Here is a 144,179-nt window from a genome sequence, read left to right on the forward strand (position 1 = left end):
TCTCTCACTCCCGTTTTTTTCCTGTGTTTTGATAGTCACTAACACTTTGTTCATCATTTGATCCTAGGACATCTGGTAATATGGCCCAGGATCAAATGACTGTTCTGTTCTCTCTGAACAGAATTCTATTAACTAAGCATCTTTTTTTTTCACCAGCCTTTTATTTTATTTTATTTTATTATTTTAATGTCAAGTATGGTGGCCTCACTGAAAAGTTCTCCATTATGGTGACTTTACTTTTTGGGTGAATCATATCATGTATAGCATTTTCAGAATGGTGGAAATCAAGAATAAGAATTGAAAATATAAAAGTTTGGATCTTGAGTGTTGAAGTGCACCAAGAACACAAGGAAAATGAGCCAAAGTGTTAGCATACAGTACCTTTTAAACAAGTACAAATATGTTTACTGTGATGAATTACCCATTGCAAGCTGTTTTTAATTTTCTCCATAATTCATTGAACTTACATGAAGACGTAGCTGGAAGCAACAAGCTGCCAGGAAGAGAAAAAAAAATCAATCCAGTTTGACTTGGAAAAACACTTGATGGTAAATTCAAGTGCATGGTGTATAATGACTAATCTAACCACACAAAACCACCAGTATGGCCCATTATAGCTCAACAATCACACAAACCCCGTGGGTGTCTGTCGTTTTTTTTTAAATCTTCGCTTGTTTTCTTGTTTTTGCTTGGTCCAAGATGGCATCTCTAATTAGAAGAGGGATTAGATGGTGAGGATAATGTGCCATCGCCAACTTCTGTCTGCCCATGCTTTTATTAGCTCAGCTCATCATTTTGGATCATAGAACGCTGGGGAGACAGACAGATAAGTACTGATGGATTAACATGCCGCCCCCGAGAAACCCGGGGGCTTAAGCAGGGTACGGCTAATACCGCCACACAAATTTGGTCATAATGGGAAAGCCATTATGATCTTTAAAATACAGTAACGAGCTCCAGGATCCTCAGCTTGCACAAACACTTTCAGCACAGGAAGCCCTGACACCTCGGAGGTCTGTGACATTTGGGTAGGGGGAGGTTTCGGAACACGTGGGAGCAAAGTGTGATGGTCGCTGAATTTGAAAAATCTCTTCCCCGTCGTCGTGTCACAGTAAAATAAATGGCCTGTGAAGAGGAGATGTGAGTCACTGCCGGTACTGTGACTAGCCCCCAACAGCTGTTTTGGCAATGTTTCATGATCCAATGTCTCATGTTCAGTCACAGGTTTCATAGAGAGACTTTAATCCTTATGAAACATTGAATTCCTTGGCCTCACGCCTAAGGGAACACTGAGATATGGGTGTGCGTGCATGTGTGTGCATGTGTGTGTGTGTGTGCGTGGTGTTCTACCTCTCCCTCTTCCTCTCCGTCTTTGTGTATGTTTGTGCCATCGTGCTGCAATCCCGCCATCTGTCCTAGCTGAGAATCAGGTGCTGAATGCTTTGTGACTTGGCTTCCAGCTAATTCCTTGTTCCCCAGCCTCGTTTGCTCTCTGAGGCCAGTTTATGCCTAAATGAGCCCAATTGTAATGACAAGGATACTGGCACTGAGCTGTACAGGTCCAATTTGCATACTGGAACTAAGGAGTGTGTCAGAATGATAATACGCTATCACCAGTTAACCATTTCCTGTTCTGTATTTGCTTCCTTTTTCCTTTAGTAAGGTGCATTTTTTTTGTTCATTCTTCCCCTCATCCACAAAAGAAAACAAACTGTATGAGAAACGAATGCAGGACGGCGCTCAAACAGCTGTTCGTCTATGAAATAATTAACACAATAACATCAGTATTAATCTGTGATCATGAAGCCTGGATGCATGAGCAATCTCAGTGCCTTGCTATTTTGTTTTCCTTTTGTGTCCTAGCCCATCTTGCACTGGACCCTTGCAGTGTTATTGGAGCACAACATAATTAATAATGCATTAACTGAGAGACATATGTGGGCCACAGTGCAAAAGCTATTTTTGTGTCAGAAAAAAACAACAACAAAAAACCCACAGATTTGACTTTTATTTACAGCAAAAATGGCGACCACACAGGCATTACCAGCCTCCAGAATTTTGTTTGCCTAGTGCTGCTGCTGCTGCCTGTTATTACAGGGCTAGACAGACAACGCAAACTGCAAACTGCTTTGATACTTTAGATGCAAGCAACAATATGAAGAGTGTCTTGCCTTTTGGAGTTTATCATTGGTGCAGACTTGTAGATATGGACAGTAAATCACGCCCACACACTGTACTGCTCAGTCAGTTTCTGCCACCTACATATTGAACGAGGCCATGTTTGGGTTTACGGCTCCTGTAACCAGTTGTCGTGTCGCACAAGCAGCTCAGCGGTGTGCACTGTTCTCTGTAATGAGTGATAACCCACCTCTCTCCACCAATCCGCTGTAATAAATGACATCATACGCCCCGCTCTCGTTCCCTCAAGATCCAATTTCCTTGCTGTGTAACCCCGGGGTATCTGACTGCAACTAATTCCTCCAGTCCTGCCGAATCATTTCACTTTCTTCACCTTCCTATTGACTTTGGCATTAATGTGTGTGCGCCAGCACGCGGCATCAGGCGCCGTGGCCATCATCGAGGAGAAACGGCGAATTAGGAGAGAATGGGAGGAATGAGAAGCGGATGTAAATGAAATGAGTCAACAGCCAACACAGATGGCTGTGAGACATCCAGACATCCTATTTCCACAGTCATGCATGAATTGCAGAACAGCCTTGTTCTGCCAATATTGTTGCCGTGTACTCTTAAGTGCAGAAGTGAATGAATCACCTGTGACCCTCCCTCCTTTATTTCAAGGTTTTTTTCGAGACAGATTGTGTGCAAGCTGTTTAAATGCGCCGGTATGGAAGAAATATAGTATCATCAGAATTCAAGTATTTTTAGACATTGAATTTATAACACTGAATTTTTATCCTCCAAATTTCCCTGCAAAAAAATTCACCTGCAAAAATTCACCTGCAAAAAATTCACCTGCAAAAATTCGCCTGCAAAAAATTCACCTACAAAAATTCAACTGCAAAAGTGGTGAACTTGAATGACCCAAGCCACAGCAATCAGCACTAGATCGAGTCGAGCGGCTCTCAGCCAATTAAATTACGCTGTTTGATCACATGACACCGTTAGCCAGCAGTGTGTCTCCTAAAAGAGAGCTGTTTAAAGGTGAGTGATTAAGTTTTTCTCCTAAATAGAGATCATTACAGAACGCCTAGTCCTACTTAAAATCCCATTTATTTTTATTTTATTTTATCATCTACTCGAACTAAGGAAAACGTTTGACTAACTCAAAGACAATTTCCACGCCTCCCCTGCCTGTCTGCAGAGGCAGTTTTGAATTTAGGAGCAGCAAGATGGAAGCGGCAAACCCTGGCGATTCTCCGGTAAGTATATTGTTTTTTATCTTCAAGTTTGTCTTTTGAAACGTTAATTTTATTTAAATCCATTGCTCACGTATAAAGTACACAGACGGGGTCTTTGCTCAACTTGTCTGAGGCGTGTCTCACTAAGCGCTACATGCTAGCATCCTGCTAACCGAGCTACCCTTTACATGCTGTGCTTTAGAAAATAGGATACTCGTTAAAAAAAAAATACTCCGCAGATATTGATAGATAGACGAACACTGCAAATATAATGTTGTAAACGAGAACGGCCTTTGGTGAAGGGGTAAAATACACCATGAATAAAGCCATAGAGTGAATGGCTGCCATGGTTGCAGAACGGCCTGATTTTGACAAGAAAGGAGAAGAGTGAGGTGAAGTGAACCAAAGCCACAAAACACGGTCAGACAAGGCGGCAAAAGGGCAGTGATCTGTCCGTCAGTATGAAGTTGGTGTGTGCTTTGGTGAACAAAAACTCCAGACCGGTAGCAGGAAGATGGGAGACTCGTGTTTCACTGGAATAGTGGTGAATTAAAACATCCTTTGTTGGGGACATTTAGGTGTAAATGCATCCATACAGGCAAGACAGAGGCAGACCAGACAGTGAAGAAAACAAGGCAAACATTAGAAATATTAAAACGGAAATATAGGATTAATATAACATACAATTAGGGAAAATGTAAGGAACACAATGTAAATGATATTGTAAAGTCATTAAAACAGCATACTCTGATTAAAAGAAACATGTAATTGGGTAGGATAATAATAATAATAATAATAATAATAATAATAATAATAATAATATTAAAAAACATGTACAAGATGGGTATGTATACTTGTACCCAGAATTTAACAACTATAAAGTTGTAGCATGTCAGTACCTTACCCCATCCATTATATCCACACTTTCAGAAAAGGATATGGTCAATATCTTTACAAATACTATCTAAACTTAAACGGGATATTCCCTCTGCTTCTTCTACTTCTCGTATACACCCTCAGGGTTTGTGATCAGCCAGCGGCTGATATGATCATTAATCCTGTAAAATAATATTCTTTCGGTTTATGAATCTGTTTGCATGGATTTCTTAATCCGTTTCCACTGTTAGCAGAAGTTGTGCATGCAGTTTTGGTGTGCTGCTCTCCAAGACTACAAGCTGCGTTAAAGTTGGAAGTAACTGGCCGATGTTCCACTGTTGAAGATCAGCTGTGCCCATTTGTTGCACATTGTGGGAATGGAGAAGTTGAGGCCCTTGCAGGCTACCCACAATTTCCCCAAACTGAGCGATTATACATCTTGCTTCCATATTTGTATCTTGTGTCACTAAAAATACATTTTATTTTAATTTTATACATTGATTAATGACCTGTAGAATCTCCTCATCATATTAAGTGATTCATAATTGCCACTTTATGCTTTCTCCATCTCTAAAGTGATGACATCCTTGCATTACATACTTTAGGTTCATTTTCTGCAGGCAGGTTTCTGACAGAACAGGCAGATTTACACTATAACATGCAGCGTTCTATAGATGGACACAAAAAGAAATGAAAAATTACATGTATGTGCTAACTTTCTAAACACTTTGTTACATTAATGATTAAGTAGATAAAACACATTTATGTCAGCCTTGGCTCATAGTTCTTGTCTTTAAATTAACTTCGTCTGTGTGTTTCAGGTCCTGCACTCTCAAAGACTGAATGAACCAGCATTGCAGCCATGGGTCACTGTGAGCATCACAGGGAAGGTTGAAGCCGCCCACTGCACCTGTAAGGCCGGAGTCGTGGAGACCTGCACCCACGTCACTGCTCTTCTGTTTAATGTAGAAGCAACAGTGTTGATCTGTGGCACAAGGACTGTTACAGATGAACCTGCATACTGGGTTTTGCTGGGTAATATGACCAAGATACAGTCGGTGGTTGGCCATAAGATGGACTTCTGCTCTTCAGCTGCCCCAAAAAAGGCTCTTGATCAAAACATACACAGACCATCTGTAGTGACAGGTAAAAGGAGCCGTCCTCAAAAAAGAAAAATCCCACCTGCTACTGTGGAGGAGTTGTCACTGCTATAATGTTTTATCTAGGGGTCTAGATTTATTCCTGTAGTGCACTGCCGTGTAAATAATTTGCATTTACTGAGTGAGTATCACTGTTCAAAAATTGATTAAAGAAACAAAATAATTTTTGCCTTTTTTTATTAAAACCACTTTATAGAACATCACATCAGTTACAATACAGAATCCATGTCACTGGAGCATTTTGATTCAATAAACAGTAAAAAGGTGAGCTGTGAAGACCAAGGACAAGTGCAGTTCACAGGTTTTCTAAGGAATCCCAGAAGATTGCATGGTGTCATTGCCCAGCAGTTGTTCGCAGGACATATGGACTCAACCTCAACAATCCCTCACACTGAGCAGCATGAAGTGACAGTGCAGAGGAAAAACCTCCAGCAGAACCAGAACCCGGTTCAGTACCAGCAGCCATCTGGGTTTGGAGGAGAGAGACAGAGACACAGAACTACCAAAAGTATATTTTTTTTATGTGATTGTTGTTGTAATTCAAGCCCTGAGTGTAGAGCAGGTAAGATATAAAGTTGCATCCTAAATTCCATGCTCATGCAGAGTGTTTAGTTTATGACTTTTTCACCTGGTCATTTCTTGATGAACGGCTGGTCTTTCAGGGTTGACCAAGCTGGTACCTTGACTCTGTTCTCTGCAAGATGTTGCAACAAACAAAATCATATGGAGACAATATTGGACACAAAATATATAACAATTTAGTTAAATGTAGCATTAACTCATAAGTCTTGCTAAAGTAAACCTTGTATTCTGATTCATCACAGCAGCAGTTCAGTTGGATGATGTCAGCAACTGCAGCAAGTGTCTTGCTGACTGAATAATTTCATCTTGCATAATCTGAAACAAACACATAAAGACAGAAACAATTTATAAATTAACGTTCGATAAAATCTAAGGATTAATCATTTATTAGATACCAATATGAATATGTCTACCATAAAACTTGTGTGGAGCGAAGTTACATTCAATCAAGATGGTCTGGCATGCTACAACTTTATAGTTGTTAAATTCTGGGTACAAGTATACATACCCATCTTGTACATGTTTTTTAATATTATTATTATTATTATTATTATTATCCTACCCAATTACATGTTTCTTTTAATCAGAGTATGCTGTTTTAATGACTTTACAATATCATTTACATTGTGTTCCTTACATTTTCCCTAACTGTATGTTATATTAATCCTATATTTCCGTTTTAATATTTCTAATGTTTGCCTTGTTTTCTTCACTGTCTGGTCTGCCTCTGTCTTGCCTGTATGGATGCATTTACACCTAAATGTCCCCAACAAAGGATGTTTTAATTCACCACTATTCCAGTGAAACACGAGTCTCCCATCTTCCTGCTACCGGTCTGGAGTTTTTGTTCACCAAAGCACACACCAACTTCATACTGACGGACAGATCACTGCCCTTTTGCCGCCTTGTCTGACCGTGTTTTGTGGCTTTGGTTCACTTCACCTCACTCTTCCCCTTTCTTGTCAAAATCAGGCCGTTCTGCAACCATGGCAGCCATTCACTCTATGGCTTTATTCATGGTGTATTTTACCCCTTCACCAAAGGCCGTTCTCGTTTACAACATTATATTTGCAGTGTTCGTCTATCTATCAATATCTGCGGAGTATTTTTTTTTTAACGAGTATCCTATTTTCTAAAGCACAGATTTTTACACCAGATGTTCTGCAGTTTCTCTCCGATTATTGCAACTCTCACACTCCTTTGAAAGTAAATGCTATGCAGGACACTTTGCTGAGGACAGACCTCGTGATAGACCCCTGTGATGTCTGAAAGCGAGCTGTAAAAATTTCTCATGGTCACGGCCTTCACTCTCACGGCTCAAACTAGGTTTAATTCCATCCTGTCAGCAGCTGTGCCGCAAGAGAAGGACTGTAGCTACCAGCTACTGCAGGAGATGAGGCTCCCATAATGATCCCCCCTGACTGCTGCAGGGTTTTGCTCACATCAAAGCTAATACCCCCCCTCCGAAGATGGGCGCAAGGTACAGAGTAGGCCTGACAGCTGTGCGTAAGCACGATGCCAGGCTTAATATTCCGACTACTATCCATAACAATTCTCGGGCAGATGGAATCCTGTAAATTGGGATCAGCAAAGTGGAGGGTTGCCACTGTTTTCCAGGCACGTAGGTTAACATTTCATCCCCCAATTTTTCTTCCAAATTGGGCCAGAATATAATTAGCATTCAAAGTGCTTTGGTTTTTGAGTTTTTTGTTTTTTTTGTCCTCTGAGGCTTTGCACCGCATTTCTCTTGTTCTAGAAACTTCCTTTTCACTACGTATTATCAATAAACTTACTTCACCTTGTGCAGCTCGCACACGTCGGTGGCTAATGCGCACACTCTCTGAACACTGCATAATTATTAAAGAGGCTGTAGACTCAGGATTGTGTTTTGAAGAAGTTAGTGAGATGTCACACTGAGTTTTGAGCTGTCAGACACATTTCTGGATGAGGCTCTAGCTGCCAACAGCACACCTGTGCTGGCACTCAGACAGGCACGATTGCACCCTTCTCTGAAAAGCGCTTGAATCGAAGAGTTAGCGACAACAACAAATGGTAAGGAGGGTACAGAGGCATGAAGAAGCATCTGGATTTTGGTGACAACCTGCCACTTTATGACAAACGAACGACTCACTGGATTCCTAATTTATTGTTTAGCACTTTAATTAGTTAGGAAAAAGCATATGGTCATGAGATTCATCCCCTTTTGTTTGCTAAAAATACACTTAAATAATTAAAGCAGTGTAGAGAAATAGAGTTAGGATGTTTTTTCCTCTGTCCATATTTGATTTTTGTTTGTTCTAAAAAAAAATGAGGAAAGAAATGTCTGTTCTTGATTTACTGAATGTATTCACCGAGAGTGAGAATTGTGACTTGTGTGTGTGTGTGTGTGTGTGTGCAAGGGAGTCAGAGAGTTGTAGAGAGCAAGGAGGGAAATAGACTTTCTTTAATTAATAAAACAAGATTAGGGAGCTTGTAGATTCAGGTAAATTTATTGTAAGCGCAGCAAAATGAACTAAAAGAGGAATGAAACAGCAAGAAATCCACGTACTGCGAAAAACTGCATTAATACTGAATGTGTCTGTGCAGAGCTGCTTTTAACTTATTACCAGCTGTGATAGAGTAGCTGTGACTGTTTTCACCTTGTAAACCTGCCTGTGTGAGTGTGTCATCGTGAGTAAAATGAGGCCCTGGAGACACCCACATGCGGGAATTATTACAAATGCCATTTTGAGTGCTTTTGACAGGTTTTTGCATGTTTGCAGTTTTTGTAAACACGACAATATTACAACTGTGAAAGTGAAGAAATATACTGTCGTGTGTTTGAGAATGATTATGTTTATTAAATAGATCCGGTAATAAGAGTGCTGATTGGTCGGTAAAAATCAACACATTTACAGCTAGTGTGTTCCATTCATAAGGGGCTCTTTTGTTTTTCTTTAAAGTCATCACATTGATTTCCAAAACACCAGTGCTCTGAATTTAGCCCAGCGTATACACGGATCAGGAGAAATTCAACACAATTCAGTTTTATTTATATAGAGCAAATACACAACAGCAGTCACCTTAAGATGTTTCATATTGTAAGGTAGAGACCCAATAGTACAGAAAAAACACTAATAACGAAACAACCCCCTTTTAACAAGCACCTTGTGACAGTGGGAAGGAAAAACTCACTTTTAAATGGAGAAAAACTGATATAATCAGGATCAACGTAGATCAGCCATCTGGCATGACTAGTTAGGGGTGAGGGAGACATTATGAGCACTGATGAGTGATCTTTTTGTGATGACACCTGTTAGTGGGTCAGATATATTAGGTGAGTGAACATTTTCTTTCTAAAAATTGATGTTAGAAGCAGGCAAAACGTGCAAGCATAAGGATCTGAGTGAGTTTGACAAGCGTGATGGCTAGATGACTGGTCCTGCCATCCATGTGATACTGCTTTGACTTGTTTCACCTACCTAAGCATTGTTGGAACCATGTACCCTTTTTACATTAAAAAACATGAGTCCCTGATGGCTGTGGCCCCTCTCAGCAGAATGATGCGCCCTGCCACAAAGTAAAAATGGTTCAGAAATATTTGAATAGCACAACAATGAGTTAGAGGAGTTGACTTAGCCTCCAAATTATCCAATCCAATCGAGCATCTGGGGAATGTGCTGGACAAATAGGTCCAGGTAGAGCCTCCCTCCACACAACTTACAGGACGTAAAGGATCTTTTGCTAATAACTCAGAGCCAGATACCACAGCACACATTCAGGGTCTAGTGGAGTCCATGCCTCAACGGGTCAGGACTGTTTTGGCAGCAAAAGTGGGACCGAAACAATATTACGCAGTTGGCCTCAATGTTATGCCTGATTAATTTATCTCAAATTATTTTCTTATTGTCTTTAATGTGTTTAAATATTCTAACCCATGTTTTATTATAGAAAAACTACTCACAATGAATCTCTCTGTTGTACTTGTGGCAAGGCAAATATAAAATGCATCAAGTAGGGTGTCGCAACATATTGTTACCTTAGTGAATATACATGTAAAGCATATGTACTTTTGCTTTTGTCATAATTTCATTTGCAAAACATCTGTTGTGTCCATGACAGGTTTTCCATTATATATTTTTTCTTTCAGGGCAACCTGCTCTTTCTTCTAGGTTTTGTTTTTTTTCAATGAAAAATTCTTCTGGCTTTGTTACAGTTTTTTTTAATTGGTTTGGTATTATTTTCATAACTAAAGTGTGCATTTTCAAATCTCTCAGTACAAAACTCACATTTGATCACATTTGTAACACCACTAGTCATTCTTTCAAATCTGATGTCATGATTTCATTGTATTTGCACATATTTTCATTCCACTTAATCATTGTTTCAGAACACATGATCATTGTGATATATTTTGAGAACATTTGCTTTAATCACTCAAACAAAACAGTAAGATCTTTTTTCAACTTAGTACTTTTACCACTCATTTAATTCAGGAGCAAATAATACAAGTTAAGCATTTCAAATTGTCCTTGGTGATGAATGAGTGTAACTGAACTGTAAAACTTTACACAGCAAATATTACACTTATGTTCACACATTAAAAAAAATTACATACATATATATTAGGGGTGCAACGATACACAAAATTCACGGTTCGGTTCGGTTCGATACTTTGATGTCACGGGTCGATATTTTTTCGATACAAAAAAATGTTCATGCTTTTTTAATTTGTCATTTATTAAAATTATAAATATATATTTTAACTCAAAAGTACAGTTTTTAAATTTTATGTTGCTGAAACAACAAAGGAATAAAATAATAAATCTATCTGATAGAGAAATCACTCATCTTTGGAAAAGAGAGTTTATTGCAGAGAAATGGCTCTTTCCAAAATAAAAGCTATACTATACGCTTCTTCTGGGCTATATTCTCAGCAGCATATTAAACATATCAGGTCCCCATAAGGAGAATCATGTGCTAACGGCTGTCTAAATGACTCGGGTAAAGTTTGTAGCATGTGTGCTTGTTGTTTTTGTCTGCTTCCACTTGTCTTTGCACTAGGATGATGTCGGCATAAATGTGCAGTCATATTCATTGTGTTCCCACTAGTGCTGTCAGCGTTAATCTGAAATGACATTAACGCCACAACACAGCAAATCTCCGTTAACGACCTACCGCGGATCGCCCCGTGCGTGGGGCTGGACGGCGTCAACACGTTAACGAGCAAACTGCGCTAATGCAGTAGTTCCCACCCATGTAATTGAGCATTGCGTGGCACATCCAACATACTGTTTTACTTTAGTCCATGACGCGCTTACCTTCAGGGTCATACTTCACATGAAAACCAAAATAGTTCCAAAGGCCAGATCTGAATGAGGGTGGGGAAGGTTCAATTTGCTATGTTGCAACTTCTGTCTTGCTAGCTTGCGCTGCGCTCAGTGGATCTGCGCTCGACAGTGCAGCCTAGGCGGAGTAGTCGAACGCAGATCCACTGAGCTCTCAACACAGACAGCATCGTCAGAAGAAAAGTTGATAAAATAAATTAAAAATTTTGTATTGTTCGATACATATTCGTACAGAACCGAAAGCACTGTATCGAATGGTTCAATATCGATACGAGTATCGTTGCACCCCTAATATGTATATATAGATATACACACACACACACACACACACGAAAAAGGGAGAAAACAAACAAGTCATTTGCATAAAAATAAAAGAAAAATATATTTTTATTTTATTCTTATCACTTTTACACAATTAATCAAGCCGGTCATTAACATTGGGCCATAAATTTTCATCAACATCACAGCGGATGTCTTTGTTGTTCAGGCACCGTGGGAAAAAATCTCCTGGCATGACGAATCCAGGCTTGACATTGCTCAGCAGTTATATCACCACAAGCTTCACACATGGCTTGAAGAAGGGAGACATGTTCATGGGGATGGCGATCATACACCTTCCACCTCCATGTAGAGAAGAATTCCGCAATTGGGTTAAGGAAAGGGGAATATGGTGGAAGATAGAGGGTCATGAAGCGAGGATGTGTTTGAAACCATTCCTGAACCAGCTGTGCATGGTGGAAGCTGACATTGTCCCACACAACAACATAGATGATGTCTTCTCCCTGACAGGCCTGCTCCAGTTCATTTAAAAAAAACAAAAACAAAAAAAAAAAACACCTATCAGGTGTTCAGTGTTGTACGACCCTAGAACTGGTCTACAGCCTACCACACCATCTTCAGATATAGCTGCACACATTGAGATGTTTCCCCCATGTTGTCCAGGGTCTTGGATGGTAGCCCTTTGTCCAATAAGGTTACGTCCTCTGCGTCTAGTTTTTGCCAGATTGAAACCGGCCTCATCAACAAAAATATACTTGTGATGATTCACAGCAGCGTCCAGCTCCATCACCCTCTAAAATGATAATTTAGTTAGTTTTTTTTACAACTAATAGTTGTCAGTACTGTTACAGTAATTGCATGCCAATTGCATGTTTAGTGTTGTACCTGAATATATTCTGAACGCAGTTGTGTCACCCGGACATTGTTCCTCTCAAAAGGAACCAAGTAAATTTGTTTCATGGAAACCTGGTGCTTCTTCAAAAGCCGGGCAATCGTTGGAAGGCTAATTGATGGCACATTGGCAAAGGTGTCATTGCTGTTCTCAATAACCTGTTTGATTTCAGACAGCCGTATGTCATTCCTTGCCCTGACCATTTCCACCACAGCCAACTCCTGCTGGTCAGTCAAAATACGTGGGCGACAACCACCAGGTTGTCTCCTGTTAATTCTGAGGACAATCATATACTGTCAATATTGAAGTATTACAAATTACATTACTGTAAACTGACAATTACATGTTGTTCATCTATATAATAGAGTACTATATTTTAGAAGTGAAGTTGCTATAGCAGACATACCGGTTTTCTTGGCAAAAAGTTCTGATGATAGAGCTGACAGTTGACCTTTGTAAATTAGGCTGTACCAACCTGGCAGCCTCAGCCATGGTAAAGCCTCTGTTAACCACATGGTCAACAATGATGGCCCGGACTTTATTAGAGATGATGGTGCGTTGTCTTCTGCCTACATTTCTCTGAAGACCACCTCTCTGTTGAGGAGCACCACCACCTCTTCGATGAAGGTTTCCTCACCCTACGATTCTATCCTGCTCCATATTTGAACAGTGCAAAGTCTCAAACACAGTTCTACTTATATGGTAACTAATTGTGATCATCAGGGGGAAACAATTAGCAATTAGTATTTCTAGATTGAAAGCTCTTGCAGCAATGTGTAACTTACAAATGACCAGACAACAATCAGTCAAGTTGAAAATCCATGGACATAATAAATGATTCATTGATTAAACATTAAGATCAGTTGAATTAAATGACAGACAAATGTATTAAACTGAATAATAAGAGATGCAAATCATAAATTTTTATAGTGATAACATTATGAAAGGCAGTAACTGTGAACGAAACATTTATTTAGATGAAACACTTATTTTGTGTAGTGAAAAGGATATTTTGTCATTGTGTGTATTGTACTAACACAATTGCAAATATGCTGAAATGTTTGAAAAAGGTGCACTTATGATGATCTGTTGTGATATAAGTACTAAGAGTTTTGAAAATGTACCAATTGCTTGTGAAAACTGCGCCAAACCAATAAAAAAAACCTGTAACCTGAAGCCATCTGAACAAGCACCTTCAAGTCAGGTGGTCTTGTTCATGAAAGTCAGAGAGATCAACAGTTCGACAGGGTGGTGCATCAGCAGTTAAGTAGGTAATGTACTGTACTGCTGTCTGAAAGCAAAATTTCTCTCTACTTTCCAAACCCTCATATGTGGTCATAAACTTCAAGTGCAGACTAAAGGAATGAGAGTTCAGATACAAATGTCAGAACTGAGTTCTCTTTGTAGGATTTCTAGAAACAGCCTTAAAAATTTTAAAGAGAGAACTTTGAGTATAACTGTTGATCTTTCAGTGCAAGTTCAGTTGAGCTGGCTGAGGAATGTAATACAATCTGAAGAACAAAGAATTGAGAAGAATATCTTGGCTACCATGCTTACTTGGCTCCCTGTCTACCTGCATAAATGTAGCAGATGGATGCTTGATAAACAGTAGACATGAATACAATAGGTAGCTGAACAAGAAACAGAATAAAAAGCATGACAATGATAATATATGCACACAGCATTGTGTGTGTACTAGTTTCCAAGCTTATTATATTTATATGTTACTATTCCCTCCTCTGAATGAAAGCATCTACACTCCTTGGGTTTGTTGAAAGCTATTCAGCTGCAGAGAAAAATCACAAAACACAGCAGGAGTCGAAGGTGGCTGACAGAGTGGCTGCACGGTGAAAGTCCCCTTACAGAGGGAGTGTCACAGATTGATGATAGCTAACAGTGTAAGAATACTTGAGGGTGGATTATTCCTTAAAAAGTTAATGCTTCCTGATACCTGCCTTGGCGCCATTAAAGATGCATCAAGCACGTGTATTTGATCCAGCTGAGTTATGATGATGAAACATCTTTGTTGTACTTCTAACGTGGTGTGCTCGGCATTTCCTAATCCAGCTGTCATTTCAGGTTTAATGACACCTCGAGCAGACAAAAGTCAGCCCTTAAACAGAATCACTTTGACTGATCAGCGTCATGCCGCACACACGAGTAGAGATATTTCTAGGCTGGGGTTGGAGACCAGTGAGAGGCTCTCTAGTTTTGAGGACCATTTACGGCGTATTTGTGTGTGTTTGCTGCAAAATAGTTCAGGAGGTGATGATCACAGTGAAGGTGAGTGGCAGAAAGAGCAAAAGCTGCTTTAGATGTACAGAAGCTGAGGTGCATCTGCCAGTCTGAACTTTGCTGTGCATACAGTACAGTGTGTGTGTGTGTGTGTGTGTGTGTGTGTGTGTGTGTGTGTGTGTGTGTGTGTGTGTGTGTGTGTGTGTGTGTGTGTGTGTGCGGGCAGAGAGGCAGCAGTAGGGTGATGTTGCTGCTGGTACCAAGGGAGATGAGTGATGACAGCAGTGAGCTGTGTCAACTTAATACCATTAGATGAATTATTCTCCCCATCAGTCAGTCTGGCTGTGGACACCAAGAAGCACAAGCTTGACAAGCTGCAGTCCAACTGGTCCTCACCAATCATCTGTGTCTCACTGATGTCATTCTGCTACAGGGAGCACAGCAAACCTCAGAGCTTTGCTTTGTTCCCAATTTCCCCATTTCAAGAAAATTGTGCTTCCTCAGATTTGGTCACTTCTGTGTCTGTTTGACAAATATCAAGCTACAGCTATCAAATGGTTAGCATAGCTAAAACCTGTATAAGCACCTTTAGACTGTTGTTTGAACATGCTTTACCTTAGTGGTTTCATCACAAAATTGCTCACATTTCCTGGATTTTGGTTTTTGCTGTTACCTGCCACGCCAACAAATCAACCAATCAACATCATTCCTATATGCCATGTTTTTTTCAACAGTGACTTGCAAAACTTTTACTCTGAAAAATTGTATCTCACATGTAAACCCCCTTGGTCACTCTTAGTCTGTGTCTTCTTTCAAAGGAATGTCATGTGACATGAACACAGTCTTAATCATGATTCAGACTGTCTAACCCATATGCAATATTAACCGTTTGCTGTACTTAATCTGAATATTTAATGAGTGTTGTAGACACTAGTTATTAGTCAGCTGATATTAGTTGTTTGCTAATGTATCAGGCTCAGCAGATATGAAAAGTTAAAAAGTAAAGAACGGACGAGAGAAACACCCTTCATTCGTGCTACGAGTGTTGATGGTGCATGGTTTGTCCACCAGGGGGCGATCTGAAACCTACCTGTATTCGGGACACTGTGTAGGCTATGTGAGTGGCCGAAACTGTTACCAGCAATCTACTTTTGGGCAGTGCTTTATGCGCTAATTACATATTTGTTTTGGTTGTGTCCCACCCACTTTGTAATACTTCACATCCAATCCAGTAGCTTTGGCTATTTCCATCTGCAAGACTTTATATTGAGGCGATAATTGTTATTCAGTCAAAAGCAGTATCAAAATATGCAAAGGAGGAATCAACAACGCTGAACAGGCAAATCACAATAGTTGTAGGTGGTGGTTGTAGAGCCCTCTTTTTTATCAGGTGGAGTCAAGTAAGGTGTGATTTTTGAGCATTACTTTATTGAATCGCTTCATATTGTAAAATCAGCATTGAGTGAAGGTAAGAATGGCACAAATAAATCATTTATAAAATTTCAGTCTTACTCTTTTTTAAGGCACTCAGGAAGCCAATGTTAAAATGCTACGAGCGGGATAACCTCATTAGGATTAAACGTTTCTCTTAGGACCGGTTAGTGATCTGTCTTGCTTAGCTGACTGCAAAAGAGTCTCCTGCAGGCCAAAGATGCTTCACTGGTTTTGATTTTGCTTGGCACCGCTGTCTCCTGCTGATGTTTAATCAAAGGTTTGGGAGGGTTTTTTATACCTGCTGGGAAGGTGTTGATGTTGAAATGACAGTGATGAATTACCTTTATGCGCTGTGACCTCAGGTGGTACATTTGCACCCATCCTAATTTAATCTTCTCTTCTTTTTTTCGACCAACTTTGTTTTGGCAGGATGCAGTGAAACTGGATGATTCTGGGTGACTTTAATCAACAGAAAATGACATTTGGGTAAGTTGGCAGAGGCAGTTCTAAGACTTGAAATAAGAAATTGGAACAAAAAAAGTAACATTAAGATGATTTTAGACACCAAAAGTTGCTCTGTCTGTCACACAAGGACGAACCTTGTATGTAGAAAGAAGATTACAAATCATGGAAATGGCCACTGGTATGACAGAGTGAAAAATCACAGGCACTCAGTGTTGTCAAGGCTAGTCCAAGGACCCATCCAGTTATTTTAGGTCCATTAGGATCAGTGTGTGTGTGTCTGCTGGAAGATGCAGAGCAAGGTGTGGCGCTTTCTTTTGTATTTCTTACAAAGAATATCTCAAAATATGGCACGTTGATATATCACCATGTCATTTTTACAACAGCGTACATGCACGTCTCTCCATGCTAACGCTTGCATATACCGTGTGTTTTATTGCAACTGAATTTGCATCCGCAAATCACCTAACCCCGATTCTACTTTGTCATTCGGCAAATGATTTAATAGCACGTAAAAGCAGGGCAGAGAAATGTGAGACGGCGTGGCCGATAGCTTCGGCATCATGAAATATTCAGTTGAGTGCACAGACTCTGAAATGATTTTATCAGCTGATTCATTTGAATCTGTTAGACATATGCTGCTAGAGACCTGAAAGATGTGGCCTCCCATCCGAGAAAACAAAGAGGAACTGATGACTGAATCAGACATGTCCTCCGCTAGATCTTCCCTCGCATTGTTTAGAATGGCTAATAAATGGTGTGCAGTCTCCATAAAGCAAACCGGGGGATTGTTAAGATCTCGTAATAATGGCTTCATAGTGATGCACATTCCTAATGCGACCCTGCTGCACGCTTGCATGTTAGACAACTGTACAATGATGCCACTGATCCCACCTGTGCTTACCCAGCATGCACCAGCAGAGATGTGGCTCATTTGTGAGAGGAGTAAAGGAAATAGAGTCAAAGAAATATTAGCTGAAGGTGTTTGTTGACAGATACCAGAGCCACAAATAAAAGTCTCCCAAGTGAATCTGAGCGCAAACAAAATTGGTTTCTGTGTCATCGCCCCCCCACCCCACGCTTCCGTATATTCGCTATATGATATGCTTTTTTTTCTCCTTTGTGTCTAAAAATGTCAAGCCATAAGGCATCTCCATCTCCTCCCCTGACTCCAGCGGCAAACCTTTCTCTCTGCACACTGGACGGTCAGTCTCAGGAAAAACATTGGATGAAAACAAAACAAAAAAAGCTGCCTCAAGTGCTCGACGTGTTCGCTCGCTCTGCGGTAGAGTATCACTTCCTGTTCCTGCTCAAACACAGTGGTGTTTCTGAGTAGCTTATTTGCTTAGCAATTTAATTAACAACTTTTAAATACATTCTTCTTTCATAGTATAATCTTCACGTGCTTCATCCGAAGCACACTTTCTGTGTACTCACTACCTAATTTATAGCCAAAGTATTCACTCACTGTCTCTGTACTGTTTCGCTAGCTTAGCTTAGCTCGTAGCCGACTCGTTAGCACCATGGCTACTTCACCTGTCCCTCCTGCACTTTCTTGCTCATTGTGTCAGATGTTTAGTTACTCCTCGGCCTCCTTTAGCAGTAATGATATCTGTAACAAATGTAGCATATTTGCAGCTCTGGAGGCCAGGATTACTGAATTGGAGACTCGGCTTCGCACCCTTCATTCACCCGTAGCTAGCCAGGCCCCTGTAGCTGGTGCAGCCGAAGATAGCGTAGGCCCCGCTAGCTGTTCCCCGGCAGACCCCAAGCAGCTGGGGAAAGAGGGCGGCTGGGTCACGGTGAGGAGGAAGCATAGTCCTAAACAGAAGCCCCAGGTACACCACCAACCCGTTCATGTGTCTAACCGTTTTTCCCCACTCGGTGACACACCCGCCGGGGGTCAAACTCTGGTAATTGGTGATTCTGTTCTCAGACATGTGAAGCTAGAGACACCGGCAACCATAGTCAATTGTCTTCCAGGGGCCAGAGCAGGCGACATTGAAGGAAATTTAAAACTGCTGGCTAAGGGTAAATGTAAATTCAGTAAAATCATAATTCACGTCGGCAGTAATGACACCCGGTTACGCCAATCGGAGGTCACTAAAATCAATATTGAATCGGTGTGCAACTTTGCTAAAACAATGTCGGACTCTGTAGTTTTCTCTGGTCCCCTCCCCAATCAGACCAGGAGTGACATGTTTAGCCGCATGTTCTCCTTAAATTGCTGGCTGTCTGAGTGGTGTCCCAGAAACGATGTGGGCTTCATAGATAATTGGCAAACCTTCTGGAGGAAACCTGGTCTTGTTAGGAGAGACGGCATCCATCCCACTTTGGATGGAGCAGCTCTCATTTCTAGAAATATGGACAAATTTATTAAACCCCCCAAAATATGACTATCCAGAGTTGGGACCAGGAAGCAGAGTTGCAGTCTTACACGCCTCTCTGCAGCTTCTCTCCTCCTGCTACCCCTCCAAAAACCCATCTCCATAGAGACTGTGTCAGCTTCCAAAAAGACAAAAAACAAACTAAAAACCAGCAACAAACAACTTAAACATAAACAATCAAAAAGAAAGAACAATACAGTATCCACATCTGAACCAAAGAGTAAAACAGTGAAATGTGGATTATTAAATATTAGGTCTCTCTCCTCCAAGTCTCTGTTAGTACATGACTTAATAATTGATCAACAAATTGATTTACTCTGCCTTACAGAAACCTGGTTGCAGCAGGATGATTATGTTAGTTTAAATGAATCAACACCCCCGAGTCATTCTAACGACCAGAAACCTCGAAGCACAGGCCGAGGGGGCGGTGTGGCAGCAATTTTTCACACCAGCCTATTAATTAATGAAAGACCAAGACAGACTTTTAATTCATTTGAAAGCCTGATGCTTAACATTGTCCACCCCAGCTGTGAAACTCAGAAACCAGTCTTACTTGTTATCATCTATCGTCCACCTGGGCCTTACACAGAGTTTCTGTCTGATTTCTCAGACTTTATATCTAATTTAGTTCTGAGCTCAAATAAAATAATTATTGTGGGTGATTTTAACATCCATGTAGATGCTAAAAATGACAGCCTCAACATGGCATTTAGTCTGTTATTAGACTCAATTGGCTTCTCTCAAAATGTAAAAGAACCCACCCACCACTTTAATCACACTCTAGATCTTGTTTTAACATATGGCATAGAAACTGAACATTTAACAGTGTTTCCTGAAAACCCTCTCCTGTCTGATCATTTCCTGATAACATTTACATTTACAATAATTGATTACACAGCGGTGGAGAGTAGATTTTATCAAAGTAGATGTCTTTCTGAAAGCGCTGTAACTAAGTTTAAGAATATAATCCACCCACTGTTATCATCTTCAATGCCCTGTACCAACACAGAGCAGAGCAGCTATCTGAACGCTACCCCAACAGAGGTTGATTATCTTGTTAATAATTTCACCTCCTCACTACGTACGACTCTGGATACTGTAGCTCCAGTGAAAACTAAGGTCTCTAGTCAGAAGTACCTGACTCCGTGGTATAATTCTCAAACACGTACCCTAAAGCAGATGACTCGTAATCTGGAGAGGAAATGGCGTGTCACAAATTTAGAGGATCATCATTTAGCCTGGAGAAATAGTTTGCTGCTTTATAAGAAAGCCCTCCGCAAAGCCAGAACATCTTACTATTCATCACTGATTGAAGAAAATAAGAACAACCCCAGGTTTCTCTTCAGCACTGTAGCCAGGCTGACAAAGAGTCAGAGCTCTGTTGAGCCAACCATCCCTTTAACGTTAACTAGTAATGACTTCATGAACTTCTTCACAAATAAAATTTTTATCATTAGAGAAAAAATTACCAGTAATCATCCCACAGATGTAATATTATCTACAGCTACTCTTAGTACCATTGATGTTAAGTTAGACTCTTTTTCTCCAATTGATCTTTCTGAGTTAACTTCAATAATTACTTCCTCCAAACCATCAACGTGTCTTTTAGACCCCATTCCTACAAAACTGCTCAAAGAAGTCCTGCCATTGATTAATTCTTCGATCTTAAATATGATCAACCTATCTCTAATGGTCGGCTATGTACCACAGGCCTTCAAGCTGGCTGTGGTTAAACCTTTACTCAAAAAGCCATCTCTAGACCCAGCAGTCTTAGCTAATTATAGGCCAATCTCCAACCTTCCTTTCATATCAAAAATCCTTGAAAGAGTAGTTGTCAAACAGCTAACAGATCATCTGCAGAGGAATGGTTTATTTGAAGAGTTTCAGTCAGGTTTCAGAGCTCATCACAGCACAGAAACAGCTTTAGTGAAGGTTACAAATGATCTTCTTATGGCCTCTGACAGTGGACTCATCTCTGTGCTTGTCCTGCTAGACCTCAGTGCAGCGTTCGATACTGTTGACCATAATATCCTATTAGAGCGATTAGAACATGCTGTAGGTATTACAGGTACTGCACTGCAGTGGTTTGTATCATATCTATCTAATAGACTCCAATTTGTGCATGTAAATGGAGAGTCCTCTTCATACACTGAGGTTAATTATGGAGTTCCACAGGGTTCAGTGCTAGGACCAATTCTGTTTACATTATACATGCTTCCCTTAGGCAGCATCATTAGAAGACATAGCATACATTTTCACTGCTATGCAGATGACACCCAGCTCTATCTGTCCATGAAGCCAGATAACACACACCAATTAGTTAAACTGCAGGAATGTCTTAAAGACATAAAGACCTGGATGGCCGCTAACTTTCTGCTTCTTAATTCAGATAAAACTGAGGTTATTGTACTCGGCCCTGAAAATCTTAGAAATATGGTATCTAACCGGATTCATACTCTGGATGGCATTACCTTGGCCTCCAGTAACGCTGTGAGGAACCTTGGAGTCATTTTTGACCAGGACATGTCCTTCAACGCACATATTAAACAAATATGTAAGACTGCTTTCTTCCATTTGCGCAACATCTCTAAAATTAGAAATATCCTGTCTCAGAGTGACGCTGAAAAACTAGTTCATGCATTTATTACTTCCAGGCTGGACTACTGCAATTCATTATTATCAGGATGTCCTAAAAACTCCCTGAAAAGCCTTCAGCTAATCCAAAATGCTGCAGCAAGAGTACTGACAGGGACTAGAAAGAGAGAGCATATTTCTCCTGTTTTGGCTTCCCTTCATTGGCTTCCTGTTAAGTCCAGAATTGAATTCAAAATCCTGCTCCTCACATACAAGGTCTTAAATAATCAGGCCCCATCTTATCTTAATGACCTTGTAGTACCATATCACCCTATTAGAGCACTTCGCTCTCGCTCTGCAGGCCTACTTGTTGTTCCTAGAGTATTTAAAAGTAGAATGGGAGGCAGAGCCTTCAGTTTTCAGGCCCCTCTTCTGTGGAACCAGCTTCCAGTTTGGATTCGGGAGACAGAAACTATCTCTACTTTTAAGATTAGGCTTAAAACTTTCCTTTTTGCTAAAGCATATCGGTAGGGCTGGACCAGGTGACCCTGAATCCTCCCTTAGTTATGCTGCAATAGACGTAGGCTGCCGGGGGATTCCCATGATGCATTGAGTATTTCCTTTTCAGTCACCTTTCTCACTCACTATGTATTAATAGACCTCTCTACATTGAATCATATCTGTTATTAACCTCTGTCTCTCTTCCACAGCATGTCTTTTATCCTGTCTTCCTTCTCTCACCCCAACCGGTCGCAGCAGATGGCCGCCCCTCCCTGAGCCTGGTTCTGCCGGAGGTTTCTTCCTGTTAAAAGGGAGTTTTTCCTTCCCACTGTCGCCAAAGTGCTTGCTCATAGGGGGTCATATGATTGTTGGGTTTTTCTCTGTATCTGTGAAGCGCCTTGAGGCGACTTTTGTTGTGATTTGGCGCTATATAAATAAAATTGAATTGAATTGAATTGAATTCATTCATTTCCACTGAATTTATTGTCCTGGCTTCTGGCCAGATGAATAAAAAAATGTGTTTGTTCCTGGTCTGCTTTCCTCATATGAACTATAAACCTTCAAGGTGGTTTTTTTGTTGTTGTTGTTGTTTTGTGGGTATTTTACATGAGAGATGCCTGCAATTTTGTGCACCCAAAGGAACGGCATTTGAAGTGAAATTTGATGGGACTGTTTGAAGCTTTGTTCCCAGCACTCAGCTCAGTTTTAAGGCAGAAGTGTATGCAATACGAAACACAAGAACTGAACTCGGTTAAGTGAATTCCTTAAGCGATTAATTCACTCTGTCCTTGTTTGTCTTTCTTGAATGACATCAAGGGGAGAAAAAAATCTGCTCGTATTGTGCCTGGGAGAAATAATTAATGCTTTTAATTTGGGCCTGTCCTTGGCTGCTGTTTGGGCCCTGTACCACACACAGGTTTCAATGACCCTGCCTCTCTACAGGGGAGCGCCGTAGTGTGGAGGAGAAGCCTGCAGCTTCAAAGCTGATACTCTAAGAGCCTGAAAATAGAACAGTGCTACTGTATGTGAGTGAAGAGCGGGGGGGAAGTGCAGGACCATATGCTCTTCCTTCTGGCTGTGAAACAAGATGATCTAATTAAATCAAGTGCTAAGTTTTACATGAGTGGGACAAAGCTTCTCCTGCTGAGAGAAGGTTCAAAGTCATATTGCTAACTGTTTCCGTTTGGCACCAAATTCAACAAATCACCTCGATACTTTAAGAATTTCTTCCCGAAAGTCGTCTGCACTGACACGCAATATGCTGTTTATGTTTACGTTGCAGGCTTTAATATTTCTTACTTCAAACTTTGAACATTTTTCTTCATTCTTGAGCCATCTCAAGCTTTCTCAGTCCCCTTGAGAAATCTCATTTCTACTAGGAAACTGAATTTAAGAACCTCCCAGATGCTGCCTTCCCTCATGACGACAGCTGAGAAGAACAAAGGAGATCCACGGGACAGCAACGCTAATTCATCCCCAGCATGCTAATGATAACCGCTGACAATTATTTGAATATTATTCTAAATCCGATCCAAACTCATGTGTTATTTACCTGCTTTTCTGCAGGGAAAACATCACCGGCTGTGTGCTGTGTATTTACACATCAAACATCTGCCTCGCTTCCCTGTCGCTGCTTTCCCTTTTTTGTCTTCTAGTTTTTTTTTGCAATCCATCTGCTCTTAGCATCGGCTTTGCCTCCTCTCTAATCCTTTTACGTGATGTTTCTCTTTCCCTTTTTTATTTTCTTGAAAACTTTGGCTCTCTCCCTCTCTCGCAACACAAAGTACAGCATTGTGATTATTGTCTGGTAATCATCTTAAAATTAGACCATGGTAGAAATAATTAGTTGTGCAACATCTGCCGGAATACATAAAATGAGTTGAAAGCCAAAGTAAAGGAAATAACTGCATAAATGGCACTATGAAGCAATGAACATCCAGCCCTGCTCTGTGACATGCATTAAAATGCTGAGCAGGCTCAGCTTCTTCCATCCTGCAAAGAAGATTAGATCTAAGACAGTTTGAAAGAGGGTTCATTGTTGGGAAATCAATCATTGTTTACAAGTCGAGACAGAAGTACAGACATGCTGTTTGTCATCTTTATTCACTAAAATGATTGGTTTCAAAAGTATAAAACTGATGTAAATCTTACGCTGTGACCTTAATGGTCACCAGGTCTCAACCAGTGTGGACACGTCCGGTAGATTTTGGACCAATGTGTCAGACAGCACTCTGTCTCACCAAAACACCAAATCTTGGAATATCTCTAGGGAGGATGGTGTTTCATTCATCCATTAGAGTTTCAGAGACCTTTCAGAAGCCAAAGAGTGCTGAAGTTTTTAAGGTGACATTTGATAGACTGCTGCATTGCCAACACACTTGTTTTATCCTTCAATTTGTCACCAGTCTTCAGCAGAATTACAGAACACAGATTTCTTGGCAAACCCAGATGCGATTCACAAACTTTGAATGTTTGCAGAATACTTAACACTAATCAGCAGAGCAGTGAAACAAATATATACGATTCTTCAGACTGCAGTGGCTCCCATTCTGCCTCTGCACGCCCACACAGGTGCTGGAGCGCCATGTGGGAGTGTGCAGACTATATTTGAGTGACATGTTCCAGACTCCCCTGACATTTTTTTCAAGATCCTGTTTTGATTGTTTGGGAATAAAATATGTGGTTTTAAATCCTGGCAGATTTGTGTCATATGTGCGCATAATTTTCAAATCCTCTTCTATCCTAGCATTCAATACAATTCTCATGGTCCCAGTCTGCCGGTAGGCAGCATTGAGTGTTTAGTTTGGGGTGTTTATCTGCTGCTCCGCTAAACTGCTGTTGAGGTCTATTACAGCTACAATTATTGGCAAGGTGGTGGCAGAAGGAACGCTCGGAAGCAGCAATGGTCTTAAGTTGGAGAAACTATATTTTGCTGCTATTGACAACAGTGGTACTAAAGGTGTTGGAGCATTGGTATTACAGCTAAATTAATTTTGCCACACATTTGACTGTTGTGTTAATTGTGGAATGCAAAGCCGCGGGACGTGACAAAACGTCGGTATACTATGCCCCGGGAGTGAGAACGGGCTGAAAGTACTGTGCAAAAGCCGTGTGTCACCCCTCATTTCTTGATTCTGCTAGAAAAATGGGGAAAAAGATGCAGCATATGCATGAGGCAAAAACAGGGTTTTTATTCTTCTAACAACCTTGAAAGTCAGTATTTGGTATGACCACCTTTATTCTTCAACACAGGCTGAACTCTCTTAGGCAAACTTTCTTCTAGTTTCTTTAGGTAGTCCTCAGAAATAGTTCCCCAGGCTTCTTGAAGGACATTTAAAGCTCTTCTTTGGTTGTTGACTGCCATTTGTTGTGTTCTCTGTCAAGATAATCCCATCATGCTCTGGGCTCTGGGCTTTATTATCATGCGTTTTTTTTTTTCTCCAGGTATGTTTTTACTGTGTTAGAAGTGAGTTTGGGATTATTGACATGGTGTAAAAGATCCCCAACACCACTGGCCGAAATGCAGAACATCTACAATGTTTTACAGAATGTAGTCACTCACCGGTTGCCACAGATTTTAAATCCAATTCTTGTATAAATTGGCATACCTGAGCCTTTCCTCCCTGCTTCCCTTTCTGAAGAATAGTTTCCTGACAGGAACCATTCCACATGCATGTCTCAGGTCCTGTGTCAGGATTTTGCTGGATTTTGTCCTATTTCTTATTTCAGTTCAGTTCAATTCAATTCAATTTTATTTATATAGCGCCAAATCACAACAGCAGTTGCCTCAAGGCGCTTTATATTGTACAGTAGATCGTACAATAATAGATACAGAGAAAAACCCAACAATCATATGACCCCCTATGAGCAAGCACTTTGGCGACAGTGGGAAGGAAAAACTCCCTTTTAACAGGAAGAAACCTCCAGCAGAACCAGGCTCAGGGAGGTTGGGGTGAGAGAAGAAAAACAGGATAAAGACATGCTGTGGAAGAGAGACAGAGATTAATAACAGATATGATTCAATGCAGAGAGGTCTATTAACACATAGTGAGTGAGAAAGGTGACTGGAAAGGAAAAACTCAATGCATCATGGGAATCCCCGGCAGCCTAAGTCTATTGCAGCATAACTAAGGGAGGATTCAGGGTCACCTGGTCCAGCCCTAACTATATGCTTTACAAAAAAGGAAAGTTTTAAGCCTAATCTTAAAAGTAGAGATAGTGTCTGTCTCCCGAATCCAAACTGGACGCTGGTTCCACAGAAGAGGGGTCTGAAAACTGAAGGCTCTGCCTCCCATTCTACTTTTAAATACTCTAGGAACAACAAGTAAGCCTGCAGTGTGAGAGCGAAGTGCTCTAATAGAGTGATATGGTACTACAAGGTCATTAAGATAAGATGGGGCCTGATTATTTAAGACCTTGTATGTGAGGAGCAGGATTTTGAATTCAATTCTGGATTTAACAGGAAGCCAATGAAGAGAAGCCAAAACAGGAGAAATATGCTGTCTCTTTCTAGTCCCTGTCAGGACTCTTGCTGCAGCATTTTGGATTAACTGAAGGCTTTTCAGGGAGTTTTTAGGACATCCTGATAATAATGAATTGCAGTAGTCCAGCCTGGAAGTAATAAATGCATGAACTAGTTTTTCAGCATCACTCTGAGACAGGATATTTCTAATTTTAGAGATGTTGCGCAAATGGAAGAAAGCAGTCTTACATATTTCATTAATATGTGCGTTGGAGGACATGTCCTGGTCAAAAATGACTCACAGGTTCCTCACAGTGTTACTGGAGGCCAAGGTAATGAGTAAGAATCTGGTTAGATACCATATTTCTAAGATTTTCAGGGCCGAGTAAAATAACCTCAGTTTTATCTGAATTAAGAAGCAGAAAGTTAGCGGCCATCCAGGTCTTTATGTCTTTAAGACATTCCTGCAGTTTAACTAATTGGTGTGTGTTACCTGGCTTCATGGACAGACTTCTTAAGGACATGCCCTTCACTTGTAGAGTTTCTTCAAATTTTTTTAGGAGCACACTACACACTGTGCTGAGATATGCCACGTCTTTGGCTCATAGCTCTTTGGGAATAATTGTGTCGGTGCAAAAACATTATCTTATTTTTGTCAACCTGTCTTTAGCATTTTTGTACATTCTATTAAACTAAAGAAATTAGAAGAAATGATGTGTTACATTATGGGCTTTTTTATGTTTCAGTGAACTATAGGTCTGCGTTTTTAAAAGGTTTAACAAACATTTAAAAAAAAAAAAAATTATTTCTCTGAAGACAATCAGGTAGGAGGGCTGGATTGAAAATGAGTGACAAAGCCAATGTCCAAAGAAAAACAGAAAGACCTTCAGAAAGCCTGAAGAACTATTGTTCAAGACAACTTTGAGAAAATTGAAAGAAAGTCTGGCTCCGTGGAAGCAAAATAAAAAGATATAAGGGTAGCTCAAACCTTTTGCACGGTACTAGTCATAAGTAAAGCTGAGATAAAGTTGAAATCTATCATGTGTAAGGATTTCATTGAAAAGCAGACCCCAAAATGCTGGCAGGTGTAAAACAGAAGATGATTTTAATAGGACTCGTGGAAAAATGTGACAACAAAAGCCACTGCAAGCTGAACAGGATAAAAACCAAACTAGGGTACAGAGAAAAAATCCAATGAGTAAAAAAGGAGATTAATATTAAGGAAAAGTTAAAAATAAAATAAAAATAAAAAAACACATAGGGCACACAAAGAGACAGGAGGCTGATAACTTGATGAACTGCCAAAGACTAAATGAACAGACTAAATACACAGCAGGGAGAAGGATAATAAGGCACAAGTGAGCTCACAGGAAGACAGAAAGGGAAAAAGTATAACAAGCCAGATGAGGATATAATAAAGAAAAATAGAAATAAGAGAAAGAGTAACATACCACATTCACACAGTTACTAAAAATAGGGGAAGAGAGGTAGAACAAAAATATTTGTTGTTTTTTTATTTTCAGATACAGAGACAAAATCTCACATTTTTCCCTCAATGTCTTCCTTAAATCTTTAAGAAAATCTTGATCCCTCTTAAACTGCGACAGGGTACAAACACGGCAGCGATAGCTGAGAACTGCAGCTCTGTGTAATGCTTGGGTGGCCGACACTAATCACATTACAGCACGCACAACCTGAACTGTATGGCCATTCCTCAATCTCAAAGTCTATTAGAGCAGAACAGCCTGTTATTAATATTCCAATATGTCAGTGCCAGTGTTGTAACGCTATCTCATTCTAGCTCCTCTATCTGATTCGTATGTAAGTAGGTCAGCAGTGCAGGGTCGGGCGATGAATGGGCTCTGTTAGCTGAAAATCCACAGGCTCAAAGCAATTACACGTGCACACCGGGGTTTGGTCCCAAATTTCGCATTTAACATCTGACTTTTGACCCTTTAGCTCTTCCCCAACTTGCAGACCAAACATTTTAACAATGAATAATTAGCCTTTAGAGTGTTACTGGATTTTTTTTTTGTATATATTAGGATCACTTATAAGAATCTAGAGGAAGTCCTATCCTCAACCCGCACTTCACATCATCAGTGCTACACACACACACACACACTCAAGTTTCTTACTAAGCAAGCTATCAGAACAGAGGAAATGAAACTGGTTGACAAATAACTGCAGCTGGGAACAGTTTGCTAGCAAAACAATGAAACACATTTACAGTGTTCAGATTTAGAATGGTGTCCTATTCCTGTGGGATGCCTCAGAAATGACCTGCAGCAGTCCCAGACACAGGCGCTCTTTTGTCACTGAGTGAAGCACTAACATACAGAATGCCAATAAATCCTCAGCGTGCCAGTCGTTCCAGCCGGGCTCAGTTTTAGCGGCTATAGTTCGGTTTATCCAAAGCAGTGGTTTGTTTCCCATGAAATATGATTAGAACGTGGAGAATAAATATGAAATAGTTTGTACTCCATACATCTTATATAAGCGTCAGTTATTTATCAGATTCATACAAGACTCTAAATATGTTGTGCTGTATTACCACTATAGAGCATGGGCATCACGCATATTTTAAAAAATCTTTGTAATATTCCTATTAGTTGCCCATATTTCTCCTAAAGAAAGGCAATATAAAGTATAAGCCTACGTGTCATGAGACGGAGGACAGGTTTTGAAACTAAAAGGCCTGATTTGGCAAAGCAAAAAGATCAATAATGAAAATAAGACAATAGGAATGTATAGTAAAACCAACTAAGAGGATGACATAAAATACACCAGGAATTCAAGAGCAGGATTAGACTATATATACATTTCCACATGTCTGTCTGTCGGTGAGCCTGTGCAAACTGTGCCGGATGTGGACTTCTGCTGCTGTTGCCCATCTGCTTCAAGGTTTGATGTGTTGTACATTCAAAGATGCTCTTCTGCATTGTGATTGTTTGAGTTACCATTGTCTTGGATATTGTTTTCTTTGTTGGACCATTCTCTGTAAAGCCTAGAGATGGTTGTGCAGGAAAATCCCAGTAGCTCAGGAGTTTCTTAAATATTTAGAACAGTCCATCTGTCGTTAACAACGATTTGGCGTTCAGTCACTTAAATCACCTTTCTTTTCCATTCCGATGCTCACTTTGACAAAAAGTGAAAACAATAAGCACAATTACAATAAAGGGAAGAAAAACAACAGATGCTGAAGACTAGCCTAAACTCAATCACAGACAGTGAAGCACAGAGGGCATAAGCACACAAACACAACAGAGGGAAAACAGTTTGGACACAATGGGAAAACAGCAAAACAGAAAGAATAATAATTTTACAATCAAAACAAGTCCAAAAATACCAAAATAACTGTACTAGAATAATAATTAAATCAAATATGAATTTAAAACTCAAAAGCCACACAAAATCCTAGAACTGTGGTATCACTGTTTAACAGTGACAAGCTTGTGTCTTGCAACAAGCCAAGAGAAGAAACAATGGAAACTAAAACAGAGTGTAATTGGTTCAAATGTCAGTGAATTGCTTGAAGTTTCAGTAAAGCAGTTGTTCCCAAACTGTGAAGCTGACCCCCCTGGTGGGACAGAGAGCCATTGCAGGGACGGCGCTGACAGTCAGGGTAAATGTGTGGTGGAGCGAAGCGAGCACAAAGTGTGCAGGAGGGGCAAAGAGTGCGCTGATGGGACTTTATTTTACTTACATTTCAGCTTTGATCCTTTAAACTACAAAAAAGAAGAAGCTTCCCTCTGAGTTTCTTGGACACAAGCTAACATGGCACAAAAAAGGTGAAATTACCTTTACCATGAAGTAAGTAGTTTTACTTTTAAGTTAGTATAGTTTATATTATTACTTGAGTATCTTACCTACGTAGAAGACCCAAGGATCAGAGTATTTCTTAAAATTTCTCCGAGCTGATTGACCTGAGCTGCTTGCATCTTAAACAGCACACCTCAACATTTGGTGTTACATTTCTTTCACTATGCACTTCCTGGTCTGCAGCATTGCTTCAAGCGCATCTGCATGTCCCAAATCCATCTTTGCATCCATTTCAAATCTCACCACATCCTGAATCCACCCCTACAAAGGTTTCACAGGGCCTGTCACCCTCGTGTTGCTGTTGCAGTCTTTGACATATCACCTATTGCCATAATTGGAGGGATCTAAAGGCCCTATGTGTGGCCCTCTTATCCCCACTATTGTAAAAAGTTGGGAGCTTAAATGAGGAATGAACTTTTCGCTTTGGCTTTGCTGCTTTACTCACCCAGGATTCTGCCTCAGTGGAATCCATGCATTCTGATCGTCCCGAATCCATCCTGTAAACACTGCATTAAATATTGATCACGGGTATCATGCAGAACAACTTTTTACTTATTTATTTATTTATTTTTGCTGCGCTAAGGCTTAATGCACACTGTGTGAGGTTTTCTTCCTAATGAGACATTTGAAGTGCTGCGAGTCATCCTCACCACCGCAGATTTGATCAAAGCTTTGGAGATTATTGAAATTAGTGGTGCATGACAGGCTTTATTATAATGATCACCGAGGAAGGCTTACATAAAATACACACAGCGGTTAATGCACATATTCCTCCGCTTGTCCTGAAAAAGCTGCAAGGCGAAGTAGAAAAATCTGCTGGAAGTGATAGATGTACACATTTTTGGTCCAAAAAACCCAAACAAACAAAAAATCCTAGAAAGGAAGTCGGTTCTTTCTTGGAGGCATCAGCAGGGAATAATCCACGGATGACCGTAGCTGTGATCACCAGCTGTGATCTTGCCTTTTGTGAAGCATCTGTAGAGCTACAACTGTTCACACTATTAAAAATATATTGTACTTTACCTGTTGTGTAGCTTAAACAGACATCTCTAAGGACACAATCTTTCACACACACACAGCCCACAGCTCGGTAAACAAGAAAGCATGGCTGCCTCAATGAATGTGTCAAAATGCTTTGTGCCTGGCTCCATTAAAAAGGTGCTATTGTGTAAAAATAGATAGCATGTGGAAAATAATAATAACCTTGCACGTAAAGAGGGCGCCTCTTACACTTACACTATGGTATCATTTAACATTTATTTTTTTATTTTAAATAATACAATAAATATACTACAAACGAACATTGGCTTTGGTAGAGTTACAAGTTCATCAGTTTCTCTCCACTTCACAATTGTGGACATGACCTTTTTTTTCTTCTTCTTCTTCTTTTTTTTTTCCATCTGTAGCAATGAACAAAAAAAAAAAAAAAGCTAACGTATCCTGATGAATAACACATGGACCGGAGATCATGCCACGCTACAAAAAAATCATAACAAGAGAAAAAACTTTACAATTTCATGCATACAGATAGGTTTTAATGCTTCAAAAGACATACAAGAGTGGATGGCCACAGTAAACTTGGATTTATTGACATAAAAACCAATATATCTTCTATCCTCTGATCCTTACACAGGTTTGACAAAACTGTGAAAAACAAACAAACAGAAAATCTACAAAATGAAACAAAGACAAAAAAGAAAAAGAAAAATAATGGCAGCATCACTGCTGGTTCTGGAAATTTACAAAATAATTGTTTGTCCTTTTTTTAAAAAAAAAAAAAAATTATAATCATTATAATTATTATTGAGAGCGGAGTGTTAAATTTGGATTTACTGCATCAAATGAAAAATAAAGCCAAAGATCTACAAGCATATTGAGTTATCTTAACAGAAAAGGTTCAAGTCACATATTTAAAGATTTTTTTTCTCTTTTTTTAAAAAGGAAGCCAAAAAAAAAAGAAGAGCTGTAACAATTCTGTGGTAGATACTAGTGGTCATAAGCATAAAGAGTGCATAGTTTGAACAAAGAGCAATATTACAATAAGGGCAAAAAATAAAAAAAAAGAATTATAGACCAATAGGCAAGTTTTGACGCTGCATGAACAAACCGTTCCATCTGGCTAATCAACAAGTTTCTCGAGTTGTTTTCCCATAACAAAAAAAAAAGAAAGAAAACCTTTGGTGGAAGGACCTTCTAATTTGCACTGTATCCATTTGGCCCAATTGCAACATGTCCATCTTTTAACCTAGTTTCATGTGGTACACATGATCAAAAATAAAATAAAATAATGCAGCGTCACAGAGCATTGATACGCAAAGCCAACAGCACCATCTTAGATTCCTCTTGTCATTTCCAACATTTGTTACAGACCCATTTCTTATCTGCGTGGTCCGCTGAAGCAGGAGATAACATACGGTACCATGCTGCACTGATCTCAGAGTGGCTATGTATGGGAAACAAACAAAAAAATAACGGCATGCATAAACCACCACTGGATGCTCAAGCGAGTCAAAGGGGCTGGCGGCGATGGAGTTACTCTCAGCACAAGTTTTCCATATTTCAAACACAAAACTAGAAAAAATACATAGCACCACAGAAGAGAGAGAAAATAGCACCTAGGTTTCGATTTCTTTGTGTTTTCGTTACAATGTGACATCATCACCATCATCATCTCCCACTGCATAGTCAGATTTCAGGAAACGTGAAGAAGGCTTTTATTAAGTTAAGAATATTGCCACCAATGCGGTTTGTTCTGTTCAGAGGACACAAAAAGGAGGAATGTATTTTTTTTGTTCTTTTCGTTTTCTGTCTGCAAATTAACTGTCACATAATAACAGAGCTTGTTTTCGTCCTTTATTTCCATTTTGTTCTTAAATTACAACAAAGGCGTGCTCCACAGTTGCAACAAGACAGGACTCACCACGGGGTTGGGTTTTTTTTTTCTGGATTTTGATTTTACAAGTCGAATTCTCTCACTTTTCTACAATTTTGGATGTCGTCCACGCTCTCCTACCTCACAAATATAGAAAGTCACATGCATGTTTTGAAGCCAGAAGCAATAAAAGATACCCAGAAAAATATACAGAATGTACTTACAAACATAAAAAAATCATTTATATATATTTATATATATATATATTTATATATATATATATATGGCCCATCCCAAGAGAATGGGGAGACAATTATGCACAAACAAAGCTCCCGTAGTGAAATGAGCAAACAAACTGAGAAAAAAGCAAAGCCAGGGAGATGAAGGAAAACATGAGATCAAAACTAAAGCAAAGAAAAAAAAGAGCCAAATCAAATGGAGTCCAAGGCACATAGCGTGACCGTCTGGAACGGCTGCGGCTCTCAAGGTCGCCTTCGTTGTTTGGAACAAAAGTGTGGTGACATGGGGCTAGGTTTTTGTGTGTGAGTGAACTGTATAGGAAGGAGGATCTGACATCCAGTTTCAAAACTTGCATGTGATGGAGAAGGCACACTGAGGTTTCAAGGTTTTTTCCTCTGTTTCCTATAAAAAAAATTTCACCGCATTCTCAACTTGATTTCATTTTACTTTATACTTGTTGCTTTTTGGAAAAAAAAAGTAATGTTTTTCTTTTACAAATAGAATCGTCCTATTCTTTTTCATCAATCGTTTTTGAGAAAACAAAAATATGCTTTTTTTTTTCTTTCTCCATTTGCTCAGTTAAAAAGTCTTAGCCGATGAAACAGACGGGCCCCACTTCGAATCCGAACTTCTGCGTGGGGCCGCCAAAATCGTTGAACATGATGTCCACAAATGGCACCTGTTCCACCTTTGGTGTGTTGATCTCAAGTACTGTCTTTTCATAGCCCTTTTTCAGCTGTCAAAGAGAAAAGACACAGTGGGGTTGAAGAATCAGTGTGCGGAAAATAGTCTTTTAAAGCCAAAAAAAGAGAAAGAAACACCACACACACACACATTTGCTGGACTCCTGCTCACACAACAACTACAAAGATACTCAAAGCACAACTTTCCAACAGTTTCCATCAAAGGAACCCAGCTTACCTCCCAAAAAACACACACCCACACATACGCACACACTTCCCTGACTTACCGCACAGCCATCAACTAAGGCGCGGATGTAGGGGTTGTTGTCATAAGACATCTCCTCATCGTTGGAGCCCAGGAAGCGGATGGCCTTGTCATAGTTGTCCTGCTCCTGGTCGTGCCATGCCACCGATTGGTAGCAGTTGTATGTCATGTTCTGCCTGGCTGCTGCGCTCAACAGCCGCAAGAAAGTCATCTGGACCACGCCGATGGGATTGCCCTCGGCATCCACATAGGAAAGCTGCAAAAAGAAGACATTTCCATGTTTACACCATGCAGTTTCCTCTGTCACCTGGAAGCATTTTTTATGTGTTGACTATTGAAAATTGTGTTGATAAGAGGTGCCAACCAGACAAAAACTTGATGTGCCATTAATATATAATATGACTCAGCATATAGACCTAGTAGAGCAGTAAGGCTGGCATTCATCAAAATTAGTAATAAAGACCTAAACCAAACAATGCTAATGTCAGTCCAATACTAAAGACTTTTCATTGTTTATTACCTCCACCAAGAAAGTTTTGTTTTTTAGGCGTTCACAAATATGTCGTTCTTTCTGTCTGTAAACGTGATAGCTTGAGAACTTTTGAATGAATTCTCATCAACCTTTGTAGCGGTGTAGAGTGGACTAATGTTAACAGACCATTAATATTTGTCTTACATCCAGGTTGTCAAGGTCAGCTTCATGATTGATTGGTTGGAAATTGAGGAGATTAACTTGATTTAACTATGATTCTTTCAAGTTTGGTGTATATTATCAATATGCAGAAAGGACCAAGCTTTAAAATGTCACATCCGACCTCTGACCTTTCCTTCAAGTTCAATAGAGTGATCTGAAGGTCAATGTGATAATTATAATATATAGAGCAGTAAAACTATGTTTCTTACTGCCATTGTTTGTATTGATAACATCTAGGCATATAGGGATTCAAAATATCACATTACTTTGGATATCTAACATCTTCTTCAAGTTCAAATAAGGTCAAACTTTCATTAAATGTCTTTTATCTATAAAACTTTGCTAAAAAATTCGATTGCCTTTGTTTTTATTGCCAACATTTAGGAAATCACACTGTCATATGGGAATTATAAATACTATATTATAGTTTGCATCTAAATATCATGTCACATTTGACCTCTGACTCACTTTTACATTTCACATCAGCCTTTCTTTGAAGCTGACTCCAAAATGTGGGATAAATTTAAAAAACAACTGTCAAGTTAGTCATAAGTATACTGCAGTATAACATTATATAATAAGCTCAAGTTATAAAAATATCTCCCCAAAATGCTGACTTTAACTAATTTAATTAAATGTAAATTTTCCTTGTAATTTTGTTACATAAGTACAATGCAAATTTAATGAAATCTGGTTCAATGAAATTCACTTGATTGGTACACATTCAGTTTGTACCGAGCACATTTTCCTTAATGATTAATTATTTGAATAATAAATTTAAAAAAATAAAACTTTGACTTGATATATTTCAGATACATTTAATCAAAATTACTGCCTCGTGTGTTTCGAGAGTGAAGAAATCTTTTTTTTTTTTAACTATTTCAGTTATTTACAAATCATGACCTACTCATACATATTGTTTGTGTAATCAAAGTAAGCATCTATCATGCTACCCTTACCTATTTTGTTACTGCACTACAAATTCATTAAAATATGTTTAAAAAGAACAAAGAAACAAAAAATGTAAAACGTGTAAAAAAAAACAAAACAAAAACAGCAACAACATTAAACATGGAACCAATCGAAGAGCCCATGCAATTAGTTTACTGACAGCGTCCTCTTACAATCAACAGGCTACTTATGTGAGACCTGCGGCACAACTGCGGCACATCTTTCTATGAATAACAGACCTGACCTTAATTTAGATGTTAATTTGGCCCCACCAATGTATGAACGTCGTACACACAAGTGCGAGAAGAACAATGGAGAACTAATCTGTCTCTCCTGTTCTATGCCCTTTAAAGGCTTGTTTTTTAAATGCTTTTCAGCAGCACTTGACAAGCTGACTGGGCAATACTCCAGGTGTGACAGAACAACATCAATCATAACAGAAGCAGGAACATACACGGAGTATTTCCTCAAAATAGCAATGCCCTTTCCCATTTTGGAGACGATGAAATATCAAACCAAGACAGGGGGTAATTTAGTTTTTAGTGACCTATTCAGCTGAAATCCCATCTTTGGACAGGTGAAGTGCCTTGACATTACCAAGAGCAACCTTACTACCGAATACCATATGTTTAAATCTTTGCAAAAACAGTCCCAAATACGGAGCTGTCATTTTTACTTTAAGTTCTTAGAGCATCTGTGTTGTGTAGTTTTATAAGAAAAGATCAAAAAGCACATATTCAGCTGCAGTTCAATACACAGTTAGTACAATTTTGAGTGTTTATAACAGCATCGCTATCAGGCGTTAAACACACTGTGCTTATAAGTGCTGTAATTCATTGTTGGTTTGGATCTTTAATGAAATCTGCTGACAACGAATAAAAAATTTAATTACCAGCCTTATCCTTAAGTAACGTACAAATATGTGTAAATTTTTTAGAAGAGGAGGATAAGTGCAGAATATTTCCAAGGCCTTATGCCCGGGAGCTGCACTGATGTTCAAGGCTTAATGCGGAACAAATCTACCTTCAAAGTATAAAAAATAAGCATAACTAAAGAGCTCATTTAAATCGTAATTGTGTGATTATGTAAAATATATAAGCGATACGAGCAAATTATGGTAAAATCATGAAAATGTATTCTCGTAATAGGAACTATGTGGCAGTAATGATATGTTAATTGCTTGCTAATTAGCCTATAATTAACCCAGCATCCCTGCTTTTCAGGCTCATGTTACAAGAAAGAAAACAAAAAGTCGCATTAAGCTGATTATAGTAATTCTGACTGACTGACAAGACAGCAGATTTTGGAAGCAGTTGTATTTCATTTTAATGTCCGTAAATGACTATTTGCATACCAACCAGCAGGAATCCATTAGATCCACATGGTCACTTTGTCTTTCAGACAAACAGGACTTACTGAAGATTCATGCACATGCGGATCCCTTCCATGCAGCCAGAGCAGCAAACTGTCTGTGTGTCTGTTCGTCTATTACCACTCATTCTTCCACGTAAGCGAAAGTCCATGCACACACACATGCATATAGAGAGCCCAGAGTGCCGACACTTTAACTTGACGCAATCTCCAGCTAATAATGAGGATAATTGATCTAATTTGATTTTTAATTATAAATATATTTTAAAAAAATTAAGACTGTTTCTCTGTAATTTATGTCTGTGAGTGTCGGCACTGTGGCTCAAACTGTGGCTGAGCAGGTCCGTGCTTTTCTCATTTACCCCACCACTCGTCATCCCCTCCCTCCCGCCCTGACCCGTACAGTGTGTGGATCCAGCCTGGCATCATCATAGGCACATTACCTCTTTATCATCACAGTCGCAAGTCGACAGTGACTGAGTACCCAGAGGGCCCCTGGGTTGTGACTGAGTGCCTGACCCATTTGACTCAGAGGTACTCTCCAGCGTTTAAGGGAGAGAATGGGAATGTGAGTGCAAGCTGAGAGAGAATGACACTTGTGTTTCGCCATTTGTGGAGGACAGATGCCCTGCTGAGGCAAGAGCTTGTCGAGATCACAAAAAAACAACAACAAATGTGTAAGCGATGCATTCAGTCTGAGACGTTTTGTCCACACTAATAAATCAACTATCAGTGGATGAACTAATAGAGCCGTGGGATTGTCAAGGCACACAGTCACTCTTTAAAGATGCTCTCTTAATGTAGCAGAGGTATGACAAGAATTTTTACGCACATTGTTTTCCTTTTTTTTAGACTAAATATGTTTCTTCACCAGATTCCATTTCTTGCTTTGAATGGTCCACAAACCTCTCCTCCATTTCCGTGTAAGAGCATCCGACTATGTCGTTGGACTGAAGGTGTGTGCAGCTCATGCTGAATCATGCAACTCAATAACGAAACAACCAGCAAGCGAGGAGCCAGTCGATACATACTTCACAGAACCAGAACCATGCAGAGCCTCAGGCACACGGAGTCCAGACCTGAGCCAGGACTCCGGGACCGCGGGCAGCAACACTTACCAGGGAACCTCTCTTGTAGTGACTATACCATGTGCCTGGCGAGTCTTTGGGCCATTTTGCCATTTTGCTCTGTAAAATATAAGAGGCATTCAGGGAAGGGAAAGGGACTTGAGAAAGTCGGGGGTCTGGCTTACCAGTTTACCACGTTTGAATTCACTGAACCAGGAACCGGGATTCTCCTTTAGCCAGGAAGTGAGCCTAGCCTGGGGGCATGGATTGACAAAGAGGAAGAGGATGGAGGAGGAGGAAAAACAGCAGTGTTAAAAGAAAAGGAAACAAGATCTGACAGAAATCCCACATCCCCTCTCAGCTTTGTTCTCTCGCCTTCTGTTTGTCCTCTGAGGAGTCTTCCAAAAACCTGAAACAGTTTCTCAGTGAGACCGACCGACTGGACCAGGGAAGAAGATTTTTGTAAGCCATTATGCTATTTTGTACTGTACACACTGGAGCTAGCAGCTAATTGCTGCTGAAAAATTCATGAGTACACAGTGATTAATTAAGAAATGATCGCAGGCAAGGAGCTCTGATAGTGGGGGCCTCCATCCCTGCTGCTCAGTGTCAGCGCCGTGCAGCCATGGTGCACTAACTTTGTTACGCCATTAAAAGCTGCGAACTGGCCAACGGGGGCACAGCTCTAATGGTCTCAGCCATGACAATGATGAATTTCTCTATAATTAGAGAGCAGGGTCTGATACGGGGCTGTCATCAATGGCTTAATGCGTTAATGAATGATGGGCCGGAGATCGCTTATCGCTGGGAGATGGCACACATTAGACCCACGCTGCATCCAAGGTGACCTTCACTTTTTTTTGCCACGGTGCACAGAGTGGAGGAGAAAATTCAACCTTGATGGCAGCACGATCTCTTTGAGGATCTTACAAAGCGTGTGCTCTCGTGACCACTGCGCCCATCTCAAAACGCACGTGGGAGTGTTTGGATGTCTGAAAGCAAAAAGACAGACAACGCGGGCTTTTCTTTCTCACAGCCCTGACACGAATGAGAACAGCCCATCACCAGCGTGCTATAAAAAGTCTGCTTCATTATTCCGAGCTTAGGCAAACTCCCGCTCCTCTGAGGTTTGGTGAGTGGGATCATTAAAATGGCTGTAGCGCGCCGCTATTACACAACCCCCGACTCGTCAAAGACAGTGTTCCCAATGTTTCACCACTCCGCTGTGCTACACTCCTTCACGCACTCATGAATAATGAAGCAAAAATCTTCTCACCTGCCAAAGGCTTTTATGGGTGATAAAGTCCTTAATGTCATTCTATCTAAAAATGGTTCTGAAACAACAGAGTGAATGTGAGTGCTTGTCTCGCTGCAGGACTAAAAGGAGACTTTTGCACGCTAGCAAAATAACTCGGTCCCTCTCGTGGGATATGCAGGGGGAGTCCTGGTGAATCATCTCCCACATCTTCTTAGAAGCAACACACCGGCTAATCTCGCGGAGGCTAATTATACGGGTAAATACATTTACTGTTGTATATAGTGTTGCTTTGGCATGCTCAGGTTAGTCCCAAATGTGAAGGGTAAAAAATTTAAAAAAGCTTATCGAGAGTGCTCGGCTCACATTACCCTTGCTGTCAATCTTATTACCAAACTAGACGATGAAAATAGCAAAGATTTTGTTTTTTGTTGTTTTTTTAAGGCCCAACCTTTCTGTTTACTGTGTTGTCATCTCATGTTGTGCGAGTGCATTGCTTGTATACACACAGCCAGACTTACCCCTCCAGACTTCTTATCTGGGAAGATGCAGCTCTCGCCGCTTGCTGTGAAGTTGCAGTAAACCTTGAAGGAGTCCCGAGAGCAGCCCTGGTTTGGATCAATCCAGTACTCACCTGGACAGATAAAGGAAGGGAGAAGACACACAAAAACACACCCACGCACACGCACACGGATGGGAGAGGGAGAGAGAGAGAACACAGAATATATAATTCAATATCTATGTTTCACCGAGGTCAAGGTAAGGCCAGACACTGGGTGCGTCGTGCCTCTGTGTTTACATCTTCAGTTCACACTAAACTGTGTGTGTTTTTCTTCTAAATTAGCATTGCTAATAAATGCATAACTCATTATTTAATTTCATTATTTGATCCTATTTTTTAAGGTTTTGGCTTCGTTTTAACAGCTGCCAAAGCAGACAGCGATCAGGAAACTGGAGCAATTAGAGGGAATTGAACCTTGGATGTTGTGGTTATGCGGTATGCACCTTACTCATTAGCACGCCAGACATCCCAGATGGTTTATCAAACATTCATTTTTGAAAAGTAAATCCTGCTGTTTGATAACATCATCACCTAGAGATGGATGATGCACCGAGAAGTGGAAAAGTACTTTGTTTACTAATTAATTAGTAATTAACTAGTCCGTATGTGAGCAATTGCAAGTGTCACGCTCCTGTGAAGGATACACTGCAGATATAATACGCCTCTGTATTACAAAACAGAATTAAACAATGATTTATATTTGGACGTAATTTGTGACTAACAATTATTTTCATGATAAATAAATATTAGAAAAACACAGGAATGCGATGGCTTGTTTTGTCCAGTCAACACATTCAAATATGAATACAAAAAGGTTTTTAATCTGCAGGCAGATTAAGAAAAAAATACTTAATTTAATGCATTATTATATTATTAATTTAATTTGGTTTTTGTTTTGTTTTTAGTTGTAAGCATTTTTCTGATTTATTCATCATGACCCATTATTAAAGGCTGGGTTTAAGTTATGCTGTGCACATGACTCCCTGTACATGTTACAATATAGAAATAAGGCGTGACGAGTATATCCACCCCTGGAGCCCAAACGTGGATGTTGGGGTGGTGGAGGGGTTAAAAGAGCATGTAGTGAAACAGGAAATATTGAGTCAGGCTGTATTATTCTTTTTTTTGTTTGTTTCACCATTAACATTACATACCCGATTTGTGGCCAGTAACACTGACTTTCTACAAACATTTCTAGCTAGCTGTGTTTGATTTTGTTAAAGTTTAAAAGGCGTAAAGAAAGAGGATTAAACAAAGCACCAATTTGGGCTAAATGTGACACGAACCATCAGGGAAATCAGGGTGGCAGAGCTGCAGGTCCTTGCAGGTACGCGCAGGGTTGCCCTGGGTGCCCAGCGGGTGCTTCATCTGCTCAATCTCCAACTTAAGAGAGTTAAGGGAGCCAAAGATTTCCTCCATGCCATCATCATAGTCTTTATAGTTGGCATCCATAGCTGCATCGTCCACCATCTGGCTGGCATCGATGTTCCTACGTGATCGGCCCTTAATAGGAGCCTGGATGGGGAGTGGGTGGATGACATCACCAGGAGGTCCCTTTTATGGAGAGATGACACGAGAGGAGATAAATGTCGGTTACTGTCAACCAAAATTATAATGACTGATTTCGTCATTTTGAATTTTACTGCTCAAAAAATAGAGCATCTACTTACAGGAGGGCCAGGAGGTCCAGGTGTACCAGTCTCTCCCTTTGGTCCAGTTTGACCCTGAGCAGGACAAAATGAAACCAGCGGTTAATCTTCCTAAATAAGTGTCATGATAAATGCTTGCGTTTTTTTGCAGCTTTTGGTTAATCACTTACCGTTGAGCCTTTAGCTCCTTTAGGACCCGGGGGACCCTAAAAACACAGAGACAATCAAGTGATCAGTACTGGCTCAAACATTACATCATGAGTCTATAGTAAGACACACGTGCTAAGCTTACAGGTAATCCAGGGGGGCCAATAGGACCAAGTGGACCCGCAGGACCAGCAATACCCTGAAAGAAAAGAGAAATTGCAAATCCATAAATGTTGTGTGCCAAGAAAAGAAACCCTTCTTTATTCCTAAAGCAACAGTATTGACTAGTATGAAAGATATTAACACCAGTGGTACCACTTTGCTCTTGCTAAATAAGGAAGATCAAACAAAAGTCTGTCAATAGCTAGCTAACTAATGGCACAAACTGAGCTGCTGTTCAAAAATGTAGGTCTTTAACTCCAGTGCAGTGTTGTTTACTCACATTGTCTCCTTTGGGACCAGCTGATCCAGAAGGACCAGGAAGGCCTCTGTCACCTTTCTCTCCCTGTTCACCTGGTGGTCCAATTAAACCAATAAGACCTGGATGGCCCTGAGCAAACAGAACAACACAAGCACATGTAATCAAAGCAACATTTAATGAGACACGTTCCAATCAGAGGAGTAAGAATTTGATGGTCAGTGGAAAACAAAAAAATAAAAGGAAAAAACAACTCAGCAATCACTAAATTGGTTCCTGAAGTAGGTCACCTTTTCTCCTTTGACACCAGAGTCTCCTTTCAAACCAGGTAAGCCAGGTGGGCCCTGTGAGAAAATGTAAGTTGTCAGATCCAGTCGCACATTATATGAGGCATGGCAATACAAGTTATTTCTACTCACCATAGGTCCGGGAGGTCCATCTGGGCCTGGGGCACCAGGTAGACCTTGTTCTCCCTGCAAAAACATTTGTAAAGTTTTTTTTAACCCCACTTCACAAGAAAACCAGTTCCTTTTAATATTCTGGATTTATTTAGCAAATTAGCGAATCATATATGCTGTTTAAACAAAACCACACTACATAAAGGTATGACAGTGATGAATCGCTGCGAGGCTGAGAAATAAGATACTTACAACAGCACCAGGGATTCCCCTGAGACCTTCAGGACCTGGCTTTCCGGGTGATCCTTGAGGACCAACGGGACCTGTTTTTCCAGGGGGACCTTCTAACCCAGGCTCTCCCTTTCACACAGGAAAATGATTCACACGAAAACATTTGATGTTAGCTCATTTGTTAGGTTGTTTTACTTACACAAAAAAATGTTGCTTTGTTTTTGGATGAATTACCTTGCCTCCCTTCTCTCCTTGTCTTCCCTCAGGTCCTGCAGGTCCAGGAGGCCCCTATTTAAAAAATAAAATAAAATAAATTAAGCAACTTTTTAACATTTTCACAAGGATAGGAGTAAGACAGTACAGGGCAGCACTTACTCTCTTTCCTGGTGGTCCAGCAGGACCGGATTCTCCAGTTGGTCCAGGTGAACCCTGGTTTAAAAGGAAAAGGAAATAATTCAACATTGAAAAGACTATTTACATTTCTCAGTAATGACATGCGGCAGAGTGGAAAAGAAAAAATAACACTCACAGCCTGACCAGCCTCTCCATCATCGCCCTTGTCACCCGGTAAACCGTCTAAGCCCTGTATTGGAATTGAAGAGGGTCTCAGTCATGATGTTTTGCAATAAAAAGTGTATAAAGACTTAAGTTTGGATGGTTTATTCACAGAACAGCTGCCATACGTACAGCTGGACCAGGCTCTCCAGGGGGGCCGGGGTCACCAGGGAAACCACTTGGACCCTGAAAATGAATAAAGTTACATTTTTTGTTTGTTATTTTTTGGACATTTACTTTTAAGTAACTATGATCGTCCTCTGCTTAATGACTTATGTTGCGAAGTGTATTTTAATAAAAAACCTGGAACAGAACTTACTGGGCTGCCTTTTGGACCATCATCTCCTGGGGGTCCCTTAGGGCCTGGAGGTCCAGCAGTACCAGCCGGACCAGCCTCTCCCTTCTCTCCTCGTTCTCCTCTTGAACCCTACAATAATATGCAACATGTTACCAGTGCAATTACTTGTAAAGCTAGAATTCAGAGTTGCTAGTGTACAACATGAGGAAAATGGCCTGTGGAAGATAAATACAATCTCTTTTTTACATCATGGACATTATAGATAAACTCTTTGTTGTGCTTTTTTTAATAAAAATGAAATGAAATAGACTGAGATAACTCACTGGTGGGCCAACTTCTCCCTGAGGGCCTGGCTCTCCCGTTTCACCGGTATCTCCCTGAAAGAGGTGGGCAACAAAGGGTATTAGTAGGTGAGAGAGAGACATACATTACAAGTAAAGTGATTTGTTGATCTACTGTGGTTCTAAAAATCCCATAATTTACTGCAGCCCCTCACTGTCCCAGTGTCCTTGTCACCAAAAATGGGAATAGAAAGAGATGGCACAAGAGATTTCAATTCATCAAGTGCAGGCAGACTGGGTGGCAGGAGCAAGGACGGCGCTGACCTCACTGTTCTCCCTGGACCCTGCCCATATATCTTGTCCTCTTCCTTTTGCCTTATTGGATAGTTGCCCTGTTGACTCACCTATATGCCAGGCACTATCGTTATTCACTGCCATATGAGACTACTGTCCTCCCTACTGAGGTCTACCACACACGTGTTTAGTGGAAAAATATTAGCCCATGTCATGTTTGGGAAACAAGGATGTCAGTTGATGGCACAGCTCTGCAGAGCCAACGACAAGCTGCACGGTGACTCGTTATGATAAGCATATCCAGATTCCCTCTAGCATGAACAATGGCTCTGTGTTGTGAACATCAACTGATACTCTAAATTAGTGTCTGGCTGTTTTCCAAAATCTGCCTCCATGCTGTCAAGAAATTCCCTCTAAGCAGCTGGTATGGCTGTTTACAAGCCTCACTGATCCGCCTGTATTAGCGGCGTACGCTGCTGTTTTATGCAATGCTGCACCTCCGAAGCCCTGCACAGGCCTTGACTCCATTCTTATGATGACCTTCACTAAGGACTGCTGAGAATAGGAAAACCAGGAAAAGGCAGCTGCTCATCACAGACACAGTGAGGGATGTGTTTACCAAAAAAAGGCTAGGACTCTGTCGCTTGGCAGCTCCCTGGGCTGGATAATAAAATGCCAGCTCAGCTGACGCCCGATTAGCCCAAAGACCGCTGTGTTTGCTTGCACAGAAGCAGAACAGGCTATCTTCGGGGAGATTAGAAAGGAGCAAGAGGTGATTCTATTGATCGAACCAGATAAAGCAAATTATACCATCACCCCGGACAGCAAGCGCTGAAAAACAACAAAAAAACTGCACAGCGCTGCATTCCAGCGGCTGCAAAAACTACCAAAGGAGGCCTCGATGATGAAGGAGCAGCAACAAATGAAAGCTGTAGCTGCCTTTAATAATGCATTTATCTTCTTAGAATTGCAGTAAGATCTTTTTGACAATTTATTTATAATCTCTCCACCCCAGCAGCAGGCTACTATCGCGAATGACACCCTGTCCATTCGATTTGGCGTGCATCTGTCACTCTCGAGTAGGAAAAAACATCCCAAATGGTATCATATAAATAGGCATGTGAAATATTAATGGCTGCAAAAGCCTTTCAAGAGGTATCAGTCTTTGTATAAAACACAACCCAAACAAACTGCTTAGCACAATGAATCTGACTTTTTTAAGTTGGCTTCTCCAAGTTAAAACTGTTTCTCTATGACAGGTGAGTCTGAAAACAAACATACCCAGCACTACAAATATATCTATAACGGATGAAAAGTTTGATCGTCAGGAGTCTAAACAGCTGATATGAATGTGTCATATCAGAATTTTAACTCATTAAATATTGATTATGTTATCAGCCTCAAAAGTCCCACTACTGATGGGACTAATCAAACTACATTATACACATTAATGGTTGAGTTTCCGGCTAAAATCATTCCATCCAAAAAAAAAAAAAAAGGAGTTTTACCTTTTCTCCAACAGCACCAGGGTTTCCAATACCACCGGGAGGTCCCTGAGAACCGTCGGCTCCCGGGGGTCCTGAGGGACCTCTGGGACCAGGGGGACCTGGTGGACCCTGTAGGCAACAAGCAGAGCCACCTCAGTTTAAGAAATGGAATTCATCTTCATGCTCCTTGTAGTGTAAATGTGCTCAATGATAACACAGTCAGAATGCGTACAAACTAAGCCCTTACCATTTGACCAACATCTCCAGTTTCACCTTTCTCGCCAGGTGGACCAGGTAAGCCCTGAAAGGTTAAAAAAATTATTTAATCAGATCTTTCTAAATAAAACCATGGTTGAAGTTTGCTTAATACTCTAGTTCGCACCTGCAGACCAACTGGGCCTGGAGGTCCGGGGAATCCTCTGGATCCTTCATCTCCTTTCTGGCCAAACATACCCTGCTGACCTCTGGGACCAGGCTCACCATCTGCACCCTGCACAGCAGACGAGATAATGAAATAATGAGAGTCAGTCTGCTAACACATAGATAAGGCACTGAATAATGTGAAGACATAGCTCAAAATGGACACTTACAGCAGGACCCGGTGCTCCAACAGGTCCTTGAGGGCCAGTAGGGCCGGGTGGACCCTGCAGTTGGGGACATGAAAATGCGTAATAAATGCATTTCTGTCACTCAGTATTTAAAATTCATGTATCAGCCTCAGAATTCTAGAAAGCAAAACAATGAATAAATGATGTGTTTTCTACAGACAAACTTACATGTTCTCCTTTGTCACCCTTACTTCCTTTCTGGCCCGGCTCTCCAATCTCTCCCTGTGAAGAGAGCATCAAAGCGTGAGACAAAAAAATAGGCAGTGGTATGCACATAAAAGGGAAATAAAACTTTGACAATGAATATTCTTAACAATCCCTAATTTGCCTGAACTGTCCTTCCTTTCAAAAGACATTGTTTTGTACCTTTAGATCTGCCTATAGATATCTCAATTACATCACTCCTTCTCTAAAAAATATAATTCACTTCTGAAGGGGGCTTATCGTGATGGCTGACTCAGTGACAGAACAAGCAGCCAAAACAGAATATATTATGACTCCCATCAGAACCAGTTTAAACCAGAATATACCAACTGAAGAACCTTGTACTTTGTTCCCCCCAAATGCCTGTGTGGGTGTTAAAAATAATGCTAATAACCACCAAAAACCAAAGGCCTTTACTTTGGTGTTTGAATCAGAAAAAGCTCTTTCTGTGGTGGCTTTAGTCTCCTAAATAAAGGCCTTGGACTTATCCATTCCCTGTGAGCTGGGCTTATAATGAGAAAGTGTCTGAATGTATGTAAACATTATCTGGCAAGATCGTTTTTTATCTGCATGGCAAATACCCTCTGTATTCTCTTTGTCCGTTTACACCATGGGGAATGTTGTAAGGCCAGTTAAGAACTGAGGCATTCTTCAAAGGATGAGAGATTATCCTCTGAGTATTTCCGCAGCTGATCTTCCTGCAAATGTTTTAGAAGGGATGAGCAGTTGCTTGGATCTGAATACTAAAGGGTCACTTTCACCCATCCTGTCGCTGCCTCTCTCTCTGTGTCTGTTTGTAAAGACGGGTACAAAGCAGCAACAAGGCCAGTTGTCCTTTTAAGGATCTGTTAATCGATGCAAACCCTGTCAGACAAATTCCCCTCACAGCGTTTTAAGGTCACAGAGAAAGAGACAAGAGGGTCTGGCTGGGAGCCCAATTGCAAAGTTTAGTGTCTAGTTTAGGTCTGTGCGTACACAGAGAGACACAGATTGTGAAACACAACTGCTCAAAAACCAAAAAAAGAAATTTAAGTGCAGCTTTATTGAATTGCATTATATTTTTCTTCACATGGATACAAATAAACCAAAAATACTATCTTACCTTGTCTCCATCCTCTCCAGGTGGGCCAGGAGGTCCTCCAGGTCCTGGCAGACCAACAGGTCCCTGAATACCATCTCTTCCAGCTGGACCTTGAGGTCCTTTCTCTCCCTAAAATAATGATTGTTGACATAGTGCAACATTGTGTTTGTCAGTGAGACAAAAATGTGCAGTGTAGCCATGCTATTCCTACAATGTGGTGCTCTTACCGGTCCACCTTTCTCTCCAGCAGGGCCTGGAGGTCCCTGGGGGCCAGAGCGTCCTGGGAGACCTGTAGGTCCTGCTGGCCCTGCAGGACCACGCTCACCAGGAGAACCCTACAGCAGTACCACACACTGTGTTATTAGCTAGCTGGTAGCTAGTTATCGAAATAAGACACCATTAATATCAAAGACATCCAACACAGGAAACTAAAGCATAATATCAGGCACATCAAATAGGTCAGACCTCCCTTATGTAAGTAGCAAACAGTGCATATCATTATATTATATAAGGGTCTGGAATAGCTGAGGGTAGGAACTTTACTATGAAGATATCAGAGATGCAGAGGGAGTACAGAAGGTGAGAGTGAGAGTGACAAAGTGGGGATACGGATGCGGTAAATTGTACTCACAGCAGGGCCAGGTGGGCCAGGAGGACCCTCATTCCCTTTCAGGCCATGAGCTCCCTGCAGATGAGAGTGAAATAAAGGCCTCAGAAAACAAACACATCTGTTGGGGAAGCACACATTCTACCTTACACTGCACTCCTTATCTGCAAAGAGGCTCAGCATGAGATGGAAAGCCTCCTATAGACTCCAAAGTGAAGGTTGAGAGTTGAAGGGGAAAACAGTTTGGCAAAACTGCAGCAAACACCCAAAGGAGCTAGTGCATCACATAAAGTCTGAATTCTAAGGTTAATGAAAAGGCTTTGTAATAAACTGGCATGAAGAAAATAGCATAAGTTGCGTAACTACCAGGACACGACTTTGTCAAGTTAGAATTACTTGAAAAAGATAGAAAAATCAGCCAAGAGCAGGCTGTTCCTTTACTGACGAGTGGATCTGATATCATCTCCATTTCTTGAGGTTTACCACATTCTTACAGAAATGTAATAGTCCAGAACTATTATGCAATAACCAAGCTGTGAGTGATATTGATTTTGTCACGAGGCTTTAAACAAAGCAGAAGGCAATACTAACCACAGGACCAGGCAGACCTCTCTCTCCAGGGAAACCTCTTTGCCCAGGTGGGCCATCTTTACCAGACGGGCCAGCAGGGCCAGGATCACCCTGTGAGTGAAATGGGAAACAAATATGAGCTTTGTAGTTACATACATGTGTTTTAATTAGCTGACAGTGTTAAAAACAAAAGTTTACTAATAAATAGAACTTCAAGTTTCACCTTGGCTCCTTCTTTTCCGGCAGCTCCAGGCAGACCTTGCTCACCAGGTGGTCCCGGGGGTCCAGGGTGTCCACGTTCTCCCGTTTGTCCAGTCTCACCTGTTGGTCCCTAGAATTGAAAATAAATAAATAAATAAATCCCATTCAACACTAAAGTATAAAACCAAGTTACAGAGGAAGTGTGAAAAGAGGGACAAAGCAGAGAGCAAAATCAGCAAATTAACACAAAAATGACATAACAATTTTTCCATTTATTAGAAACGTGGCGAGGAAAAGCTGAACATTTGCTGTGTGGGAGGCTTACTAGTCATTAAAGCCACATACAGCTTCATTATTATGAATGTCCTCAGCCGGCATTAGCAGAACGGCTGGGAGGAAAAGTCTGTTAAACATTTATGCATAATGGATGAAGAGCCCATTGCAAATATGAAAGAGGATAAACAACACTTAAGTCGTGGCTCTTGAGATATAGGTAAGAGGAGCTAAATCGATTTTAAGAAAGCATTCCTAATGACAACTTATAGGTTTCTATTGTGCTTCTGTGTGTGAAAGGTTTGCAATTCTACAAGAGCCTAATTTTTCAAAAAACAATGCAAATGCATATTTAATTATTTTTTTGTAGGAAATTGATAGCTATTTGTTTGCACACAAAGGAATACAGTGAACAAAAAGCTGTGCGTCAATGAAGCAACTAAGAGAAACACTCAATGGCTGTCACTCACCTGAGGTCCAACCACTCCTGGAGGACCAGGAGGGCCTGTTTTGCCTTGGAATCCCTGTGTATTATAAAAAGGAAATAAAAGTCATAAAGTTGCCTCAGTGGATATAGATATAAGATAAAGAGTTGAATAACCAAAGCACAGCACACTCACAGTTTCTCCTCTCTGTCCAGGATGTCCTGGCAATCCGTCTTTCCCTGCAGGTCCCTGAGAATTTCAAACAAATTAAAGAATTTATATTAAAGGTCACACAGAATGGAAAGGCAACGGGCAAAGGTCATATTTCAGTAGAGTGTCTGGACTTACAGGGGGGCCCTTTGGTCCTGGGAAACCTGTTGGTCCCTGAGGCCCAGGCAATCCCTATAAAAATTTAAAAAGCACCTAATTGAGTTAATAATCGCGTGTCTGATCGAAACCTCTGCACGTGCCGAGAATAAAATGACTCCTGGTGATGCTGTTACGGTACGTACCCTCTCACCGGGAGGTCCCGGTGGGCCGTCATTCCCTGAGTTACCCTGGACACAAAAAATAAGGAATCAAATGTGAACATGTATAATGACATATTTCAGAAAGTGGCATTAAAATAAATACTAATACTCACCTTTGGACCAGCTTTTCCTGTCAGTCCTCTTGGTCCTCTCTCTCCTCGAGGCCCCTTAAGAAAGAAAAAAAAAAGCTTTTTAACAAAAAAAAAAGTTTGTAAAGGATGCATGTGATCTGAAAAGCTTGGTTATTGTCTCAGTGTGGATTCCCCTTCGAGCATGCTCAGGTCGAACGGCCACTTTTACTCAGGTGCCAAGTTCGCCATCTGCATGGAAGCACGAGTCTGCTGAGTAAGACTAACCGTTGGTCCTCTCTGTCCGCGTGGGCCCGGCTTTCCTGCTGTTCCCTGTGGACACGAAGAACACACACAACGATCAAAGGAATGCCACTCACATCATTAAGATCCTAAGAATGACTCTAATGCCAGGAGACTGAAATGTTTGCAAGCACAATTGAGCCATTTATGAGCTCAGAAATAGTCTTTTTATAATAAAATAGGATTTACTGTAAAAAAAAATGACCATTAACATTTATCTTCACTTACATGTGAAGTCATTACCACCTTGGAAAATGATATTTTAATAATCAATTATGCATGATATAGCAATTTTGCAGCAGTGTTACAATGACACTGGCTACATACAAATTTAATGAGGAAAACAATTAAATCTTTTATGTAGCTTTTTAAGTTTCAAACAAGTGTTGTGAAACTATCTTAATAGCTCTATTATCCCTTTCTGTCTCGGAGCTGGGTCTCATAAACTTTACAAATGTTTTGTGAAGATGAAAAAGCTTAATGCGCCTTGCTCCACTCGTGTTGACAAACCATTACTCTTGCAGGCGAGCTAATGACCCATCCCTTCGACAAAAGAAAATGAAGCATTGCTCAAGAGCCACAAAGTGATAAACAAAGCTTTTGGGGTATCCAAATGAATTGTGCAAGTGGTAATGAAAAGCAATTGCGATGGTGAGCAATTGTGTCTCTGTTGCTTTGTGTTAGAGCCATGCAACTTCCACTAGGTTGATAAATCTGGAGCTGGGACGGGAGCCTGTCTCTGGCGGTACGCCTGTATCCAACCCTTGAGGGAATGAGAAGAATATCAAGAAGTCTATCTACATACATACCCGAGTTCCTTTCTCTCCATTGGCACCAGGGAAACCTTGGAAACCCTGGGATCCCTGTGTGTGAGCAAGAGACCAATTAATCATCTGAGAAGCAAACACAGTCACTATATTCCTTGTTTATACCCCTAGCTTAATACATTTAACAGAAGACTGCATGCACACAAGTAACAGCATTCCTTTATTGCTATTGTATCAGCAACTGAAGGCTGACACCAAATAGCATATTCAAATCCCCAGCTCTTTGATCAGGAAGCTTCAAGCATGTCCGCTTGTCAGACTGCAGCTTTGCCTCAGAGAGGCTAAACGATGAGCCATCAAAAAGTTCAGCAAAAGCAGCCTGCACATGCACGTGTGTGTATTTTTTATTTTCCCCGTTCTCTTTCAAATACACACAGAAAAGCACATTTTGGTCAGGTTAACTGTGTCTCTGTGAGTTCTAACATTAGCTTAAATTAAATTGTCAAGTAAGTTTAATAACAAGCAATGTTGGCCAAAGCAAGAAAATAAGACATAATTTAAATTATTACACTGAATTAAAAGAAAGATAAAGTCACATTAAAGCACAATTAAAAAAAACTTTAAAAAAAAGAAAGGCAATTATTTGAGAATAATTTGGGATTATTAACACCATACACTAAACAACTTACACGTAAGTAGACATAACCTGAAAAGGCTTATGAATGGAGGTATATTTTCAGCCACGAAAAAACTATTGGAGAGCTAGATGATCAGCAATTAAACCAACCTGACAGGCTCTGCAAATATGGAACTTAATAAAATAGTAAAAAGCAGCGGTCGACTGACCCTAACAAGTGTCACGCAAGTTCATGTGTCCATGAACACAGAAAGCTCTAACAGATAACACAGGGACTTGTGGTGAAATACTGTATGTTCATCTAGCGGCATCATTGGCTTCATTGGTGCCTCGCCCAAATTAACATACAGTAATTACTGTAACCGAGCACGGATGTGGTAAAATCAGTAAATTAATAACAATGCTCTTTAGCAGTATAAATGCAATTACCTTTGGTCCTTGTCTTCCTGGGTATCCTGGCAATCCAGGAACTCCGAGTTTACCCTGTAAAAGAGAAAGATTAGTAAGTATACTGTTATATACGGTCCTGACAGGAACTTATAAAAGTTTATCAAAAAGTATTTACAAAAATTCATTTACTATTTTTACCAAAAAAAAGACAAGGTTGAGCTCCATGAAACGATTCATCAAATTAAGAGACATAATAAGGTTCTTGCTCTATGTAAAAATGTAAAAACTGAACATTTAACGCAGCATTTACTTAATCCACTGATCTTCTCCTGCCTCAAACCAAACTCCTTATTAGAGCCGTACCAAATTATTCCTCTTAAGCCGTGACACCTGATAACCGGTGATAACCTCTTCTCATATTAAAAAGAAAAGATGTTTCAGACTTTGAGAGAAATGTCTGCTTTTGGCATCTGCCAAATGCATGGTGATGATGGGATTATTTCGAATAAAATCATGTAAAAAAATGTAAATAAATGTTTTTAATTAAGCATTCTCAAGCCAACAGAGGATTTAAATTGGCATCAAATTAAAACTTTTTAATTACAACGTCTAGTAAGAGTCTGTTGATTTATAATTTAATATTAACACTGTCTTTGCTATAGTACCTATAATCTACACATACATTATACTGTATATGAACCTTCTTCTGTACCCAGCTGAACTGCTACACTCATCTGAAGGGCAGCAGGACAATACAGCCATTACACAGAAGCTGCCCACTGTGTTTACTGTGATTAGCCAGGTTGCTACAGAGTAGCCGCAAACAGCTCTATACACATGAAGCACTCTGCTTATAAATCTCATCAATCCCGTATCCCACAGCCTCTATTTCAGCTATGTCTGTAGCAAAAGCAGTGTCTTAATTTTTTTTTATTCTTGCAATGCAAGAAGTATTTATAATGTTGAACACAAGATATTTTCATGAACTGCATAAACCAAAATAGCAGCACTTGTGAAGATGCCCACACAGTCTAAATAGGGTTTAAGAGTTATCTACAGATTTTCTTTACCTCGCTGATCTCCTAATTCCATGTACATTCCTAACTTAATGCAAGGAAAGAAGACTGGCTCTCTCCCACAGTATGCTGTAAGCTCTTTGCATCTGTGAGTTTAAGTAATAAAAACTCTGTTATTCTAGCGAGTAACATCTCCATTAAAATGTGCAGAAACACTACAGCGGTATTTTTAGAACCGGATCAGTGTGTGGGGGAAAGCTGGTGTGAAGGCTATAATTAGGCATGAAAAAGACTGCTGTTAGCTAATGTGTGATCAAGATTCGGATGGATATCTGCTTTTTAAATTACACTGTGAATAACAAACACAAGTTTCGCCTGTCCTCACTGGATAAGGATTGGACCAGTCAAGCAATTACTCTGCCTCTGTTTAAGTCAGTTTTTTTTAAGAAGCTCACCTTCTCACCACTTGGGCCAAGAGGACCAGCATCTCCTGGAAGCCCGGAACGACCCTTTGGCCCCTCGGGGCCATCTTCACCTCTGGGTCCTGCTGGTCCAAGTTCTCCCTGGAAAGCACAAGATGTAAAAAATACAAATGCCATTAGCCTGTATAGTAAACAAACAAACAAACAAACAAAAACAAGGTACTTGAGCTCATCTTTCCCCTCAGGTTTTGCAAAGATTATTCTATTGACTGTGCATTCACAAATTAGTAGCATCAGTGGGAATATTTTTCCACTCATAAAGCTTTCTAAGGTGATTACAATGAATCTGGGTACTATAAGAGAGATCTGAAACTAGTATTTTGTTATGACTGGTATAAAAAAAAACAGTTTTGCTCTCTATAGTCTATAGCTTGTTACCTTAATAATCAAGATGCTTGCCTTTAAAGTGTTTTACTTTCTCTGAGGGAGTATATCAACTTGTATGTTTACTCATAGTTGCCATAGTTTATCTCATTTACACAATGTTTAGTAGGCTATTCAATCACTTGAGCGAAATGGCCTACAAGACTGTGGTAAGCGGTTACATGCCTGCAAAACATCTGTTAGCGCTAATTAGCTGGTTGCTAACCAAGCTAGCTTGCACTTTTGACAACTTAGACCTCCATCCTCTTGCACAAATATGGTGACTTTTTGCTCTATAACTTAAGAATGCTTTGCTTTTATTATTCATCGAAGAAATCAATCAATTCTTTGTTTATATTTCAAAACTGTTGTGAGGAAAAAGGTGCTTAAGGATGCTAATTTCTGTTGCTTCATCATTAAAGAAATTAGCTATTTTAGTATTGCTTCTCTTTTTAAGTGTGCTTTCCTTCAAGCGGGACACATATTAAGTGACAGACTACAAACTCACTCTGACAGCCAGTCACTGTTGCATGAGACCTGGTGGTGTGTATAAAGATATCTAGCTAAAGGCTTGCGCAGAGTTGAAGGCAAAGCCAGTGTGCTCACACACCAGCATTTAAAACGGCATCAGACAAACTGTACTTGACTCACACTTGCAAGCTCATCAAACAGAACACTTTAAATTGAGCACACTCACACACTTTTCATAGGCACGCTTCAAAATGAGTCATTTAGATTCCGGTCTATGTGCATCTCCAAAGCAGAGGGCCTCCTCAAATCTTTGCTTTCATCTGGATCTGCTGCATCTCCAGAGGAAAATAAGCCGGAGCCCCATGTCTCTCTCCCGGGTTTAAAGGGGTTTAAAGTGCCATTGATTTCTCCTTCCTTTCTATGCTCAGCTAGAGACAGCCTGGTCAGGGATTGGAGGGTTGATGTTTGAAGTATTGGCTTGTGCAAGTTATGTTTCTTACTGTAGAAAGCATTTTTTTCTTAAGACTTGACAGTGTAAATCCCTGAAGCACTTTGGAGAAAGAGGCTGTAGTCGGGAAAACCTGTCAAAGTCGCGCTTTTCTCCTAAAGTTGTCGAGGTTAAGACTGACTGGAAAGAGGCAATGGGGATGGAAAAGAAATTGGAAACTGCTCACATTAAAACAAACGCACGCACACAAACCGCTTGTCAACTGGAACAACACCTTATGTTTGCTCATTAGCCACAATTCCGCGGTAGTCACAGAGGCTTAGGCAATGAAAGTGGATAAAGTGACAGGAGTGGTTGCTCCTTTCACTTACTGTGGATAAAGGTCACCCTCACCCCCCAATAAAACAAAGCTAGTTCTGAGTGCAGCACTTAAGAGTTGTTTCATTAATGTGATTATTTGAGTGATTCATCCAGCAGTCAAGTTTAAACAAACAAGCCTTACCCTGTCGCCTTTGATACCCATATCTCCCTTGAAGCCGGGGAAGCCGTCTTCTCCCTAGCAGAAGGATAAAGAAAACGATGTTGAAACCATTTGATTGGTATGCATGCAGAGATGATCAAATAAGTCCACACAACTTTCTTAGACGTTTTTTAGCCGGCTCTTTGAATCCCTTTACCTTTTCACCCTTGTGTCCTTTAAGGCCACGCACACCGTCAGCTCCCTATGATACAAGAACAGGCAGAAATTACAAACCAGTGGGGAGGATAACGGACGGCTACACTTTTTTTAAAACTTAGAAGTAAACTGTGCAAAAGAGGATACTCTTTAGGATGGATTCATTTTCATTGTTTTGGTGTATAAATTAGCATACAAAGTTTCTTCCTTCTTGACCAATCTTTTCATCTTCCCTGAGAGCAGACTTCAGCCATGTAACAGGGGGACTATTAGCTACGAGTCGAGCCACTTGTGTGATCCCCCTAGCTCAGTAGCAGCTTTATTGGATCAGTCACACTTTCTTTCCAAGAATTATTTGATGGGAATTCTTTTGTCTCGGTTTCATCAGATACTAATGGCACAGAGGAAGGAGAGGGCTGTGCACCTTGAACTGTTATCAGCCCCTTTGCCATCTCAGTCTTTCTGACAAACACAGACACAAGCCTATACAAAACATTTTTAAGGGGATTTTTATTTATTTATTTGCAAAATCACACTAGTCTGGTTGGCCAAACACCAAAAAAAAAACAACAACACTCAAATGAGATATTGGGGAACTATTAACACGTTAAATGCAAAGTACAAAAAAATACATAAAATTAATTTCTTAGTGGTTGATAATCAACTCACCTTCACGCCTCGAGGCCCAGGATAACCAATAGGTCCTTGAGGGCCAGGAGGACCCTAGAGAGACAAATATTTAATAAGAGTTTGCAGCACGTAGTTTTTAACAATCCAAGCATGCACACACACACACACATTTTGCTAATCTTATCTTCGTGAATGCAAACACATTTTATGCAAATGTTTCTGAACAAGGACAACAGGAGGGGAAACGAAAAAGCGAGAAAAGCGTAAATAAAGGAAGGAAGAAATGAAAGCTAGCTCATGGGAAGCAAATGTAATAAAACTCACCATGTGGCCTTTCTCTCCAGAAGGCCCCTCTTTTCCAGGGTGACCCTGTGAATTATTAAGAGCAATATTATGGCATTTCATTTGAGGATAATTACTACCATAAATACCACAAGGCCCCTTAAACAGAGAAATTAGGTTATTAAAACTGTTGGAGGGACGTATCAAAGTGGAAAACTGCAAAAAAAAAAAAAAAAATAGAGCCATTGCAGTCTAATTGCATTTGAGATTTGTATTAAAGAGGCCCTACTAGCTATCACTGAGCTCGAAGAGCACAGACTGTCATTTTCTTAATTTTGCACAAGCAATATAGCAAACAGCATCGTGCATGTATGACACAAAACTCCACCTCATCAAAAAACGCGCACATCCACACACATGCATGGATGCTCATCTGAAAGGACTAAGAGGAAAATGATTGCATTCTCATTAACAAAAGGAGCTGTGCAAACCCTCTGATGGGCTATTAGTGATATGAGGATGGAGAGAGAAACAGATACATGAGAAGAGGCAGAAAGGGAGCACTAAGGTTGGGAATATTGTGCTTGCTTTATATGCAACAAAACAGATTTAACAGGAACAGCCTGGCTGTGTAACTCAGGGAGAACTACCCTCAAAAGAAATTATTAAAAGGCCGAGAGATATTGTGTGTCGTGGGGCTCTACTTTATCTCCTTTTTCTGTTTTGCTTTTTTTTAACATCTTTTTCTTGCCCTGTAGTTATTCAAATCTTGGCCCTATCTCTCTTAGGTGCCACCTGGTACCTTCCAAGAAACATCTGCCATTATAGCAGGTGTACTGTCTGTGCAGGGATGTCAGAGGGACTGTTTGCCTATATAAAGTGCGCCTCAGTGTGCGTGTGTTGTTCGTCTGTTGTGATGTGTTTTATCCTGTGAAGCAAAAGGCTGTACAAAATAAAATTAGAGACATGGCTTTAAAAATGTGAGTTCTCACAGCTACCTATAAAAAACTCTTTATAAACAGACAGAGGGGAGGAAAAAGAGGACATACGGCTCTTTGGAAACGTGGCCTAAAAACTCACCGGTGGGCCATCAGCTCCTGGCATTCCTGGCAAGCCTGGCTTTCCGGTCGGGCCCTGGGTAGATGATAGAAGGTCAGAGTAAACATGACAAGATAACAAGAGCACACGGAGCCATCACAGGATATAGATGTCTATCGGTATAACAACAACGTGAGGTTTAGCTGATATAACACTGACTATTGTTACATAATCCATTCAAATGCTGGCGAGACATATCCCAGAAACCCACACATGACACCAGAACCCAGGGGATCACAAAATCCTGTAGGTGTCATCCTTTGGTGATGATGAGTGTGCGTAAAATTTCATTTATTGTCATTATAATTCATTTTAACCTCAGTGGCCAAAAGACAAACAGTAGGATTCTTAGACAAGCAAAGGTAACGGATACATAAAATTAATCATGACGATAATAGGATGCAGATTTCTTTTCTCTTTGTTATGCTCATTAGCTCTAGTCCCAAAAATTATGTACATGGTGTTTTGGGGTGGCAAAGTCTTGCATATGTATTGAATGTGTTGTATTAAATTTGAGCTCTTAAGACAAAGATATACGATTTAAGTCTACTGTTTCGCTTTATTACACTTAGCAAATATCATGATGGCTTTAATGTCTTTTAAAATCAGGGCACACGCAGTACCTACATTACCAAATCCCAAATGCTCAATAATAAAGTGAATAATAAAATAACTAAGTGCTCCATAGAAGCCAATGTAATTTAGCTGAAATGAAATTAAAATGTATCAGGATTCAAATCTGTCTGTACTGTCTACAAGGCAACATTTAGTCCTGCATTGGGGATGAGGAGGCATTTGCATAATTGTGTGATAAGCATTTCTGAATAAGATAGCAACTTGGCTTTCCGCTCATGAAAATGAATGCGACCAGCTATTTTATACATTCTGATTCTTTTTGTTTTTAAAGCATCTTAGAGTTTTTTTAGTGGAGTTACAGGATTTTAGAGTCACGTGGTATGTTACCTTCTCTCCTGGAGGTCCAATGGGTCCTTGAGGCCCTGCAAGTCCCTGTGGGGAGGATACAAAAATGATCAGCAAGCTTTCATTTCACACTTCCGAGAAAGAAAGATCTAAATTCACACTACATTTTCATCACTCACCTGGGCTCCTGGGTTGCCTTGCTGTCCGGGAGGTCCTGGCTCTCCTTGGGGTCCCTGAAAAAGAAAAATTGTCTTAGAAATCTCCCCATGTAGAAAAGACTGAATAATTTATTGATTTTCAACCAGGCTGTGTGAATGTGAAACTGATTTCGTGACCAGCATTGTCCAGCAAAGGGGAAAATTTCCTCTGAAAAAAATATAAATGAGAAGCAGTAGCACACTTCTGCATGATTACCTCATAACAACACAATAAGCCACAACTTTTGGACTGATGGAGTAGCATCTTTCCACGGCTCGAGGTAAGAGACACACACACACGTACACAGTGCACATTACCGCAACTACTTTCCTAATGAAAGAAACTGCTGAGGCACAAACACAACAACACCTTTCCCAATGAGATAACTGGCGATCAATTATATTTCCTCAGGCCAAGAGTCAGGGAACGCTCCTGGTCTTTCATCTCTACCTCGTTGGATCGTTCCCAACAGAACAAAGGAGCTGCTTCAGTTAGGCATTCTCTCATTACAGCCGGGCGCTGCCTGAAATTGAGCTGGAATGGTACAAGCGGCCGAGGTGGACTGCTCAAATAGACCTAAACACAGGCAGCCTATTCTTCATTATGTCTTAATGTCTGATTGAACTGGTGTGTGTGTGCTTGTGTGTGTTTGCCCATGAGGGCATATCATGGGCTTTTTGAGGGTGAAATTAAGCAAACGTTGATTGAAATTGAAATTGTGCGTGTTGGTTTATCTGAGAGTTTGCACATATAGGCAATTTAGTTCATTCCAGCTTCACTTACTATGTTTCCCTTGGGTCCAGGGTGGCCATCCATTCCAGTAACGCCCTACAGCAGGTGACAAAAGAACATTAAGAACAAAAAATGAAAAGGGAAAGGCAGCAAATCTATAAAAGACTAAAATGGACAGAATCGACTGTGTGAATGAATTTTAAAGTCTGATGTATTTGAATCGCTAACTCCTACAGAGAGATATCAGTTTCAAAAATGTGCAGTGTCCACGTTAAATTAAATCCGCTGGAACAAATTAGATTGAAGCCTCGCTGCACTGTAGACATCTATCAGAGAAGCTGAAGTTAAACTCAATAACATATGCTACTCTTTTGTATATTGTGTCTGAGAGATATTGAGTTTTGTATTTCCCCGTGGTTGTTGTTTGCCCTTCCCTTTTCTCTCGCCGCTTATGAGATGCTAAAAAATTGATTCCGCTCTCTAAACTGTAAATCTATTGCTGGATATGAAAAGTTGAGAAGTTGAAGGAGAGGTGAGAGGGTTGGGTGGGGGGTGGGCACTCACAGGTGGTCCAGGAGGTCCCTGAGGTCCTTTTGGTCCCAGCAAACCCCGAGGCCCCTGTGGTAAAAATGAAGGGAAATGAGATTGAGAGTGATATCACACCTGTGAAAAAGGACTGATGCATTATTAAACACGTTCAGCTAAATCAAGTTTCAAAATTATACTGCTGGAAATAACCTCACTTTCCAAATGTCCTTGAGGATTTTCTACAGAGTGAGATGTGAGGGAAAGCTGAAGCCCGCTCTCCTTTTTTTCCTTCTTTCTTTCTTTCTCTCTCTTTTTTTACTACTCTTGCATTTCCCTCAGCCGTACCCATGAAACAGTGCTGTGATTTTTTTTCTGTGTGCCATGCCTCACAGCTACAGTTACCCAAGTAGATGGATTGTCCTGACTGTGTGAATTCAAACCAATGTAGCGCACCCTGGTGGATAAAAAAGATCATAACATGCAATATCAAGGGCTTTCTGATGGTTTCTCCTTTTCCTGTCTTTTCCACCCTCCGCAGGGAGTATCCTGCATGGGTGAGGCGGGGTGCGGGAGGCTATTAAAAGAAGCTTGATGTGTTCTGCTTGCTTTTCTCACCACCAGAGATTCCCCTGTACACATGAGTTCTGATCAACATTCACTTTGCACCACAATAGCACTAAAAAATAAAAAATTCCAAGTCTATATGACTATGAACATGTGATATATGATACCAGCCGACAGTATGATTGTTCAGTAACACAATAACATGATGACAGCAGGCCTGCAGCTCTTATACATTTCCCTGAGTGTAAGACTGAATGGTAATATATGTGATCACTCACTGGTTCACCAGGAAGTCCCCTGGGTCCGATCTCTCCATCATCTCCCTGGGAAAGAGAAGAGCAGGTCAGGCTGTGGAACAGACAGTGAATTATAATGGAGGAGAAAGTGAGGATGTGCAAGAGTGTGCGTGTGTGTGTGTGTGTGTAATGTGAAAACATAATGAAGAAACAGAGGAAGTGGGGGATCAAGTTGCATCAGTTGTGTTTAATGGAGAAGGTGAGGGAAATTGGGAAAAGGTATTTTTGCAAAAAGAAAAAACTGAACGTATTATAAGGAACGAAATCGACGAGAAGGAGAAAGTAGGAAGAGGAAGTGGAAGTGAACGGTGCGTTTGGGAAGAATCCTGCAAAGAAGTCATTTGTGCAAGAGCAGAACAAATTCAGATAGTGCGACTTCGTGTGCACAGCACTTGAGGTTGATAAGAAAATGAAGGGGCAGGAGTGAAATTCTTTTCTTTTTTTTTGTTTTACCCTCTCTCCATCCTCTCCAGGACCACCAGGAGGTCCATGGGGGCCGGGTTCACCCTGTGAAAACAAATATGAACATGTTTAACTGTTGTCCAAATTCCAACAGACACACACCTCTCAGGTTAAAGGTTAAAATGCTTACTCTGTGTCCTTTTTCACCAGGAAGTCCAGCCAGACCATCAAATCCTCTGTCTCCCTTAAAAGCGGGGGAAAAAAAGAACATTTAATGATATAGATCACCACCTCAGCTTAAAAATTTACTTCAAAAAATCTTTTTATCAAAAGTGGCACATTTAAGTGCATCGTGAATGGAAAAGATGACATACCTTTGGTCCAGTCTGTCCTGGCATGCCCCTGGCACCATCAGCTCCAGAGCGACCCTGTAAAAGCAACAGCACATGTTCTACCTCCAGATCAAGACAATCACAGAGCATTTACTATTTGCAATCGCAAACAAACACTGTGAAGTACATAAAAACTATCTTGCTTAGTGTTAATATTACTTCTTTCTCTGCTGCTGAATAGCTTGGTTGACAACTTACTCGTCTACCAGACTTTCCAGGAGGTCCAGGGGTTCCCAAAGGTCCACGTGGTCCCTAAAACAAAGGTGCTGTAAATCACTGAGCCATCTTTTTCATTTCCAATCTATCCACCTAAATTAGGCTTTTCAGCTGATTTGCTAGTAACAGAATATTACAAAGGCTCAGCATTAGTGAACACATTTCCAGAACTGGCTTGCTTAGACTGATATGATCAGAAACAGATCCTGAAAACAGAATGTAGCATGGTGATTTCTAGTACCTGAGGTCCTGCCTCTCCAGACTCCCCCTTTAGTCCTGGTACACCAGGAGGACCCTTAAAAAGAAAAATACTGACTAAAAATTCATATAACAATTGAGCAAGACCATCCTGTGTGCCACAGAATCTGCAGATCAGAGTATTTGTGCTTCAGTGTTTTTCCTGGGAGGTGATTTGCCATACATACCAGCGGTCCAGGTCTGCCAGTCAAACCCATTGGCCCTGTAGGACCGCGCATAGCCAGCTGACCAAAGAAAGGAGAAATAACATAATCAAATGAAACATATGGAAAAGAAGGAAAGAGGACAATTTAGCTCATGTGTGAATGAATGCAGCAGATTTAGCAATTTATATTTGTCTCTGCTGTATACTGTGTCTGTACTTGTGCTCTGCATGTTAATGTTAAACTTAATGCACAAAATGCAGCATCTATTAATAATAAATGAGGAAAAACATTGTAGGAAATGTGCCGCAAATACAGCAAAAGTCACGTGATAAGCAGTAACAAAATGTTAAAAACGAAACAAAAATTAAAAAAAATATGACATTTGAGGAGAAGTGAGGGAAAAAAGTTTAGAATGAAATCATCTGAAATAAGATATTTTCCACATGAGAATCTTATAGTTTGCAGAGTTTAGCAACAAAGAGCAGTAAAAATAGCATAAATGTGAAGGTGTAAACTGTTACCCTAGCCTGCTGCATGATGGCTTGCATCTGGGCCTCCTGTGCTGATACAGCAGGTCCCTTCTGCCCAGAGTCACCTCCGGCGCTGAGTCTGAACTATGGAAGGAATGATAGCTTGGTGAGACTTCAGTCCCATAAAAAGGAATACACAAGAAACAAAAAAATGAGAGCCAAGAGAAGCATGTGGAAGGACTAAAGTGCTGGCCTGTGGCAAAAATCTTTTAAGTTTATACAGCCACACACTGTTACCAACAATAGCTCTAATATTTCTTTAATACAGTCTGTCCATTTAAGAAAAACAACAACAAAAAAACAACAACAACTATGCTACAGCCTCCAGCTGTCAAATCAGCTCCATCCATGGCTGCTTGCAGGCCATAATGTTCACATTCGACTGCCATCTGGTGGTGATAAGCCAGCATTACACCCTAACATGAATATTCATGCCTATGGTGCAACTCTTGACTTTGTTTGGGCCAGACATCTTGGTTTGGATTACACGGCACAGTCCTCAGGAGACTGACTGTCAGTTGAGCTGCAGATGCAGAGGCAACACAGCAGTGAAATGCTGTGCAGGATTTCAAAGTCACAGAGAGGGTTGTTGCCACGAAGCAAAATACAAACCGTTGATCTAGAACATCAGGGATGAGTCAGATGTACTGCAGCTGAATAAAAACAATATTTTTTCATATTTTCCCGCAAATCCCGCAGTTTTTCTTCGTCCACTTGATTCTATCTCTGCCATGCAAACGAGATGTTCTGATTTATCAAGAAATGGCTAAAAAAAAAGCCAGACGTCCACAGACGACAAAGAGAAGCTGCTTCACCAGTGTCTAGATTTGCCACCTAACCCTGCCGTGCTGCTCATGTTGGCGTCGATTCTCATTAGACTTGGAGCTCAAGGATCGCCGGCTTTCTGCCAGCGGATACACCAGAACACCTTGTCCAGACAGAGCTTGCCACATGGCTCCGCCAGACAGTTTTTGAGGAATCCTGAAACCACAACTCTGTATCTGCACAACTAATCAGTTACAACCGCAGCAGCAGCATTTTCCCAGCACCTAATAAAGAAAGCGGAGGAGGTAGACATCACAGGAAGCTATTAGGATGTCTGAGCAACTGTTGCGGTCAAGTCTGACATAGAAAAAAAAAAAGATGCTCGGTAGCATTGACTTTGCTGACTTGGCTAGGATTTGTGTTTGTGAACTTAAAGCAGCTGACATTACAGCTGTTATTTAAGAATCTCACTCAACATGTTGAAGCACATATTTATGCAACAAAACACTCGTAAGTAGGGCTGGGTATCCTCACTGATTTCTAGAATCGATTCGATTCCGATTCACAAGGTGCCGAAACGATTCGATCCACGATTCAATTCAATTCGATTTGTATCTGGGAAATTTTGCCTCAGACAGTCAGAAATATTATAATTCAGATCAGTACATTTACATATTTTTGTATCTATAAAAAGGAAGCTGACACTCGCAAGACTTTATCAAAGGTATAAGCGTCACAGCAGATGCCTTTATGTCAAAGTAGCTGAAGATAAAACACAGAAAAACACGAAGGTGATTTTCCTGGCCTGGGATTTTATAAAAATATTCTGCAGTAGATCGAAAACGAAAGAAAACCATTAATCAACATATGAACATCACCTCTGAAGTTACAGCGGTTTTATTAGAGACACGGCTAAGCGTTTTGTTTCAATTTTGTTTCAATTTGTTCAGAAGCCTATTGAACAGCAGAAATTAGGTTTTCTTTTCGGAAGTTAGTAAAAGGAAAAAAACAGCGGCCGACAGCGCTGTAAACAACGGTAGACTTGTGCGTAACAAGCAAGCGAATAATGCAGAAAACAGACTTTTAGATGGGAAACTGTTCTTGAAGTACAGAGAGAGAGAGAGAGAGAGAGCATGACATGTGATTTTATCATGTTGGAAGCAAAACAGCAAAACTAAGAGGGAATTCATGACGATGTTTATGTGAAGCGTAGTTTGGATCTTCTTTTGCTGCTGGTTTGGTCAATATTGTTTGGAGAGAGATAAAACTAATAGCTGTAGAATCGGCGCAAAAAGGGCGTAAACACAAAGCGCGGACCCGCCGAAACATCAGAATCAGCGAGCTGTCATCTTTCAGCCCCGACCGTGTCCCTGCCGTCGGGTGAGAAAGGCAACATCTCACTGATTCTGATCCGTCGGCGGGTCCGCGCTTTGTGTTTATGTCTTTGTGCAGAATCCGTGTACCTGCTCTCTTTTACTGTTTTAGCTGTTTGGTGGTTGTTGAAATTTTGTGAGGTTTCACCTGAGATTCTGGTGTTTCGGGCAAAATAAATTTATATTAAAAAATCGATTCAGGATTTTAATGAATTGATATCACGTTATCCAAGCCAGAATCGATTTTAATCGATAAATCGATTATCAAAACCCAGCCCTACTCGTAAGGGTTAGGCTCATCATAAATGGCTTGATGGGAAACCCCCTTTATTCCACTTCATTGTATAAGTTATCGATAAAACACTGTGTCAATAATAACAATTGGTCTTAAAGGAGGTTAAACAAGGATTAAAGCACTAAGTTAGAATTTCTGACTTTGGAAGAAGAAGAAGAATAATTGTATTTTACTTACAGGCAGCATCAGGACAGTTCCAGGAGGTCCTGGCAGGCCATCAGCACCAGGAAGACCAGGACGACCTGGAAGACCCTTAGATGGGAAATTACAAACACAAGTGAGTGTTTTATTATTTGTATTTGTAAACCTATGGTGATGTTTAGGACATTAAAAAAAAAAAAAAACCTTACCCTCTCTCCAGAATCTCCAGGACTGCCTGGTGGGCCGGAAGCACCTGGGGGTCCAGGGAGACCCTATTTTAAACAGAAGACCTCATTTAACTTCTATATATACACACAATACAACACAAGGTTTTGCCTTCATCTTGCAAAATGGTCACATACAGCAGAACGGAATGTGCATGTGGCAATATTTTATAAGAGAGGCTGTGAAGCTGTAAATCTTTGTGGGGTATTCTTATTTGTTTATATTGTAGTGCAACGCTTCAGTGGCTGGACTCCATCTGCAGGGTGTCAAAGCAAATCTGTATTAAAGGAATCTTCCTAAATAAATGACGACGTTCCTTCGACATCTAATCTAGTCAAAAAACCGCTTTGGGGGAACTGCTCGGGCCACTCCTTTTTGCATCGGGAGCCAGCAAAGCATTAAAACTTGAATTTTCTGGTAGTGCAGACAAACAATGAATGCGTGAAAGGAAGCTCTATTGGCTTTTCTTTACCAAGCGGCTGCCAAGAAAAACGGCAGCAATTACGATGCGAGGGGGGGTGGGAAAGGAAAACACAGGAAGTTAAGAGACAGGAAGATTTACTTACTGTTGGCCCTTCAGGCCCAGCCGGACCTTCCACTAACATTCCCTGAAACACACAAGCACAAATCATTATGCCTCATTCATAAGCAAGTGGCTCCAAACAACACTGTCACACTTGAGTACAATACACAGGAAAACGTTCACTTGTAAACTTGTCCCTTCATCATGTTCCCATCTTTGCTGACTCATGTGCATGCATGCCTGTCACTGCAGCTGTGTTTGCAGTAGATCCACAGAGAACGAGAGAGTGGCTGCAAACAACAGGCAAAGCCATCCTGAGGTGCTTCCCCTACCCGGACAAGTTAAGTTAAGGGCTAATCAGATCAGTGGGGATGTTAAACTTATTCACACATGCAAACTGAAACATAAAGCCAGTTTAGCCATGTCTATGAACATTTTGGAATTAGTTCAGTCTAAGTGTAGGGTTAGTGTTTGAGTTAGGGTTAGGCCTGATCAGTAACACTGCACAGGCAATAATAGCAGTTCATCTCATTTCAATGTCTCAATGACTCAAGGCTCTGACTTAACAGATGCATCAGTGCAGCTCTACAGCTACATAAATACTGCCTTGTTTGCTCTTGTGGTAGCAATTTGGCTTTTTGCTTTCTGAGATTAAAATTCTGCCCACTCTCCAAAGTTCAAGCTGCCTTCAGAGCATTTTTATTTTAAACACTTCCTTCAGACTTGTTTTTTTTTTTCTTCAATCCCTGCAGTTATTCCTGTGTGTCACCTGCATTGCGGCTACTGATTGAGGGGCTGGGTCTGTACATGTATTTATTTTTCATTGAAGTTAGCACTTCATAATACAGCCCACACTTATACTTGTAGCATAATTTCTGTCAAAATTCCTGCAAAATATCCTGACGTTGTGCTACTTAAAATTACTTACTGACCAAATAAATGTATTTACAGAATCGTCTTTCCTGTAAAAATCTGACTTGTTATCTCCTTATTTTAGTGTACCTATCATTAAGTATTTGTAGGTAAATCTTATTGCATACTATTTAAAAAAAATACATAGAAAGTCCACTCAGTTACAGGGGAATTACACCCTCAGTCGAGGGCTGTATTATAACATGTTGCCCTTTTGTAATTTTTTAGCTTTCTTAGTTTCCTACCTCACAGCTTTTTGCATGTTGCAAAGGGACAAAAGCACACTGGGAGGTTGCGTATGTGTGTTCCAGCATGCTTACACGTGTGCATACACAAAAGGTCATTAAGGAAGTGGACTCAAAAAACATGAACTCCTTCTGTAAACACTGAAGGCACTCAGTCACAGAGGCATATATGCCTGGTGGAGCTCCATGACTTCTGTTTGAAGTAAAACAGCTGGTGCTGTATTAGATACATGCAAACCTTTTGTGGCATATATATCCATATAGGAAGACATTTTCACAGTGTTACCTGTATATATATATGAGTGTCTGTTTTAGGTTTTATAATTGAACAATTCCTTTAAAACTTCCTATTGTTCTTCCTGGTTTTACTTCCCTTGTGATTACATGCTACCTACACCTTGTTTAGAGCTTATTAACAATTGCCGCATGGCTCTACAACAAATGTTTATGCTTTAGCCCCGATGAACAGCCAGGAGCAAGGCCTCGTCCGAGGATGCTAACAGAAAACTGTGGTGAGCTTGTGTGGCTTATGGAGCCTTATTCAGGAAGTAAGGGATAGTTTGTGTTTAGATGTAGATTACACATATGTCCTCCCCATGAGCCCAAACGGAGCCTTCGTCTGCTGCTTGTGTATGTTGTTCAAACAGTCATACTCACAGGCTCAATAACAGCAGGCTCTCCCTTCTGTCCTTTCTCACCATGAGCTCCGTAACCCTACACAGCACAGACACAAAAACAAAGTCAGCCCACCCTCACTTATCTTCATCACCTTTATGATTTATTTTTATTCTGCAGTGTATCCTGTTTAATTTCACCTGCCCATAATCCTGAGTGTTAGCAGGCAGCCCTATGTTAGGCAGCTCTGTGCCGTAATCGTAGGTTTCATCTAGCTCTCCGTCATAGTTTTTCAGGTCCTCCTGATTGAACCCTTCCATGTAATCATAGGCATCCACACCCAGGCCAGTGCCGGTGGCGATGGACCCTCGGTTTCCGGTGCCTGCGCTGGCTGAGCCGCCTCCCACTGACACGGAACTTCCTCCACCCCCGAGGGTGATGGTGGAACTGCTGCTGCTGCTACCACCACCTCCAATGTTCAGAGTACTGCTGCTGCTGCTACCACCACCTCCACCACTGACGTGCACAGTAGTGCTTCTGCTGCTGCCTCCACCTCCAATGTTCAGAGTACTGCTGCTGCTGCTGCCTCCACCTCCAATGTTCAGAGTACTGCTGCTGCTGCTGCCTCCACCTCCAATGTTTATTGTACTGCTGCTGCCATCTCCATCAATGGTGTGGGTCCTGTCAAAGTCATAGTCGTCATATCCATAGGTTCCGTAGTCATCATGGGAGGCTCCTGCCTGTTGGAACAATTAACAGGACAGAATAATTGAGGATAACTGGCAATGTGGCCTTTTGAATACCATTCCATCCATAAACATGATAGCTCGAAAAGTTTTGAATGAATTCTGATCACATTTTGTAGGGGTGTAGAGTGGGGTGGTGTTAACAATCCATTAACATTGGGCCTACATCCACCAACATTTTCAAGATAAACTTATTGATTTGACAATCTAATTATAATTGACTTACCATTGTGGTGTGTCAACGTATAAAAGTATCGGATAGGGATTTAAAATATCATGACAAGTTTGACCTCTGACCTATCCTTCAAGGTCAATAGATTTAATGCTGATAATAATGCTACATATAGCTATTTAAAACCATGTTTCTTACTGCTATTGTTTACACACATAAATATCACTTAACTTTGAATCTCAAATCAAGGTCAAATAAGGTCAAACTTTCATGAAACGTCTTTTATCTTTAAAACTATGCTTTAAATTCTACTGCCTTCATTTGTATTGGCAGCATGTAGGAAATGATACTGGTACATGGAGATTCTAAACATCACACTATAGTTTGCATCCAATCTATGCTTCATTTTTACTTTTCTTTGTTTTTAATCACGGTTGCATATGTACATTTTCTCAGACCCTTACTAGGCACCTGTGGCACTTTTACATTAACTTTTTTGTTTATTTATTGTAGACTTTACTATCTATCTAGTCACATTTGACCTCTGACCTTATTTTTACATTCTTTACATTTCTTTCAAGAAGGCCCCAAAAAGGTTTTATGTCAACTGAATGAGAATGAGCCGCCTAGTTAGTTAGAAATAAACTGTAATATAATATTACATAATAAGCCCAATTTATATTTATGTCCCATTATTCACAAATCAGTAGTTATTATCTATGACCTATTCCTACATACATGTTTGTGTATTCTGTCACCCTACCTTTGTCTGATTTTTCCTGCGCTACAAACTTCTTAAAGTTTTTTTAAAAGAACAAAGAAAATAAAATGAATATATACAAAGTACAATACCATTCATAAAGGTGTACAGTAATACTGACAACAATTAACTCCCATGATTAATGTCCACCTACTGATGTTTTGTTGCTGGAGATTGTGACTGTAGTCCTTTCACCAGTGGTGATGACCTTCGTTCCAGTCCCGGCATCCAAATCAACCCTTCCCCCTGCTCCCAGGTCCAGCTCGCCCCCAGTGCCGATGCCGGTGATGGTGACACTTCGAGAGGTATCAACGCCACCAGGTCCAGGCGTGGAGTCATAGTAGTCGTCATAGCCCTCATAGGTGCCGTACGTGACCCCCAATGCGTAATCATCTTCTCCTCCTCCAGTGGCAGTACTTGAAGAGCTGCTGGATGAGCGAGAGGATGAGCCGGTGGAGATGGAGGTCCAGTCGGTGCCAGTAGAACTGCCTTTCAAAATCTCACCCCCTGTGATCAGACTGTCCCCTTCTGTCTCCTGTAAAGATATTTGGAGGGGGACGTTGGCATTGGACGCTTTACTGTAGTAACATAGAAACAATACAGTTATGTATAAGATGCGGGCATTTAGAGCAAACATGAAATGGTACCTCTTTTGTGGTTGTCTCAGTTGTCTCAGAATCAAGAGTTGAGTCATAAGGCTTTTCCAAATCATCGTAGTAAGGGTATTCATAATAGTAGCTGTCCTCCTCTTTCTTCTAAAGGGAGAAAAACATTCCACCAGCATTAAGAGATTGTATGACTGAGAGAGAAAGATTGGCAATCAATTATTTGCAACATGATTTTTAAATATGTTGCACTGCGCTATTGCCTCTGGCTGGCTCATGTTTGTACAACCGGTCGACCATCGATCAGAAGCACACAGGAGTTCCTCCTCCTTGTGGAAAGCTCACACTGTATCTGCCTGTTGTAAACTGCTATGATTGAATGACAAATTGCTCTTACATAGTTTGCCTAATGACTCCAGCACCTATCTTTAGAAAAGAGGAAAACAGAGGGGCAAGATTTTGTGTAACAAACAGGGCCCTGGGCAAATCAAAAAGTCAAAAGGAAGAGCTTCCTGTTCATCCTGTAACACTTCTTTGACATCCCGTTAATTAGCACACACTGAGTATATTGGTATTCAGTGGGGAAAATGACACAGTGCATGAATGCAAGCTTAGGCAGGCACCACATCATCATTCCTAAACATGATTAAGTAAATGCATAGACTGATAACTTGGTTCTTCCCAGTCAGCACTTTTCCTCTGGCACATTGCAGGTCTCTTACACAATGCCAAGAGGCTCTTTTCAGCACAGGATCCAACAAAGATCTGATTTGAGTATTAGAGACAATTATGGTTTAAGGGAAATCATTTCCATGAGTAAGACCAGCAAGAAAATACTAAGTGGTTCTTTTGTTGGATTCTATAATGTGTAGTTTCATTCTGTATGTAAAGAATCTACAAAAACTGCTTCTAGTAAGCGGTAGCCTACAAAGCTGCACTTACACTTATGCACTGGTTAACAAGTAAAAAAAAAACTTGGAAGAAACTTGTGATTTATTTATTTTTTTGTCATTTATGTATAATTAGGTGCATAGGTTTTTGTACACTAACATCTTCATGGGAAACACAGCGTTTGTTGACATCCAGCAGTTCTAGACTTTTGCACATTTTGATTACTGGCTTTAAAATACATTGTGGGATTGTACAGAGGCATAATTAAAAAAACCACATCATTGTTATCTCTGGCTCTGCATTACATTTCTTTCTTTCTCATGGATGAGCATTTTCTCTTCTAACACTGCTTCTGGGCGATCTTGACTCAAGAGTTGGGAGTTCGCCTTGTAATTGGAAGGTTGCCGGTTCAAGCCCCATCTCGGACAGTCTCGGTCGTTGTGTCCTTGGGCAAGACACTTCACCCGTTGCCTACTGGTGGTGGTCAGAATGTAGCTTGCCATCACCAGTGTGTGAATGGGTGGATGACTGGATGTGTAAAGTGCTTTGGGGTCCTTAGGGACTAGTAAAAGCGCTATACAAATACTGGCCATTTACCATTTACCATTCTTTAAGCTGTGGGGTTCCACAAGGTTCAGTACTGGGTACATTACAATTTTTTTTACAATTTTTTTTCTACATCCTTTCTTTTGCTATCACAATTCAAGCACCATTCAAGCTTTTTCTATGACGATGACACTCACCTATATATGTCTTTTAAGCCTCACCAGCTGCGCAGGCTGCTCACCTTAGTCCATGGTTTAACCAAGGTTATTGATTGGCACTTTAATAATTACCTTATTTTAAATGTCAACAAGACTAAGACATGATTATATCTCCTTGTGATTTATATTCTCAAATCAGTCGGGCTCTTACTTCATTTTGTTCAAATCAGTCAGTGCTACAAACCTTGGTGTAATATTTGAATCCTCTCTAGGTTTCAACTCACATGTAAAATTCATGTCTTGTTCCTGCTATTCTCATTTAAGGAACATTTCTAAATTGCAACTTATGGTCTCTTTTGGAACTGGAGAAAATTATTCATGCATTTTTTTCATCGTCCTTAGATTATTGTAATGCTTTGCTTACTGGCTTAGATAAATGATCTCTTTCACGTCTTCAAGCAATAAAGAATGCTGCGGCCAGATTATTAACGGGTTCCCACAATCGAGCTAGCATCACTCCCATTTTATATTCTTTACACTGGCTTCCAGTAGGTTTTAGAATTTGTTTTAAAATTCTCGTTTTCACATACTGAGCTCTAAACACACTGTTTATCCCAGCTCCTTACAAAGCACACTGCTGCTCATAGGCTTGGATCACAGGATCAGAATCTGCTGGTTGTTCTGCGTATGAGACTGAAGACTGGGAAGCCGATTCTGTGTACACTTTAAAAACCACCTAAATACCTTTTTGTTTAACCAGGCTTTTTTTTTGATACTTTTACTGATTTGAATTCATTCTGTATCTTCCAGTGAATCACAAAAAAATCTTTTAGAGTAGTGCCAGAATAAAACATGGAGCGAGAGATGATTTGAAAAGCAGAAAAGTAATGTTACTCACAGCGTTGTCTGTGCCGGGGTCCTGGTTCTGTGGCTGGTCAGGGGATGGCACTTCACAATCAGGGCTGTAGTGCTCACAGTAGTCATAGGCAGCACGATGGTCTGCTACAATCATTAGCTGCTGGATGTCTCCCTAGAAACCCAAACATACATGCATGCTAATAAGTAAACAAATGAAAATGAGAGAAGCAAAGCCTGACACTGTGTGACCTGTGAGGTGAAAAAGGGAAAGCATCTACATCTGCAAATGTGACATTGCTGCAGAACAGGCAGTCAAGAAACTAGGTCAAGCCAGGGGGATCTCAGGGTGACTAAATGATGAAGAACGTTGTCAAGGGTCCAAGAATGCCATTTTGCATCAGAGTTAAGAGTGTCAGGCGAACAGAGTTACAGCAACACAATAAACAAGATCAAACGTTTGGAGCACAACATGTAAGCCTGACCTCAGTCTGCGTGCATCGTAAGTGATTTTACCTTCAAACTGATTGTGTAAGGCATGTGCATGAGCAGACCTGCAGCTAGGACTAGATCAGAAGAGATAAGAGCTCTGTGTATATCTATGTATACATTGAGTGGACATGCAGTTGTGGAACAGAAGAAGAGGAAGAGAGATTTAAGACAGAGAGAAGTTAAAAAAGAGACAGAACAGAGAAGGCTGCTAGAAAATTACTGAGAGAGAACAAGGGAGAGAAAGGCTCAGAAGGATCCCCAGGCTACATAGGGAGCTGGGTGTGTTTCCCACATGTTTCTGAAAAGAATTCATATGGCACCGAAACCTTGTATTGCATTTATCCAAACATGTCCTGATCGCAATTCCAAATTCAGTGATGTCATTCCACATCAATCAAACACGATGTCAGCGTAGCTGAAACAAATATATTTCCAGGAGGCAGGAGGATCGTGAAGCGACGCAGCTATGGGAACAGACCGCCACGGAGGATGAAGTGTTTTTAATTATGTTCAATTGCCAAAAGTTAAAAAAGAAAAAACCCTCAACATGTCTTTCCAGCTGAAATGAGCTTTCTTTACTGACATGCATAAATGGATTGCATTTGTGGTCTAACCAGTGTGAGTTCAATGAAGTGCACCAATCCCACTGCTTTGCTTGAACATACCACTCAGTACCCCTTGCCTCAGATCCTTTAATAACCCTTTCAAAACACTTCACTAGAAGTTGTTTCCTGCTCCATCCTTGGTTTATGTTATAGCTGGACTTTATAGTGGATGCGGGGAAATCAGTCTCTTCCTCCAAAACAGAAGGACTAGAGGAGCCATTACACAGCACTCCCAGCTATGGACTTTGAAGCTTTCAAATGGCCACCTCTGAAGCCACAATCTACAGGAGGGTAGACTTGGTATCACTGTAGCGCAATGCCCCCTCTTATTTCAGCGGAGCAGTGTGCCGCAGCTGCGCTGACAGGGGACGATGGGAATTCAGTGTTTGAAATGAGGTCACACTCAATAAGAAATAAGCCCACTCTACAGCAAAATAGCCCCCTCCGTTTGGAGCATTGCACCGCTTTCCTATTCACATGCCATTCTTGCACTTCTCCGTTTTCTTTTTTCCCCCCTCCATCTCCCACAGCAGCCAAAGGAATGTCAGGGTACATTATGGCCACAAGTGGTATTGCATGAACCTAAGTTTTCCAAGACGAGACTATTAATCATACACCAAAGCTTTAATTAGCACATCCTCGCAGCACGTAGAGCACTGTGGCAGAAGGCGCTTAATGATCTGTGACATGTACACAGAAAGAAGAAAGAAAGAGGTGTGTGCTTGCCTAGGTAGAAAAGTATACTGTTGCACAGGCCCTGCTGGGGATAGAAGTAAAAAAAGGCTGACATCCATCAACCTCCACTAGAGTTTATAATGAGGCTCTCACTATGACTTCAGCTGTTTTATGAGTTGCATATCTGTATAAGACGTCCTTTAACTTTTAGCCTCAATTGCCAGGCATATGATAATAGTAAGTCCACCACTTTCTTGTGTGTTTTGTTTTCTACACTGACATTGAAAGCTGCACACCTTCACAGTAAAACTACTGTCGAAGTCTCGAGGCGGCATGGCAACCACTAAAGCTGGTTCTGCTTTCCTGTCTTTGAGCCTTTTTTCACCACAAGTCACTCCACGAATTCTGAAGCCAAATGTTACATAAGCTACAATTTTACAGTTAGAGGGGAGGAGTTAAATGTTCCCTATACTATACCGCAGACGTATGCTGATGCTTAAATTTCTCATTTTGAATTCTGGCCCTGAATGCCCAGCTTAGTCCAGCAACCCATTAGAGCATGAGGAATTTACTCCATTAGTGCAAATGGGTTGGGCTGTGTCACCATAATTTTGACAAGGGGAAATGGCAGTGCAACTGCAGAGTCAGACATTCAGCGTGTAATAAGGCTGATTGGTTAACAGGAAATTATAGATTATTCTTCACCTCACGAGTCACATCACAAGGAGCCGATATGTGACCGCGAGAAATGAGGTGATTGACATCCAAGACAAAGGGTTAAAAAAAAAACAACCAAAAAACCCTGGTATTATAGCATAACACCCAAACGCTGGGTGAAACCATAGAACACATGCAATCAGCTCTCCTGTTAGAGGAGGGACAGTGATATTTTTCACTCTGGAGCATCATGTGGCACATCAGAGCAGTGCTTAAGGCAGAGTTCTCAGACAATAACAGGGCTGCAGTTGTCAGCATCTCCCCAGACTCCGCTGAAATACGACTCTGCTCCTTGCCAGTGCTCGCCTGATGCCGAGCTCTGGTGTTAAAGCCATCGCCTGTGGCTGTGAGCGACAGACAGCCTCACTTGGACACGATTCACGCTGAAAGACACCTGCACGCACATAACATGTTAAGCCCGCAGAGCGCAAGGCCACAGCTCGCGGCAAGAATGTGGAATGGGAGCAAATCCGTACAGATCAATGCCACTGAAAAATTCATCTTTTCAGCGTTTTCCTAAATAAAATATCACACAGTCTTTTAAGCTTTTATTCCCCAGCTCACCCTATTTTCTTTTTTTCTTTTTTCCCGAAACACAACACTGCTAGATTTTTCTGCTTATGTCCAGATGGGGGCAGGAGAGTGCTCTGGTGAGCACAATGCCAAACATCTGTCTCCATTTGTATCTGACCCACAATCATGCAGGGTGGACCAAGTTCATTGTGTTCCATCTTCTGAATTACAAAATGCGATGGATAGGACGAAAATTTCAAAATCATCACATCGCATAATGAACGGGAGTAAACGTGGCTATGTTTGGAGGTTAAAAGTGGACAGTTACCAATGGGCACATATTCTTCTTCCGTCTTTTTCATTTTACTTGCACACACAGAGACATACTTAAAGCATTAGGTGAGCATAGACCAAAAAAGGTGCATTTTGATTAGAGGAAGGTCCTAAGGCAACTCCCCCCGCCCTGCTGGTGGAGGGAGGGGCAGGCACTGTGTCTCATGAAATCTGCACCTTCTCGAGCTTAGAGCAGCGTACCACGAAATACACAGCACAAACCAACGCTCATTATGTTCACATATCCACGGGGACATCTGATAATGGTTCTTTTTACCTTCTAAACCTCACAGGAGACAAAGGCAGCAGTCAAAAGAAGAAAAGCTCTAGGTGAGTTTTCATCATTTTTACGATCAGATGTCAGCATAGGAAAATGAGTAGGTGGCCCCCAAAGAGCAGAATGTAACTCTTGGAGGTCTTGCTGCAGTTTAAGGAGTGCTACTTTCCCAACATATTTACACAGTCACCCCCGAGCTCCAAGCCAAGCGTTGGTGTCACTGCCAGCCCACACCGGCGCACTCACATGCAGCCCCAGCGTCTGGGCATTGTCCAACCTGACCACAAAAACCAAACAACAAGCTGCAGAGGTCAGCTCGCTGCGCTGGGGAAATAAATCAGAAAGGACACATGCATAGAAAGTCACATAACCACGCACATGTAGGTATAGAAGTATATGTGTAGACACGCACACGTGCAGAAAACTAAAGCAAAATGCATAAATGTAAACCGTCGTCAGACATCAATTGAATTTTCATCCACTTTCCCCTCCAGACTCTAGTCCAATCTCAGTCCTCAGCGCTGCTGCCAACAGCAACATGTCTGTCTGCCGGCCCCACTTATCCACAACACAGCCCCCTACAGTAACCATTCCCCCACCTCATTGTCGCTGACCAGTTTTTGATTCCCTCTGAATGTCCCGTGTCACTCTAACCCTTCGTTTCCCAGCCCCTGCGACACTCACTGCACATAAGACTTTAATCCCACATCTCTATGGATTGCGGGAAGGCATATTCCCATTTCCTGTTCTTTTGGGATAGCTGAAACCGCTTCACTCACCTAGGAGGGCGTTTGGCTCGGGCATTTGCTGAAATCTACATTAAAAAGTGCTGAGGGCACACTTCACGGTTTGCTGACACAGTAAAGGAATAACACGGAGAAAAAAAGGGAGTGAAATATCAACTTTTGACATGAGTTAAGGAAAATCTTAATTATCCGTGGAAATTCCATCTATCCCAAGGGTAGTGATGTCTGGCCTAGAATGTACAGAGTAGTGTGCTTTTTCAATGAAGCAGGATGTATACCTTGGACAAGATAATGCAAAGAAGCACGTGAAGACACAAGTATGTGGAGCAAGTGGCTTCGAGGATCCAGGTCCATATACTTGGGGTTTAAAGTTATATCACTAACCACAACCCTTTTCCACAGTAAAGGCAAAGACAGCTGTGGCTTAAGGAGTACAGTTGTCTACTAATTAGAAGGTTGGTGGTTCAATCCACAGTTGCCATCACAGTGTAATGTTAGGTATATAAGTACTTGTGTGATTGGGTGAATTAAACTTTCAGTAAGGACTTTCAGCATCATACACTGAGTTTTTTATTAGCTAAAGCTTTCTGATGGAACTGTTTTCAAGTGCTGATTAAACTTTATCATATATTTAGGGGCTGGGTTTTGTCCATTGCATTGCATTTCATTGGAGTTTGCATGATATATGTGCCCTCTCCATTTATGCCCACCCCTCACCCAAACTGGTTGCATCTGCTGCAACTGGTTGCATCTGCCGCAACCAGTTTGGGAAATCTATAGCCTGCTTCCAAGACTATAGGTTTAAAACCTGGGAAAGTTTAAACAAAAATAGGTTTTGCTGGAGGTTTCTTCCTGTTAAAAGGGAGTTTCTCCTTCCCACTGTCACCAAGTGTGCGCTCATAGGGGGTCATCTGATTGTTGGGGATTTCTCTGTTTTATTCCAGGGTCTTTACTTACAGTATAAAGTACCTTGCAGTGACTTTTGGTGTGATTTGGCGCTATATAAATAAAATTTTATCGAATTGAATTGAAATGCCATTAGAAAGATGTAAATGTAAAAAAAAGACTGACAGCGCCACTAGCTTCTCACTTGTAAATGATCATGATGATCAGTCAGCATCTCATAGAAATATTTTCAATATAAACTGAACATCATGGCGTCTTTGGATTAAGGATTTATACTGTGGCAGAATACATTTGAATTCAGAAAGCAGAGTGTAAGATGAGTGAATTGGATTTAGGAATGTAGTTACAGAACTTTCTCTGAGCTATATGTTGATCAGCCATGTTTGTGGCCTTCTCAGTGTCTGCACTCAAGGGCTAATTTGCCATCACACTTCTGAACAGGGGATTTGAGGGCTCCCTACATTGCAATTCAGGGTTATTTGAGACCTTGAGATCATTTGAGACGATCTATCCAGAAACACTGGTCCCTGGATCACATGGTGAAACACGTCGTACAATCCCTCATCCCTCATTTGGAGTTCTGTAGAGCAAAGACAGCCCGGGGCGAAACTCTGCATTAAATTCTGACTGTGTTACAGTCAACCTAACAGAAAAAATGACCCAGCACACACTATACTAGTGAATTATATTTAGTAGGGGGGAAAATGCACACACACACACACACACACACACACATACACACACAAGATTGGGGCTACTTTTTTTTTTAAGTTTCTATAACATTGGTAAATTAGGAAGTCCTGTATAATATATGAGCAGTGTAAATGAGAGACACACTTTTGTAATGCTCTGATTAATTACTATGTGTACCACTTTTATTGTCCACTTGAAGCCGGATCTCCTTTTCCCCCCTTTCTTTTCTTTGTGGAAGAACCTAAATTTTCACTTATAATTTTTTTTATACAAAGCAGTCATGGAGACCCAAGCAGGGCATCAAATTTCTTGGCCTCCACTAATGGGGCAAAAGAAGAGAGGCCATTATCCACGCATTAGAAAAACTGAACAAACTGCTACTGCTTTCTGACACCCAATGGAAATCTGAGGTCACGTACATTTTTAACAGTAGAGCCACAGACTGAAATGCTTTTACTAAAGCTACTGAAGCTATTTACTGAGAAAAAAATAATAACACAGGAGCCAAGCCAAGGTCTGGCAAAGTCACTCAAACCGACCGATGAAAACTGAGTGACAAAGGGTTCAAAGTGTATTGGGAGATTGGAAAGTCTGCTGCAAATATCACTCATTCTGTCAAATCTTTACCTTAGATGACTGAAACATGTGAACAATAAAGATGTTGGCGGGAAAAAATGGAGGAAAGTCCTGAGGTGAAGATGGGAAAACAGGATGTGTAAAAACCCATCAGGCCATGACAATATTAAAGCTCATTATGAGCATCAAGCTCATGTGTTGCATTTTTTTATTCGTTTTTCCTGGCTCTATCTGCTCTACAGGGGCCCCGCAACTTGCTTCTTTCCACTCCGACTGAAGGCTTCCAGACCCATTCCCCTGCTCCCTTAGTCTTACCCTGTTACTTTTAACCCTCCCTATTCATTTCATCGTTAATCCTTTATTTCTGTATATCTAAAGCGTAATCATCTTCTGTTTTGTTACCTATCCTACCAAACTTATCACTCACCCTCCCATTCGCTCTTGGGACAGCCTATCAGCGGATACCAAGGAAACCTCTGGATGATGTCATGTGGTGCGGCTCCTGTTCCAAGACTGACATCAGCTGGGGAGAGAACTCCTCATTCTTTCCAGCGAATGACCCAACATTTTTGGCTCCTGTACCCACACCTCCCCCTCTCCTCCAGCCCTTCTCATTTCAGAACATTATTTTGTTTTCTTTACACTCAAAACTTCCCTCTGATGTCTTCCCCTATAACTGTCGAACAGGCCGAATATATCTTTCTGTGATAAAGACTCCACCATATCATTGTCCACATTCATGGAAGCTGCTGTCTGTGCTTTTGGCCAGACAAGAAGTGCTGTGTTTGCACATCTCCACCTCAGTTGCTTCAATTCAACCGCTTTCCCCTGTGGATTACCTCTGAGTGGGGCCAAGTGGTTCATCTGTCCCACTTAGGTTACCTCAGACCAACCACAGGTCGCCATTTCACTGAATGCTACTTACAACTAAGGGATGGGTATTAAATTATCTCTGATTGTTCTTGGCAAACTCAGCTTGAAACAACATTGAACAAGGAAATCAGGGGTACATTTAGAATCTGGAGTCTTTCATGCAGACTTTTTTTTTTTACTTTACAGAGATGAAGAGACACTAGAAATGCATCCAAACAGAGAAACAATAATATCTAATCTGTACCCACAGGTATATCTGTCAGAGAAGTACCCTTTAAGGTGATTTAGCTACTCTTTATATTGCATTTTTGTTATGTTAATGTTAATTTGATAGTTTTCAAAACAGCTTAATCTAATGTTGGTTGATTCTCTTAGAATGACCAGTCTACCACTTTTGTGAAGATTTTGCAAAGACCAGCAGGGGTCAGCATTCCAGGTTGCATTCCCAAACATAAAAGGGCACCTTGCTTTAACTGTTGTGTGAATATTTTCCGGAGCTAAACATATAACAGAAAATAAGTGAAGGTTTAATCGAAATTAACAAATATGAGGAAGAGAATGTAAGGGTATGAGAGTAAACCAGTTTCTAAAAGACCTCATGTTAGCTAGCTATGTCAACCAAGCTAAATGCTACACAGGCTACACTCTCATTTGCTGTTTCAGGGAGTTTGTTCATTGAATCAAAGAACTGTTAATCCTAATGAGAAGACCATAGCTGTAGAAAGCACTCTTAAGCAGATTTAAACCACAAAATGATGATCTCAGGGGTGACTCCGGTCAGCGTAAACAATATTTCAACAATCAAGGCGATCTTTGACTTGCTTTCAAATTAATGGATAAAATGAGTATAGTCATTTTTATTACATTCATTTTACATTAAATCTGCTTTAAACACACATAACTTTATGCTTGCACTTCCGCATTTCAGTGTATGAGGAGTAGCTCTACTGATCCATGGTCATCATCTCAAAACAAGTGAAAACTTCAAGAAGATATTTCTGTCCACTGGTTGGCTTTTATTATAACTGGCAGTCAATGTAACTTTGCTTTTGCCAAGATCTTAGTTATCACTTCTCCTCATTTTTGTTGGCTGGATGTGTTTGCCAGTGAAAGACTGTACCACGACACATGGCCGGCCCTCCCTGAGCCTGGTTCTCCAGGAGGTTTCTTCCTGTTAAAAGAGAGTTTTTCCTTCTCACTGTTGCCAAGTGCTTGCTCATAGGAGGGTCATGTGGTTGTTAGGGTTTTCCCATTAATATTGTAGGGTCTTTAACCTATGATATAAAGCAGCTTATACTGAATAATGGCAATTGATAGCATTCAAACAACAATCATAGAGATAAAAGGAAAAAACAAAAGATTACAATTAGTTTGCAACAGCACCGATTACTGTACCTGGTTCCAAAGAAAGGTTTGCTTACTTGCACACCTAAAAATCTTTTTAATTCCCTTCACACTTTTTATTGGCACAAGTGCAAACACAGCACCCTTAACCAAGCAACTAAAATAGAGTGGTGCAAGAGGGCAGACAGTTTCTTTGTGACCACAAAAACCTTGTCAGAAACCAAACCACAAACCACCTAAGCATATAAGTACTGCTTTTCTTCTTACTACTGTATGCAAAGGTAAGGCTCCACTAAAAAAAGAAGTATAGCACCAATCACCAATCACTCTGATTTAACAGTGTGATAAATCCTAATCTTTTCACTTCATGTTTTTCTCTCCAAAACAAGTGAAATGGATTAAGAGGCAATACAGGCAAGAAGGAAAATATGTAAATGTGATTCGGGGTTTTACTTTCCCTTTAGGACCCATTAAGTATGTCATTTTTAAAATCTCTTATGAATCAGTAATTACCAGCAATTATGTTTTCTTTTTAAGTATCGTGCAAAAAATAAAAACAAAAGGTTTGCAGTTTTCTGAAGAAATTGACCTGGAAATCCCCAGACTCTAATGTAAAAGGTCCGACAGTGAAATCACATATGTTATTTTGTGTTTTCACACTTACCAGCTCTCAGGGGTAACCAGCTCTGGCAAAAGTCAACACGGGATCAGACTAAACTACAAAGAGAGTAATGGGAGGAAAAGGAGTGCAACCTGAGCATAATTTGGAAACTATGTGGCATATTTTCCATTTTCTGCAGCACTGGAGCCTGTCCTGTCTCCTAACTGGCAGACGCACAGCAGGGGGGGCTTTAAACATCTCCCACAAAATATCTGTCCGTTCCCACGGTAACTACTGAACTGTTACTGCCGCTATAATAGCTGGCTAAGATTTAATTGTTCCACTATCACCCCGATCTCCTGATTTGTATGCTAGGGGCAAATAATAGAAGTAGAGCAGAGTTACAAACGGATAAATGCCGTCATCTTTTTGGCAGCTCTGAGCTAATAGGCTGAAGAGGGGAAATAATGGCTGTAACACAGAATGCAGACATATAAACAGATGACACGATATCTTTATTTGTGCTCCAGTAAAATTGGCATCCTTCCCTTTTTCCCTCATGAACCACATTTTCCCCACAACACTGGATAAAAAGCTTCATATGTAGAGTTCATTTTGCAGATAAGTCTCTTACTTAGAAACTTGATTTTGTTTACAAGGCTATAATTTTGTCCATGGCTTTCAGGGAAACTTTAGCAACAGTGCCTAGGGAAGTGATGTCATATTTCTTTCTCTTCATCTGATATGGCTGAGTAACAGTAAGGTTAAAGGTCAGCTGGCTAAGGATCAGTCACATCAGTCAGCCTCTGTTACTAATTATTATTGAGGGCTTTGGCCTCGCAGACTAATCCCCTCTTTTAAACAAGCACAACTCCAAAGGGACAAAGACAACACTATTCCTTGTGCCTCTCAGAATATTTTGGTGTGTCTGTGTGTGTGTCTGTGTTCCTCACAAACACAGGGGTCAGGTTTAATAGACACACATATTCAGACAAAAACTTGTTACAGGAACCCAACAAAAGCTCTCTTACAGGACCTGTCCAAATGAATTCATAGTGCACAAACACTTTTTGAGCCATATCAGGGACTTGCAGGTATTATAAAGCACAAAAAGCTTCTTCTCACCAGTCAGATTATCATACATCTTTTGACTCCCTATCTTTATTAAGCATAAACAGAAGAGAAAGGGTGGAAGGAATAAAGCTCTTATTCTAATAACTGAAACAAGTAGCTGCCTGTGGAAAAACCTCTGTAAAGCGAAGTGTCATAGCCCTTTTAAACAAAGAATCCAGACGTGAAGCCGCAAAGAGAACTATAACAGCTTGATTATAGATTTAGCTACAATAAGGCAACACTTTAAAACAGCAAAAGAGGATGAACTGAGCAGCAAGCAAATGCAGCACAGCTGGCAGCAGAAGGGAACTGCAGGACACAAAGTTCTTTTGCGGATGACGTGGGATATGTGGTACCTTAAATTAAGTCTGATTTACGATTGTGTGCGTGTGAAAGGGTGGGTGGCAGAAGGATCAGATGCTGGTGGACTAGGGCAAGCCAAATATCTCTATAGAGGATGCGGCCTCTCCCGCAGTCCCCAATTTCGAGCAGTATTTCAAAAGAATTGGGGACTGGGGATGACCACCATTGGCACCACAGCCACATGTGTCTGTGCTGTAATTAAAAAGGACGAGTCTGATTATATAGAAATGGGCCTAAATCTTCTGTTTAAAGGCACTGTTTGTTTGTTTTGTTTTTTCATTTTCATACAGCCTTTCAACATGAAAACAGCAAAAGCTGAAGCTAATTTGAACCTGGAATAAATGGCAAGCCAGCAGTCCATGAAGCAAACAGTCCCAAATGACCCATCAAATTTGCCAAATTATACTATATACAAAGCTCGGATTACAAGTTAGAGTTTAACGCCTACCTCAAAGACTTCTTCATCAAGTATTCTTGTTCCAAACACTATAATTCCTTTGGTATCAATGACTGGTTGGGGACTTCGGAGTAACTTCTGTGTGGTCTTCTTTTTACAGTCCAGAATGAGGGTGATGGTCTGCTTGTGCACGCTGATGGCCACTCGATGCCACCTGGAATGGGAGGTACAGTCAATTCACACACTTACTGGATTACAGGCCTCTTTTTGTGTTTGTCCATTTGAATTCGAATCTATCCATCTCTGTCTTCCAAAGTGAAATACAATCTCAAATCCTAGTTGTTAGTGAGCGTAGAGAGGTTACGCAGTCAATGACACTTAAGGTTGAGAGTGACAAAAAGTTTCTTCCAAACTTCTAAAATTAAACAAAACTGCTGTCAAAGCCTACCATCGTCGTGAGGGTCCACTCTAATAGAATGTTTTAAAATTGTTTTAAAAGTAGAGCCTGACACTCTTTTTAAGCGTTTTGTACAAGTGAGGTGAAAGACTGCACTTACTTTCCGTCGGCTAGGTTGACTCCTCTGAAGAGGGGGTAGTCCTCAGGGCTGGGTCTGCCTGTGTGGTCCTCATACAGGAAGACTGGAGAGCGGCCCACTTCTAGACCAAGCTGCTGGATGCCCTGTTCATTGTACAGAGACAACAGGAAGGACTGGCTGCCCTTCTTAGGCTTCACTGTGGCCATGATGGAAAAGTCCTCAGGGAAGACATCACCTGGCAGGACAAATGGTGGGTTGGATAGAAAGGGAAAAACATTTTTTTTTTGGAGACTTATAAGCAGCCGTAACCATTCATCATTGTAAGAGGAATGAAGTATGAGGTTTCCTTTTGCAAGGTTGTAGTCGTTGTGTTATTTTAGGAGACCGACTGCGTTCTTTGATGTCTAAAGGGACTGTGGTTATTTTTTACTGATGCTTCTAATGGAAATCGAACAAAAACTAACAAATATCATTTAAATTGGTGGAATCAAAGATTTGGTTTTGCGCACCAAACGGAAACACCAGAAATTTTTGAGTGCCCAAAATATAACCGGATAGGATTCATCTGAACGGGTTGGCCGGTAAAACGAAAGTTAGCGGGAGGAAAAAAAGTGGATCGATTCCAGCGCAGCGCAGAGTGAAAAGCATTAATGACAAAAGCATGTGATTCCCAGAGACTTCGTCAAACTATCCTTCAAACTCCTCTCCGCTTCTCTCCTCTGCCACAGCTGATGGGTCTAGCAGACGCCGAGACACCAATGAAGGGCTGGAGAGGAGCAACACATTTTTACAGCAGAAATAATGAAAGACACATTGCCTGGAAATGGAAATACCAGCAGTATAGTGGTATTTAAACACAGAAAAATATATAAAGAGGATGTGTTGGCCTCCGTCTGCTCAGCTCCTTTGAGAAGCCTCACAAGTTCCTCCATTTTGCTTCAGTGTGGAAAACATCTGCCAGACAAATTCCTGTAGTGGGGTGTTCTTAGGACCTCCAAAAAGGAGGAGGCTTGCCAACTGTCTGTGCAGACTGTTGCTTCCCAGATAGTGCTAATGCAGAGGTCTGACTACATTTGGGAACACAGATGACCTTTCAGAACAGGAGGCAACCAGAGTATATTAAAGCCACCACTGTTATCTGGATTATACTGAACATAAGCACTTGAATTCCAGTAGTAATCTCCAGTCTTTAGCATGTGTGGAGCAGAGATTTCCAGACAACCGGAAAAGAAAGGCAGGGTTTGTGGCTACAGTGGCTACGCTGGTAAAGCCCCTTACCCAGCCACCATATTCAGAATATGAAGACACTGCTAAACTAAACTGGGGAAACTTTGGTAATACTAGCCAATCAGACAATGTGGAGAAAAAAAAGAGGACCTCAGTGGGAATGCTGGTCGGGTTAGAGAAGAGAAGAGAAGAGAAGAGAAGCCAATTTTTTAGTCTAACCTTCAACTGCAAAGCAGTTTTCATGGGTTTTAAGAAGTTGCTGTTTACACAGGCGACCTCTGGTGGTCACATGAGCACACAGCAAACACGAAAATGAATAGCTTATTTAAGGACGAAGCAATCTGCCTTGCAGTGTCCTTCAGATCCACACCGCCACCTTAGCTCAGAATATTTGTTTCAGCAGATCCTCGTATACTTATGTCATTTCTACTTGGTAGTCAACCGATTCTGAATTTTGCTACCACCACCCGTTCGCTTTCTTCTTTCTTTTCATCGGCCTTCAGCCTTGTCAGCATCTGGATGTCTGTTTGCCTTCCTGTCTTGTCTTCCTGCCTTTTTCTATCATTCCTTCATTAAACGCTAGGCATCAGATCGCATCATGCGGAGAGCACATGCCTTGGCAGTGAGCTCCCTCAGGAATTCTGCTTGGCATCATATGAAAAACATTGCTTTAATTGACAGATGCTTCAGCGGGACGGTGTAAAGCAGAGAAAAAGGAGAGACAGAACACAGACAAGCAACAGGAAGGCAGCTCTTCAAAAAATAGCTCCTGAGATGTTAGCGTTTTGTAAGGAAGACAGATCCACAAATCTTTGGCTGGTTGCATAGTGAACATGAAATTAAAGCACTGTGATGTAAACAATGCAAGTGGGAAATACCAGAAGAAAGAAACACAATTAAGGAAATTTAGTGCTGCATCTGTCTTGCACAATAGCCACGTCAGACACTCAGACAGTGATTCAGCAGTGGTTTGGTGAAGGCTGTTTGTTCAGAAGTGAAGGGTCAGCTAAGGGGTGAAGGGAAACCAGAGCACACGGGAAAATGAGTGGGTGTTCTGTGGAGTGTAAGCAGCAAATTGCAAAGCATCGTCCTACTGTATCTGCCCTGCTGGGACTATAACGACCCAACCCCAGCATGAGAAAATCTACCCACCCCACCCCTCCACCAGAATGTGTTTCTCAACCTGCTGCTCCAGGCCACCAGATGAGAGATACCTCATACCTCGTGTGTGTTCGTGTTGTCAGTGTGTGTCTGTGCCAACATGGTAGGAATGGAAAGGCTGGGGTGCCAACAGTCCCGAGAGTTTACGCTGGCATCTCAGCCACCAGTGTCAGGCCAAAAAAGGTCTGGGAACGGGAAACTCAAAGACGCCTCCAGCTAGCCAGACTAAATCCAGCATTTTACTCCAGATTTTGCTGAAGAGTTTGTAGCTATCTTTTATTCGTCACGTTGGAGAGGGCAGAGGGAATGTCTTGTCCTGTGATATCATGCTACAGGTATGTGACGTGTACACCTGAGTATTCTTCCTCAACAAAACTTACAGAGCCTCAGGGAATGCACAAAACGTCAGCATGGGACCCGGTTATGGCGGCACTTTCTCTGATGATGTCTGCCATCTGTTAGAGTGCATACAGGCAGGTAATGGGGTAGAAAGCTTTGTGTCCTGTAATTGGTCATTCAGTTATCACTGTGTCCAACTCTCTTCTTCTGTATGAGACAAGCTGCATTCCTGTGGGACTGCATATTGCTGCAGAGAAAACAACTGCCTTGCAAAGCTGTCTGTTTGCAAAGGAGTGCACCTAGCAATAGGAAGAAACAGTGAAGCGACTTAACATAACAGTAAGTGGCTCTAATGTAAACAGCTCCCACTGTACAACTTAAGAAAACACTAATAATAAAAGAAATGTTTTAGCTGTGATATGACATGTTATTACTGTCTTACTCTGGAGTCATTAAACTTGCCCTCAAAGATCATGTTGTACATCTAAGTCTGAGATAGGCAATTTTCCCAAGGGCCCACATGAGAAACTATGACTGTTGTGGACGGCCACACCAATGAGCTTGGAGTTATTCTATAAACTCTTTATAGGCTTATTTGTGCAGCTCTCCACAGCAGACTCCCTGTTTCTCATGGAGAATTAATTGTCCATCCATGAATTCTACAAAATCTTCCAAATAAATAGTAGTAAACACGATTACAACCTAGTTTTGCTTGAAATTAAATGCCACTATATATGTAGCATGTGGCACTGAATGCAACATATCACTCTTGAGGGATGCTGGCACACAACAGAACCATGATTGCTTTTACAGCTTGTGAGTTAAGCTGTAGCAGAAGCCCCTGGCCATCTGCTGTGGTCGGTGCCGTCTAGCTACAGCAGTTGTGACCACAGGTTTGCAGGCTAAGTAACAGCTAACCCCATTCAGAGAACGTAGGATTTGCTGAGTCTTTCTTCCTTTGGTGTTTGATGGCTATTGTTTATGATGGCGCACAACATACGCAGAAGGTAAAGAAAAAAATGTTCCAAATGGACAAAATTAAAATGGCCAGATTGGGATTTACTGCAATTTTCATTGCAATGAATTCTCAGATGCTTATTTGTTCTTGATGGGTTGTAGTTTAAGAGAGAGGCAGTTTTATTGCCCAGTTTCTTCCCAGCTCCTTCACTTAATAAAGGTAAGAAAGGTCTCTTCTGTTCAGAGTGCCTCAGAAGTTTCAAATGAATCATCGCTTCCACATGTTTGCCTAATGAGTGCATGTCTGCACTTGCTCTTTTCCAACACATCATCACAAGCTGTCTGTGGCTATGGGGTCACAAGGCGGTGTGATCTTAGTCGGTGCTACTGTGCTTTTGTTTCAATACCATTATTGTAAAGCAAAACAAGTGTATTTGTATGCCTTTATTTTCTATATGTGACTTTTTTGTACCTTTTCAATAATTAAAGCAAACTGTACCTCCAGACTGAAGTCATAACTCAAACTGTACCTCCAGACTAAAGTAGCAAACTTAGTTAAAGAGGGGAAAAAGAACTGGATAAAATGACCTCAACTGCCTTCTGGAATATATTAGCTCTATGTTCTTGTACCATAAAGGCAAGAGAGGGCCACATCACAAACACTGCGAGTGAATTTTAAAGCCTTCGAGCCAAAGACAGCTAGTTAGTCTGTTTGCACCTTAAGACTGTGCGGTGCCTGTTGTGAATTCCTCCAGTTGGTTTGTTTTATATAGACTGTTATTTTGGATGATCCAGCGTAGCATGTGTGTAATTACAGCATGTATGTCTAAACAGAGACTCATATGGGGACATGCTGTCATAAAGCATCAAACTGAACAGTATTTGTTTGATTGGAGGGCATGTAAGGGCATGCAGGCCACAGGAGCCTTGCAGCTCTACATTAAGCCCCTAGGAAGAGTTATGCCACGGATCAAAGATCCACCAAGGCCAATGTAGCATCTTAGAAGACCATGAATGGAGTTGCCATCCAATCTAAACTTTGTGGAAGCTTAGCGCACAGGAAGGGATATTATTTCTCTCTCGTTGCTATATCTAGACCTCACCGGCTTTTTATATCCGTAAGCCAAAGGAAAGGCAACAATCACAATCATTTTCAGAAATTGGTTGTCTGGGTCATGAAACTGTGGGTTTTTGTAATTTATGTTTTATGGGAAAAAAAAATATATACAGCAAAGACAAAGGAAGAAAACACTGCGAGGCAGAAGCAGTCTAGGAGAAATGATAGAGGGAGAAGTGATGACGCTTGAGGGAAAAAATGAGAGAAGGAGGGAGAAGAGCAAGGAAAGAGTGCTGGAGAGGGAGGGGAGAAAGGAAAGAAGCACTGCAGCACAGTATATAGCAGTAACTCAAAGCCACGTCAGCATGATAGAACACAGAAAAGTGGAACCCCAGGCTTCCCTCCCATCCACCAACCATATTTTCGCTGCTTTTTCATCACCCAGCTCCTCCTGCTGCGACATTAAATATTACAGGGCAATGCATCTGATGTGCACTTTCATTATCGTTCTTTTACCAACATTTGCTAAAAGTGTCCACACGTGGTAGGCAATTTGTTTCAATAAAAAATACAGATGCACTTGGACATGCATTAGCAAGATGTCAACATGTTTGCAGGGGACTTAAAGATTAAACAGCAGGCACAGCCATTTTAAAACCTACAAGTTAAAGGTAGAGTCGAGATAAATTATCAGCTTATGCTAACGGACAAAACTGCGAACCTGGAGGGGGAGAAAGAAACAGGCTAGACGGGAGCAAATGCAAAATGCTATCCAGCCAAGTTGAAACATTATATTTGGAGTTTAATGTGAAGTAGGATTAAAGGTCATGAAAGCCAAACAGATGGCAAGACTTTAACTTTAAAACCTGGGAAAATGTCTTTAAGCAGAAAAAGGTTTCTTCCTGCTAAAAAGGAGTTTTTCCTTCTCACTGTCACCGAGTGTTTGCTCATAGGGGGTTGTCTGATTGTAGGGGTTTTCTCTCTATAATTGTAGGGTGTTTGCGTTACGATATAGAGCACCTTGAGGTGATTGCTGATGTGATTTGGCGTTATTATAGTGTTATGTGTTTCATGTTTGAAAGAGGAGAAATTCTTCATTGCAAGTTCTTAAATTACTTCTTAGTTGAACATGTGCAGCATGAAAAGTTCCTTGAGTCATATACTCACCTGGGTACAGCTGTTTGGTGGGGGCACTGAGCTGGGCATCTTTGGATACTCTGTAAGCCACATCGGGTCCTTGTGATGACCTTCTATGTGAGCACAATCCCGTTGTTTTCGTAACACCTTCGGGTAAACTGTGAAAATCTAAAATCTTCAAGAGGTCTGCTGGTTCCACTGCAGAGAAGAGAGAGAGAAACACACAAAAAGGATATTAGATTCATATTCAACAAACTTCACTTCAGAGCATTTGGCTAGTCTCTATGAAGGCCAGCGCATTGCTAAAACAATGCCACTGCAGAGTTTGTGCAACTCCAAACTTCTGCATATTAAGCAAGCCTTAATTATGGCGCATTCAATCTATTTTCTGTCCTTTGCTGACTTAGAAGCACTAGTTACTCAGCAGGAGACTCCACTGTTGTGGTTCAGTGAAGATTTCTGTTATCCATTTAGGCGCTAAACAGAGACATGCCCATTTATAGATCACCCATGATCACTGGTTTCAGCTGCACCAAAACCCATCCTTCCATCTCTTTCCCTGCTATGTTAAATCTACCGCTGCCTCCCTTAGACCACAACCATGCAGTTAGCACACTCTCAAGCCGGTCGTCCAAGCTGTAACCAGGCCACCGCAGAAGTACACTAGGTCAGAACAATGTGACACGAGGTTTGACCCTGGACCGCACTGTCACATGCCAAAACCACCCAGGACAAACAGCTGTTCCTGCAGCCAGATGCACAGATAGCAAGCTACCCAATGACACACATTAGTACCAAGCATTGCCCAAGAAAGGTTCTGGACAATAGCACACAGGGTCACGACTATAGGGACGGTCACATAATGACTGAGGATCAAGGGCTGTCCTCATTTTTGAAAGGACAATCTAAAAAAAGGACAACAGAGGGGATTTATGGCAGTAGAGTTAGGAAAGAAAAAAAGAAAGCATTTTTGTATTGTTATGTGAATACCAAGGGCCAACCCACTAGACAAGATTAAAAACACGCCCACACACAGGTAAAGCTGTGTCTTTTTTGGTCTACAAAGACCACACACACTGTTTAAAAAAATGTTCAATGGTCCCATCCATCTAAGAGTGAAAGGGCTGCTAAGAAAGGTGAACAGGCATCTCTAAATAGTCTTTGAGTGCATTCTCCATTGCCCCGCAGCAACCTCCAGCTGGATGTCATTACACATGACTCACGTTCAGAGCAGATCAATTAAAAAGAAAAAGAAAAAGGGCGGGGGGCGTCCTAAACAGAGGTTTTCAGTTAAGAGTACTTTGGATGCACGTGTTCCTCTGCAGCTGTGCAGGCTTTGTAAAAGAAAAACTTCCTCCTCATCCTCGAAGGTTTGATTGCATGTTTCCGACATTATCTTATACAAAGAACTAGCTAAAGAGGGCTGCTGATGTCTAAGGCTACAATTAGTAAAATAAAAATCATACTGTTTTTATTTGTTTGCTTGTTTTACTAAAACATCAGGTTGGCAATAAACACAAAGCAAAAAGGCTGATGCATCTGTTTCCAGTTCAGATATTACTTTGTAAAGGCAAGAAAATTGTACGATTCGAGTCATGTCCGAGTTACACTGTGTTGTTGTGCTGGGGTCATATTAGGCAAAAGTGGTTAAGGGATTTGTGATAGCAGCTCTTTTACACCCACTGCACCCATCTGTTTAAAACCCCAACAAGTCAAGCCTGTGAGTATGTCAAAAAGATAACTACTTTTATATTCCTGTCAGTCCAAACCCACAGGATGACAGAGCCTCTGCGCGGGTGAAGGGTCTAAACACAAAGAGCTTCATCTGTCATCAGCTCACAATGAAGCAGCAGCTCACGCAGCAGCCAGAAAATGTCTATCATTCAGTCATGATGACAGAGGTTCACCTAATGAGGCTTACTTTCAGAGATCAGCAGCAGAGTAATGATATATTACACTAATGGAAATGTGCTTCTTGTACAAATTTCCTCATTGATAAATTACTAATCCGCATTCGTGTTCTACATCATTATTGCATCATTATTGCATCATTATTGCTGAATCATGAACAAAAGGAGTCTGAAGGAGTCACGCGGCACAAGGCGAACAAAGCCTGTGAAAACTTGGTCCATCATATCAAAACTTGGTCCAATATGTTTCAAAATATCCACTGATTTTATTTTTTCAAACACGTGAACAGATTTCCATAAAATTCATTATGTGTAGATATTGATTTACCCTTTGTGTTACTCGACTCTGTTCAGGTTAGCTGCTTGTTGTGTTTGTGGCAGAGTTTTGCGATACAAACAGGGAGGGTGCAGTGCCCTCTGGTGGACAAACTATGCAACGCTAACACTCAACATGGTTGAAGGGTGTTTCTCCTATGTCTTGATTTCATTTTCATTTTTCATTTAGCAACTGTTATAAAAACAGATACCAACAGACTGGCAATTAGATAATATCAGCCTGCTGATACATTGGTCACCCTCCAGAGTTGAAAAAGTTTAGAATACTTTAACTCATTTAAAGTATGCATTTGCTTTCAATATCTGTGTCATTCCTCAATTGATAATGTGAGAAATGTTTGGCCGAAAAAAACAACTTACCCTGTATCTTCACACTTCTTAAATGGTATTAGCAAGCACAATCTATTCATCAAAATATCCATCTGAAGCCTCTCTAATCCATTATTAACCACACAGGAAGATTATTTATAAGGCTGATGCATTAAGCATAGAATCACAGAAACATTTTTATGTTATTTGCTACAATTTTTGAGAGGGACCACAAAATGCAAATATCTCTGTTTTTGCTCTTTCTTAAAACAACCCCAAAAGTTCCCCAGCAGACTTCTTTGCCCCAACAGTCATTCCCTTTAACCTGCCAACATCTAACAGCGCTCACTGGGAGGCAGATCAATTGATAACTGCACAGAGGCAGTCCATACAAGGGATGGAAATAACTATCTCACAGCTGACACAGTGACCACTGTCTAAATGATGCAGCTTAGTAGTGTGGTCATAAAGTCAGAAGACAGTGTTGCAATCCAATAGTAATGCTCAGGTGGTGGCGTACTGTGGTGTCTTTGATTCTCAGACTGTTTCAACCAGCAAGCCACAACCTCCCTTTTCCATCTCACCTCCTCATACATCTTCATGTAATCTCCTTCTATCACACACTGTCCCCGTTTCCTTATTTGGACACAACCTTGCTATTCCCCACTGCTGCAGACTCTGGTGGTGACAGGTAAAAACACTAAGTTCAACTTTAACTCACTGATAAAAAAAAAAGCCTGATTTTTTAATCTGTGCTTCTAGACCGTAGGGGTAATTTAACACAACCCCTTTTTATCATTTTGTATGAAGTATGAACACAAACAGATACACTACCTCCACTTATGAGATGTTTCCAACAAGCCATTTTATTAAGTCACAGACAAATACTGACAAGTTAGATCAAATATTTTTGTGCTACAGCCACTTAAACTCAGATTAATACTCAATAACAAGTTAGTAATAACATCCAGGTCAGTACTAAGGAGAGAAAAAAAGGAGGATGTTTGTAAGGAGCACCCAGCGACCCTTTCCAAGGAGTGTTGCTTTTGCTAATCCACACTGACATGATCAAATGTCAGCGTGGATTAGCAAATTGGAAGGGAGCATCAGGACAGCATTCTTTCATATCCACTTCAGAGCATCCATAAGTCAATTTCTTATATTATTCTTTTATCCTCATATAAAATCCTTTTGGTTTTCAGGTGAGGTTATGGATGTGCCTGGTTCTTAAAGCAACCTCAGGGATCGGTCACCTGGAGGTGAGCCAAGGTGGAGCCTGCCAATAGGATTAAAAGAGAAGGGGGTAGACTAAAGGAAAGCATAATATATCACACACCAGCTATAAAATAAAAGCCCTATTGAAAAACCCATTTGAGAATCAGCCAAAAGCGCGTCCCTTTCAATAAAGCAATCTTTTCGGGCACTTCAGAGCACAAACACCAACATTATCGCCTATGTTTCCATCATCCGTTAACACATACGCACTTTCATTTACAGATTTCTGTCACAGGCAGTCGACCTTTCAGCAGAAGCCGTCCTGACCACATCCCAAACCACAGGTATGGCTCTCAATCCCACCTTGTTAACCTGAGATGTTTACCCACTTAGCATGGCAGATCCCTCAAGAGACCAACACCTGAGGTGCTGGATGCTAAAAATAATTTTCTCCCAGACCACAGCCCCTCACATCCAAGACGCTGGCTCTCCATACATACACAGAAAACTGTTTACATGACACGGTCTTGTGTACATTTGCTCACCCAATGGATCTGCTGTAGCACTTTTGTTGTTTTTACTGCTTTCATGCAAGTGGATGTGACACAAATATGGTAAATGGCATTCCTTAAGTTTTAGTACTCTACAGGAACTCCTTCAGTGTAAATAAAAACATTATACTTCTCATGTTACCTGCGCATGCTTCCACTAAATACTGAAGCACCATTCAAGATGTGAAATAAGCAATGCCACATGAATCCTGCATGAAAAGTAAACCTGCACTGCCACCACTCAGAACATCCGGTGGTATTAGCAAGACAGTGAAATTAATGGATCTTTTCTCAGTAATGAAAACTACGACCTGAACACAAAATTTTTCTTTCTATGAAACTTTCTGTTGGTTTTTGAGAGTGGCTGTAATCCTACAGTTAGTGCGTCCCCATCCATGTACAAAGAAAAAACTCTGTACATTGGATACATATATTAGCCACCAAATTACTTTGATCTTTGATGTGACATGATTAAAAAAAAGCAGTTTATGGTTTTATTTGTCAAGCACAGGTCGTCACAGTGGAATAAAGTGTAATGAATTCATAAAGTCTGAGTTAATTTGAAAGGTGTGGTGAAACATTACATTGCAACAAACTGTTATACAAAGAAGTTGGCAGAAAGCTCTTTTATAAATCTTCCCCTCCCTACCTAACTACTCCTTTTTTATTTCAGATTTTCTCTCTTTATGTGAACAGTAGCTCGAGTGCCACATTCTTAATCCACATTCGGCTCCGTGCCAGGACTGTGGTGGATCCCATTCCCCTAAACATCCATCTACCGTCTACTTCCACTAACGCACACATACGTGTACACACACAGTCTCTGTGACAACACTCAGCGACTCCAGACAGCAGCATTTCATTTGACAGGAGGAGGGGTGCCGGACCACTGAATTAGGACTTTTTCATGGTGGTGGGGTGGATTAACATTCTTCCCTCTTTCACTGCCTCCTCCTCCAGCCCTTCCTGAAGTGAGGCCTAACTCTCCAGGCACATGCTTGACCTGGCGCTGAGGACAAGGAGTAATTAGCAGTCATAAAGAGGACCCTGGCTCCTCTTGGAAATCAGCACAGTCAAAAACAAGAATGCCCAAAGAGAGACTTCCCCCTCCTAGTGCGCATCACAGATGGGGAGGGTCTGGGAGTCTTTTTTTATTTCACCTGATTCTGTTATAAAACTTGAAGCCAAGTGTTGTGAAGCTGGAGCCACACTGTGAGTACAGCAGGTTACAATTAGGGCCCTGGCTTTAATTACTTAAAGCAAGACTATGTAACTTTAAAAATAGGGCGATGTAAGGCATTCCTACACTTCAAAATTGAAAGCAGAATTCATAACCAACAAAACACACAACCAAGTAGCCTCAGGGGTTTTACACATAAGATATATTTGGACCGGCATGACTCATGCGGGTGGATATTATCTCGTTCACCAACTTACTTTTGTAACTTACCCTTCTGCAACACCTCATTTAAACATTTATTGTTATTATTCCATATTTGTCCTTCAGCAAATTAGAACACTTTGCTTTACAATCTGAAGCGGAAAGATTTATCTTAAAACTGGCTTAGATCCTGACAGAAAATGCCTAATCAATACAAATTATTTGAGATTTTTTGCCATCCTTTTTCTTTCCCCGTTAATGGTTCACATTTAATCCCATAAAAGTAACAAACCTCTTATTAAGTTTGCAGATGTTGTCTTAAGATATGAACTCCTGCAAATGTACAGCATATTAGATCCAGAGCATGAAGGAAAAAAATGAACACACCTCCATCAGCGCTGACCTTAAGTTGTTGCTTCTGGGTTTCATGTGACCAGACATGAGAATCATACTGTAGGCATTATGCTCATGCTAGACTGAGCACATTATACACACTGCATGGGCACATGTTACTGCAGATGCATGTGTAAACTAATGCAAGCACATACCTGAATGGGATGCCAGTACCCAAGATGGTAATTATCTCCACAACTTTAATTAACTCGTAAACTATAATTAGACTGGTTTCTTGCCAATCACACTTCTCTACATGTGCTGCAGTAAGGCTCAGACAAAGTTTTAAGTTGTGGCAAAGCATTGAAATCACCTTAAAAAAAATCCACCTACACTGGATACCAAGTGAATGTGAAAGTCCCTGTTAGCATAAACTATATAAAGAGAATCACAGGGCCACAACACATTACACCGACAGGAACTTTTCAGCCATACAAACTCACGTCATGAAGCTCCCAGCATACAGTATTTTTGATGAAGTTAATGCCAGAGGTCTCGGACTTTGCAAGTACTGAGTCAGCGGAGTGTTGGTGACTATTATACACCATGTGGGTCAGCACTACGTGACCCAACTTTATATGGTCTGCCACTTTGTGGTTGAACTGCTGTGGTTTCTAAACACTTCCACTTTGCAATAATACCACTTAAGTTGTTCATGGAATATCAAGGAAGTAAGAAATCTCACAAATAGACAGTGTCATAAAAAATGTCACCCATTTATGACATTTTGGTCTCAAGTTTCTGGTAATTGCTAGAGTAAAAATGACAACAAAGAGGTATTTGGTCCTGCACCAAAAACCTCTATGCTTTGATTGTTAGCAGGTTGCTGCAGTTGCCAACTGATTACATGGAAGACAGTGACTTTTCTGCAAACACTGGCAAACTACTTAGCAACTGGTCATGAAACTGTGAGAAGAGTGAAGCAAACTGGAAACCTATACCATTTTCCTTGGAAAAACCTATACCATGGTAAAAGTAAACATTTTACCATTTGAAATGTGTCTGCTGCAATTCAGCTCAAGTTACAAGTCTAGATGCCTTTGCTACTGTTAGCATTAGCAATAGCAACCATCATGTCCTCAGCAGGGTTGTACTTTACAAAGATCCAAGTAGGGATGAACCAAAGTATGAACCCAATATTGGCATCAACTGATATTTGCGCTGCTGACAAAAAAAAGAAAAGAAAAGAAAGAGAAAGATGGTATTTATTCATGTCATTGGTGGAAGTTTATTTGTTGTATTGCATTACCTTTGCACAAACTAAATGAGCTGGAAAAACTTTAAAACATGTCCAGAGAGAGAGAGGGAATAAATGAGCACAAAAACAAAAGCTTGAGAAAAGAAAAATAATTAATTGGTTTCAGGTATCACCCACATTGTTCGTTTAAACACTGGCATTGGTATTGAATTTAACAATCAGTGCAACCCAAGTAACAATACACAGTACATCTAGTTAATGACTAGATCATAAGAAAATGTTTTCTTAGGCAACAACTTCCAAAGGCAACAAAGGCCAGTGTTTAGTCTGTAAATGACTTCACATGCCAGTATCAGTTTCATTTTATCCGCCAGCTTCAGTCCCAGACATTTCAGGACACTGACCCAGTGACCAGCTGAAAAAGCTGCACAAGGATAAAGCAGCAGGGAAGATAGGAGGAGAGGAGGAAATGAGAAGCCCGGGATCTTTTTGTTTACATATCCACTGCATTTGTTCCTGTGGTTTTGATCAAATAAATCTGACATTCATTTAAAATATGAAACATTAGCTCAAGCCTAGTTGCAAAATGGCAAGACACTAAAAAAATGACAAGCAGGTAGGATTCACACACAGACACACACCTGAAAGATGATCCAGACAACAGAGTTTTCCTGACCTGAGCTTCCTCAATGCAGTCTGATGCTCTGTACTTTAGCTGCACTCTTATTGCTTTAACAGTGCAAATGCCATATGGTTTACTTCACTGTCTCCACGCTGCAGCTCACAGCGCTGAAGATAAATCATTGTCTGCCGTCCACCACAGAGTCAAGATTCCACTGTGCACCTCTCATTTTACAGCAAAAACTACAGAATTGGTTCTTTTAAAGCGCATATGTGATCCATGTTATCTCTCACTTATTAAGTCTTTTCTCATTCCGCCCACTGTGGTTTTGTCTTTTTCTGCAGCTTCTGTTTTATTTTTTAATCTCTGTGTGCAACCTTCTTCCACACACAGACTGCCTGTTTTATCTTTTTCCTTTTTTCTGCACTGAAGCCTTCCCCTCATTCTGCCTCTCCCACAAGCAGATATGGTTTTAATAGCTGACTGCTGAGAAATTCATGATAAAGGAGAGCCTTGCAGCACTGACATTACGGAACCATTTCCTCTCGGAAAGCCTCACAAATAACAGCTCCAGCACCAACACACTGGGACAGCGCAATGAAACAGAATAATAAATACGAAATCCTGCACAATAATGATGCTTTTGTCTTCGTTGAGGACTATCCAGCACTGCCTATCAAACCTATTTGCCTCGACTGAGCTGCTGTGCCTCACAGCTAATGATGGGAATCAAATGTGCAATGTTTTCTCACCAAGAAGGTGTTTCATCATCTTTAGTGAACTCAGTGACCCATAATGAAATAGTCCCACTCAGCCCACATAATCAATAATACAGTGGTTAGACATATGTGTGGTGGAACATGGGTTATATTTTGTGTGTGCAAAAAAAAATCCAATTATATTTCTAAATTGGGAATGTTTACATTCATATGCATGGCTAAGGAGAAGTAAATGAAAGCATCATTTCAAGACGCACATCAAGCTTGTCAGTGATGAGAATGGAAATCACAGAGAAAAGAATGAGCAAAGTTTTTTCTTTCTTTTAAAAGCAAGCCAATGAAGTGTGAAAAGGCATGAAAACAACAGGAATATATAAACTATCAGTCATATTTCTCATTATACAGTCTTTATATGAAACTTGCAGAAAAACAAAACCTTGCCATCTCATCGCGGTGCCAGATAACATGCAACGAGCTGCACTGACAGCCAAGTCAACCATCAATTCATCTCCTGCTGACACTTTAACCAGTGTCACAGTTGAGCAACATCAAGCCTGTGGGTGAACAGAAGTTAAAGCATGAGTAAATCTCAGGAATGACAGACAGCTGCAGTATAAGTGATCAAAATCAGCTGCTAACTATGATAAGATGCACAGTCTTGAAGTCTTGAAGAAATTATCCTTCAGGTTAATTTCATTGAGGAAGATCTGTTCCCTGACAGTTCGCTTTTGTTCCTCTATGTGTCAGAGTGTTGCTGTAGTCCCATCCTGTTGCTCTATTTTTCATCATTTTTGCTTTCCCACTTTGTCAAACTCACTCCTTTAACAATTATGACATAACTGTGTTCTGAAAACCAATCACTTCCTGTTCTTGAAGTAGCCTTTACTTTTTAAGAATTCTGCCTTCCACGTAAAATGCAGCCCTCCTTTCCCTACCCATCACGGCCTCGTCCTTCTGGGTTTCCTTTTACTAACTCTACATTATCACCACTAGCATTTAGACTCTGGAGGTCCTGCACTAGCTCCGAACTTCATTTAGAGCATCACTGTATGAAATTGCTTCTTATCATGAGTCTGTTCACAAAACTGTAACTCAAGACTCTAAATTACACAATTTTTTGTTGTTTTTTTACTTTCATTGGAAACATTTTCTGGGTTTTTCATGCAAACAGAGTACATGACATCAATGCCACAGGCCATAGTTTGTATTCTGAGTACAACTTGTGGTTGAGTTTGCATAACAAAAAAGAGTTTTGGCCTAGGATAGGGAAAGATTGTGGTTTTGGTTAGCATATCAGTGCAACCAAAACCCTTTTTGTCTCAGTTTTTAGCTTTATAATGTGTAGCTTTTCAATATCTAATGGGGACAATAGTCATTCACTAAACCGCGTACTGTACGTGTAAAAGTTTTATCGTGTTTTAAATTACGCTATTTTGTTTTGACAGTGAACATTTTCCTCTTATATTGTCACCATTTTGCTGGGATGATAATAAGAAACAGGGTTTCCTTTCCGGGACCTTTAGCCTTCATTGAGCTTGCTTTGGCAAATTAGTGAAACTCAAGCTTGTTCCTTTGTTGCTCCCTTGTAAGTTCATTGAGGCTGGTTTCATGATAAAACACTGCTAAATAAGCAAAACCTTACTTTTTACTGTGTTATTATTTCAACTCCTTCTAAATTTGTCAACCAATAAATTAAAGAGTACATGGGGCTACAGTAAAGTTTCTAGAGTGACCAAAAAGCCATTGTATTTCCCCCTAGCAGGAAAAAAAATGCTTACACTCAGTATTTCTGCTGCCCAGGCTGTGGCTTAGCGTGGGCTGGGGAAGGGGGAATGGGGTTGGAAAGGATGAGTCATACATTGCTTTCCATGCTCAATGATTATAATACCCCATTACAGAGAGAAGCACTGTTTCCCAGCTAAAGTGAATACTCTGCTTGTGAGCCTGGACCAGAATTCACTTTTCACTCTGCCATGCACTACATGCTGCAACAAAGCATACGGTTGAAATCAAAAACAGGCGTGGGGGGTTGCATCATTAGGTAGAGCATCCAACTTTTACATCACTCGTAGAGTCATGTTGACATTTCCAACACCACTGTCTCCATTCTGAGAGTGTAAGGAACACATCGTCCCCGTTTGCTTGTAGTTTGGAGCTGGAATGATCCATCTATGTCTGTGTGCTTTTAGCAATAAGCTAATTTGGAGAAAAATCTACCACTGGCTTCAAATCAAGCACACTGTGTCATGAGTACAGAGGACCATTGAGCAGTTCAACACAATTATTTGAACCTTAATTAGTCTGGAAAGGACTAGACGATATACTGTCCAAGATATGGCAAATAACGAACTATTTGTGCAGCACAAAGGATCTCCTTAACTCTGACATGGGGTCAAAAACTTGTCCTGCATATTTTGTTTTATCTTCCATGCTATTATCAGGCATTAGGGCTGATTTACAGAGTCGTTTCCACAAAGCCTGTATTTACAGGGCTGAAGTGGCACATGCAGTTGCAGGGTCACTGCTTCTCCCCACAGAACAGCTAACTCGGATTCCTTCCTCAGCGCCATGGCAATAGGCACACACAAGAAGCCACTTTTTCTCATCGCCATTTATCTGATTGAGTTTGAGGTGACCCCAGGATTGCCACTTCAAGGTAAGTAAGAAAAGCCCTTCAGAAATTCAAAACAAAATTACAGTTACATTCTCACTGGAAGATTGAAGCTAAGGCTGGGTGATGGTAACATAAATCTGAATATCCCTCTTAAGGTTAAAACCCAATGTTGTAAATGAAACATTGGCATTGTTGCCTTTAATTTATATAAACTGATATGCAATTACCAATTAGGAAGTAATGTCATTGGTTAAAATCTCTCTGGTCACAGTATCTTCTATGATTTTTTTTTACTGGGCTCATGAAAAACGGTATATGGAAAAAAAAAAAGTCAAAATCAGAGTAAGCCACATAAATTCCTTTTGAAAACGAGTTGTCCAGATATGAGACTATAAATAAAAAACAGCTGTGGACCAGCTGTAGTCGACCTTTAACCCTGCCATAAACCTGGCTTGCTTAAACAGAAAGAGCCTTTTAACAGCCCTCAATGTGTATGTGCAAACCTTGCTGAAATGCAAGGCGTAGCATCATTATTTTTATAAAATCTGCTCTAAGGCTGCAGATGTTATTTGATTAGAAATCTTCTCTAAAACTAGCACAGAATGTATTTTCACTTGAAAAAAATGCAGCAGTATTTTTTTTTCATGGTCCCCTGTTCCACATAGAATGGGAAGAAAACATCTGGAAGCCATTTTTTCTGGCTTTTTGAAGGGCTTAGCAGACAGCACAATGGAACTTATCAAGTCCAGATGGGAAGGAACTCAGAGAAACAGCAAGGCCTTCTTCTCTATATTTCTTTAAAACTTATGTAGAGAATCAACAAATATCAGTTCTTACTGTATAGGGTATTTCTCAAGTCGTTACCATATTTTGTGATCTATTAGCCTGTCAGCCTTTTCTTCCAATATTTTCAATGCCCTTGGTGACTTTGGCCAAAACCCATTCATGTTTTCATTTGCACAAGGTATTCAAAGAATGTTATTTCAGCATTTTCGATGACTAAAATACACTCGACAAGTAGGATCTGAACTGGTTTAAATGTCTGGTATTAACAAGGGCGATCCAAAAAAAACCTTTTACTTAATTAAACAACAACAAACCAAAGAAAAAAGAGTCAAAGCAGATTATCTAATACTTGTGAAAAGAGTCCACTGATTGAGGAGGCCAGATTAAAAAATGCAAGTCAGCAGAAACACAAAGGAAACCATTTGTAAAATAAGCTACATTTAGTCTATAGCAGTTATACTGTATCCCACATGTGAAAACATCAGTAAGCTAAAAAGTAGAGACTACACATATCAATCAATCCTAATTTGAATTCTGCATTTCAGGGTTTATATTGGCTCGGGAACTTCAAACTATTGCAAAGGTTCTTTGAAAAGCTCACATCTTACCCTGCTGCCTCCAAGACACAGAGAAGAATTATGGGAAACAAAGATGAGAGGAGCTACACTATAAAGAATGCCTCTCTTCAGGCAGTGAAACTGTAAACCTGACAGCAGTCCTGACCTTCACCTTTGAACTCTGACCCCTCTTCAAATTCTTGTCCAGGGCCTTCTGTTATTACCACTTTTCACATAGCTTAAACTGAGTTTTTCCTCTCTAATACCAAGACAAGGTCTTTCTAAACTTAAGTCTACTGAAAGACAAACTGACCGCAAAATATATACACTGTGATACAAGTATATAACTTAATCATAGTATAAATTCAATGCATATTTCTGTATTTGTCTTTATAAAATAATGAGTAAGGAGCTTATTCCACATAATTCAATTCTGGTCAGCATCAAATAAGCTAAGCTACATTTAACAGCAGACACACAGCATTAAGACTGTCTTTTATACTTTAAGAGAGACTGTAATAAAGCTGCAACAAATTAGCTTAGCTCTACATAGCAGGCTATTTTAACATCATTTTCCCAACTGCGTTAGTTTACAGATTGTGGCGTTTTAGTATTTGTTTATTAACTCATTTCTGTGTTTCAAAATGTATCACATGCCAACAGTTCACAGTGAAAAAGGCTCTGAATCAAATGTAGTTAAAATGTAGTTATGTTTCATGAGTAAGTAACCCGTTGTGTAAAGAATATGCTAACTGCTAATAGGTTAGGCCTTGCTGTATTGTTTGCTTGTCTTTTTATTGAGCTCTATATGCATTTTAGTTATAGGAAATACATTAATTATAGATTTATGAACATATTATATATCAGTTGATAAGAAATTTGTTGGGCTATATTCTTGACTGGGTATTGTATTCAAAACAAAAACCATTGTGGAATTAGCATCATACTACCTAAACAGCTGGTGATAAAACATGAATACAACATTAATTCTTTAGTAAATGGTGTTTGCTCAACTGCCCTTTTTTGATTTCAGTGTTAAACAAAAACAAAACAAAAAAACATACTTACATTTTTGGTTTTTAATTTAACCATAGCTGACAAGCCCTAAAACAATTAGTATTGTATGCCTGGGCAGGTCTCTACTAGTCTTCAGCTTGATGCATTTTGGTCCTCCCTCAGGCTAAGAGGTGATGAGGCTTAGGTCAGCAATAAGCTTTCACTTGTGATAAACTTGCTAGTTGTCAGTAATTATTTCACAAAAAAAAAGCTTTCATGGAGTTGCCATGTTTCTTGCAATCAGTCATGAAGTGCTTCCAGTCTGGCATGTGTCAAGTTTCAGAAAATGTACCAGAACCCTTAGGGATTTCTTACAAAACTCTCGTTCCTCTCTGTCAGTTTCAAGAGATGATTAAATCCAGCCACCAGCATCAAAATGACCTCAGGCCCATGTTCTTTAATGTCCCACCAAAAATTCAACTCCTCCTCAGTCATCACAAATGACCCAGATTTGAGTCTAGCCAGCATACAGTGGCCAAGGTTTTGTCCAGTTAATAACCAGTGTTTATAGGAAACACGAAAATAAACACTTTGCAGTAATTTTCTTAGTGTATATTCAACGACATGAGCCTATAAAACCACTTCAACTTCATATGTTATTATCATGGCTTTCTAAACCGGAGTGCATTTTGAACTCCATAATGGGCTGTAATCAGGCATCACAACAAATTTACACCATCAGCACAATCATGGAAGCTTTTTAACTGCCCCGAGCAGACAGAAGAAGCCATCTGTTCATCTCAATGTCCTGTGTCAGACCTTCACAGCACACAGCAGCCCGCCACCCATGCCAGGCAGTCTTAAGGCGCTAATAATACATATAGGCCAAGCATAAACCCAACTGCATGCCCTCTCACCACTGAGACAAAGAGGTGGTCACTTCTCCAATTAAAATAAGCGGACATCTAACTGGCATACCAAACTATTATTTGTTCATGTTTTTGGACTAGACTCATATAACTGTCACTGAGAAACATCGGGAGAATTTATAGAATGCATTTAGTGAAAGATGTGTTTGCTTGAGCCTCAGTGCAGGGCCCCAGGCTGTCCCCTGATGTGGAGTCCTTAAGGCGGCTCCACCCTACCACTTCAGAGGAGCTTCAGCCCCTCCTTCCTATGAAAATTATACTCATCCTTCTCATCTGCTGAAAAAGGAGCACTGGTAAAAGAGTATTTAGACTTTAAGATGCACCACAGCAATTACTCCTACATAATAAGTATGCCAGAAAAAACTAGTTATTTATGATGGTTACTAATTAATGCATATATTTCCTATTTTTTATGCATTAACATAAATAAATGCACTTCAGCTATACTGCTTTGGCAAACAAACAAACAAAAAAAAAACCTATGCACAACTTGCAGATGAAACCTCCAAAAGCAGTCTTTTAATTCTTTTTGACAAGTTCCCATAGTTTCGGGGCACACCACCAAGATGAATACATTAAAGAGGAGGGGCAGACATCTGTGGTCCACTATGAGCGAAAAAGCAAAAAACTTTTCAGTGCAACGCTCCTCCAAAGTGCATCCACAAAAAAAGAAAGAAAAAAGCCCCACACAGCTGCATCTCACCTGAGCTCGCTTGCGACGTGATAAAAAGGAGAATCACGGATAAAGTGATTTGGACGTCCCTTATCCTCCGTTTAACTTTCCATCTTATATGGGTATCCATGACCGCCAGAGACGTCCACGGCAAAGTGGATTCACTTTTTCAACAGCTAATTAGACTTGCAAAGACTTCTGGTCAGGACAATAAAAAAAAAAAACTAAAAGCCAAAAAAGTCCCAGAGAAAAAAAGGGGGGAGGGGGGGTATATCGTTATTTCTCAAGCAGCCATAAGGGTTTGTTAGTGTGTGTTTTCCCCCAGCTGGTTGACGGACGGCCACCGTCTCTCCCGTACTCCTCTCCTCTCTGCGCTTCTGAACTGTCCTGCACCGCTGCGCCTCCGATCTGAAGTGCTGGCCCCTCTCTTTCAGTCACGTAGAGCCCCTTCAACTCAACAGGGCAACACACACACGCACAGAAGAGGAAAAAGTCTTCCCCCCCCAGGCTGTCACTCACTTTGCGGACAGGAGACTCCGGCAAATCAGAGGAGCCCGTACATTAGGGCCAGCCCTGTTATTGGCCGAGGGTGGGAGGAAAAGTTGAGGTGAAAGTTTCACGCCTCCAGCTCTTGCGCTCGGAATTCTTTTACATAGAGTCCGCTATTTCCAGAGAAGTGGTTCAGAGCGGGAAAAGCAAAACTGCTTTTTTTATAGGTGGAAAGGCGAGGTGTTTTATCTGCAAGAGCTGATTTATCTGGAGCTGATTGTCATGGGACTGCGAGAAAAATCGTGCTGTGCAATCCACAGGTGGACCCCCAGTGCTAGTTGATATAACAGTATACTGAGCCTAGATGATCAGATATATAGTGAAGATATACATCTATTTATGACTTTTTGTAATGTTCTGCCTTTTAAATGAATCAGATATTTACTCTAAGGAATAATCCACTCAAAGCTCATATCTTTTTCATGTTAATCTACGGGCTTTAAACCTGTTTAATGTATGATGAAATAATGTGCTTGCAGATTTTATTACCCTCGGAAGTTTTTTCATTAGTACCAAAAAACTTTAATGTTTAAGAGTTAATAAAAGTAAATATGTAAAAGAATTTCCACCTTTTATGTGGTTTCTTTATCTAGAGCAGAGACGTGAATTCATTTAATATCATTCCCACATACAGCCCACTTTGATCTTATGCAGGCCAGACCAGTGAAACTACCCTTTATGTCAGTGTAGAGAAATTTAACTACACATTTAATCAATGCAAGATCTCAATATGAGAAAAAGAAGCTCAAATTCAACAGTATGTCTCACTCTCTCTACATGGCAAAGTAATGCCTCTGTAGTAAATTAAAGAAATCCCTCAGCGTGACTCTTTGGGCTTGAACTGTAAGAAGTAAATGTGTAAAACACAGAAATCTATTGCTTAATTGCTTTGGTGTTGTATGAACAGCCATAGGGGAAGTCTTTATCAGTAGGAAAAGCTGTAAAGCTTGTGAAAATACAGTTAAAAATACCCAATTTTCCTAAATTTCCAAAGCCATCCAATGGGCTCGAATGGCGTTTTTGCTTATGTTTGACAACCCAAATCTAGAGGAGCAGAGGTGGGTGGTGATCGATGATAAGAATTTCTATGGCAGTGAAAGGGGGGGGGGGGGGGGGGGGGGAAGCTGAGGGTTAAAAAGAGAAACATCTCCAGGAGGACCAGGCTCAGGGAGGGTGGCCATGTGCCGCAAAGCTGGTTTGAAGGGGGGAAAAAAAGGAAATGGAAAAGATGAGGATAGAGAGGCAACAAACAATGCAACACACAAGAAAACAACACTTAGTGCCATATAGTCACCAAATAACACTTTTTTTAGAGCTGAATGTAGCATGAGATTCAAACTTTCTGTTGTTTCAAGAACTGCCAAAAATGGCAGCTGTCTTTTATAAGCTGTCACATGCCTCCTCCAGTGGGGGGCAGACTTCTATTAATTGCCCAGTAAAAGTTGGTTCTAAGCAAAGTAAACAAGCAGCAACATTGGAAACCGTGCCATGATGTCACATTGTGAAGTGGGATAGGATAGGAAAGGATGAGTCTGAACATGGTCCCTCTAACTTTAGACCTCTAAATTCAGACTAAGAGGTGTTTTATGTTACACGCTGTAGGATTTTTAAGAGTAACAGCTTTACTTAAAGGCTGTTAAGCTTGTTAGATTAGTTCAGCACATTTGAAAGATCTCTCAGATGGCCTCTCTCAGATCCTCAGGTGACCTCTTTGACCACATGGAAAAACTCCTTGGTTTTAAAGACATTCATTTTTTCCCCTCTGTTGTTTGAAACGAAAAGCTTGTTCTCAAAAGCGAGGTAAAAATTTACATTAAGTATAAAGTAGTATTTCTAAACTGACCACTTACCCATATACTGTAACCGTTACGTGGTAGCATGGGTCAAATTATGGCCCGAGCCCTATATTTAAGGTGGGTTCATGCCTACACCACACTTGCCCACACTGTGTTAATCTCAGAGACTCCAAACTACTCCTGAACAAGGCCGTCACGTGCTTACTTAATTTGCCTTCTAACAAAAAGGATGTTGATACGCTGATGCTGGCACACTGCTGGTTAACTATCATTTTAATTTTGACTTTCATCATTTGCTAAAAAAACAGTCCCTGTGAGACGTAAGATAGGATATAGTGTCTAAAACAGGAAATTATGATTTACTCCTCAAGTGTTTCTATCAGTTTCTCCACGCTTTGTTTTCCACACACACACCAAATGTCAGGCAAGCTATGACAGTCTGGCAGTCTGTCTGGCAAGCTATTACTATTAATATTATTATTACTATTATTATCCAGCTTTTGCTCTCTTTTCTAATTCTTGTCTGTTGCTAGTGACACCTAAGGATGGTGAGATTGTGGCTGAAAAAAAGAAAAGTAGCTGAGAAATTCCACATCCTTGCTTGACAGTTTCCTCAGTAAACATATACTATGAGCAGAGTGCACCAGCTGTTCACAGGCTCAAGCTTAGCCAAGTTATAATATTAGCAAAGTAAAGATTTATATAGCACTAAATCAAAGCATGCAGCACTGCATAATCTGCAGTCACATGTTGAGATTAGTTACAGTACCTGCCAGGTGGGCCCATAAATATATATTTGACTGGCACACATTGATTTGACCTTTAATTAAATATTATTCAAAAAAATTAAGTTTGGAGGTTAAAAGGATTACTTAGGTCAGAGCTAAGCATTTAAAACTGCGTATGACAGCAGGCCGACTGCTGCAGTTGAACCCACACACCAACATGAGCATGTAATTTGTGCTTTTTCTCAGCGGGTTGGCGTTGATTGTATTATGGCTCCAAGACGGGTAAACATTAGAATACACTAGTCACAAAAGTAGAATGGAGGGAAGTAAAGTCTGATTCCAGACTGATGTGTTCAGTGCCCCTAACCAGTCACGTTTTATGGTGCCCAACCTGACCGCAACCTTAACCCTAAGCAGTAATCTCCATCTAAGGTGTGCTGGAATGATATGTTTACATTTCTATTACAGCTAAGTACATTTGAAACAGAAAATATTTTTGAATTTTAGAATACACCCATAAATCTCCTTCACAGTTTTACAGTGATAATTATCAGTGCAGCTGAAATACATATAGCATGATGCCTCACCTAATGGCAAATCAACTCTTTGGGGGAAAAATAGCACTGCCAATTCTGAAATTGGTAGTGCTATTGGTGGCCAAAGTGACTTTCTTTCTTTCTTTTCTTTTTGTCTTTTCATGACAAGTGTCGCTACGAAATTTAGGAGCAAAATTGTTCTTTGATTGTTCCTACTGTAAGCCGTTTTAATGAAATTGCATATTAGTTTTAATAAAGCAATATAACCTAAGTCTTGTTCCCATTTATCTAATAGAAAATCTGTGAGTACGCAACCTTGAACTGGATAAGGAGAATTGGATGAATGGATGGATGGATGGATGGATGGAAAAAAAAGCCCAATTGCAACTTATAAATTTGAGTGCATAAATTTGACTTCCCCATTGTCAAACATGAAAATCAAGTGTTACACCTCTGAAATTGATCCGGCAGTTGAAATTATGAGGTAAAATTGTAGTTTTGTCAGAAATGATGTCTAACTTGGAAAATGGTGGCCATTGCTAGTGGGATGTTTAAGATTACTGAATATGAAGGGACAATTAGAAGGTTTGATGTTTTTGTTGACATTACAGTTATGTGCGTCACTAAAACATGCGTCTCGATCGCTTGGAAAGGAAGGAAAGTATAGAAAGCCACTTCCAAATATGGAAGATATAATAATAATGTACGCAGAGGGAAAGTATGCATTTAGCCCATTCACTGTAATGAAGCAGTAGGCAGCAAATGTAGTGCATGGGAAGCAGCATGTAGGGACGGTACCTTGCTCAGGGGTACCTCAGGATAGCCGTTCAGTGGATTCGAACCCCCGACCTTCCAATCATGGGGTGACCACTTGACCTACTGAGCAATCCCTGCCCCTTGCCCTCTGGATATAATAAAGATATTTTTGAGATATTTAGATATATCGATATTTTTAAGGTTAAGTTTGTTTAAAAAAATTCAGCTCTATGTTATCTAGCTCCTCAGGTTCCCCATAAACAAATACATTTACTTCATCAAGAACTTGTAAACTTTGTGCAAGCTGACTTACATATACATCAAACCTGCATCCCGGAGCTTTATAGTCATTTCAAGCAAAGACAATAATTTTTCACAGACCCTCCATCAAAACATTGCGCTTCAGCACTGTGACCTGGAGACAAATCAGAGAATGGAGCCCAGGCTGTGGTTACACTTTAATCATAGTTTCTTTAGGAGGTAGAAGCAGGAAAGTCATATACAGAACGCCAAAAGACCAGATAAATTGTAGATCCTGTTACCGAGTTCTTCATAGCTCCAAACACAGAAAGGATTTTTACACAATATTGGATGCTGCACTCCAGATCAAGGATGTGGAAATAACAAAAAGATCAGAGGTACGACATAAGTGCTTGTCTGCTTGCATGTTTTGCTCTCTGATCTGTGAGCTCAATGGCACATCAGCCTCCTTCAGGTGCACAAGCAGCAAGAGGGAGATAGGAGAACAAAGAAAGAGAGGAAAAGCCTAAAAAAAAAAAAGATACATCTATCATCCCAAACACAACTGATATCTCTGGGTCAAATCACAATTTTTTAAATCAAGACTCCACAAAACAAGCTGGTAGCATTTTTTTAATATATATTTAAATTATATTTGATCTTTTTTTTAATCTATGTATAAAATGAACCAAGTGCCTTCTCTTTCAGTTGCAGGCTGTTTTTGTTATGCTTTGTTAAAGCCCGTTTGGCACGATGCACTACAGCGGCACACCATATTTTCCATTCCACAATGTGTGACTCCTTCCGTGTCAGATTTTATCATGGCAAATCTCCCCGTGCACACTGTGGGGAAATTTTTGCAGAAGTCTAGAGAGAAAGAAGGCTTATACTTACACACTCATAAAGACAAAACGACATCTGTCATCAGAGAGGAAAAGCACTGGTGTTTAATGAGTCAGTCTTACCTATCTGCTCGTTTCCTTCAATATGCTGTATTGGAAAACATTTTGGAAGCACAGATTTTTCTCTTGCAAAAGAAGTAGGCCAAACATATTGTTGTCAACCATGAATCAGTCAGCGGCATTAATTATAATAACTACAATAAGAAACAGACACGTGGGTGTATTATAACTTGCAATTACATGCCAAAGAGTGTGAAACAGGTAGGCTCAAAGGACAATGTAATGTTGGCACTGTGATCACAGACAAGATGTGGATTTCTTTAGTTTATCAGCCGTAACAGAGATCTTGTGGAGCACAAGAGTTCCCTGTGATCCTTGGGTTCAACAGGGCTGCAACCTTCCTGTTTTAACAATACTGAACTTGATCCAGCTTGTGCTATTCAAGAAATGCAAGACATCTGCTTACACTCTTCGAAAGCGTGTGCTCATAAATGCTGTTGTCAGCTTATTTATCTATTCAATTCTATTTAGTTTGATCTATATAGTAACAAAGATTGTATGGTAAGGACCAGTGTTGGTCAAGTTACTTGAAAAAAGTAATCAGTAACTAATTACTGATTACTTCCCCAAAAAAGTAATCCCGTTACTTTACTGATTACTTATTTTCAAAAGTAATTAATTACTTAGTTACTTAGTTACTTTTTAAAAACACGATTTACAACCTGAATAGGTGATAAAGCGATAGATCTTTCAGCCCAATTCTACACAGCAAAATCTCCAGTGTTAAATTAACACTAGAGAGTGTCTATATGGGTCCACACCTCTGAGTGTTAAATACAACACTGTTGAGTGTTACATTAACACTTTTGACAGTGTTATATGTTTAAAAGTAACCTAGTCAGTTTTAAAGATTAACAATGGCTAACACTGAGCAGTGCTGATTTTCTAATACTGGAATATTTCTAACATTTTGAGTTATTTTCCAGTGTTAGAAAATCAGCACTGCTCAGTGTTAGCCATTGTTAATCTTTAAAACTGACTAGGTTACTTTTAAACATATAACACTGTCAAAAGTGTTAATGTAACACTCAACAGTGTTGTATTTAACACTCAGAGGTGTGGACCCATATAGACACTCTCTAGTGTTAATTTAACACTGGAGATTTTGCTGTGTACTTTTTCTGCATAATCCATCATACAAAATGTAATCAAATGGAAAAGTCTCTTTTTTTAAACTTGTTTTATCAGTTTTAATCTTTTAACTTTATGCATCAAGCAAAAATTAAATTATATGCAACATTCTCTGACTTGAAGAAATTAGTTTAACATTTAAACCTATTTTCTGCACATTCCAGCATATAAAATATTTTTTGTGTTTACACTCAGTCTTTCAAGTAGATACAAGTAAAACACAGCAGAAAATAAATAAAATCAAAGACTAGCAGTCCTGTTGCTCTATTTTCACCTGTAAAGCAGGAGTGGGGTAGGCGGAGGTGTGTTCTGGTGCAGGTGTGCCGCAGCGGTCAGTGGAAGAATCCGCGAGTTTCTCTGTGAATTTCCCATTACGTCGTTGCGCACTCGGAGCTTGTTTAGGGGGTTTTTTCGGTGTAAAAAGAAGTTTTCTTCCCACGCACAACTAATGTTTTTGTCACTTTTTATGGAATCAAACTCAAAGTAAGGTCAGTACTTCCACGCTTTAAACGCAGCGTGCTTGTACTCTCTCCCGCACGCGATATATGATCCATTGTTGATCTGCACACAGCTGTTGTCACGAACGTGGCACTCGCTTACGTCACTGTCATGAGACATTCTCGCAAAAAAATCACGGTTTTAGTAACGCAGTAACGCAGCGTTCCTACGGGAAAGTAACGGTAATCTAATTACCGTTTTTGCAATAGTAATCCCTTACTTTACTCGTTACTTGAAAAAAAGTAATCAGATTACAGTACAAGTAACGCGTTACTGCCCATCTCTGGTAAGGACTCTACTATATTAGAGAAACCTAAAAAAAAATCTGAGGAGTCCCTGTGAGCAAGAACTTGGCAAAGGTGGGACAGAAAAACTCCCCTTTAACAGGAAGAAACCTCCAGCAGAAAAACACAGAGTCAGGGAACGGTTGGGACATTTGGGGAGAGAAGAGAAAACAGAACACAGAGAGACATGCCTTATCCTTGTTAATGTGGTGCATAGTAGAGTTAGTTACAATTTGGGGGTGGGGGTGGTGGTAATGGGCAAATTAGACTTGCACTTGCTTTAACGTAAATACAAGTTGAAGTTGCTTGTCATCATAAACATACTGCTGTGAGGTGCATTATGTCTTGGCTCACTAAATTATAGTTGTTACGACTATGTAATAAGCGCAATTTCAGGTATAATTTGCAAAATTAACCAAATTACAGAGGAACATTTTTAAGGTGAAGCAATTTTTCTTTTTGTAAACTATCGTATTCAACATGTCTTTGGATTTCAGTGCTCTGAGTGAAGAGATCTAACACCGCCTTAAATAAAACCTTTCGGCCAGAGCAGCAAAAATTAAAGTGCCAAAGTCGTCGCCTGTCGTCTAAGAAATTAACTACCCGTGTCTCCTTCCCCAACCCTGCGAGCCCATCTCCGCCCTGTCGGCTGTTTGTAGTGGTCACTGTAATTATGAAAGGCAGCTCATAACTATGTGTTTTAACGAGACCCATTTGTTATATTCTTCTCTCCCTGCTGAAGGCGGCTTGTCACATAATTGCAAGGATCTGAGGAGAGACATGGTGCAGGCAAGTTGCTAGTCTGTCCAATAGAAGGAGGACTTAAATACTGATACAGTATTATGGTAAATCCATTAATGCTTTGTGATGTAATCTTTGGGTCAAACAGTTTTCTCACAAGGATGCTCAAATTATCTTGTCTTCAAATAAGCTTCGTTAGCATAGCCTTCCTTGAATGTGTCATTATTTGGCATGACATTTTGACATAGTTATGACATAAGTTATTGTTAATGTCAGGCTCTCTTGCACAGTGTGTCTTTTGTTCTGCCTTCCTTCCCTCACTCCTCGCAACTGGTTGCAGCAGATGGCTGTGCCTCCCTGAGCCTAGTTTACTGGAAGTTTCTTCCTCTTAAAAGGGAGTTTTTCCTTCCCACTATTGCCAAGTGCTTGCTCACAGGGGGTCGTCTGATTGCTCGGGTTCTCATTCTATTATTGCAGGTTTTTTGCCTTTCAATAAAAAGCGCTCTGAGGATACTGTTGTTGACCATTACATAAATAAAACTGAACTGAACTGATTTGAATATAGGGAAACTTTTTTGGGTAAGTCATCTATAACCTGACTCTCTCTGGGCAACCTGCAAGATTCTCCAAGCTGAAACCGAGTACCCACATTTTAAAAGTGGAAATAAGCATATTTCTGTTTTAAGGGCCAAAGTCAACCCAGGAGAATCTTAAAAATGCAGACCAGTTTATATTTCACTTGCTTCTTCAGACCATTTTCCAATTTATTGAACTCAAAAGGTGGGAGGCCTGGCAGCTGATTGGTGACTCACTGTAATCGTGCATCAGTGTTTAGTACTGCCATTACTAATAAACGATAAAAAGCAATGATTTATGACATCTCATTCCTGTGGTTAAGCTTTAATTAGTTTTAGAAAAAAAACTATAATGTGTCAACCTGTCAAACTTACGGACCTTCCACCATAAAGACACATTCTCAAATTCAACCAGAAACAGCTCCACAAGTCTACAATAAATAACCTTGGGCCATTTGAATAAAAGGCATTTCTTTTAATTTAACCAGGTAAAAAGTCTCATTTGGTTTGAAACTCTCTTTTTCTGCACATTTGTACAATGCCCCTTCATCCCAGCTAACCACAATGGACTCTAAATAGTCTGTCACAGACTCCATCGTGATGCAGGACTATGTATCTTCGCGCTACTTTCTGCTTACTCTCCAGAATAAAGTTTCCAAACACTCACTGTGTTGTCTGTGGTTATGTCAGGACCCACCTCCTGTCAGTCATAGCCGACAGACAAACCAAACCTCTTCTTCATGTTTCTACATAATTAGGCACCCTTTACTGAGTTTCAATAACATTTACTTTTTCACGCAAATATGGGAAGCGGGAAATAGCAAGTGCCAACGCAGGAATTTGTCTAGTTTGTGTTTCTAAGCGGGCACTTTTGCTGGATGCTTGAAGGCACCTATGCAGACAAAAAAAATAAACTCACGTGGTGCACCCCCGTCTTTTGCTGTTTGGTTTGATCACGATGATGTGAACGCCCAAAGTGCCCAAAACACAGAGAGTTTCCACTGGCCTTTGGTTGGAACCGAGCTCATATAAATATTATCATGAGTGCATAATACTTGTGCACCTGTTAATATGTTTTGCAGCTGCCCGCAGGAGAGCGATACATCAGATTAAACTAGAAAAGCATGAATGCACACACACACACACACACACACACACACTCGTATACTTTTAACAAACACTAATACATCTTTCCTCCAGATTTACACAACTGACACGTTGTCATGAACTCACCAAATGCATATTATCAACTGAGTGCAAATCCCTTCCTGGCAGTGTACAACGGCCTGCATGGTTGTGCTCTAGAGAAATGCCTTTCCCCTGAGTATGAAGGGTAATCCCCCGAGGAAGACCTTTCAGGGTGTTCAGTTTTTGTAGAATGAAATCAGAGGGATAAAATGTTGCTTAATTGTGAAATACTGTTTGTGTGTCTACCTCAGTATGCTAAGTACACACACTGAGTTTAAAATCACAAGGTGCGTGTGCATGTTTTGTTTTACCTGGACCCTACAGAGGTTGCACAGGTGGTCCAGCTCCTCCAGGATGGCACATCAATACGTGCCATTGTGAGAAAATTTGCTGTGTCTCCCAGGACAGTCTCAAGAGCATGGAGGAGATTCCAGGAGACAGGCAGTTACTCTAAGGGAGTTGGACAGGGCCGTAGAAGGTCGTTATCCCATCAGCAGGACCACTGTCTGCTCCCTCTTTCAAGGAGGAACAGGATAGCAACATCATCTAGTGGACCCTATGCTCACTGTGGAGCCCGATTATGATTTGCCAGAGAATACCAGAGTTGGCACGTCGACCAGTGGTGCCCTGTGCTTTTCACAGATGACAGCAGGCTCACCTTGACATGTGACAGACATGAAAGGGTCTGGAAAAGCCATGGCGCATTTTATTCTGCCTGTAACATTGTTTACATGACCAATTTGGTGGTGGGACAGTGATGGTCTGAGGAGCTATATCCAAGGTTTGTATGATCCCCAGTATGTCCATACCATTATAGATATTCAGCATGATTTTTATTCCCATTGAGATCTGCATTCCTTTAGTTTCTTTGAGCAGTGTATTTAGCACCAAACATCCATGTAAAAAATATCAGATGTGGTTGGAGAGGGAGGCAGCGAATCGAGCAGAAAGGGGATCAAACTGAAGATGGCCCCTTGCTACAAATTTGTGCTCCGCTTGTTTACAAAGGTGTTTCAGAAATTGTCTCCTTTTATTGGTGGGTTTTGTTGCACTAAGGGATCGAGCACTGAATCCTTTGACTTGATACCTAAAAAGTCTGTTTCATTATCTCTGCAGAGTTTTGACAAGCTCAGCCTCATTCTTGTGTAAGCAGGCAGCAAGTCAGAGAGCAGAGGCAAGGATCGCCTCAGAAGGGAGTTGTAGGTGGCGTCCTTAGTCAACAGCATGCTAAGCATTATCTGATGCAATTGGGAGATGTTTATGTGGAAATAAATATCATGCTTTTCTGACAGTGATCATTTATGCACTCCCAGTTAAGTTTACTACATGAAGGCAGAGTGCACCAATCAGTGGGGCACCGCAGTTTCCCACCTGGTAGCTTGTTTGTAGGTTGAGTCATTATTTCAGCAAGCTGGGTTTGATTCAGCGCCGGCTCTTTGCTGCATGCATGCATGTATAGCTCTCTTCCACTCTCTTTCCAGTACTGGTAAAAAATACTTATATTTTAATGAAATGCTTTTCTTCTAATGAGATTCTTGAGGCATGAGGTTTGAGACAGCCGTACAAATATATATATGCATATATATATATATATGCATATATATATATATATATATATATATATATATATATATATATATATATAAAAGGAAATGATCTCGTTAATGAATACAAGTTTAGGTTGATTCAGATGAAAGTTTTTCCATCTATTCTATATAACTTGAATGACCCCAGTGACTCTGTCAGCAGCTGAGGAACACTTTGGATCGCTCCTTGCCCCAGGCTGGCTGTATACTCTGCAGGCAAGCAAGCACTCAGATGCACTACCTTAGTTTCACATATGGCATGCAGCCCCTCTTGGCTCACACTGGTCCTGCTGTTCTCTGTCACACTCTGTTTTGATTTTTAATTTTTTTTGTTCTCTTTGGAGAAGTGATGTCATAAATTAAACATCACATACATGCTGTAATAATTAAGAGCCAGCAGGATATGCTAATCAGAGACGCTACACTCTGCGCTAGAAGGGGAGTTTGAGAGATAAAACGCACGCCAGCTGCAGTCCGGGTGGCTGTGCCTCACTTGAGAAAAAAATGTCCACATTGAAAAAGTTGAAGTGGTGTGGTTGAATCATTAGTGATGTCACTGAAGGGGTAAGAAGGGGTAGTCCCGAAATCTGGATCAAATCTTCTTTTTTGTAAATCGTGTCTCATTTTATGTTGCTTTGTTTGCCAGTTTATAAAGCAGAGGCAGTCCCAGAGTGCAAAGTTGGAAGGAAAAAAGCTTGTGGTAAAGCTCGTTTTCCTTTTATTGCCAAAAGCTTTTAACCCTTTGGCAACATCACAAACACCAAATACTCTAACTTCCACATTTAAATGAACTGTATGTATATAATATAAAGGGATATTACTAGATATGTGTTCTGTATTTGCTTTCTATTCCCATTCATCACAATCTGGTTTTATGCTAAAGAACGTATATTATATATTTTTTTGCAGTTCTTGGTCCACTGAGCATTAATTCTTCAGACTTTACATCTAGTGAAATGTCCTGACAGCTACTGGATGACGTGCTTTAAATTTTGGTGCATGGTCCTGAAGGATGTCTACTAGTAATTCTAGTAATCCTCTGTCTTGTTGTCTCTCCACAGCTGGCACTTTCTGTATTGGGTCATATTGACTCTGATCATCCATTTTTTCACTGGTGCCTTCATGAGATTAATGACATTAATGATCTTGAGTAAAATCTCTACAGAACTATTGGATTTACTGTCATTTTATTTGCTACATATTCCAAGGATACATCAGGATTAGTAAAAATTAATTCTATTAAGATCACAGACAGTATAATTGATGAATTTAGCCACCCTGAAGGCTTGTCTTGTGTAAATGGTTAGCCATTTACCCAGTGAAGCACTCTGATTTTCTTCTTCTTCCTTCCATCTCTATTTTCTTTATGAATGCACATGTGTGTGTGTTGTTTGGCCCCAATCTGCCAATGACACATATGGTTTCCCCAGTGTATTGTGATTCATTATTGTGTTCTTATTGGTTTGTTTGTGGATGTTTGTCAGTGATGCAGACATGCTGTAAGAACCCAACCCTGACAATGTCCTAATTTTGTGGAAAACTAGCTTCATCGCTGAACTTCAAACTGCCCATGGTAAATGGACTAGTTCTTATAGTGCTTTTCATCTCGAGAACCCACTTTAAACAACATGTCTACTATTTCACCTATTCACACAAACACTTTTTCCCCCTAAATTTAAGTGCTTTCTATCTAACATTCACACACTGACAATCTGATCACATGAGAAGCAATTTGGGAGTCAGTATCTTGCCCAAGGATACAGCCAGGGACCCACGAACCTTTAGTTTAGTAGATGGTGATTCTATGTTACCTAATTTTGCCAGCCTCACATTGTTTGTACTTATTTTAGGGAGGTATTAGACTTTGAACATGGCTTTGTAAAGAAATGAGAAGAGATGCACCCAAGTTTAATGAGATTCAGTTAGCCATAGTGAAAGGTGATGTAAGATGTCCCATTTTGTTTAGATACATTGTTTTGGTGGTGAGTTGATTGTTGAGGACCCAAAGACCCAAACAAAGAAGGAATAGAATTCCAACTGAAACCAAGAAATCGAACTGTTCATTAGAAATCTAAAAGGTAGACCACAATCCAAAAGTTACAGGGCACAAGGGAAAAGAGAAGAACCAGAAACATTACCAGCATATTAACAGACAAAATAAAAACGACTAGGAAAGGACTATTTATACACTGTTGGATGTGTATAAATAGTACTAAAAATAGAAGCTGAACACAATTAACTCATGTGTCAACAATTAGGGAAGTAAAAATACCACAGAGTACAACTGATAACTAACCTTTAAAGTAAAATAGGAATTAGCCAAAAGACTAATCATAAACAGAGACAAGAAAACTCACATTAAAGCTGAAAAAAGACAGGGCAATGGCGCAACCACAGAAGAATGAAATGGGGAGAAACAGGAAACACTGAGGGAACTAAACACAAAGGCATCCAAAAGTCTATAAATACTAAATGGAACTTAAATAATACAATAAACACTGAGGCCCAGCATTAGTGGACTAAAAAGATAACAAAACTCAACCTACAAAAAAAAAAAATCAGAACTTCAAACACTAAAATGACAGAATATATTAAAAAAGGATTCATAATTCAGAGACATCAAGTGGCCTGCAACTCATTAATGTTTTAGGCTGCTTGTTTACATATAAATATTATATTAAACAGTCTTTTACCAATCATTTCCTGCCTTAGGATATACAATATATGCTGCTGTTGATGCAGTTTTGGTTTTCATAGTGCCTTTATTCTAAAATCCTTTTCACACATCGTCTCGCTGCTTTCAGAAGAATGTGATCATTGTCATGAACATAGTCTGAAGTTGCACTTTCTCACATGAAGCACATAACTGTAGTTTGTCCACATCACACATGTTCTCACTTCTGTTAGTGCTCTGTTTGGTTCAGTCACTGGGTGGGACATTTACCTGCCCTTGGTTTCATTAGATATTTCTAAGACATGCAAGCTGTTTACAGTACAATTATTTTATATATGTGAAAACAGATTAACTAATTTGGACTGGTGCAAGTGAATGTTCTGAACTTTATACAAAAAACATCCAAGTACTACATGTCCCTCTTAAACTAACAGTGTTCTTGTTTCTCGTTCCAAACGTTTCTTAAAATTCTTCTTTTTACTGAGCTTCATAAGACCTTTTGTGTATGAAGCATTGCAAGATGTTCAGGAAATGCTGGAAACAGTGAGATGTGCTGAGTCAAGCAGCCTGTGGTCATCTTTTTTTCCCTTTACTGCTCATGATGCCATTGGCTCCACTGCCTCGCTGACTAAATGCAATTTGAGGGTTTGGATTCCAACTCATATTAACCTTTTAGAGAAGAGGCACTTTGTGTCTTTGTCATATTTCTTGATGGTGAAAGTCTTGGCCATATGACTTTACAGTTAATATAATGTTAAACTAGTAAAGAGGAAAATAAGTCCATTGATGTATATAGTTTACAAAAGTAAGGACTGAAAACTGCCTGACAGTCCCTAGACTATTCTCCATCGCACTTCCATTCTCATATCTGCCCAGCAGATGTTCTTACACATAGTCAGATCTACACAAAAAGCAGTACCAAATGTAATACGGTTATGTCCTTGTGCATTAAATAGGCCTCTCTGAATTCCAGGAGCACCCATCTCAGATATTCGAACTATTTCCCTGTTGTGTTTTATGCCTAAGGGAGCAATCCTTCTCACCTCTATCCTTTATGCCACTTAAGAAAATACTATGTTTATTCTATGCATGAAGAGAAGTATTAAAAGCCAGGTGGAAGCATACTTATACAAGCACTCCAAGTCGTGCAGCATGAACACGGATATACAATCCATACATGCGCATGTCTTTTCCATCACTCGTCTTTTTACTGCTCCTGTTTGATACACTTTCCATCTAAAATGATTCATCAAAACATTTAATTGAGGTTTGGCAGCACTCCTATGGAAAATCTTAACTTTTCAGCTTGTGCCCAACGGCTATTGGTCTTGATAAACACAATGTCTGGAAACGAGACTCGCAGCATAGTAGTGGGAACTTCTTGTGAACCTACTCCTTCAGTATATTTAAAAATCAACTGTTTTTTTTAATCAAAGCGTACATGAAAGAAACATAAGGGCACAATTTACCCATTCATAACATGCTGTAATACCACTCCTTGGATCTCTGTTGTTTTATGGCTGCTACTTGCCACTTCTCTTGCTAAGATCATAAAAGCTGAAGCTGTTACCATGTAATGGTTTGCACTGGAAATCCAGATGTCTTCTGGTGAAAGCACGGTTGGGGGGAAAAAAAGAGAATAGGAGGAGGGTCTTTTCAGTGGAAAGAGGAGGGCGGGAACAGAGGACATGAGAGTTGAAGAGTGTGGGGTTACTAGGAGATGCACGTGATGAAGATGGACTGGGTTCAGTGGGAAAACCTGAGAGGTTTAAACGTTTCTGTGTCTTTGTTAAAAGACATATGGCCACAAGTGATGCCTAAAATATGTAGACAGCCACAGGACATGGCAGTCTGGTTGTGAAAGGCTGGTAGCAAGGAAGAGGGGGCAACATGTCAGAAATTGTGGTCTGTTGGTTGCTTCATGTGGTTGATGACGCACTCACATGAATACACCACAAATCTCTGAATGAGTAAAAAACATTTGTGAAAATTTTCCTCTCATATAAGTCCAGACTACAACAGTGTGGCTCAGACTTGGGTAATGTACTCCATAGACTGGGCATAAAATGTAAATGTTGAAATATTGATGGAGCTATAACTGGGACAAAATCATCCAGAATTAGGACGGTGGGTGTTAGTGGAATATTCCACCTAGTTAAACGGCATCATTTCGTTCAGTCGAGTTCAGTCGCAATCAGACCAAGACTGGAACTACTGGTGAGGGAGGAAGAGAAGAACACTGGAATTTTTCTGCTACTCCCTGGGAGTGACTCATTCACTCTGTATAGGTTTCACTCCCTATTCCTTGCTTATCCTTTTTCCGTTTCTCATTATAGCACCATGTATAATGTTTGATTCTCCTTTAAAATCCTTTCAGCAGTATGGGTTTAGGTGATCAGCAATCCAACATTTGGGTCCAGATCGGTTCTGATCTGAGTTCATACACAGTACACACAGCCATTGGTCCTTGAGGGTGACTCCGCCCAGTAATGGTGTTGGCTTTCACATTTGATTTTTGGCAGTAATATGTGACAACAAATTTTTATAGATTATCCTTAGATTTGGTTTGTGCCTGTGTCCTGTCCCCCCTTGCCTGCTTGGCCTTTTATCTCATTCTTGCACATCTACATTTTTATAAAAGATATAAAACACTATACCTGTTCCTGCTTAGGTGTTAGCATTTAGCAGAAAAGCCTCACAAAACTGCTAATGTGGCTAAAAAGCAGCTATTATTTCTCCACCAGTTTATTTGCATTATCTCAAAAAGACCATGAATGAAAAACAGTCACTGTTGCCAAAAAAAGCAACATCCAGAGGGAGACACCTTGATGGAAAAAACAACACAAAAAACATAGAACTTGAAGTGGAGAGAGTCCAAAATGAACAGAGGGGTATTGGATGGTGTGATGGGAAGAGCGTGTCTAGACTGTTCCTGGCCTGCCTGAGCTCTGCCCTTTGAAGTGCGCGTTCATGATGCGTGCTGAACTCTTAGGGCATTTGTGCAGGGCTCTGATGAGGCTTACACCAGATCTTCTGATTTTAGACCGTCATCTCCGGATTTATAGTCCCTGGGCACCATCATACTGCTCGCTGTCTACTTTCCCACTTCCATTCATATTTTTTCCACTGATCTCTTTCCCTTTCATGCACCCCCTTCTACTTCCTGCATGCCCTCACGCCATTTTCAGTCCTTTTTTGCAGTGCTGGCCCCCGCCAAATTCCAAGCAGATGTGTACGTGTGTGCACATGTGCATGTGCGTAAAAGAGAAAGAGTGCTCTTTTTATCAGATGTAGAGAAAGATCTCACACTCGAATGCTGATTTTCTTTTTGATCACTCGTGAGACCTTAATTCTAAAAAGAGACACTTCTGCACAAAAGGCATAGAAAAAAGGCCAAAAAAATGTGGCAGAGGTAATGACTCTACCATAAACACAGAAGACATTTTCAACATTTGTGTCAAAAGTGGGCTGTAGTGTAGTGTAGCTGAACAAATGGACATGGTGGAGTCTTTAACAATGTAGTTTCAGCAGAGGTGGAAACACTTCAGCAAGTCACACATAAAGAGTTGCTCAAGGTTTATTTTAGATGGGTTTATAGAAAGGATGAGGTAGCACTTTCCAGAATCTTCCAAAAATTACAAGAAAGGTGGGCGGGCAGTGGGGAGGAGGGGACTTTGTCTTCTCAAAGACTATTAAGCTATACAACCCAATGAGGGGAAACCCAATGAGGGTGCACTGAGAAAGCTGTTAAAAAGCCTACTGTGGCAGGCAAAGTGTGTTTGTAATATGCTCTTTCACAGAGAAGTGTGGTGAATTAATGAGCTGAGTAAATTAAATAAGATGACTTAACATTTTCTACAGTTAGTCGTGTGCTAGTTTGGCACACAGCTGGGGGATTTAATATGATGTCAGAACACACTAAAGAGATGAGTTCTGGAGAACTTGGGAACTAATATACAGACTGAAGCATCATTACAGAGAACTCATTCAGATAAATAAAATGTGCAAAGACAGCAGGCGGCCTCACTCCCACCTCACTCCCTTCAGTCATTTGGTTGGACCTGATATATTAACTGACTATCCAATACTGCAGCATACAGAGTTGATGCTTTGAATGTGCCATTTTCAAACCCAAACTAAGTAGTTTTGATAGCTACACACTGATAGCAAGCCATTGTGGCAACCAAGCAGTTGCAGCAACCAAATTGTTGCCCAGAGCTTGAGTGTGAAACACCTTCAAACTCTCAGCAATCACTTTCAATCTCAAGGCAGTTGCAGACCTCACCTGGTAGAAGGGGAGCCTGTCTCTGCACAACTGACAAAGGTTTGAAAATAATTGTAGCTAAACTTATGAAGTTAGACAATTTGCCGACAGTCTGCCTGCATCTGCGATGTGTCTCTTTACAGTAGGGGAGTCTGCTCAACTGGTTTCCACCTAGTTGTATTCTCATCTGGTTATATTCTCTGCAAAGCGCGTATGTCATTCTGTAGTTAAATTTCCAACCTGCAGCAACTCTATTGCTACTTGTGGAAATTATCTTTTTCAAAACTATGAGTTTCTAGTTGGCCTAAGTAGTTAATGTGAATTTCTGTCTAACTGAATTTCTGTTTATGTAGACAGAAACAGATGCCAACAGACAGTTAATTAGAATATTATCTCAAATAGATTGTGTGCAATTGCCAAGTGATTTCAAACTAAAAGGAGATTGACTCTGTTTCATCAGTGTCTTGATGCACCGAAGTTGCTTTGAAGGTAGTAGCTGATTGCAATTGTTTACTGACCTGGTCCTCATCTTCAAAACAACCATTTCAAAGGTAACAAGATTAGAAGTTCCTTGCACACGTTCATAATAATTTTGGTTACGCCATGGTCTCCAATTACCATTTTCCTTACTGTGAATGCAGCATAAACAAACAGCAACTGAAATGAATGTTATGTGGAAAAAAAAGAATGTATAGATGGACAGTTTTGTCGGCAAAGTTTGGAAAGTTTTGTTCTGCCTCCTAAATGAATTCTTGATCGCTTTACAATTTGCAACCAGTATTACGTCACTGTGTCATCGGCAAAGTATGTCCTTGAGACACCATCAGTATTAACAAATCAGCAGCGTTTCAAGCCCTCAGAAGAGTATGAGACAAAAAAGTAGTTCTAGTGGAATAGTAATCAGATTTAGCAGGATTGTAAATAGTTATGTAGACAGATAGAAAGACAGACAAATATTCCTCTGTGGCACAAATCACTGCTTCGGGCGCTCCTTGGCACACCTTAGTGGAATTATCTGGTAACGGAATGATCGACACTGACAGCATGGCGTGAAGGAGGAGGTCACTGAGTTTAATATGGCACATAGTTTGCTGACATCCTTTTCCCCACCATTACCTCCAGCCCTTCGAAGTTAAACCCCGCAAAGGAATTTTTCTCACCAGCATTTCATCAGTTTGTCAAATGCTTAAATTAGTACAGCATGAAAAGTTGGTTTCACATGTACACTGAGCAAACAGAAAGTTCCAAGTATCCTTAAGAGGAAGTTAGCTCATCTGCCATTTCATGTCTAAATCATCAGTGCTAGAAAGTGCAACCCATTTTTTACCCAGAGTAGTAATATTTTAGTGTAAAAGGCAGCACACAGGCCAAATATCACTGTGTAGATGGCTTGATGAGAACCACAACAAAAAAGAACCGCACTGATGGTACATTCTGAGCCTGAGCGATCTCAAAAATGTATTCAAAATACAACATGAAAACATCATACAAGCTGGGCTTTATTACCCTTATGATAAGTTATTGCCAAATTTAGTAGTCTGGTGGTTTTGGTATAAAGTACTCTGGGACTGCATAACATAAGATAAAACAAAACAAAATGTTTTGTTCCACCCGTAGCCAGCACGCTAAGCATTTTCATATGTCATATGTGCATGCTGGGTACACTGTGGTGAGAAAGTTGGACCTGGTGTTTGGATTCTGAGAGTTCTCACTGCCAGTCAAGTTCACTATTCACAGCATGTCCAACCCACCCTCAGTCCACCAGTTCTATTCAAACAAGAGATACTGTTCTCAGCAAATAAGTAATAATTATAATCAAACATTAACCAAAATGTTGTCTTCCTGGCCTCTGAGTATTTCAGAAGCTGCTGATTTACTGGGATTTTCCCCAATAACCACCTCTAGGGTTTACAGAGAATGATTCAGCAGGAGAAAAGACCCAGTGAGCATCAGTTCTCTGGCTAAAAATGCCTTGTTTATGCCATAGGTCACAGGAGAGTGGCCAGACTGCTTTGAAATAATAGAAAGCCAAAGGTAAATGAAATTATTTTTTATTTATCTAGCACCAGATCACAGCAGTCACTTCAAGGCACCTTATAATATAAGGTAAAGACCCTACAATAACAGAGAGAAACCCCCCTAAAATCAGCCAATCCCTTATGAGCATTTGGTGACAGTGGGGAGGGAAAACTCCCTTTTAACCCGAAGAAACCTTCGGGTTAAAAGAAACCAGCAGGGGAAGCCTATTGCTGCAACAAATTGGAGAAGAGGGGATGGAAACGGGACAAAAGACAAACTGTGGAAGAGAGCCAGAGATTAATAATAACAAAAGATTAAATGCAAAGTGGTGTATAAACACCAGTGAAAAGAGTGAAAAGAGTTGAGTGAAGATGTAGTGCTCAGTAATGGGAGGCCCTAGCAGCCTAGACATATTGCAGTGTACCTGAGGAAGGATCCAACCCTACAAGTTTTAACAAAAAGGAAATTTTTAAACCTAACCTTAAAAGTAATCTTAAACCTAATCAGACAGTAGGGCATCTCTCTTCACCAAAGAGGGGCCTCAAAGCTGAAGGCTCTGCCACTCATTCTGCTTCTAAATATTGTAGGAAGCACAAGTAACCCAGCAGCCTGACAGCGAAGTACTCTAGTTGGGGTAATATGGTAGTACAAGGTCTTTAAGATAAGATGGGGCATACTTATTCAAGACATTGTACATCAGAAAAATGTTTTAAATCCAATTCTTTAATAGGGAGCCAATGAAGAGAAAATAATATGAAAGAAATATGGCCTCTCTTACTACTCCTTGTCACTAGTCTTGCTGCAGCATTTTAGATCAACTGAAGATTTCTCAGGGAATTTTTAGAACAATGAATTACAATTCTCTAGCCTAGAAGTAATTAGTGAAACTAGTGTTTCAGTATCAATTTATGCACAAATTCAAGAAAGCATTTTTGTTTAATATGCACATTGATGTACATATCCTTGTCAAAAACTCCTTGATTCCTTGATTCTTTGAAGACATTCTTGTAGTTTAACTAATTAGCGTGTTATCTGACTTCAGATAAAGCTGAGTATCATCTGCATAGCAATGAAAATGTATGCTGTGTCTTCTATCAGCACTGCCTAAGGGAAGAATGTATAACATAAACAGAACTGGTCCAAGTACAAAACCCTGTGGACCTCCATTATTAGCGCTGGAGTGTGAAGGAGACATGATAAAGGTGGAGTCTATTAGATATGATTCAAACCACTCAGACAACTACTCAGATACTCAAATAACCACACAAATAATGCTCATTACAAACATGATATACAGAAGAGCATCTTTGAACACACAACAAAGTAATCCTTGAAGTAGATGGGTTACAGCAGCAGAAGACCACACACAGTGCCACTGTCTGCTTAGAGAAGGAAGGCAGGAAGGCTGATGGTTCCTTTCAGAAGGATAACTATCTCATTCTTTTGTGATCAACCAAGGAGTGGTTGTATTTACCTTATTTCCAAATCGATGTTGCCATCCACATATTGCCACATCTCTTTGAGCTACAGCTGACAATTCCCAAAATTTTGAGTCAGTTGTAAGAGTCACACCTAATGTGTAACTTAATGTCATCTTTTCTACGATGCAAGAACAGCTCTAGCAAAAAGAGTTCTCACCTTCAGCTGGCCTGACCCAGATAAAAGTAGTCGTCCCACATTTGTGGATGTTATTTTCTGTATTCTTCACATCCACTGGACAAAAACTGGAGTTTATAAAGGTGTTTGTTGTGCAGTGAACTAGAACCACTCAAAATGTGGGACATCGAAGTCATGATTGCATCATTTAAAAAGCCTCTACATTCGTATGCGGTTTATTACGTTTTTTCAGAAATAACTAACAAAGTTGCAGTGAAATCTTTACTTTTTTCAGTGGAGCAAGGCTGGACAATAGGGATGCTGTACTGAACTCAGATCAAGCTCTGGGTTTCTACAACATTTTCTCTAAGCACACACAAACAGCCATTAAAAGACAGTGAACCACAAAAGTAAATATGTGTTAATAGAACTGTGAGCTACTGTAACTGCCAGAAACCTGCAGCACACGCTTGCATTGATGTTGCAGCCATATGGAAGCCTACTGCAAGAATACTCAACTCATTCTTCCACAGGATATGGCATCATTTTGGTTATCCTTTATGGGAACACAAACTACAGGGTCAGTTTGCACTCCAGTAGTGTTGGTTTGAAGAGGCTTACAAACACTATGTAATAGCAATCAGCTATCTGTGAAAGCAATAGGATAGCAAAGCCAAAATCTCTAGCAGAGGCAGATGGGAACAGCAGGAGATAAAGCGAGCCTAGCTGAAAATCGATAAAGGCATCAACAGAGTGTCATTAAGAGCAGCAAGGAATTACAATGCAATGGCCGACTGGCTTCTTCTCTGTCTCCTGCTCCAGCATTTTTATATAGAAAGCCATATGTCTGGCATGAGAGTCCTAACTCCTCACTTTTCAGCCCCTTTTATCTGTCTCGTATTCAGTTAAAAGATTTTTTAACATAAATCTGGATGTTGTATCAATATATCATTCTGGGATCAAAACTCTTGGTGCTTAGCCAGGGCCAGAGGGCTGGGGCTTTGAAAATAGTTTACATTTTTAATCCTTAAGGGTAGCATTGGAGTCCAAGTCAGAATGAAACACCATGTGATGATCTGTCTTGTGAAGATCATTAAAAATCAACAGCAAAATTCAAACGCCATAGAAGAAAAGTGATACTTTTACATTCCAAAAAGTCACGGATTGCCCCGAGTGGCAAACATAGAGACAGAAATTCTTTTTGTATATACAAATTTTTTTCAGTGGAAACATTTGATTTTAAAAGTGTTAAGGTTAAACTAAAAAGCATCAACAGAATGAATTAGGATTAGACTTAGATTAGGAAATTAGAAATTAATTTGATTCTTGGAAATACTGCAGGTGTTTTAAAGAAAGATCTGAAGACAGGGTGTGTCTTATCACTAAAAGAAACTTAAAAGAAGCTACCCTGAAGATGGCAGCGAAGTTAGCTTTGTTTTTACACTTAATTCTTCCAATAACACACTCTCATCCCACACAATCAGATACTGCTATTTGGGCAGGCAACACAAAGACATGCTCAAGGTGTCCTTTGATACACTGACTATGGCAATATCAGATGGTGAGAGATAACGGCTCCTTCTATGAGAGAAAAATAATGCTTGTATTGGGAAACTGAAGGACTGAGAAGTTTTCTTTGTGGTTTGCATGTAGACTGTGTCTTCCTTTGTTTCTTGTCCAGTGCATGTAAATGCAGTGCTAAGGGATCTTCAATGACTTATATGAGACAAGTTAAGAATAAGAGACCCGTTTTAAGCCCACTAACCAAAACAGACACCCAAAGCACACTTTGTACTTATTTGCCATCTCTTACACCTAAATGATTATGATTATGCTGAAGAAAATGGTGACAGCCGTAAACACAGAAGTCAGCGACTTCAAAACCATAGTCTACAAACTGCTGGCTGATATCATGGTGGCTGTCTATCTTTTATGCAAAGCATGCTAGTAAGCTATGCTAAAACAAGAGTATGCAGATCCCCGAAGGAGGTCATGGACCCCCTATCGATCCTCTACCTAATCACACAAGCCAAGGTGTGAAAACGGATGTGGGTCACAATCAGTCAAGCCAATCTGGGACTCTCCAGAAGCTTCTCAGATAAGTGGTGAAACGTCTTCAAGAAAATTAAAGATGTCCAGACGCCTTTCTTTCAAACAAGATAACTGAGAACCTTCACAGACAAAAGTATGCAGATGATAAGTGCAACCTCAAAGAACATTTGTATTGCTGTAGGTTCTTAATCTTGTTTCTTTCTTCTTTTTTTTTGTGAAATTCCATTTTTTTTAAGTCTTTCAACCAGTCCAAAACTCTTCTCCAGTTCCCAAAATCAAGCCAGCACTGTGGCATCACTGAAAGTTACATCTTTCATCTCCAATAAAGTGATTAGTGTGGCTGTTCTCCCAGGTGTTAAAAAAGAGTTTAATATCCAGGCATGTGTGAAATGAGTTAGAAATTAGCAGGAAGCTATTTTGCTACTTTTCATATAAAGGTGATAAAACATGAGAACTCACTTTAGACATGAATAAAGAAACAAAAAGTAGCAATGTTTGTAGGATTCTTGAAGTTAGGCTGAAATATAATGATGGTACCTGGTGGCTACCTACAGAACTATGGATAGGATCATTTAAATAATTAGTAGAGTAAACATAGAAGATGAAGGTTACTTTTTTTCCCCCTCAATAAAGGTTAATCTGTGGATCCCTGATGGACAGAGACAAATGCAACTGTGGGGAATGAAGAAAATGCCACGAAACTTCAATCAAGAGAACATCTGAAATGAGCCATCCGCAAGTCATTAAAATGCTGCTGCGTGGTTTGGATGACTCTATGAAAAATTCCTGATCCTAAGCTTCATGTACCCTTTGAAATCTTAGTCATCCTTAGAGTTCTTTTCTGAAGCGTTCAAATATTTGATGCCTGGCAATTTATGAGCAAATGCGACGTAGTTACATCATAAACTTTATAAAACTGAGCTTCAAGTCACAATGCACATGAACAGTGCTAATAAAAAGCCAGAAAGGATGACGACAATCACCGGTTAATCTTATGGATAAGATTGATGCATTACGACATGTTAAAAAGGTTCAATGAACACAGTAGGACCTTGGACCCAAAACAGGATTTATATGTCATCACTTAACAAGCAGATTTCATATAAAATTGCCACAGAAACACAATAAGGATCAATGGATTTCATGGATGGCAACCCAAAAATGATAATATTACAGGACTATGTGAAGTTAGTTGTGGACTGGCTGTTTAGAGATGGCATGCTGTTGAATGATAATAGTTGGTCTAAACTATGACTGTATTTAACTGATAGATACAGAAGACTCACCATGCAGGGACCTGTGACATCCCTGGTAACAACTACAAATCAGACAAGTCCTGAAAGAGAACCAAAGAAAGAAGAGTCTCGGATTTATTTAGGATGGTGTGCCTCTATATGTACAGAGCTAAATATAACGTCTGTGGACGTGGGACACATGTAACTTCCCTCCTTTTAATGTCAATCTGTCACTTTACCCTTCTCAAATGCTCACACACAAACCTGCACGTTATGTTTGAACACATTTTGAAAGCACAGACATAAAGGCACACGAATGCCTACAGTGCAAGCGTATAAACCCATCACTCTTTCCTGTTTTCTGTCTCATATTCTCTCTTTCATAGATTATCAGCCCCACACACAGTTTGTTTGACAGGCTCATCAACCATGTGTGGATGGAACAAAGTGTTTCCTCTCCCATGCCTCTGGGGTATTCAAACATTCAAAGCGTTTGAAACATGTGCATTCCCAGTTTTAAAGATCAGCTGTTACTAATGATTTGCCACACATGAAAAATGCAAGTAAGGCATTATGTAGGATAAGACAATGCAATGGCATAAAAACGCCGCCTTACTTCACTTACAGTTGCTCTAAAAATATTTTATAAGCACCTAACAAAGGACGTAATATGAATGCAGTGAGCACAGTCCTTCAGAGTGTTTTACCAGGGATCTGTGTACTCATCACATTACTGCTTTAGTCTCCCGTAGTGTATTTATAGCTGTAGGCAAATGTGACACAAACGTTTATAGCAATGTGCACTAACTTCCCAGCTTCCCAGTACAAACATTAGCGACTGTTCTGCTACTATCATTTAGTAGAGAAAGGACAAAAAGAAAGTGAATATTGCACTTTTGTCTGTTAGTTGGACGAAAAGTTACAGAGTTGATTCAATTCAGAAGCAAAAAACATAAAAGATCTTTTCACAATATTAAGAGCAAATTTCCTTAGAAGTGCTAATATTGATGTCTCTGTGTGGTGCTGAGGATGTGAAATAATTTCTATAATATTCTCCTGATTGGCAGGTGTCACTTGTTCAAAGATTTCTCCTGGAAATCTCTTGTTTTGAAGCTGTTGCGACATCTTCCTCTTTGTAATTTGGGAATATCTGGACAGGTATATCACTGAAATGGAGGTAACTGACCAGGTTTGGTGACATAGTTTTGGGTTGCACTGCCATTTAAGATCCAGATAACATACTTAATTATCATTAGCCATTACTAATTGTTGTGCTGTAATTTAGAAAATTGCATAACTTTCTTTTCTTTTTCTTTTTGGACGGTGTGGTTCTGTGCAGAGGTGGTAATAGGTCAAAACCCCCAATACCACCCTACCAAATACAACCATTTCCATCTCGAAAGGTCACAGTTGACCTTGTTGGGTGACATCAAGGTAGCACTATGGTGGATCTCTCTTTCCTCCATTAAAATAACAATGCTTGCTAGCTTAACAGCCAAGTACCCGCATAAGAGCAGCAACATACCAAACATTACATTACAGTAACACTGTGTTGGTCACACTGATAATGCACTGTGGCTTGTGAATGGTAACTTTACATGAAAAACTGAAAAATTAAATCAAACTGAAGTTTCTATTAAAAGCTACATTTTTGTTTCATCTTTAGATAGCTGGAAGTGAGTTGCCATGATCTACACCAGAAAAGGGTGTAGAGTGGATCTGGCTCACTCTGAGCAGGAAGGAGGTGGGACAGGGCGGGGCTAATGGGCCATGACTGGAAAACTTCAAGCACATGAAGGTGGAGCTCATTGTTGGAAAGCCTTCTTTATCGATATTACTCCACCCCCTTTATTTTCCTGCCCCCTCCCAATGCACACACAGATACAATTTTCCTATATTTTCTCCACAGCCTATCGTGTAATAGTAGAAACATATGCGCACTGCTGTGCTGACATGTGCGCCGGGTCCACAGGGAGGGTGAGGGATACATGGTGCACCGAAAAAATGCTATTAATTCCTCTCCTCCTTTCTTTTTTTCTCCCCTGTTTTGCTTTAGTTTCCCCACTGCTAGAATGATCTTTTCACTTTTGACTTTGTGCACAGTTCTACCAACTTTCTCCTCCACAGCTTTAGTTTCTTCCAAACTTATTGATCCCCACTTTTCTTCCTCTGTTTCTCGGTTTTACTGCCCTCACTTGTTCTGTCTGGTTACTCTTCAGTCAGCATTAAGGGATCTACCTCTCTTTCTATTGCTCCCCCTTCCTTGTTTTCCCCCTTTTCCTCTTTCTTTTACATTTTTCACCACTGGCTTTTTCACCGTTGGTGTGTTGAAACAAGCACAAAGAGCAAAAGATGTTTTTAAAGAGAACAAAAGTCCTTGACAGCTGCACATTTGCCTTGGCCCCTGCTTTTGAGCAAATTCCATCCCACCCATTTGCATCACTCTCTGCTCCGCCTGCCTCACGTTCTCACAGCTCCCACGTTTTAACTTTCCGTCACTTTTTTTCCCCTGTGCTCCCTCCCTCCTTCCCTCTCTCACTTCTTTTTCCTTTCCCTGATTTTTACAACCCCTCTCCTCTAGATCCCTCTTCTCCACTTCCCTCACCTATCATTTGTAATGTTCCTGCTCTTATTTTTCTTCCCTCTCGTCTCTGTGTAACCCATCCCTAAGCTTGGTTTTGCTTCCATTTCTGTCTTGGACGACAGATTTGTCATTTACTGTGACCATGATCCAATATCCTTCTGTCAGCATGATTCTGTCCAATCAGAGTGAAGTGGTGGTGTGACCGTGACTCCATGGAAAAACAGAGAAGGAACAGACAGACATCCTTGCAGACAGACAGACCAAAAGAGCCTCCACCAAGCAGAGTTAAGTATGTCTGACACAGCTTGATGGAGACTCATTTTCTCAGAGGTTCATCTCATGAGTGTGTAGTTTGAGCGGGTGGGTGTTCACTATAGAAGGGAGAATGACTCCGGTCTCTGGGATAAGAAACAGACATGCCCTCGAGTCGTTCCAGGGAAAAATGTAAACAGCTTTATTTTAACCGAGTTTCTAGTTATTTTCTCAAGAACTCCTCACAGTAAGAAGTGCAGTGATAATAACAGAAATTCCCACATCACAAATACATAAATGATGGATGACAGGAATGGCAGAGTAGTGGCTGTGATATCCTGGATGATGGAAGCGCTGAGCTCTTTATTACTTGGGAATGAGGGTCAGGTCAGGATTACACTGTTACATAGGTGGATGGTTACACTAAACATGACCATAGTTCACATAAATAACTCCTGTGAGCCAAGAGCTCAGGCTTTCAGACTGCTGGAAACACTTTGTTTTGTACTGTTTTTTTCTACTCTTGGTTCCTTGTGATGTCAAAGACAGGAGATATCCTTAATATGACCATCATAAGCACACAGCTCTGCCCCACCCACCCGAGGTTCAAACCTTTTGTTGGGGAGGGGCAGCCAATCGGACTAAAGTTGGTTTTAAGGGATTGCAGCCTTATAAAGGAGACGCAATTGTTTAATACAGTAAACATAACACAGTGGTTGTTAGAGTCATGGGAAGTGTGTTCCTTCTTCTCCCTTGACTGTACAGTTACACCGATCAGAATACAGTACATTTAGATTACAGTTAGCTTCTCATCCTATTAATATGCAAATAGTATCCTAGCACAACTAGTACAAAACTAGTACTAGTGCAACTAGTTCAAAAGCATGTGATTAGCTGAAGATCAGCAAACACATTTTTGCTTTAGTAATTTGCTTGTCTGGAGCATTCAGATGTGTGTTAACAAATAGTCTTCCCAAGAGTGGACATCCCAGCAAATTCACCCCAAGGTCAAATGCTACTTCTCAGACTATAAAGGCTGTTAAATGTTATATACTATACAGGTTCATATGTTAAATGTTATTAGAAAAAGCCTTGTTTGGCTCAATTTGGCTTGTTTGAAAGCATTCCCACGAGTAAGCCTTTTTTAAAGGATGTAAAAAAGTACATGAGCAAACCAGAAGACTCCTGGAACAATGTCCTTTGGATAGACAGAAGCAAAATAAAGATAATTCATATTTAGCAAAAAACCAAACACAACATATCAGGATAATGACCTTAAGTCAACTGTCAAGCACGGTGGTGGAGGGGTGATGATTTGGGTTTGTTTGTCTTGTGCACTTTGCACCCATTGAGCAGACCATGAACTCCTCTGTACACCAAAGTACTCTAGAGACAAATGTGAGGCCTTCTGTCTGACAGAAGGCCTAAAGTTCAGCCAAAACTTCATGCAACAGGGCAATGATCCCAAAGCAGCAAATCTACAACAGAGTGGCTGGGAAAAAAGGATTAAGGTGCTGCAATGACCCAGTCAAAGTTCAGACCTCAACCTGATTGAAATGATGTACTTGGACCTTAAAGAATCTGTGCTTGAGTGAATGCCAGAAAATCATTAGTTCAAGTTACTGAATCAGTGAATCAGAATGTACTTAGTTTTACACAAGACTTTATGGAGTCCTGTGATTATATTATAATATACCTCAGGACTTTCAAGCAGTAGGAGTTCGAGTTCCATCCCATATGGCTATTTTTACTTCACTTTTCATTTTTGCCTTGCTTTTTGGTTAGGTTTAGGTTCCAAACCAGCAAAAATTTGGTTATGCTTCAGTTAAAGAACTTCCCTTTGTTGTCCACACATTATAAACCGGACGACTCTCAACTTTAAAAACGTTTTTTTAAACTCCTTGGTTACTAATGAAATGATTCAGTGTGCATTGACTACCGTCCAGGTTTAAGCACATCTAATGTTGTATACACTGAGGTCCTGACCAACCATCACTATAAATGACAGTTGGGGGGGAGAACAGATTGCGTTGTTTGCCTTTATTGCACACATTATCAGACAAATTAGATGAACCATTGCCTAAAGTTTGATTTGAGCAAATTAGACAGCTCCAATTGTTATAATATGTAATACTTCAGTATATTTCAGTCTAGCCTTCTTGTGAAAAATCTGGAAGAAAAACATGTATTTTATGTGCTTTTCAAATTTAGCAAATAACAGGGAAAGACCGCAACTGTGTGAGGTTGAGACTTCATTACTGCTACTTTTAGCTCCTGGAATCGAATGAGGCTCTAAATTATGCTCTTGTGGATGCTCATCTCTAACACTGTTCCGAAGCTATGTTGTCAGTGGATGGATGTGGCCAGGACGCTGCCTGTTTTGTTTTGCGCGGCGGACTTTGGTGGGTGACGCTCAATTTAGGTGTCAGGTGATATCAAATTAAATTTGACTTATGGAAACATGGGGCTGCCAAAAAGAACGTTTTTAGGTGGGACAAACCACAACCTTAGAAAATCATGTGAAAAGGTTTCTTCTCGCTCTTCTCTGCAAAAGGTGTGAGAGAATGGATTTCATTATAGTCTCTCAAATTACTCCTTTTCTGTCTGAGCTGAGGTGGATGTTTGGATTCCAGAGGGTGCTCATGCTCTAGCTCATTCTGCCCCAGTAAAGCCTCAGGTCGAGGCAGGGCACAGCAAGTCTGCAACGGTCAGCTTTCCAAATTGGCTTTGTCTTGTTGTCCCAAACTTCCTTCACTCCCTGCACCAACCCTCGTGCATTTGCAGAGAGAAATGCATAGGAATGACTCTGATACAGAAAACTTTCCTTTCTTAACTTCCCATTTGGATACAAGTACCTGAAAATTCAAACTGTGGCAGTTCCATGTAATGTTTTAATAAACTGACTGAGGCCACTGAAAGATACGCTTGTTGGTCGAAAGCAAACCTTTTACTGTAATTGCCTGAAATTGCCTCAAACTTGCAAAATCTGTGCAACAGTGTTGTTTCCAATTTACCCCACTTACAACCTCTGACATAAAGCGATAGGCATTTTGTGGTTGCATAGTTGTATTGTGTGATGTGGGCTGTTGCAGACATGTTTTACCCTAACTCTCCCAAGTTCTCCCCAGCTTCAGGACATGGTATTTAGCACAACTTAATGAGCCTCAACTTCAGCTGCCTCTTTTACAGCTAGCCATAAAGCCAGACAATACAACATCATTAGTGTCCGTTCTCATGAAACACTTTTCTATATAACTGGAGAAAGGAAGTTTTCATGTTACATGTCCACAAAAATATGTCAGGGAGATCCTGTCAAACAATATTTTCTCCACAAAAAAGTTTTGTGTAAAGTCCACTAATCATAATTAAGCTATTTTCTTCCTCTGCCTATTTTAGGTTGGAAAAAACAACAAAAATGAATTGGCAACACCTGGTTTTAAACGAGCGTGGGGAGACATTTAGCTTACAGCATGAAAATGCTTTTGCTGTGCAAAGGAAATGACATTTGCAATGTTTGTCTCCATCTGTTTTTTCAACTCGTCTTCTCTCACTCTACACAAAACAAAAAAAAGTTCTGCATTGAGGATGACAAAGTAACATATACGTATGCACTAAACAAAGTCGGAACACATGTGTAGCCTGCTAGCTAGCTACTGTTTGCATCGTGCTTACTCATATGCTAACTCACTTCTAATGGCTGAGCCAAGGAGACAAGCAGTGAGGAATATACAGCTCTCATACAGAAGCTTTTATTCATTATAGCATATTAATCCTGTATTCCTACCATTTACCTCACAACTTTGGTAAATGGACTCTTTTATAGTGCTTTTCTACGTCACTTGAGCACTTTTTCCAAAATGTCTCCTTTACCACACACACACACACATCTATACAAGCACAAGTGTTTTCTATGTATCATCATTCATACTCGACTGAACGCATCAGAAGGTATTTGATTTTCTTGTCTGCTAGGCATAGTTTGTTAATTTGTTAGTACTCTCATAGCATGAACATGATGCTGATCATTTCTATGGATTAAAAAATGATCCGAGTGAGGCAGTGCTCTATGCTACAAATGTTTCCACACTTGAACTGTTTGTCAAAAAGGCCTCTTTACATGTTTGTGGGATGATAAAATTGCTTGTGGGGTGCAAGGCTGAGCAGATCAGGGAGCTGAAAGACTCTGTTTACAGAAGCCACAGTCTGCTTAAGGCATTAGACCCCTCTCCCCTCAGCTATCAACACTTCCAGGAAAATTTACACATACTCTCAGCTATGCCAACTCACATTAATGTACTTATGCATGCTCAAAGACAAGAAAAAGCAGTGTTAACAGTTTAAGTATCTGTTTCACAAATATGAACAGGTATAGTAACAAATGTACAGATCCTCTAAATTGCTTAGAATGAATGAGTCCTGTAAATATGGAAAATACCCAATGGGATTGTGGGAGAGTGCTGACGTGGATGTTTTGCCTGGAAGGAGATGTTTTGCAGCTGAGTCATCCCCAGCTTAGGGAGCCATATCCTAGGCAGACTGCACCCCTCTGACCCCTCCCTGGTTCTCCTCCTGCAATCTTCCTCTCTGCCTCCAATTCATGCTATGTCTCCAAAGAGACTCTTAGCCGATACAATGAATGCCACTCCTCCTGGGAGGTCATGACAAGAAGGCCCCCCCCAGTGGAAAGCTGTCTCCACAGGGAACTTGAAAGGCTCTCCTCTCTGGGAGTTGGAAGTTGACCATTTCAGGTCAACTTCCAACTCCCGGAAACAGCAGACAGGCAAACAGGTGTGAGTCTGTTACCCATAAGCTGCCATTTACCAGGGCCAGAGACCCCCAGAGGAGGCCTGACACCTAGACACGTGTGTGTAAGTCCAGGGAAAGACACATAACTCACGCAGACACGTAATGCTGGCTGGGTGGGCCTGCTATTTGCTGAGACAACAGGAAACATCACAGCTGTCAACATTTCAGGATTCTGATTGTTTGCTTTTAGGTTGAACAGTTTTCTGGTCTGTCGGTTTGTTTGTTTGTTTTTTGCATTAGACTCACTTTTAAAGGTGTTAGATCAAATTATGGAAAGCATTTTTCTCAATTGTCAGGCTTACTGTATGTCCTGAAATATTGACACACCTAAATACCCCAGAGATCAAAAGATTTTTCAAAGTTTGTGCTTCACAAACCATTAAAAATGGGAAAGAAATAAAATAAAATCCTTGTCTTTCCATAAACAGTGTTCCTGTCACGTAAGGTATTGGCAGGAAAACGGTTTTAAATCTCCTTGAGGCCCCAGATTTTCTCATCCATTTTTTAGTTCCATGTGCAATAACTCAGTTTTGTAACTCGAGGAGCCAAGAGCTGGCCAGCTGTGGTCAGCAATTTTTATTTATATGAATCAAATGTCTATATGTCACTTAATAATTTTAACAACTGGTCTGGTAAAAACTGACATGGTTTCTGATCCTTCACATGCTTAGCAACCACCGGTTGCTAAATAAAAATAAGTATTCCCCGACTACTTGTCAGTAGTTGATGCACATTGGTGGCCATCACTGTGAAAAACGTAAACCCTCAGTTACGTAGGTCTAGAGACTAGTCACTGAACCTCTGGTAAAAACTGGTCACTAGGAAAAAATTTACTTTCCCTAACTGGTTAGCTTGCGGTTGTGGGAGGTTGCTGCCTGTTGCTGGGTGAAACTTGTATAGAAGTTGCTGACTTGTGTGCAAGCACTCATCAGCTACTTGCTAAGCAGTAGAAATAGAGAAAATTCACCTTGAAAGTAAAAGTTGTTCCACTGAAACCAACACAGAATTTCAAAATTTCAAAGGCAATTGTCCATTTGCAGTTTGTGCTGCACTTTTTTTGGTGGTTAGCAAGTGTCTTCAGACACCTCACTGTCTTCCATGCAAATTTCGGAGGATTCTTTTGGTAGCAACCAAAACGGTGCAGTGCCCTCTTTTGCCTCTGATTTCACACAATGACAGCCAGGAACCTCCAGCCAACAATTTTTCCCTAGCAACCACAGGTTGTCAGGTGGTTACCAACCAGTCTCTAGGCCTGTGTGACTGAGTTTAGCAGTCTTAAAGAAGGATCAATATGATCTCATTAACTTATAAAATGAATTAAAGCAGATATGTAGTATATCGTTTCTTTATGATTCATAAACCAGTGGTTGTCGTGAGTTCTCAAATCTACGCGCACGGCCTCTTGTGTGAGTTTACACAAATACCTCACTATTTGTTGTTACTGCCTCTTTGGCAGAAGTTAAGGAGAAGCAGAATTGCATGCTAGAAGAGTGCCATGCCAAAGAAAGACTGCAGCAGGCAGACGCTTGGCTCCGCAAAGAGCTGACTCAGGAACGTGTGCATAGACACCTTCAACTGCATGAATTGATCTTTAGCATTTTTTTGGTCATTATATATACTATGGAGCTGATGCCACTGAGTATCTTTTCCATAACTGCAATTTGCATTGCTTTCCCCCTCCTCCCATTCCTGTTTACTCCTCTTCTCCCCCTTCCTCCTTGCCTCCATGTAAACTCTGGGTGAGGGGAGGGGGGTTAAGATGGTGGGAAAGCTGCTTGTAGGAAGTTTTTTTCCCCTCAATGTTAATGTGTTCACCGGCTGGACAGCACATTCTTTCCACCTCTGTCGGCCTCACGGGTCAAGCAAAATCATACCTCCTCTTCTTTCTCCCCCTCGCTCCCTCTTTCTGTCTCGCTCCTCCCTTTCCTCTGGTTAATGCACTGAAGTAACTTAGTTAAACTGTTGGAGTGGGAGCTCCAGGACTGGATTTGGGGGGGAGGGGGGGCACGTTGTCAGCTGAATCACACTTTCCAGCGGTTTCCCTCTCTTGTGTTATTCAGGTGCTGTCTCTGCAAAAGGGCAGGGAAAAAAAAGGAGGAAAAGGCTTTAAATATAAACATGTGTGGCACACCAGTAACGTGAGTGTTTCCATTCCAGACGCTTGATTTATGTCTGGCAGCTAAAACGCAAGACACAGGATAAAGAGGAGGGGGTGGGAGAGATAGATGTGGTCAGCATGGAAAGACTGCGGATGGAGAGTGAGATGAGAGCCTGCTAGGCTCCGATAATTGCGGGCTTCGCCGAAACACGTCTTTTTTGTCATTTGCACACTTGCACATGAACCGACGCATCCTCGCAACAGCTGAATGACTCTTAAGGAAGAGTGTTTTAAACATCCTTCAAAATTTGTAAAGTCTGTGTTGTCAGTTTGTTTACTTTATTCAAGTAGGTTATTTCTTTGCCTTCAGTTCACTCCACAACTGGAAATGCTGCACAGCCGTCACAAGACAGAAAAGGAGCTGAGACATACCGTACAGCATGACTGAAGTGAAGTGTTACAGGAGTGAGTCATGGTGCACTTAGACATTTCCCTCATTGTGGTTTTGTACTCCCCAGAAATGACCAGCATAGACTGAAACACAGACACTGACTAATCCTGATAAAAGGTGATCTGACAGCCAACACGGAGAACCAATCAGAGCAAATTTGTCCATTAATGATGTGGAAAAATGTGCGGAACAGCCTCATGTCCTGCAGTCAGTTCTACATTTTTAGGAAATGGTTGAGATAAATTTTGGGACTGGAAGGGGGAGGTCATAAATCGGCAATGTGGCAACATGGAAAAGTCATGACGCAACATTTCAAGACGTTTTATCAACCTGGAAGAGTTTATCATGCCTAGATATGCTTGTCAAGAACAAAAGCTTGCACGCACTTCAATCAAGAGCAAGTAAGACTTTGAGGACCTGAGGAAAAGCTGCAGGGCATAAATGTACAAAGGGGGCAGAAATTATATGTTTCATGGGTCAAAGAGTCAGGGATTTGAGGTGTAGTGCAGTTCAGATCTTTTGGCTGATATTGAGGTAATTTAAACACATGTGGCCTGTTTGACAAAAGGAATGGCGATGAAGAGAGAGGGTGAGCTCATTTGTTTTTGCCTGGGGTCCTCGATGGTAATGGGTCAGGGGTCTGAGCTGTCAAGTCAAACGTCAAACGTGGATGGCGGAGAGTAAAGAATGGACGGGCGTGATCTGCAGGTAATGAGAAAGTGCTGAGTTCCTTTCTTGGCCTTTTATCTCAGTAAACCTGGCGTGCTTCTTTCTACATCCTCTCCTGTATTTATGTCTTTATAATCTACACTCAGACATAAACCCAGTCAAACACACAGTGCATCGTTTGGTGTAATAACACATACAAGTTGTCTGAAATGCAGCTAACTGCTGACCAAAAATGTTTAAAGTTACACAAGGGACCTGTGATTTTAGGACCATGAAAAAGCTAAAATGGTAGTTCCCCTTTAAGAATAGGTATATTGTGCTGAAGTTTATTTTCAAAAGAAATCAAATCCAACAGAAAAGGCTCAACATAAGTGCAGCTTGACAGGCCCAAAACATTGGATCGGATGTCCAGAGAAGAGAGGTCCAGCAGAGAGTGTGAAAGTGAGCATAGAAAAGAAAAACAAAGGTGCCTGAAACAGGAGAGAACTTTGGCTGACTACAGTATTTTGCCCCCCACCCACACATTTGTTGGTTGATAATTACTGCCATCTGAACATATACCAGACAAAAATGTATCCAAGGTAATCTTGATTCAAACCATCATCTTTCTTCTGCTATACTCAAGTTTTTAACTTTATTCAAGTACATAATCAACAACCCACAAACGCAAAACCTTTCACATGTCCTTCTCTTACTTTTTTAATGTAAGCACAGAATTTAATTGTATTATAGACACTGTAAGCTGTTCTCCAACAGGTTCATTTGTTTTAAACCTATTCAAACGGGCTCTAGTTATTAGCATAGCGTTTGATATCATTTTAAATCACAGATGCACCTTGCTAACCAAGCTAGCTAGCCAGCTTTAACTGTGGGGGCTGCAGGGGCGGGGTGAACAGGTGTGCTGGGATCTGACAGTGATTGTGTCTCTTTATATGTTGGCAGTGACAGTCGGAGGAGGGAGGCGGACGTGACAGCAGAGAGAGAGAGAGCGGGAGTGTCTGTGTCCCAGTAAAAACCACAGTATTAAATAAAAGTTCTGCTGTCATCATATTCGCTCCAGCTTATGTTTCTTGGGTCCAACGTTACAGACTACTAACCATGGGATGTTAACTTGTCCACTGTTTTAGACGTGACAATCACCATGTCAAAGTAGGATCATGTGAATAAGTTAAGTTGTGCAAAGTCTAGAGACTGGTCTGCCACCATTTCTGTTTGGTTCACACTTATTCCAGTTGTGCTACAATTCAGCTAGTTGCTAGTTAGTGTTTAACAGTCTGCTAACAACCAAACCAATTAGTAGCAGGTTTTTGGTGAAGCACCTTCTTTGCAACTGATTTCATGCAGTGAGAACAATCTGCAGGAACCATTTGGGAAAAGCACACTTTTCCCTAGCAACCACTGGTTACATTGTTACCAGTATGGCAAATAATCTCAAGTAACGTATGGATGTCATCTTGTGCCTATGCTGATGATAACTAAATCTACACAGCTAATTGTCACCACGTGAAAATTTGGAAGTTATTTTCATCTAGAAGAGAAGAAGCATGAACAATCTCAACAATAGGTAGGGAAGGCTTATTGTGTAGCGCTCTAACACAATTTGAGTGTATTTTCAAATTCTGACATTGAAGCTTTAATTTATGACTGTTTTTATTAGTTTCTTGGATGAAAACTGGGCACTGTAGACTACTGGTCTGATTACTACTTTATATCCAATAGTTAGTTTTGAACATTACACCATAAGGGGAAAACTGATTAAATTATATTATAAAGGAAATAATCTCGTCACGATAAAAATGGTTGGCTTGCAGTGTTTCCTGATTTAATAAACTAATTTCATTTTCTTTGTGCACGAAAGATGATGACATAATG

The 144,179-nt window shown here is 40.5% G+C and overlaps 1 protein-coding gene and 1 long non-coding RNA gene across 4 annotated transcripts; one reads left to right on the forward strand and one right to left on the reverse strand.

Annotated features, from left to right (window-relative positions):
* The first annotated feature begins 2,812 nt into the window (after positions 1-2,812).
* LOC146384010 (uncharacterized) lies at positions 2,813-5,558 on the forward strand. The gene is made up of 3 exons (XR_014800795.1): positions 2,813-3,162; positions 3,323-3,380; positions 5,057-5,558. It is a non-coding gene; the product is annotated as an uncharacterized LOC146384010 (long non-coding RNA).
* Positions 5,559-31,865: 26,307 nt separating this feature from the next.
* col5a1 (procollagen, type V, alpha 1) lies at positions 31,866-106,508 on the reverse strand. 3 transcript variants are annotated; one of them, XM_084935658.1, is made up of 67 exons: positions 106,068-106,508; positions 90,879-91,046; positions 84,992-85,205; positions 84,486-84,648; positions 73,254-73,385; positions 70,803-70,910; positions 70,310-70,690; positions 68,986-69,217; positions 68,678-68,946; positions 68,520-68,576; positions 66,749-66,790; positions 66,167-66,229; positions 65,994-66,068; positions 63,375-63,467; positions 62,875-62,931; positions 62,691-62,744; positions 62,432-62,485; positions 62,216-62,269; positions 62,032-62,085; positions 61,893-61,946; positions 61,422-61,466; positions 60,616-60,669; positions 60,103-60,147; positions 59,301-59,354; positions 59,164-59,208; positions 58,183-58,236; positions 57,145-57,189; positions 56,860-56,913; positions 56,192-56,236; positions 56,017-56,070; positions 54,206-54,313; positions 52,774-52,827; positions 51,750-51,803; positions 50,926-50,970; positions 50,683-50,736; positions 50,552-50,596; positions 50,388-50,441; positions 50,235-50,288; positions 50,085-50,138; positions 49,364-49,471; positions 49,162-49,251; positions 48,595-48,648; positions 48,191-48,298; positions 47,985-48,092; positions 46,847-46,900; positions 46,661-46,714; positions 46,453-46,560; positions 46,318-46,371; positions 46,092-46,199; positions 44,332-44,385; positions 44,030-44,137; positions 43,843-43,896; positions 43,685-43,738; positions 43,531-43,584; positions 43,390-43,443; positions 43,177-43,284; positions 42,946-42,999; positions 42,817-42,870; positions 42,551-42,658; positions 42,254-42,307; positions 42,132-42,167; positions 41,983-42,036; positions 41,599-41,866; positions 40,272-40,384; positions 38,681-38,749; positions 34,435-34,668; positions 31,866-34,200 (listed from the first exon to the last, which is right to left on the reverse strand). In XM_084935658.1, exons 1-67 carry the CDS (start codon positions 106,165-106,167, stop codon positions 34,054-34,056), a joined length of 5,964 nt encoding a protein of 1,987 aa, XP_084791784.1. In that variant the 5' UTR covers positions 106,168-106,508; the 3' UTR covers positions 31,866-34,053. The 3 variants fall into 3 exon arrangements, with proteins under 3 accessions (XP_084791784.1, XP_084791783.1, XP_084791782.1); XM_084935657.1 differs by lacking the exon at positions 38,681-38,749 and adding an exon at positions 38,547-38,615 and having other exon boundaries at positions 68,678-69,217; XM_084935656.1 differs by having other exon boundaries at positions 68,678-69,217.
* Between the last annotated feature and the right edge of the window lie 37,671 nt (positions 106,509-144,179).

Source organism: Perissodus microlepis, chromosome 7, assembly GCF_051167445.1.
Source record: "Perissodus microlepis isolate ML-2025 ecotype Zambia chromosome 7, ASM5116744v1, whole genome shotgun sequence".
Classification (NCBI taxonomy): Eukaryota; Metazoa; Chordata; class Actinopteri; order Cichliformes; family Cichlidae; genus Perissodus; species Perissodus microlepis.

Excerpts from the sequence above, each read along its gene's own strand:
- col5a1 (XM_084935657.1), bottom strand. The coding sequence starts at position 106,167 with ATGGATACCCATATAAGATGGAAAGTTAAACGGAGGATAAGGGACGTC. Across the intron at positions 43,739-43,842 it reads CTGGAGAGCCTGGTCCAGCT|GGCTTAGACGGTTTACCGGG; the intron begins GTACGTATGGCA and ends ATTCCAATACAG. Across the intron at positions 40,385-41,598 it reads CCACCCTGATTTCCCTGATG|GTGAGTACTGGATTGATCCA; the intron begins GTTCGTGTCACA and ends TTATCTGTCCAG.